Consider the following 121,896-nt stretch of genomic DNA (forward strand, 5'->3'; position numbering starts at 1 on the left):
CTTAATCAATATAAAATTAATTATTTGTAGGAGTAAAGAAAAATTACTAGTACTGCTACTAAAATAGATTAAATGAGAACAAAAAGAGGAGATATCACGGTGAAGCCACGGTTGAAGTTGCGCGTGGAGACGGCGTCGTTGGAGAGGCAGGAGGGGATGAAGCCGCCACGGCGGCGCGTGAGGGGGAGGAGGACGGAGGGTGGCGGAGGAGGAGGAAAAGGGGGAGGCTTGGGTGGGAGGAACTGGAAGAGTGACCTTCAAATCGGAAATTCCAGTGCTTCCTTCGAAGTAGCAGCGCGAAAAACCGCTCCGCAACCCGCGCCGCTCCGCTGCGATAGCGGCTGCTCCAGCCGCAACCCGAAACCGCACCGCTACACACGTGGGCATGGGACACATTATGACCACAGCTGAGCCAACTACCAGTTCGGCATAGTAGTGGGAAGGAGGGCTGAAATTCAGCTAAGATCTATGTGGATATAAGAGGAGAGAGAGTGGGGGCAAGGAAAGAATCAGTGGTGTGATTGGAGAGAGAACCAAGATGCTAGAATTCATGGATTATCATTGAGTTTTCTTTTCATTCTATGTTAGTTTTCATACTAGTACACACATACTAGACCCCAGTCCCACTGATCTGATATCAGTACAGAAGAAGAGATACATATATCTGTTTCAGTGTTCTGTGTAAATCTAATCCAGGTCCTATCAAAACAATTAATAACTATACTATCACACAATGTGATAATGAAAGAAACCTTGAGCCACTGGAGTTGACAAGAAAGGTAACCAACATTTTTCAATCAGTCCTAGATAGCTTATGATCCAGACACAGAAAACATATGAAAGACTCTTTTGGCGGTAAAACACAAAGAAGTTAGTATTTTTCATCAAGAAACCAGTACATAGAATAAGTCACTGAATCATTAAAATAATGTGCTGACCTCATTGATTATCCCATCACCACCAACACAGATAATTCCTGAAAGAAACACCAGAAAAGTGGTATATGTGAGGAAACATTAAATGGTAACAAAATATAATCAACACATGTTCAGACTACAGAGCAATGATTTTACCATCAGGGCAAGTGCTGATGTCTACACTTGATGCAAGATTTCTAGCATGACCAGCAGATGTTGTTTTGACTACCTCCAATCTAAACCCAGCAAGCTGTCATAGTACATGCCATACATATAAGTAAGAAACTCACATGCTGCTTTACTCCATCTGGCCTATTGCATGTTATATATAAAATAGTGCAAGTACTTCAACGATAATGGTTGAAATATTAATCAAAGACTGAAATGAAATAAATTAATAATGATGACAATAGTAAGAATATGAAAGAATAATGTGTGGAAAGACATTGAGAAACTAAACATAATATACATATTAGTATTACTATAATTATCAGTCTTGCACAATGTCCTGCTGTTTTACACAGTAAACCTTTCTAATTTTATTGCCAAATTTGAAACCATAAAATATGCACACTACCACAGTGATGAAAATAACAACACAATCATATGCAGGTTACAGAATCCAGGAAAGAGTGTACCGTACCTTAAATATGGGTTCCACAATGCCATGGAAAACTTTACTTGAACGACCCCGACCTGATCGTGGGTTTAAAATCACAAGCATCTTAGGTGGAGTTTTACATCTAAAGAGCAATTCAGGAGGGGTATCTGTATGAAGTAATTCTGAGGACGCTTGCTTCTTCGAAGACAGTAAAGGGTGAGGAAGACAATTCACGAAACAGTGTTGATCTGCAAATCCACCAACCCATTGAAGTGCTTCTTCTATGCTAGAAGCAACAAAGCGGAAGTCCTTGCGACTTCGTCGAGATTTTATAAAGCAAGAAAGCCCACATGAAGCTTCTTTCAATGGGTAGGAGTGCACTGTGAAATGTCTGAGACCAGCATTATAAGAAACCTGTTTAGAACATGGGCTAAAACTAAATTAGTCTTCCCTAGCTAGCACAGTAGCACCTATGACAGAAGTATTCAAATTCAACCTTGCTATCTGACATAGAAGCAAATGCATACCGAGATAACATCATAAAGATGCAGCACATGGGATCCCCAAGCCAAGGCCTTGCTTGTTAGTTTGGCATCTACAGCATTTTGGTTGGTTATATCAGAAGAAGATTGTTGAGCATCAGCAGCAGCATTATTTATTGTAGCAAGTTTTCTCTTATCCAAAATGAGTTTTCCAGAGAATACGACATATCCTAACAAATCAGACTTCTCATCTCCTCCTCCTCCTCCAGCCCCTGCAATGTCAATCCTATGCTCAAAATTCTTGGTTATGTCCTGATCATCTGGACGAATGGTAGTGGGGGGGACACTGGTCTTCCTGGAAGTCGCCTTGACTTTGCCACGTTTTTCAGGGAAGACGATAGGAGAAGAGTGCTCCCCCGTAGCTATCTGGGAACACAATCCCAAGCGTCTTAGAGATTGTTGAGGTGAGGGCAGCCTTATTGCCGATGATGATATCTTATTAGTGTTAGTACTACCAGTAGAATTCCGGTGCATATCTCTCATACTACTACCATCAATCTGACAAACACGCGCAAGAGCATGACGCAAGGGCTGAGCCACCTTCAAAATTCCCCGATTACCGATGTTAGGGTTTTTATTTGCCAATCTGCAGCTCAGATCACGAATCGACGACTGGATCTATAAGCAATCTGATCTGAAGAAGCATCGAGCAAAATTGTGATTCGGCGGCTCTGTTTTTTCTTAGTTGGATAGTCCGTTAGCGTGATATGAACTACTAAATCTTCTAGCTACAAGAATGAATAAAACAAGGGTGGGTGGGTGGGTGAAACAAAACAGACGGATAGATAGATAGGGATAGAGTAGCAAACCAAACCTGTGATCGATCGAGTCGAACACAGAGAGACAGACAGACAGGGCTGATTCTCAAATGAAAAGTTGCGTTCCTTCCTTCCACCTTGAATTGAATTTAACTCAGGATCCCTCAACCTCAACGGACTACCCACTTTCCTTTGCCGTCATCCGGGTGTTTTGCCAGTTGTGACAACATTTTTTTCTTCTTTTTTAATACTAAATAAATTATTCAAATCCCAAACAAACACAACACCTGCCACTGTACCAGCTCAAACTCAGTAGTCAGTAGCACTGATGTGATGAGATGATGTATTAATCCAACTCCATTTACATGAATGAAATGGAATCAAAATGATTCGATCCAATCACTTGAATCAATCTTCCATAGTGGATTTACTTTGTATGACTCACGTTATATTTATTAGTTTTTTTTCAAAATTATTGATTTATGTTTTACCAATTTCAATTTTAAATTGTACTTACTCGATCCCTAGATAAGTTTTTTTAAATTTTGGTTCATTCTTTCTTTACAAGACTCTTTTGAAATTTTCTTTTACTTTTTTATTCAAATATTCATAATTACTTCATAATAAATTATCTGTAATGAAAAGATAATTGTATTTTCTCTTTTATAAAGTTATAAGGATTGGACAAGAAGAGGAATACACATTAATCAATTAGATAAAAAAATAATTAAGTAAGAAGTCATTGCTAATAATTTTAAGGATAATTTTGATAAAATAATATAAGATATTAACAAATTTAATATTATTAGCTATATTAGTCAACTTTCTTAAATGATATAAATTATTTTAAAGAGTCTAATATTTACAATAACTAATGCATTTTATTTTTTACTTAAATAACCTTTTGGTTCCTATAAAATAAGAATTTTAGTTCTAAATTGGATAAAGGGAGTTTTCTTGGCTTTTCCAATACATCTAAAGTATATAGGGTTTTTAACATTAGAACTTTAATTGTAGAATAATTCATTCATGTTAAATTTAATGATGAACTAACGTATGATAAGAGACTATCAAATCTCGAGGATGATTATGCAAATATGCAAAGAAGATCATTTGTGCCTCCTAAAGAAAGATTAAACAATCGAAAGAAATTTTTTCTTACACTAAAGAATCTTCAAATCATAAGCCTCAGACGAAGGACTGGAAGTTTGTCCCCCATCATCCACAAGATCAGATCATTGGAAATCAGACTGAAGGAGTCAAGACCAGATCATCATTCAAAGATCTTGCTTCATGTACTCTTGGGTCTGAAATAGAGCTCAAGACCATAGAAGTAGCTCTAACAGATGTTGATTGGATCATTGCCATGGAAGAAGAGCTTCACCAATTTACCAAAAACAACGCATGGACTATTTTTCCCAAACCTAAAAACCAAAGCATCATTGGAGCAAGATGGGTATTCAGAAATAAACTGGATGAACAAGAAAAAAATGGTAAGAAACAAAACTAGGTTAGTAGCTCAAGGCTATAACCAGCAAGAAGGTATTGATTTCATTGAAACATTTGCTTTTATTGCTAGACTTGAAGCTATAAGAATCATGCTTGTCTTTGTTGCTCATAAAAACATAAAGCTTTTTCAAATGGATGTTAAAAATGCTTTTTTAAATGGCTTTATTGAAGAGGAAGTATATGTCATACAACCTTCTGACTTCAAAGATCATACACTTCCAGGCCATGTTTTCAAACTTCAAAAGGCTATATATGGTTTGAAATAGGCACTTCGTGCTTGGTATGATAGACTGAGCTTTTTTCTTTTAGAAAATGGATGTATGAGATACAAAGTAGATACAACTCTTCATAAGAGAAGTCGATAAGGATTTCATTATAGTTCAAATATATGTTGATGATATTATCTTCGGAGCTACTAATGAATCTATGCAAGGACTTTTCTGGTCTTAGGGGGCTTTAGATTAAGCAAGATAGCAAAGGAACTTCTGAAGAAGTTTAAAATGGAAGATGTTATGCCTCTGAAAACTCCTATGCATGCTTCTAATTCTTTGAGCAAAGACAAATAAGGTAAACTAGTATATTAGATGATTTACAAAGGTATGGTCGGATTTCTTTTGTATTTGACCTCAAGTAGACCTGATATTATGCATAGTGTATGTTTGTATGCTAGATTTCAGTCTGATCCTCGAGAATCACATCTAAAAGTTGTAAAAAAGGATCTTACGATATCTAGAAGGTACCACAAACCAATGTTTGTTTTATAAAAAGAATCAAGATTTCAAGTTAGTAGGACACTGCGATGCAGACTATGCAGAAGATAGAGTGGAAAGAATGAGCACAAGTGGATGATGTCGTTATATTGGACCTTATTTGATATCTTGGGAAAACAAGAAATAAAACTTTGTTGCTCTATCTACAGCTAAACTTGAATATGTGTTTGCTACAAGTTGTTGTTCACAGTTGTTCTGGGTAAAGTATCAGCTGGAAGATTACTCTAGTTTTGAAAACAAAATACTAGTATATTGTGACAACACTAGTGCAATCAACCTATCTAAAAACCTCATACAACATTCAAAGTCTAAGCATATTGAGATAAGATATTATTTCCTCTGTGATTATGTGCAAAAAGGTGGTTTTGATATAAAGTTTGTAGACACAAATCATCAATGGGTTGACATCTTCACTAAGCCTTTGTCTGAAGAACGTTTCATTTGTATAAGGGAGCATTTAAATATGACCAGTTTATCAGATTAATGAAATATTTATTTTCATATGATCGCATCATCTTACTTTCTTATCATTAATTCTCTGGACTAATGTTTGTTGAAGTGTACAAGCGAAAAAGGAAATGTGTTCACAAAGACAAAAACATTTAAGTTTTTATCGAGAAAGATGTGTCGCAATTTTTTCCATGATTAAAAAATAGTTTTCAAAATATTTAATGAGATTTGAGCCATTACATACATCTCTCTCTCCTTCTTTTTGAAAAACCATAAAAGGCAAACATGATCACTTAGAGAAGTTCTTTGAATTTTTGAACTCTTATAAGTATTTGTGCTTGTGCAAATCATTGTCTCATAACTCATAAAACTTTCTCTCCTTTTCTTCTCTTCAAAACTCTTTGTGAACAATGGCACCTACAAGGAAGAACGAGTATTTTGGCATTCCTATCATCAACAATGTTGAAGACGCAATTTAAGCTTTAGCTGAAGACTGGTTTATGCTTGGGAAATGGATGAACTTTCAAAATCTGAAGGAGGGAGGCTTTGACGTGAAGGGACTCGGTTTGGATGGGCACTCTTTCTGGAGAAGTTCAATACATGGCATTATGGCCCATATGCCCTCTTCTAAGAAATAGCAAGGCAAGATGAAGTCAACATCAAGGGACTATTGTTGAGACTCAAGTGGTGATCTCTCCTAGCATCATTATTGTTGTGTCTGGATGTGCTTTGGATGATCTGATTATAAACAAAGGCTGGAAGAAGGAGATAACCCATGAAACGATGGACAAACTGCTCTACGAAAAGCCTCGCCTAGACGGAGATGACAAGAAGGCTCTCAACACCTTCTTGAGGACAACCAACCTGACCTACATGTGTAGGATGATCCACAGTGTGTTGTTTAGCATAGTCATGCATATGGTTGGCTCAAGAGACTATATCAGCAACATTAACCATTTATGCATCTACAAGATCATGGTACGTGAGAAGGTGAACTACCTAAGATCATCTTCTTCTACTAGAGGTGTTTAAGGATTGAAAGATTAAAAGATAATGGATTGAATACACTTGAAATGTGTAAATCTTTAATCTTCAATATTTCTTGACAAGATGATCAAATCATGATGTTAAAATGAACGAATCAAGAGTTTTTTTCTAAGAAAACACATCTAGTAGAAGAAGATGATCTTAGGTAGTTCACCTTCTCACGTACCATGATCTTGTAGATGCAGAAATGGTTAATGTTGCTGATATAGTCTCTTGAGCCAACCATATGCATGACTATGCTAAACAACACACTGTGGATCATCCTACACATGTAGGTCAGGTTGGTTGTCCTCAAGAAGGTGTTGAGAGCCTTCTTGTCACCTTCGTCTAGGCGAGGCTTTTCGCAGAGCAGTTTGTCCATCGTTTCATGGGTTATCTCCTTCTTCCAGCCTTTTCTTATAATCAAATCATCCAGAGCACATCCAGACACAACAATAATGATGCTAGGAGAGATCACCACTTGAGTCTCAACAATAGTCCCCTGATGTTGACTTCATCTTGCCTTGTTATTTCTTTTGAGACCTTGGAAGAAGAAGAGGTTCATGCTTTGTCCAATTACATTGGAAGAACAAGTCTTATAAGGGAATTTCCCTCAAGGAATCCATCTCCACCAAACCTCAACAACATCTTCTTCAAGCACACACACCATCTGAGAGAAGGTCCCCCCTCCAGGAGCTATAGTTTGGAGAAGCATAGAAGCTACCTCTGATGAAATGTCTTTCTTTACTCCTCTAGACCTATAACAACTTCTCGGTCTAATGGATACCTTCAACGTAGTTCTTCCCTAGAATTATGCAAAATTTGGGGAATCCTTCTACATAGAAGACATCTACCTTGAAGATCCTAAGCTGAGTCCAACCTTTTCAGAGTAAGAGTTCTCAGACTATGGCTCGTAGTTGCGTTTGTGCCTCAATAGTACAAGGAATAAATTAAGGCAAGGCAAACTTCCTTCAAGCGACTGTAACGACTACATGTGCATCTGCCTTTCATGTTAGGCTCTCAGTTTTTGTGTCTTGTACACTCTAGAATTAAGTTCCAATTAGCAATGTGTTCGCGATGCGTCAGCAAGTGTACCGATTCGCTCAAGTAGTAAATAAAACGGTAAGAACCGAGTATCGTATCCACAGGAAATTTGTTTCACTCAGAAAATTGTATATTCAGTGAGCAAACATTTGTTTGTATAAACTGAAAGCAAGTGAATAACAAGTTGGGTTTTTGTATGAAAATCTAGTTAACTATAAACTAAATATTTACAGTTTGAGAAGTAAAAATAGTCAAGTAAAAAGCATTGGGTTGTTCTACTGAATCTATCTTGATGTTCTTAAAGATTTTTCTCTATTTAATGTTATCCTAGTGTTCTTATGTTGAGAAATTACTCAAACCAAGATCCCTCGAGCGAATGAGCCTAAATCTCTTTAAACCTCGTCCTTGATTCCTCAATAAACTTAGCCTAAAAGAGTTGCATTAAGTTTACAGTATAACATGGACTAGATCGATGCACTCCATTCCTAGACATATAGTTTTCTAGCTTGCTCTATCAAGTTCTAAGACTTTAAAGCACTTCCTAGTACTAAAAATCCTAACTATACATACAAATGGGTGATCAAGCCACAAGCATGCAAAAATAAGCATAGATAAAAGCAATGAACACATAAAAACAACATTAAATAGATAGTAAGAGAATTTTACATCAAAGGTTCAGCAACACTTCCCAACCAAGAGGTTTAGCCTTCCATTACAAGTAATGAACTTTCAATTCAAAGTTCAAATTTTGAGGGAAGAAAATGGCTAAGGAGGGTTGAGGATGTCTCCTTCAACCTCTAGAACCCTAATCTCACTCCTCTAACCTAGACTCTCTTGGTGGCTTCGTTTCTGTCGCTCTAGCTTCTCCCTTGTCTCCGTTTTTCAACTTTCCCCCTAGTTTCCACCAACTTTAGTGTTTTAAAGACTCATTGATGTTTCAAATTCTGAAGGCTCGCTTAGCGAGAGTAAGTGACTTTTGGCTTAGCGAGTTGGGCGCGCTAAGCGCGAGAAGAGACAAGCAAATGGTTGCGCGAGCTGGCAGCGCGCTAGGCGCGTGCATCTGAGACTGATCCTCTTTTAGGGTTTCCCAGCATGCTAAGCGCATATGCCTCGCTTAGCGAGACACCAGCTGCTTGAATCTTCTCTTCTTTTAGCCTGAAATTGAAGTGATTTCAACATTAATTCACAAAATGGGAGTATCTACTATATAAAATCAAACTAAACATGAAAGTATGTACAATTCCTACAAAAAGAACCATAGATTGGAGGAAAGATGCTAATTTCATGTAACTATTCAATACAAAAATTAGTCATAAATGACGACTAACACAGTGGACAAGCCAACTTTGATTCTTAAGGCAGACTACTACAAAGGCAAAGAAAAGATGATCGAAGATGCACCCTCAACGCGCTATGTTATAGCAAGACTAGGTAGACTCTTCAAACATGAAGTAGTTGCTTTACTTCAAAAATAGGAACTTATAAGCAGGGATTGGCAAGCTTTACAGAGGTATTACAAATTTGGAGCCCTTTGTTCTGGTTTGGAACCTGAGGAGAAGCCACCATCAGATGGAGTTCATTACAAGACAGGTAACTGCTATCAGACTATTAATCACAATCCCTTTGTGGTTGATTCACCATCCAACAGTGTCTGTTAGTGGAAGAGAGATTTTGTTGTTGTGTCTAAGCGCAACTTCTCATTTACTATTGAGCTTCCATACTCCACTTTCACCTTCGTTCACCACATACAAACCATAATTGAAGAAGTGTATTTTGATGACGAGGTCCCTATTGTTGTTGTTGATATGACCATGGAAGTTTACAACAATCCTCCTCCATCCCAAGAGTATGTTAGATTTCTTGAGACAACTCTACTTAGAACACGGGAGGCACTTGCTGAAGCTTTTCATGATCGGGTTGATGCTAAAAGAGAAGCCAAAAGATGGAAGGTCCTTAGAAAGCACCTTTTCAAGAAATGTGTTGATGCTCTCTTTGATAGTTCATTTGATGACGAATTTGGGGATAAGTCCTTTTGTAAGCATGAAGGGGAAGAAGAGGCTGCCAAACAAAAGGGGGATAAGAAGTAACAAGATGAAGAATGCAACCAAAGCAGAAGATGCACAAGCTGAGGGGAAACACCTCATCTAGTGGGGAGATTTATCTTAAATCTTTTAAACTCTTATGATTTTCTTATTCATCTATTATCTATGTAATATGCTTCTAATGAATGAAATAAGAGTTTTCTGATGAAAGGACTTTATCTCAAAGTCTTATGATGATTGATGTTTTATATTCTCTTATACATCTAATAAGACTGACTTTGCACTTAAACTATCATTATATATATCATATATATGTCTTCAACTTTTATATTTGTGTTTGTTTGACATCATCAAAAAATGAGAGATTGTTAACTAAAAAGACATTTATGTCTTAAAGATGAATCTTGACTCCCAATTATTTTGATTATATGCAAATAAATACAAATGATAAAAGATGTGTTTGATATGCTATCAGATCATGATTTGTCTTTGTGCGTCTGAAGTTTTCAAATGATGCACTCATAAGATGATCTGATATAACAATTAAGTAGTGTATTTAAGACCTTCATTTAATGTTCTATGTCTGAGATTCTTTCATGCATAAAACATTCTCCTAGGATTTGTCAAAATCTTATGAAGAATAAATGAAGCCCACAGTCTAGAAAATGTTAATCCTCATTAAAAGGCGTGATCTATTGTTGCAAACCTACTATGATGAAAGAAGTGACTTCCTTGTTCAAGTACAAGACACCTTATCCTATCAGCATGGACTTTGTATGAAGAAGAGACGTGCATTTAACAAAAGCATTAAATGCTCCAACAGACTTAGGACATCAGACGAAGAACAAAGTGAAGAATCCAACCGTTGAGAGACAACAAATACTTGGAGATGAAGGCTATATATAGAAGAACCTTCGAAGAAACAGGATACAAAATATATACATGAATCATTCTTTTTTGTAAAGCTTTCTGTAAATTATTGTAAAGATATAAAACTCTCAAAACACCTAGTATACCTTGATAGAGAAAACTAAAAATGCTAAGTGATATATCTATCTATTAGACGATCATACTTTAGTCAGTGAACAACCTTTCAAAAAATCTTGTTGATTTGTTTAGAGCTAGCAATGGCTTGGTAGGACAAAAAATATTGGGTTCAATTCAAGCTTGGGATAGAGCTTGCAAGTGTAAGAGTCAGAAGTAGCAATGAACAATACTTGTAACTTTGATAAGTTAGGAAATACTTGGTGGTTGCTAAGAGCTGAACGTAGTCTTGAGATTGAGACGAATCAATATAAATTCTGTGTGTGCTTTCTCATTGTTTAACTAGCAAAAGGTATTAAATTTGTTTTTAGATCTTATATCTTCTTTTATTTTTCTCATTGTTTGATACTTTCATTAGATGATAAACGTGTTTTCCAGTCTTAAGAAAAGTCTTAAATTTCTAATAACACAATTCAACCCCCTTTCTATAAGATCTTTCTAAATTTGTCCACTGCGATTCGTGGACCGGTAATTTATTAAATCCACTCAAAACTCTAGTGTGGATATTCATTTTCGTTGGTCCAAAAGGGAGGCACGAAGAAATATATATGCATATCTCTCGAAGATAACCTATTTATATAAACACAATAAAAGAACTTAATATGTTGTTCAAATTCTTGGGTGTTTATTATATGGGGATGTTTAACCAACCCTACTAAAGATAAATTGTGTAATTAAGGAGATTGTACCAACCATGGTGATGTACATAACTAATGCATCAATAATCTTTTATCATATTTAATCCTATCTTTAGTTAGGATAAGTTAGATAATCCTTTATTATATTCATATCTTCATTTTTTTCCTCTCATTTCATTTTCTTCTCTCTATCTTCCTTTTTATCACTTATTAAGTTACTCCCTCTATTCTTATTTATAAGATCCAATTTTGAAATGATGCTTATTTTTTGTTTATGAAATGCAATCTATAATATTTTATGTATTAATTATTTTTAGCCTAAAAATACTCATCTTTAAAATAAAAAAAAGAGAATATATTGACAAACCATTAGAAGAGAAAGAAATATTAATGACAAACATAATTTTAATTTTTTTTTAAATTTAAGATAAATTTATTATTATTAATTAAATTAATCATTTTTCTTAATTTTGATGAATTAGATAATTGAGTCACCAAATTATTATATTTGTCACTCTTTTTACTTTGCTTTTTTTAATCTCTATCTTCCGTCCACCAGATCTAATCCACCCAAATAGGTTGCACGTTTAGATTTTTTCATTTTTGTGTGTTCTATCTTTTTTTTCTTAAAGTTGTAATGATATTCATTTCTCTTTTAAGTTTAACGTTAATTGGAATTGTATTCTCTTTAGTTGTAAAATTGCACTTTATTTTTTACTTTTTTATATTATTTTTATAGGTCAACATTCGTTTTTCTTAAATATCATATTTTTTTTCTCTCTCTCTCTCTCTATTAAAATGTCTGCATATGATTTGAACATTTGTTAAAAGCTAACATCTATTTGCTTCTGTATAAATACTACTTTCATTATAGCAGAGTCTTAGAATATTAAACTAAAGCTAAACATAAGAAAATGTCACACATAAGAGAGGAGAAATATTACTCAAAAAACTATAGAAGCTATACAAAAAAAAATCGAAACAATTTATGAAAATGAAAAAAGAAAGCAAATTGTGGTTGTGAGTGGGAGATGAATGATTAAAGAAGGTAAGTAAAGATCAGAAAGGTGAAGGGAAGGAGTTGAGTTTTGTTGCGGGGTCTTTTCAATTTTTGATTTTGATTTGCGAAAGGAGGGAGGAAAAAGGATAAAACGTGGAACGTTGCTTTCTCATATTTACCGATTTTCCTTATTTTTTTTTTTTATATTTGATATTTTGATTTTGAACCTTCCCACTCTCAATCAGTCAGGTTAATTTGAACATAAGCACTATCATTACCGACTACCGAGGGGCAGAGTCACACACACAGATCGTGAAAGCGCCTCTCTACTCTCTTCTCTTCTTTGTTAGAGCTCTCTCACAGTCACACAGATCTTGGCTGTGCCTGCGCCTACGGTGATAGAGGAAACTGAAGCCTTTGGTACATGCCACGGTGGCAATAGCAGCATTATTACTCCTAAATTTTTCATGCTTATCTTGTGCTACACACTCTCTCTCTCTCTGCTAGAGCGCGCGCTAAAACTGTAATAAGTTTAAGAAGAGCAGGCAAAAGTGAATGTATCTATCTATCTGAAACAGCATTATTATTTGTTCGCTCTGTGCAACTGCAACTGCAACTGCAACCAACCGCGCTTTACCGAATGCCAACAAATAAAGGTTAGGTTCGTCTTTGTTTCATTTCAGTTTCACTTTGATTTTGATCCGAAGTCACTAACTAACACATTTATTTTATTTTGTCGGCTCCGGGGGCAGCTGTGGGTAGTGAAGATCTGGGAATAATCTTAGAGTAAGAGTACCTAATTAGATCTCTCGAATGTCTCAAATCGAGAGCTGCTGTTCCTTTCACAACTACAATTGCTAGGGTTTTGATTCATTCTTACCAATGACTACCAAACGGGCTTACAAGCTTCGTATCCTTCATCTCTTGTCTGTCTGTGCTTTACATTTTGTTTGATCTATCTATGCACTCGCCCTTCATTTTCTATCTGCAGATCTCTCTCTACTTTGTTATTATGTTAGAGTCTTTCTTTGTGTGTGTGTGTGACTTGGCTGGCCTTGACGAGTTATGTCCAGAGGAATTTGTAGCACATGCTTCTACTGTCAATTGCCTCAAGATTGGACGGAAATCATCCAGGGTTCTTGTCACTGGAGGTGAAGATCACAAGGTCAATCTTTGGGCTATTGGCAAACCTAATGCCATACTGGTTCGTTCGTTCTCCTCTCCTCATCTCTGGACAAGGATTTCATTGTTCTTATGCATTGTTTTCTTTGTGCCCTTTCACATTTCAATTCTGTTCAAAGCTAACTTGCACATTAAATGGTCACTGTGAGGAAAATGTTGTTTGGATGCTTTTGGATCAGAACTTCTTGTCAAGGTAGCATCAGATTAATTTCAGTTATACTTGATGTGTCATCATGACATCATCATTTCTATTTCTTTTATTTAGGCTTGTTCTTACATATTGTGAATATGCCCCTCGTATGCTGGGCTTTAGTGTAGTTGGTTGGAATCAAATGTAAACACACCAAAAAATTTTAAGGCTAGAATAATCCCCTTGTTTTTTTTTGTCTTTTGGCATTCTTATGGTATTTATTTCATGAAGTATGAAAGGGATTCCTTTCTCAGATGTTCGAAGAGAGTGGATTCCATTTTTTTTTCTTGGTTCAGTTAAAGACAACACAACAGGTGTAGCTTATTGGGATGTCCCCTTGGCCCTTTTAGACAACTGATTGGTCTAGATGCATTGTTTCTTGGTTTTATATACATAATACTGCTATCATCTTTTTATTTGTTTTTGTCTGTCTCATTCATACTTCATAAAAATATATTCCTTTAACAGAAAAGAGAGAAAATTTGTTTATCTATTTTCAGTAAGAGCTGTTTCTCCTTTTGCAGAGCCTGTCAGGACATTCAAGTGGAATAGATTCTGTAAGCTTTGATTCCTCTGAAGTGTTGGTAGCTGCTGGAGCTGCAAGTGGTACTATCAAACTTTGGGACTTAGAAGAGGCAAAGAGTACGCGGTTGCTTGCCATTTCTTTTAATGGTTTTAAAACACCAATGAAAAAAGATTTGAATAGTCTCACAAATTTTTTTCAGTATTTTCACCATAAATTTTTTAAATTGAGTCTTTGACTTGCTATGTTTCTTTGGTAGTTGTTCGTACTCTTACTGGTCATAGGTCCAATTGTACATCAGTGGACTTCCATCCTTTTGGAGAGTTCTTTGCATCTGGTTCTTTAGACACTAATCTTAAGATATGGGACATCAGAAAGAAGGGTTGTATCCATACTTACAAAGGCCACACTCGAGGGGTAAATGCAATTAGGTTTACCCCGGATGGGCGCTGGGTTGTTTCAGGTGGAGAGGACAATACTGTAAAGGTTAGAATTGACTTCCTTTTTCTTGATGTTAACAGAGTCAGATTTCATAACATGGTTATTTATCATCTATGCACATAAATAATTTGAACTTCTCTATTATCTCTGTTTGTTTTAACCAACATGCTTACAGTGCCTTCCTTCAAACTTATATATGACAGATTTCAAAGAAATACTGAAATAGTTTGTATTATTGTTAAATATTGTATGTCAACTATAAAAGAAGAAAGTAGTCAATCATATTGAACCATATATAGTTGTGTCTTGCATGTTTTGTCTCAAATAACCATAATTAAGAATCATGGTTCAAGCTTGCTCCATGTCGGGGAGGATGTAATGAAAATTGGTGGGTGAAATACATGACGATGGATACCCTCAAAGATAAAGAGCAAGTTCAGCTGTCTACTGCCGTGACCATAATATAATGTTTCATGAAATGCTGGTTCAGTAAGAGAGAACAAATAAAAAGGTGAACATAATAAACATGATAATTTGAGGCCTTGAGGGTATACACATGGTAATGGTAGTAAGGATAAAGTAAGTAAGAATTTAAGCTATCCATGGTGGGATTTGCAACTTTCTAGGTGTACTATGAAGTCACCTGGTGTTGTTTATTGTGGATTGCTACTTTCTCATTGATTGTGAATGGGAATCTAATCTTGGTTTGTGAGGCAAGGTGGCCCTTTTTCTCCTTTTCTTTTCACCTTAATTGTAGATTTCTTGAGGTGGCTGCTCTTTAGGGGTGTATAGAATGGTCATATTGAAGCTTATCATGTACTTTACCTTTCACAATCCAAACAATGCCAAAGAAAAAGATGACTTTCTTTGTAAACATGGAATGTGTCCCTTAACTTTGCACTTCTCTTTATAAAAGGTTCGGCAAAAATAAGGAGGCTAATTTTGTGGTTGTGTGCTGTTTCTGCGGTCATTTGGTGCATTTGATTGGAGGGAAATACTTGCATTTGCTTTAAGGATGTCCTTTGCCATAAACTTGCTTTAGGATAGGGTAATGTTTATTGGCCTTTCTTTGCTGTTGAGCTTATGGCTGTTTCAAAGAGTTGCCTGCTCCTAGTGACACACAGAGAGATTGGGCAGCCTTACTGCATTCTTGAGTATACTTACTGTTATTTCTTTTTTATATCTTTTTGCCCTTGTGTTGGAGGATATATTGGCCTATTATTTCAAGAAGTTGCTCCTAGTGACAGACAGATTGGCCAGCCTTGATGCTTTCTTCAGTTTACTTATAAATTATAATGATTACTTTTTGCATCTTTTTCCCCCTTGTTTGTCTCTTTGTGTGTATATATATAAAAGAAATATCCCCTTTGCCACTGTATTTTGGATTGAGCTATCTAATGTTGATTTACTTTAGACTTTAGTATGACTTCTTCAAAGTCTGTAAAGTTCTTTACTCATTATCATGGACTTAGTGCATAATTTGCAATATGTATATCTTAATATTTTTATGGATTGTGATTAATGTAAATTTGGCTCGTATGGTTGTGCTAAACTTGTAAATGAGAACCTATTTTTTTGTTTGGAAAAAAATTGATGTAAATTATCATGTATATGTTTGCAGTTATGGGATCTGACTGCGGGGAAACTCTTGCATGATTTTAAATGTCACGAGGGCCAGATCCAATGTATAGATTTTCATCCCAATGAGTTTCTACTAGCAACAGGTTAGTCTTACTTTTCTGATGAAATCATGAAAATTAGCACCTTACTGGTGTGACAGGTCAACTATTTCTCCCACCAAAACCAATCTCCTTAGCATTAATTCCTCCAAAAGGATATGCTACCCCCTCCCCCTTTGGAAATTTCGAGATAACCCTTCTGATATATCTTCCAGCCTCTTCATCCAACCTACTACAGCTCCTCGTCTCTCCTTGTCTGCTGAGACCGTCTTCTTCAACCTGTTTCATTGAAGATTTGTGCCCTCTCCCTAGAATTCCAGTTTGGTTTTCATTCTTGTGTGCACCTTGAAAGACTCCTCAGAGTAGGAGCTCTATATCAGTTGATAAGTTGATAACTATTGGTTCAGAGATTAGAGAAAGAATGAAAGAAAAGATAAAAGTTTATTGATGAGATCTCCTTAGGCTGGATCAATGGTGAACCCAGGTTAAGAAGAGAAAGGATGAATACAAGTTGTTCCTCTCAGGATTTCAAGAGCCTTAGATCTCTCCCTCCACACAACCAATCTCCAAACTGAATACCTCTGGTCTTCTCTCCCTATCTCTTTATAGCCTATCTTTGTCATATTCTGTTAAAGTTCTAAGTAATAATCACTAACTCAAACTCCTTAACTAACGGAAACCAGCAGTCCAGCACATTGGGCTCACCTAACATACACACCCAATCAATCACAATTAACACAATATAACTTACTGAACACAATAATATTTAACATGGGATAACCTAAGTTTAAACACAGAGAAATTTTCTTATAAAAAAAATAAACAAATAATAATAATTGTTGACAACTTTGTTATTTTATTTATACCACATCACATACAGTGCTGGATTCTTGGGTTTTCTTTTGGATGCATCCATTTTTTTTTAATTTGAATGAAGTCAAGTGTAATTTTTATTTCATTTATCTCTTTCCCACGTTTAGGCTCGGCAGATAGAACAGTTAAATTCTGGGATCTTGAAACCTTTGAGCTTATTGGTTCAGCTGGTCCTGAGGTACTTTTTGTTTAGTAAATTTACCATTTTCTCCTGGATGATCAGTTTAGGATCAATTAATCAAGATAATTTTGTTTTATTTGTTTTTTATTTTATTTTTTAGACAACTGGAGTGCGTTCTCTTACTTTTAGTCCTGATGGGAGGACCCTGCTTTGTGGTTTACATGAGAGTTTGAAGGTAAGGCCCATTTTTAGTTGATTTATTTAAGGTAATCATTTATCAAGGTGACGATGCTCTGCTTGGTTCTGTTTAGGTTTTCTCTTGGGAACCTATAAGATGCCATGATATGGTGGATGTGGGTTGGTCTAGATTGTCAGATCTTAATTTTCATGAAGGAAAACTTCTTGGCTGCTCATACAATCAAAGCTGTGTTGGAGTCTGGGTTGTGGACATCTCGGTAAATGCACTTATCTTAAAGAGAAATTTCTGCGGCTTATAGGAATGTTGTATTTGATACCATTTAATACTAATGTGCCTTTTTACATTTCTGACCTCTTGTCCAGCGTATAGAACCTTATGCACTTAATAATGTGAACCATCTAAATGGCCATTCAGAAACTAAATCTTCAAGTGGAAATATGACTGTACTGAATGAGATCACTGCTAAGGCTAGGCTATCTGTTTCACAAAATCCAGATCAATTACTAAAAGAAACAAGATCTCTTGGAAGGTTGTCCGTTTCTCAAGATTCAGACCCCTTAAAGGAGGGAAAATGTCTAGCATGTATATATTCTTCCTCTGTCTTCAATCTTTTATTTTATTTTTTTGCATTTGTTTTGATTGAATTGTTTGAGTAATCTTTATTGTATCTGGATCCATTTGGATCCTATTTTCAATTAATATCATTACTTGCTCACTATGTGACTTATGGATTGCATGAAGCCACAGGAAGTGCACCAAGTACTCCTCAAAGGATCAATTTGAATTCTGGACCCAAAACAGTACCCGGTGGTTCAACAACAGTGCTTAATACAACAGCTCAGAAAAAGAGTTCTTTGAAATCTCATACAACGTCCAGTGCTCCACTTATCAATAAATCAGATATTATACCCGTAATTGTCCCCAGAACTAGCATGAGGTCAGAGCCTGTGGCTGATTCTAGAAAAGAAGTTGGTGTTTCTGGAAGAACGATGCCATTCCCCTCACAGTCAAAGGCAGCAGATGTACGTAAATTTCCGAACAACAGAGATGATGTGGATAAGCCCCTCTCTCCTGTAATCGAATCTGCAGCTTCTAAGGGTAGTGAATTAAGTGGTTTTGCAGATAAAAATAATTTCCCTGCTTCTGTAAGCTCAACGCAAGGTATTTCTACATCTTTGAAAAGCTTAAATTATACTAGGCTTCTTGAGACTGGCAAATATGAATAAATTGATAGAGCCCAGTGCTAGTAATCAGCATGAAGTTTTACACAAATCCTATATCGACAACAACACAACTATTTTCTTTTTTGATCGGCAAAAGTAGATATATTATATATTAATGTAAGCAGTACAAGTGGTACGGATTTACAAACAGCCTAGCATCAACGAGAGCAGACCTATGGTTAGCTAATACAATTACGGGTTAGCATCAACGACAACAACACAACTATGCTTGTTTTCCATTGATATTTATGCTATATGTTATTTTGTCATAATCTATTTAATTTTAACTTGTACTGTTAGTGTTATTGCAATTGTCTAAGTCCTTAACAACTTTTTTGTCAAATGGTTGTTTGACCATAGTCTTGAGACTGCTTAAGCAAATGATGTTGTAAGAATATCTACAAAAGTACAAATATCTTAGAATATCTTAACAGATCATTAGATTATATCTTTTAGAGAGATTAGCATGCTGTGTTACACGCATCATGTTCCTATTTTATTTTGTGTTCATTACTGCATTTCCTTTCATTCTTGGTTTAGTTTTTCAGGATTTATTAACCTCTAGCTTTTTTGCCTCTCCTTTGTTTCTTATTAAATTTAGTTCTTTGTTTATAAAAAATTATTGTGGAATCAATTAATATATAAATGACAAGCAATGTTGGGCATTGTTTCCCAATTTAGTACCCTCTCTGATTAGGTTTGGTGTTCTTATTGTATTTGTGTGCTTAGGCTTGTACTTGTAATTGTAATACACTTTTTAGAATTTGGGCTTGCAGTGAGGGTTTCCCTCACTTATATACACCATGTTGGCCATATTACTAGTCAATGTGAGATTCCAATACACCCTTTGATACCGAGGACTTCACCTTTCGAGCTTGAAAAAAAAATGATAACATTTTTGTGTTTTTAAATTAACAAATTATTATTACACCATATTAATCTAATACAAACTACTAGGAGTCTGTTCTTTGCTTTCTCTCTTACTCCTTTCATGTTGGGAAAAATCCAAGTCCCACATCGACTAGAAATAAAATTAAGATAGAGTATATAAGTGAGAGGCAATCCTCACCCTATGAGCTAGTTTTTGGGGTTCAGTTAGGCCCAAATCCACATTCTTAAATGATATCCGAGACTATCGTAGATCCATTAAACAAGCCACCCACCATATTATTATCCACACAACAAGCCCAAAAGTGTCTGGGCTTGAGGGGGTGTATTGGAAAAAACCAAGTCCCAAATTTTCTTAGAGATAAGGCAAAGATAGAATATATAAGTGGGGGGCAATCCTCACCCCATGTGCTAGCTTTTGGGGTTGAGTTAGGCCCAAACCCACATTCTAAGATGATACATATCTAGATCTTATAATTTCAACCGATTTATTGTATGAATTTTAAAAAAAATCTTTGGCCAAATTATTGATTAATGTGCTTTATCTAATATCTACATGTAATAAACTTTCATGTGAAGGTAACATGTCTAATCTAATCAAGGTCATTTTTAAGTACTTAATGACTTAAGCTGTTGAGTGATTTTTTTGACAGATAGTATTTCTTGTTTCTCTAGATATTATCTCAATACATGTCATGTGCCTGAGCGAGAAGGCCCTTGTGTTACTCACAATAAGAAAGTAATACAAGTGTGGGATGGAAATTAGTTTTGCGGAAGATAAACTTAGATTGATTGACTACCATGCCTGTAAAAAAAAAACTTTGTATAAAAGTGAGTTCTGTGCTATGTCGAGAAGCCCCAATCTGCAATAACAGAAATTGACCTTTAATTAGTATTACTATAGCAAGCCATTCTTGTTTTATGCTTTGGGCTTCCATGAATATGGGATGTTATAAGAAAAGATGACATGTTTTCCCAGTCATCCTAACATCTAAAAGTAATATGCTGTTAATAATTTTGTCAGGCATAGGTCTCAAGTCACAGTGTTAACTTGCAGGAAGCTTTAACTTTCCAACATGATTTGCTTATTAGGAATGATTAGAGGTTTATCAATGCATCTCAACTTGTCATGGGAAGGGCCTGTGCTTATGTGTTCTCTTTAGTGTTCTGCATGTAGCTGTTTTGATCTCTGTGTGAATTTACATGGACACTGAATTCAAGGATATAATGAGACTAAACATAATCTTACGTAGCCAATGTAACCTAATGCCCAAAAATGGTGTGAAGGTCCACTGCACCATGTTATGGTTGTTACAATGATTGTTGAGTATTTGTTAGTGAAAATCTGGATGTCTTTGTTCTGTTGGATGGTGTATTAATAGTGTTTAGAGTTCTGTCTTGTGCCAGATGAAGCTCGAGGACTGAAAGTAAACAGAGATGTATGCTCTGTCGAAGTACAAAAAGGAGGTATCTTTCTTTGTGTAAATTGTTGATTGTCATTAATATAAATGGTTTCTTAATTTTATGCTTTTTATCATATATAGGGAGAATGCGCTCACTTCTCAATTTAGAAAAGAGGGAACGATCTCTTAATTATGAGGGACCTAGACAAGGGATTTCTCATGGAAGGATATCATCAGTTCATGTGCTCCCTTTCAGTGGGGTATTATACCTCTTCATATTGTCTGCTATGATAATTTTCTTGCCTTTCTATTTCTACCTTCTGTTATATGTGATGATTAATGCATCATAATTTTGTTTACAGACATAAAACTTAAAGAGCACAAAGAAATACTTGTATAATCAAACCTTTCTTCTGTAAGAATGTGCATAAATTTTTATTTATTTTGGAGAGGGCATTAAAGTTAGTGTCAGAATAAGTGGACTCTTATATAGTTATACTTCTTTTGTATGTGTACCCTTTCTACTATAAGGGCCAAGGGGTAAACCGTAATTGTTTTCTTTTGGCTTGTGCTTGTGAAAAGTGCTGCATGTAATATGATGGGAACTAATGACAGATGAAATATACAAATAAGAAACACTTATAAGCTCAGCTCCTTGCAAAAATGAGATTCTGCAAATCTCAGACTGCAACCAAAGATTACCGAAAGGAAGAAAATGACAGTGCTTTAATGGATCCTTGAACCTCACTTTTGGCTTAAGAATAGGCTTACCTTAGCTTTCCTCTATCACTACTTTTTTTCCACCCTTCTCTCATCCCCCTTACCTTAATCATATATCTCCCTCCACTCATACTATTATATCTCCTTCCTTCTCCTAAATTTATCATTTCTCCCTGTCCCATAACTAACTCCTCAATTGACCACACCTCTCTTGTCCCTTGATCTCTTAAGGATACTCCTCTCTTAGCTTCCCTTTTCTTCCTTCTTTCATACACCTACCACTCCTTTGTATCTCTGTTTCTGTTCTTATTCTTATTCTTCCTAGTATAAAACATCATAAAAATTCTAAACATGTTTAAGGCGTGCATTTTTTTCCTTATCTCCTTGATATATTTTACTATTGCTGGTATTACATGTTTGCAATTTTGGTAACATGTTGTAGTTTTTTATCTCAATATTATTGTATTTTTCTTTTGTAGAAACATTAGGCTGTAGTTCAAAGTGAAAACAGTAAAATTGTATACAAGTGGAGATTGTTCTCCTTTATAGTAAAGAGTGTGTTCAAAAGAGTTTGTTGCTAGCATTTCTCTAAAATTTTAAATCCATAGAGTTTAATAACCATAGTCTTAAAGATGCTTTGGTCTCAACTGCATGCTGCTTTGCCTGGCTTGAAGAAAGTAGCATATCACCTGGACGTCATGTTACCTGATACATAAGCTGTGAGATATTCTTCATGTCAAACCTGATGTGGCCCCATCACTCATCAGGCACTTATGACCACCAGATTATGTGTTCCATTGGCCTTGTTTTTCTTTCCTGGCTGTTATGATATTAGTTATTGTCCTATTGAAATTCATTTTTAAGAGAATCACAGGAGAGAATGTGTCTTTTACCTTGCTTATACATCAAATACATTACCATTAACACTATATGGGTGCTGTTTATCTATGATTAAGAACACTAGTTGAGTGCAGTTTATATATGATTAAGAGATAGCTGGATTTTCCCTTTGTTTTATATTCTTTATTTTAACTTTTTTCTGTTTTGGTTGACCAGAGAGGATATATCCTCCTTTGTACTTTTGTTTCTCTTAATGAATTTTCTTATTATATAAAGGAAATCTATTGAAAATAGTTTAATCGTGCACATTTCTATCAGAAAAATATATGCAACATCTTAATGAGTTAGGACAGTCATGTTGAACTTGGAGAGTTCATATATTTAGAAGCAACTTAGGGGGGGTTTGGTGAATGTAATCTTTTTTCATTCTTGGAAATCATGTTTCCTAGGAATCATATTTCCTGGGAATATCTAAAATATTACTGGAATTGAAGGACATAATTGTGTTTTTGCATTATAAAAAACTTCCCCCCTTCATGGGAATCTTGGACTCCACCCCTCCCATAGGAAAATTTTACTGGGAAACACAGTTAAAAAATAATTTCTGGGAATGTTAAACTCTTAGGAATGATTATTAAAATTGTCATACCAAACATGGGAATTCAACATTCACAACCTAAGATTCTTGAGAAACTTAAGAAATCTTCCTTCCGAACACTGCCTTAATGTTTGATTTAATTGTACTGAGACATAGTTGTTTGCTTTTATCTTGTGTCCTTTTCCCTGTTTTCTTTTTATTGGAGTATGTAATTTCCTTATTCCTCAAAGTTAAACAGAGAGCACATTCTATATCCACTGAGAAGGCTACAGTTTCTGCTACCGATGAAGATTCCATTGCTGATGTGATGGAACAGCATGACGAATTTCTTAGTTCAATGCTGGCTCGTTCAGCTAAGTTACAGGTATTGATGATTTAATTATGACTTTATTAATAGTTTAAATTGAGTCCTTTGAATTGTGTATCGGCTATCTGTTATATGATAGCAAGCAAGGGTCTTTGAATGTTATTAAAATGTCAACAGGACACGGTTGTAGGAAGGTAACTTGGATGAACATGATGTGCTTCGGCATCTTTTTCTTCTCATAGATAAGAGAACAAAAAATACTCAAGAAGAGAAGTTCATGATCAGATGATAATATATCTGTTGAAATTATAAGGATTTAGGTAGGGAAAGAGAGAGAGATAGAACAAACTCCCAATAATAGAATATAATATTCATACACGGTGTTTATACTAATACTACACTCAATCCTAATTAAATGAGGAAACCAATCATGAAATACTGAAGTGTGGAAAGCACCCCTAAGATATTCCAGGTACTCTAAAATATTCCGTGATACAATGATGATATTATTGGACATTTTCTACATATTTGATTTCTTACAATACCATCCTATAGAGTTTCAAGTCTACTACTTACATAACGTCATAACCTCGAGTGCACAAGAAAAAAACATATCTACTTGACAATGCTTGCTAATAACTTTGTATATCATATGAAGAACTCTTAAAAGGTATTCACCAAGGACCACAGAGAAGCTAAGACCATTTTATCCCATAAAAAGAGGAAATGACAAATATTTATACCAGAATTATCCCATAAAAAGAGAAAATAGCAAATATTTATACCAGAAAATTCCATCAATCCTCTATAATCGTAGATACGCTAAACCACTGCAACCAACTTAACCATTCTGAAGTTTGAAGTAAGCTTTTTTTCTTTGGGCAAGTTGAATTTGTCCCTAAAACCAATCTGACGGATCCACAGCCTGACCCAGAGCAATTTTCCTGAACAAGCAAAATGAGAACATGGTTTTTTATATAAAAAGAAAAAACATCCTTCAATAAGCATTTACGAATTCTATAGACTAAAATAGAATTTTGGTAACTGAAGCAGACCTACTTGCATTTGTACATTTACTGAACTTCGAAAGCATTATACTGCAGATGGTCTTCAGATGTTGGGAAAGAAATGATGTTAAGGAGGTCATTGGCATAATGGCAAGGATGGATGATCATGCTGTGAGCATCTTGAGTTTGCTTCTTTTTTTTTCCTGTCATTACAGCATGTCATTATTATTTTGTGTCCTTGTTTGTGGTATCGATGATATGTATACACAAGGTTTTTATTTTTTTGCAAATGTTAAATTCTCATAATACTCCTGTCTTATTGGTATTTATTCCAGGTGATTGCTGATGTTGTTAGCATTATAATGGAAAAAATTGATATCATTACACTTGAGATATGTGCTGGTCTTCTGCCACTTCTAACTGATCTTCTACAAAGTGAAATGGAAAGGTGAGTGATATCTCTTCTGATACAAGGCAGCAGTGTAAACGCATTGTGCTGGACAAATATTGTCAAAATTGAGAAAAGGAAGAAGAAAATGATAACCAGATTTCTGTGGGAATGAGGGGGAAGATCATTTTTAGAGAAAACTGGTGTTAGAATAATCCAATGTGTGGGTAACTAAGGCCATGATTAACCTTGTCTGAATTTCATTGGATATCATTCTCTCTCAATATGAGTACTAACTAACTGGTGTAGAAGGTATTCCCAACAGCAAGAATGAGGAGGTCATTTTGGGGATTTAAGGGAAAGGGGTGGATCATAAAAGTGATGATTCACTCTGTTTGATGTTTTATTAAATATAATTTCCCTCAATTTGTGTGTATTGGACCAGCTTAAAGGATACTTTTAACAGTATTATGCAGTAACTATTAATTGTGAGTTTTTCTTATTTTGTGGAGAGAGAAAGAGGAAGGAATTTATCCAAGGAGAGTGACACTGATCAGTAATCATTAGTTTAAATTGCAATTGATCCTTACATGATAATAAGTTAGTAAATTAGGGGCCATTTAATTTAAGAAAACACTTTCTATTTTCATTTTAATTATGAGAATGCCACCTTGTTTATACTTTGTTTCCTATTTTCAAAAGTTGTACAGAAAATAGTAATCAATAATCATTAACTTTTTTTATTGTTTTCTATTTTCACTGTTTCCTATACAATTTTTGAAAATAGGAAACAAAATGAAAACAATGTGGTATTTTGTGAAATAGATCTGTTCTCAAACCAAACAGTCCCTTAATTCTGTGATATGTTAAAACTATATTCTCAAGCAAGTACAAGTATGTTGTTAATGTTTGTTTCAGAATATAATTGATGAGTGACATACATGACAGGCTGAGCCATTATTTATTCACTTCTTGTAAGCATCCTAGTCCTGTTTAGAAACCTGGTTGGGAAACTGAATTCTTCTATTTGAAGGAATCAAACACTAGGGGAAGGAACTTCTGGATTTTAATAGTTATTAACTTATTATTTCTTTCAAGGATCTTGGCTATTGTCTTTTTCCTGGGATAAAATAATCAGTAGATCCTTTATCCTTGCAGTTTTGCTAAATTTTTAAATAAGTCCCTATAATTTGAATGTTTTAAACAGAATCCCTGTACTTCTATTTTTTTTCATAAGTCCTTATTTGCTAATTTCCATTAAGATCTATTTAACAATTCAAGTTTTGCTAAATTATAAAGTCACTTGGAAATAGGTGTTTATGATTTAGTAAAAGTTAATGACTGCCGGCAAGTACGACCTATTTAAAGATTGATAGAAATACAAGGACTCTGTTAAAACTTTAAAAATATTTGAATCTACTTTAAAATTCAACAAATTATAAAGACTTACCAAATAATTTAACCTTTATGAGGGGTGGGGGAGGTACAAGCTTTTATCTTGTAGTTGTGAGCTGGTGTCAATTGAGCGCAAGCACTTTGGCTCTTTATTGCATGTTTTATGTCTCAGCTTCAATAATATATGATCATTTTTCTAATAAATTCTGCGAGTATTCACTTGTAATGTGTCTTGGGCTTTCCTGTTTAGCTCAGCTGCCAAGACTCTACTTCCTTAATTTTGTCCAGTTACGAAGTTTTCATCAGTGTTGTGACTTGAGATTATATCCACGTAGAACATGAGGAATTTTGATGTGCTTTTATATATTTACATTTATAAATTACAATTTTATAGATTTAGTTTTGTTGACTATTTTGATATTTATATATCTGTAGACATCTAGGAATATCCTTGGAAATGCTATTGAAACTGGTCAGAATATTTGGTTCAGTAATCTATTCAACCGTATCAGCTACACAACCTGTTGGTGTCGATATCGAGGCAGAGAACAGGTGTTAACTCCTCAGGGCTTTCCATATATATATATATATATGTGTGTGTGTGTGTGTGAGATGCGCATATTCATTCATCTTTTGTTTGTTAACGAGGTTCAGGCTAGAGCGTTGCAACCTCTGCTTCACAGAGCTTGAAAAAGTCAAACGTTTTTTGCCTTCTCTTTCAAGGTATGAGTTCAAGTTTATTTATTTGGCTTTTCTGAAAGAAAAAATCCTTTTATTTAAGCCGCTTTTGGTAATGCTAGTAGTGGACTAGTTGTAAATAGTTTCTCAAATATTTAGCAAGAAATTCTGAGGAAATGTAGAAACATTAATATTTTGAAAGCTCAAAAAGCATGAATACTTTCAAGTAACTGAGGGTCAGTGAGTTGATATATTATTAGGGTGATTTAAAATTTCTGGTGCTAATTTCTCATTATTTGTTGTCTCTTCCCTGTAGAAGAGGAGGATCAATTGCAAAATCTGCACAAGAGTTGAATCTGGCTTTGCAGGATGTTTCGTGATCTTTTCCTGATTCAATTATTTCCGCCGCTCAAGTTTTACCGGTGCTTTTTAGGGGTTTTGTGCATTTTAAAGATTTAAACCTCCATACAAGCCACCGAATAGTTTGATGCATTGTCATTTGGCATTGAATGAAGCCTTTTCCTGTATGTACATTTATTGCTGTTAAAAATTCATGGTAATTGATTAGTGGAGGCACTGATAGCTGCTAATTCTGCGACATATACTCGAAGCCAAAGCTTGAGGCATGTCACCCTCTGCTGATGGTTGCACAGCTGACTATAACCTGTCGATATCTGCTTAATGTGTAGATCTCAGTCGGTTCCATAACTAACCTAATATGTGGCGCAAGATACTACTGCCTATCTAATCTTATTTCAAAATTTCATGATTTTTGTTATGGTTCTTTAAGTGCGGTTATACACAGTGAGTGGTGCCGTTCATATTTCTATTTGTTGCATATTTTTGTATGATTTTTTTAAAATGCTTTGGTGAATTATGCCGACGGATAAGTGTCATGTATGTGCTAAGAAATGAGATCACAGCTTTGCCAAATGATCTGATATTTATGGACTATATGAATTGTTTAGAATTCCCATATTTTGGGTTATTTTGACTAATCTTTAGGCACTTGAGTTTGATTCTTCATAAGAGAAAATAGCCTAAATGTTTTTTTCACTTGGGAAATTTTCTAATTGTTTAGACTTAAGAGTAAAAAGTTATTTGATTCCCATGTGTGAAAGAGGATTTGTCAAAAATGGCTTTCGGGAGTGCATGTATCCAGACTAAGGTGGAAACTGGGTAATGAAGGTATTGTTCGACTCATGATGAAGAGAACAAAAGAAAGTATTACTCGAAAAATCTTTCAAAGGCTCAAGTTTAGATGGTCAAACCAAGAGAAAAATAGTACGGAAATATTTGAGGACCCTTTGAATATGGAAAAAGTAAAAAGCGCTAAAAAAAACATGAAATTTTACGGGGACATTCATAAATTGATTGATTCAATGAGAACTGAAAAAACCGATTAAAAAACTAAAGAATAAATAAAAATTGAATGGATAAAAAATTTGAAAAACATAATTTTTTAATTGGATTGGATCAGATTTTAAATTAGATTTATAAAATTGATCTTATCCAATTCAAACTAAAATTATATGTATTTATATATTTATTCATAATTTGATAATATCACTCGTATTTGTATTTTTTTTATATTTATAAAATTATCACATAGTCTATATTTATTTATAAAAAATATATTTAATCAAAGATTATTTTTATTAACTATTTGAGTTAAGATTCATAAATATAAATATAATTTCAAATAGTATAAATTTATTTGTGATAGAGAATATATATTTTTTATTTTAATATATTTAAAAATTATAATATTATTAATTATATAATAACATAAAATATTTGATATTTTAAATTATTTTTTTGTTATATTTATTATAAATGTTATCATTTCTTTAATATTATCTGAAAAAAATAAAAGATTAAACTAAAAAAAACGATCCAATCCAAATCGGGATCGGACTAGATTAATGTTTCGAAGAAACTGATTAAATAATGAATTTAAAAAAGCAAAGTGAATCGATCGGATGATTCTTTTTTTTTTTTTTTCTTTTCAAAATCAATCCAATCCTCAAACACCTGGGGAGAATCAGGCATGATTCTGACAAACAGTCTCAAGTGGTTGTCAAGAGGACACGTACCCAGACAATTGACAACATCGTAGGTAATTTAGGCAATTGTACACATTTGTAATTTGAATCGTTAGGCTGAAAAATTATAAATAGGGAACTGCAAAGCCATTTATTTATTTTTGAAATACTTGTACAAATCTTTGTAACACCACGCACGTCGCAATACAAGTTAATGAAGAATATGCATGTTTTCAACCACAGTCAAGTCCTTTATATTCTTGCCATTTACTTTTGATTTCGATTTATAGGTTTCTGTTCTATTTATGCAATTTTTATTCCTTCCTACATTTTTTTTCTCCAAGTGACAACAATACGAAATAAAAGGAATGGCCATCGCCCAAAAAGTTTACCTTTTCGTATGCACAAATGCACTATACAACCCTTTTTGAACAAAATGGAAAGTACAATGCATAGCTGCAACAAGTCCCAGTTTAAATCTTGAAGTATTTGTAACCATACTCAGGGCTTGTCATCCCCTCTTCCCAATCACCCATGCGGCGACCACCAAAAACAATTTGTTGGATTCCATGATATCTGCCGCCATTTCAGATAGAGGTCAATCACAATTGCTTTTCCAAAATAACTAACAAGACAAGCATCTCTACTTTGTAACATGAAGTTTGGTATTCGAACTTACTCCGAGCTCAGGACAGTTAGGCAGTTGAGGAGCACATCAATTGCAAAATAATCAGATGTACCCAAGTCCACCCTGTAAGATATGTATATAAAGCTAAAATGTATTAGTCTGTCTTTATCACAATGTTCTAACTTCTTCGCCAACCTAAACTTTAGTTATTATTTTACCAACCCAAATTAATCTTTATTTTCTCCAAATATTTTTCAAGACTTCTCTTCCTTCCCCTTTCTTCATTATCTTTTTGTCTCAATTTTTTTTCAGGAGCTTATATTTATTTGTTAACCGAGCCTTTCTGTCTATTTGCCATGATAGAGAATTAACCACAGATCCACAATGACCTAGTTAGTCCCGGAATCTAATATTGTCACCTTTGCAACAATTTTGCACCGTATATTTTTTACATCTCCAGGCCAGTATTCTTACATCTTTAAGCCAATATTCTTTTTATACAGGTTTTGAATCCAATATTCTCAACCACGTGACTGACATGAAAAAGGTAAGAATACTAGTGTAGACATGCAGAGGTGATAATAATAGATTAATGGACTACTTAGGTTCCTGTGGGAAAAACCCAATTAAAAAATATAAATTCAAGGACTCAATTGAAAAGGAAAAAAAATAGTGCAAAGACCTAATAACAAATTATCAAATAGTTCAGAAACTTGCGAAGTAATTTAACCTTTTTTTCTTGTTCTATTTATCCTTAGCAAAGGTATTAAACACCTCCAACAAGAAAATGCTAGAATCCTGGTAAGAATGGTTGAAAGGAATAACAAGGGACCTAGTCTTTACTTATTCTGAAAAACATTTGGAATGTTTCTTCTTTATCTCTCTTCTTCTGGTTTGTGTCTCGGTCTCAATCATGCAATCCAAATAAATCATAAGTGTCTTGGAGAATCAAGTTAACAGTTATTTATCTATTGTTTGTTTTACTAAAATTTAATTTCTTATCTTGGTTCATTTCACGATAGATATAATTCATGTTACTGAGTTTCAAAAAAATAATAATTCATGTTACTGTTTTTTTAATTAGTTTTGTTTGAGTATACATTACCTTTTTTTTTGTCAATAAAAGATTATGTAACTAATTTTGAACTTTGTCTTTTGATAGAAATTTTGCTGGAAAACATTTGGATTGTTTAGAGTTTATGCAAATTCGTATTATTTTTTGTGAATTTATCATAATTCTCAACATGAGAAATTAACCATTTTTTAATGACAGCTTATAAATTATACGGTGAATATTCTACAATATATCAAATTAGTAGAGAACTTTTATTTAAAAAAATATATACCCTATTATGATTTCATATTCTTCTACATTCATGTATTTAAGTAAATGGCATTGTTTATTAGTTAGTGATTGTCCGTATAGAAACTTATTAAGTCTATACTCTTCTTTAAAAGATGCCACGGCCTTTTAGATACTAAAAGCTTCGTGAGATTAAAGAAAACTTCTCAACTTTTCGATATCTAATTAGACGAGTTTTACAGCGAATTTAATACTTTTAATATTGAATTTTTATTGCATAAACTTATTTTAAAAAATCTTATTATAGTTTAAATTTATCTTTATCAGTCAATATTTTTAACCTCCGTGCATTTTAAGGTCATAAAACAAGTTTTTTATTTTAGTTTTAAAGAGTCGAGTTCTAGAGCTAATACCAAACACGTCCCCAGTTTTCCTGGAACTCAATATCACTGATATCATGGAAAGATGACGGCATCACTTTGAAACCTTTATCTGCATCATATAGAGGATCATACTCCACTGATGAATTTGCCAGCTGTCATCAATTCAAGATACTTCAGTGCTTGTTAAAAGGTAACGGCTACAAGTAAGAAACTAGAAATAGACTACAATGCCACGACTCAAAGCTAATCCAGGCATATCATGGCTATAGCATCTAGCACTAAGCTAAAATGGACAATATTTCCAAACACAAAAATCAATAAAAGAAAAATTTGTTATCAGGGTTAAGAAAGTCAATATAATTTAGAGCGATGTTAGTAATATACTTTGATACTCTTTTAAATGCACTCTTTACTATTATCTTTTATTGAGAATCACAAAATATGGGTCTTACTCCTAGTTTAATGAGTCTAATGGGTGATTTCTTAGTTTCCAACAGATTTAACCAATAATTGTGTTTTAGGGTCTTAGGGAATATGTTACTAAGGTAAGCTAACCAATGTCTTTTGGACATCTTTGGGCATTGGTTAAGAAACTAAAAAAAGAAATTTTTTTATTGGAATGCAAAAATTTGTGTTGTCTATAACTTTTTTATGTTCTCCTATAATTTTCATAATTAATATTTTTTTTCTTTTAATTCCTTAATCAATATCTTAAGGATACTGATTAACAAGACCATATTACTAATATTCCTAAATATTTATTCCTAGTTGTTTGAAACATAGAAAGAAAATAATCCTACAACATAGTATTGTTGGCAATAGATATCCAAGCACTAATATTCAAGCCAGATACTGCTAACGTGCGACTATGCATATTCAGAAGCCTAAATCTAACAAAAGAACTACCATAATGTGCATATGCTTACGTTTCATGTTCCAAAACAAATCCTCATCCTTTTAGCTTCTTTATCCACACTCATTCACTACTGAAGTGGGAACCTTTGTTTACTTTTCACTACATCCAGCAAGCGATGCAATACCTCTTGCTCATTTGACATTGTACTAGAGCCATACAATGCGTTGATTCCAAGCAACAGCCTAACATTAACAGTCTCACCCATTCACACATGTGATAGAGATTCAACATTCGACAAAGATTTACATTGGTTATTGACTGCCTAACACAACCCTCACCTTTTATTTTGGGACCTGCTATGTGAAGATTTACAAGAAAGCCCATCATGGCAGTAGATACAACTAAAAAAATTCATTGGAATGGTGGGAGAAATGGTACACAGCTAGAAGAGCAAGTTGGAATGTTGCATAGCCGAAGAGTAGACACAGTAACACAATTAAAAAGATTCATTGTAGGAAGAAAGAAAGGCATTGGTACTAACAGTCACAGCCTCGAATCACCTATGGAAATTCTTCTCCAAATTCATCGACAATAACATTTGGAAGATTCAATCAAGATTACCATAAAGTTTATACATGAGGCCCAAGAAGATTGGGAAACATGTCTAGCATATGAAAATAATCCATCACATAATGGCTTGCGGACAGACTAGAACACAGCAAAACACAAGATAAAACCAATTCAAATAGGGAAGCAAAATATAAATGTGTTTTTCCCAATAGTATAAATAAATAAACTTAAACCATTGGTTTTCAGAATCTCAATACACTTTCTCCCGTGCACTATTCTCTTCCTCCTTTCTATTCTCTTGATAAATATAAAAATGGAGCCAGAACTTAGATGATTTCAAGTCAACACTCAACAGACTCGAAAATATTTATTGTATGATTTCATTATAAGAAACATATCTGTAAATGTAACATGTGTCATGGAGTTATTGGATACCAACAGAAAACTGAAGATGTAGCGAATAGTGATGGAAAGAGAGAAAATAACCATGGAATAAATAAATAAAGGGAAGGAGAAGTGAGCATGGCCTAACCTGCAAATTTGAAGAATTAAAGGCACCAAGACGACCCATGACATACCATGATTGAATAACCTGCATATTGTATTGTATATGAATAAAACAGGAAGATTTTATAAATAAATATTAAAAGCTAAAAATGTAAGTGAAACACACTTACATTACCAATTAGATTAACATCCCGATCTGATGGTGATCCAAACAATTCAAACCAGATATATGAATCAAGTGGATTGAAGCTGTAAGAGTAATAAAAGATGACATGAAATGATGGATCCATAGCATTATTTATATAGTGAGAGAAGAGAAAAGGAATAATACTCTCTGAAGGTGACTTTGAAAGCAAGGACGGATCCTGTTTTAGACTTTTGAAAGTCTCTACCCTTCTTTCTCACCCTATCTTCGACTCGTTTCCTCATGAGTTCGGGGTTGCCAATGCTATCTCCGAGAACGGCACGGAGTTCAGCATCGTCTTTGCAAGCGTTTTCCAGGACTCTGCAACCATTTATTTAGTTAGAATCATAGAAGCATTCATTCAATTAATTCATCAACTTACTTACTTTGCCCAAGCAGGGTAGTTGTTAAGGAGGTCGTATTCCCGCTGTCGTTTCTCTTGGCGAATTCTAAGCAACCTGCGATCTCTGGCGGTAGTTCCTGACCCTTTGATGCCTTCTTCTTCTAGCTTTCTTCCGCTGCTAGTGTAAGAGTGAGAGTTATTATCGGAGATAGCAGAAACAGAAACAATCACAGGCCGGAAACTCCTTTTGGTAGTTGAGGAAGGGAACCAACAGCCCACTCCCATGGATTTCGCCTCCGCCCACTGCCAACGGCAACTACATCCAGACATGCCCGCCATCCCTATCTTCACCCCTTCTGCTGCTTTACTCTCTTGCTCTTCTTGTTTATTTTTCAAATACTAACATATCCAATGGACAATTTATTTTTATTAGATTCAACACTGCTATATTAGCAGTAAAAAATTATCACATTCGGCTACCAATCAGAAATTTTATTTAGTGTTAAATATATATATATATATATATATATATATATATATATATTTATAAAAATATCATTTTTATTACAAAATATGTCAAATCATAAATCATAGCAGAAGAATCAAAATACCTATATTTTTATAAATTATAATTGTTATTTATATATTTTTATATTTTAAAAATGTATTTATTATTTATATTCATGTAAAAAAATCTTGTGGAGATAATTTTTCTCATATTCTGGTACCTTTGGATGTAGATCCAATGATGGTTGTATTACATTTAAGAATTCTAATAATCTTCTTGGCTGAAATTCACTTACTGTTCCTATAAAAATTTAATTATATATTTAGTCATTAATTTCTTTAAAATTGAACAATTTTAATCTATCGATAGTCTGTCATCCAAAATTAAGTGATAAATTTTGATGTGATTGGATTCTCAAGCTACCCAAGCTAAGGAGTGCCCCGGTATAAATTACGTGGCACTCAAAAACACATGTTTACACTTCACGTTAGCAGCCCTACTACACGAGCACAAACACCTGACCCTTGGCAGTCGAGCCCCCAATAAATAAGTTATCTCTAACCTAACTATAATTTAAATATATTTGAATATCTTGTCTATTGGCAAATGTTAAATTATCTATAACGCCATATTATCTACAAGGTACGAATATCTTCTACCTACCTTTACCGGTAATTCAAATAATTATCTCTAACATTATCTCTAAACTATTGGTTATTATCTATAAGTCAGAAATTATCTACAAGGTTAACAACAACCATTACAAACAAGGACCAAGACCCTTGCTCATCTACTATAAATATAGGTTCTATCGAACCCATTTACACAACTTGCTCTCACACACTCATCACACGGCAACAAGTTTGTGCCCCTCTTTTTCTCTTTCGCTCATACGAGCTATTTACATCATTACTTGCTTTACTCTCGTTACACACATTATTACTTGAGCGTCGAAGTCCTTTATTTTGCAGGTTCCCCTTCCTGTCAAAGACACCCTCAACGTCAACGTGTGAAGTTCGGGGCTCCACTCAACCACGTCAATCCTAGCGTGTCAAGGTTCCAGATTTTGATAAGAACATAACATAATCTACTTAACTAATAGTGTGAACCACTTATTAGTAAAATTATACTTAATTATATACCTATCAGAGTTAATCACTAAACATACATGGATTAACACTTTGAAATACTCTTCAACACATGCATGCTATGACCAACAAAAATTTTGATATATTAAATTAGTCAATCCATTACTTTTTAACACAAATTTAGTCAACTTGATAATATGTAACAAAATATAAAAAATGTAACACCAACAAAAATTGACACCATTAATACTAAAAACTTATAGAAGGTTCATTTTGGTTTAATAGATACATTATAAGGGAACAAGATAACTTGGAACATAAAATATAGCTTAGAGACACAATTTTTATTTTGCTAACAAAAATTAATGCATAAATTTAATATAGGTGAATAATACTAAATTTGAAAGTATTTGTGAAGATCACCTTATAAATAATTATAAAATTTATGATCATATGTCATTAGGAACGTAGAAAAATTACTTCTTATTTCCTTCGATCCTTGTGAACTCAAGATAATTTTTGGGTTCAAATTCATGTCGAAGATAATTTTGTTCATTTTTCTCACTAGTTTTTCTCTTAAAAAATTATTTCTTTAATATAAAATTATCAATTATATGGAAAAAGAAAAAAAAAGTATCTACATAATCATCATAATTTAAAATAAATGTCTAATTCAACATGTATGTGAAATTTTTTAATAAAAAATAAAAATCAATGCAAAAACATAAATAATATATATGTATATTTATAATTTTTTTACTAAGAGGGCAAGATATTTTTTATCTCCTAACAGTCAAGAAATGATTCTCTAGGTATTCTTTCTTCCTTCTTATCTCGTCCATATATAACTAATGATTCATTTATTATTTATTATATTATAATTATAATATACATATATTTATATTTTAAAAACAAAAATTGGGAGGTCATGACTCTCCTGTCCTAATAAAGGTTCACCCCTAGTCACATGTTTTTGTTTTAGTCTAATTTTGGATGAGAAACTAACAGTGAACTCAGGAAACTAAAATTGCACAATTTTAAAAACGTTGGAAACCAAAATATGTAATTAAATTTGTATAGGAACCAAACTTACACATTCGCAATACTATAGAACCAACAGTTGATTTAAGCCGATATTATGCTCAATGAATCTCATTTTTTTTATTCTCAAAAAATCAGTTTTTAATCATAAAAAACTTAATTTTCATATAAAAACTGGTTCTACAATTATCAATTATACCAGTAAGTTCTGATGGTATTATGGTTGAGTGTCATAGAACAAATTTTTATTTATAGAACAAATTTTAATCTAATCTAGAAAAAGACCTTATGAATAACGTGCTGTAAACCCTAATGGCCAATGGGTATTTATATTAGAATAAAAATAGAAAAAATAAATAAATGAGATAATCTAAAATAAAATATAGAAACGTGAACGATTTTAAATGTATTACTACTTTATAATACAAGGAAGAAATAGGAAACTGGTGGCAGAGGCAAAAATTTGGAGGACAACGAAACAAAAGCAATCACATTTTAAAAGGAAAAAAATAGTAATTATTTCCATGATAAACTCATTTAGAAGTACTCCGTAATTTAAACAGAGTATACAAAAACCCAGTCGTTCTACAGGTAGTAAGTAAATCCTCCATTTTATGATAATATGGATAAACAGCAGAAAGAAAGAAAGAAAAAGGTCAAAACATAATAACCCTGCATGAGTTGAGCATGAAATATTATTTGACTATGCAGATCTTTATGACAGAGGCAGTGCCAATACGATGCAGGGCAACAACTGCATCACCAGGCTTACAAAGGCCCCTTTGTGTTGCGGACTTAAGAGCAGCTTCGAGAATGACCTCTGTAGATTCTGCATCAGTAGCCTTGGCGGATCCCTCCCCCAATATTGGAATCAAGCCCCTATATATCAAGCTGTGCCTTGCTGGCGTCTCATCACTGCATGTCCAATCAAATGAGTCTGTGCTCAACACTGGAACCACCACCGATAATATTGGAACCGCTGGCCTATACTTAGCAACCAACTTAGCTGTAGACCCGCCACGTGTCAGTACAACAATGAGTTTTGCTTTGGCCTTGTTTGCTGTGCGGACAGCAGATGATGCAAGGCTCTCCAATGGACTCATTGGCAATGGTGTAGACCTTATCATCTCTTTGAAGATGGCACCATAGTCAAGGGATGATTCTGCTTCAATGCAGATACGAGCCATGATTTTCACAGCAAGTTCTGGGTATGCCCCAGCAGCACTTTCACCACTAAGCATCACACAATCTGTTCCATCAAGAACTGCATTGGCTACGTCAGTTGCTTCAGCTCGGGTTGGCCTGGGAGACTTTATCATTGATTCAAGCATTTGGGTAGCAGTCACCACTGGCTTCCCAACCAGATTACACTTGTATATCATCATCTTCTGCGCCAGGAATATCTTTTCAACTGGGATCTCCATTCCAAGATCACCTCGTGCCACCATGAATGCATCAGTCTCGCGCAGGATTTCGTCAAAATTCAGGACTCCTTCCTGATTCTCAACCTTCAGCATACAATCATTCAAATATAAATCAGGATTTCTGAATTGAAAGACAAGAACGAGAAGAAAGATGATCTATAAAACAGATCAAGCTAGTCTGCTACATACTATTGGATGCTATGGAGGCTAAAAGCATGGGTTCCCCACTTATTAGTCCGAGCACTTAACCATTATAAATTACATTTTCACAATACACTAGCATAATCTGTTCCTGTCGTCAGTCAATGTACAACTCATGTATGATGGAAAAAATTATAAAAAAAAAAAACACAGCCATTGCCAGAGCAACTGAGAAACCGCATGAATAATAAAAACTCTAGTTATTAAGGAAGTTCAACAAAAAAATACCTTAGACATCAACTGAATAGTCTTTGCATGTGGCCCCAGAACCTTGCGGACATTAACAAGATCTGAGCCTTTGCGAACAAATGAAAGAGCAATCATGTCAATCTTGTTGGGTACACCCCATTGAAGAATATCTTCCTTATCCTTCTCAGTAAGTGTGGGGAGATCAACAACAACACCAGGAAGGTTAACATTTTTTCTCTCACCCAACGTAGCAGTGTTTTCACAACGACATCTAACAGTACCAGCATCAGGATCACAAGATAAGACAGTGAGAGTAATCGTCCCATCAGAGCACAATATGGTGTTTCCAGGCTTCAAGTGGACAGGCAGCTTCTTGTAACTCATGGATATCATCTCCTGATCCCCCTTAATGTCATAATCAGTAGTTATGGTGATTTCTTGTCCTTCCTTAAGTTGAATAGGTTTTCCATCTTTCAGAAAACCAGTCCGAATCTCAGGTCCCTGCACAAAACAGAAGCGTTAATGAATAAGAAATCGATCACCATTCACCATTCACCATACATAAGGCATTCAGTGAGAAAACCTACCTTAGTGTCAAGCATGACGGCACAGAGTATACCAGTGTTGTGCATAGCAGTCTTGAGATTGTTGAGGGTTTCCTGATGATAGTCGTGGGTGCCATGAGAGAAATTGAAACGAGCAACGTTCATCCCAGCCCTAAGAAGCTTCTCAGTCATTTCCACGGATCGAGAAGCGGGGCCCAAAGTACACACTATTTTCGTCTTCGGAACGCGCCCATCATCAGGCTGCTGCTTCAAGATCCCTTCGATGTCTATGTTCGCCATTCCTTTGCTTTACTTTACTTCTCTCTACACAACACAGATATGACTATGAGATATCTAAGTAAACAAAAAACACCGACGAAACTGAGACAAGACAGGGCACAAACACAAACACAAACAAACCTTGGATTGGGACAACACCAGCCTTTGCCTTCCAAACCCAACCTCAGCCTCACTCGCAAACGCAAGGGTTAGGTTACTACTATTTACTTACCACAACCTTCCTTTGCTGCTGTAATGTATTTTCCTCTTCCAAACAGCACCAAGCACGCGTGCGATTTTTATTTACCACAAAGTCGCCACGAGTCCCACACCGGTCTTTCATTCCCACAGACTTACAAAAACAAAAGTACCTTACCCTCCTCCAGAACCGAATACTACATTACATTTCTGTGGGATAATCCTTTTCCTTCCTATTCCTTTTTTTTAAAAAAAAAAATAATCATTCTTCCTGTTTACAGTCAAAATACCTAATGGATACTAATAAAATAATTATTAATAATTTTTTCTTATTATTGAAACACTACATTTTAGTAATATTTTTTCTTTCTTTCTATTTCCAATACCTAAAGAGTAGTATTACTAGGTAAGTATGTATTTACCGTAAATAATATATGTAATATTTAAGGCCACTTACCTTATTAGTAAGAAGTAGTATTACCGTTTCGAGCATCCTTTCGCTTTCAAATCCGCAGCCCAACAACACCTTGGGTTCGGGCCCACCGATTTGGACTCTGCGGACCACGTCTACTTCGGTGTGCGCCCCACGGTTTTGCGGGTGATTCTCAAGAATGGTATTCTAGAATTCATTTCTACTGTTTTGGTCCAAAACAAGAATCACTTTCTACTTGCTAGTTGCTTTTTATATTCTTTTCCAACGCTTTCCTGACTTTTTTATATATATAAAATTAGCTGAAATCTTCATATAAGTTAGATACTGAAAAATTAAGTTAGTTTATTTAACTAAAAGCATTTGGTAAGAATAATGAATAAGTTAATTCCTTAAAAAATGGATAAGTTAATTAATAAATATTAAATAAAGTGAAAAGATATATTTAATTGTACATAAATCTATAATTTTTTTCCCTATTAATAAGTCATATTTTTGAGTCAAAAATTAATAAAAAAGATATCTATCTTAGGCTCATGTGGATTTACTCCTTTTAATATAACACATTTGTTATCAAAATTCCAAGATGAATTATAGGATTTTATCTTTTTTTTTCCTTCTTGGATTAGAGGTATCAACCTCACACATGTATTTTAATTTATTATGTTTTGAGACTGATGTGACGGATTGATCTATAAAATTTTATACTTAAAATATATAATTTTTTTTGTTAAATAAATCATTTTTTTTATATGTGAAATGCAATGATGTACCACACCAACTCAATGAATTAGTAGGATTTAATCTTTATCATTCTTGGTGGAAAAGAGAAATGCCAATAGATTTTTCTAGTATCTGGTAGTATATACCTCCTTTAACATGCCAAAAATTGATGGTTGTAGTCTTGAAAGTCTTTGAGCAGGTAGATCCATATTCGAGGATCCTACTAAATAACCACAATTCTTCTTTTTTTTTAAAAAAACCCATAATTCCTCCTTATCTTGCATACATGTTTTTTGAACGAAAATAAATAATATATATACTACCTTAGAAATTGTTAAGGCACATCAACATCGGATAATATAAAAAGTAATTATACTCTTATTTAACCCTTATCTTATTATATTATGATCATAAAACGAGTCACACGAATAAGGATTTTTTTATTATAAAAAAAACGAATACGGAGCCCTTGTTTCAATTGCATGAATATTGCAATTATTAAAATAATTTTTATACCTTAAATTATAAGATAAAATGCAATTTAAAAAGTTTTATACTTTTAAATTTGAAATTGCATCATTTCATTTTTAAAATCAATAATATAATGTTTAAAATTTATTATTACTATTATCAATACAATACTACGGAAAGAGAGAAAAAAAAAAGAATTGTTCGTATATGCTTTTTTTTTTTTTTTATAAATACGTTTTATTTTATCTTTAAAGTAAAAAAGAAAATATGATCTAAAGTCTAAACAGCGATATTAAGAGGAATTGAGTTGAAAGGGAAGCGGTGGGTTTAGGTTAGGGTTTGGTGAGCGATAGGGATGGCGAAGTTCAATGTGGTGCAGAAGAAAAGAAGAGCTCTAATAGCAGAGAAGAAGAGACAGCTTCACGGAGACCCTTTAACCGGCAAGCTCAAGATCAAGGACCAACCCCTTTCCCTATCCGGAAAACGCAAACGCAAGCTCTTCAAAAAATGGCGCCGGGTTCTCTCTCTCTCTCTCTCTCTTTTCAAATCATGACCCATCCTCACCCTAACCTAATCCCTTTGCCTGCGTTTTCACTTTTCAGGACCAAAAGGACGCCTTGCAGAATGGTTTGGTAACCATGGAAGATGTTCAAATGGCAGTTGCTGAAGGTATGTCACTATCTTACTTGCATATTTTGTATGTAATGTTTCATGGCCTCGCTTAAGCTGACATTGTTTTATTTTGTGAGCAGGGGATACCAAAGATGCCCCTAGACCTTCAGCAAAAATTCACTTGAAGAAGAAGACATTGAAACTTAAACAACTCAAGCGCAAAGGTAATTTCTTCTTCTATCTCGCACTAGCTTCCGTTCTTTCTATGAGTTGGAATACATTTGCATCAATAAATATATCTGTATATGTGAGTGCTCTCATAACATGTAACGACAACACCTTTCCAATGTAGTAGTAAGCAGATTTAAGCTTCGGATTGGATAAGGGGACTTCAATACTCTATCTGTGAGCCTCATTGTAAACTAAGCTTTAAAATTCATTTTTTACAAAATGATAAATTTTAACTTTAATCCTTGGTACATTTGATCTCACCTTACTGCAAAAATTGAACGTCCATTTTTTAGTTGTCAAGGCACATATAATATACCCTGTGAAAATTTGATGTTGACTATAGGACTAACCAACAAGATTTAATTTTCATTCTCATATACAAAGGGATAAATTTAAATTTTGGGCTGCATGGATGAAGATTGGATAAAATATGAACCCATTTACCATTGCATTACCATAGAATTTAGAATGACATTTGTATCCAGCTTTACAAAATTATATGAAGGGTTTAAAAGATTTCCTCTGGTGTTTGAGTTGATCTAGATTAAGTCAAGAGTCAAGACATGTTTTCTCTGCTTCTGGCTTTACTCAAGTGGGGATTATAAGCATGAAACCAGTGATGATGGGTTAGCTATGAGGATATAGAGGGGAGGGTCCATCTACTGCAGCCATTTGCTGTGTTTGGGATGGGATTCAAAAATATGAGCCATCTAACTTGCTGAGATCCATATCCTCGTTGCATCTGATCATGTCCGAAGTTGAAATTAAGAAATATATCCTACAAGTAATGAATAGGGTTGTACCGGATCTGTGATTTTACTTTATACACATCACACATGGCTTGCCCGTTGCCGTGGCAGACTGGCAGTCCATCATTGTTGGGTTCACATCTACAATACTAGTGATAAGATTGCATAAGCAAAATAACAGGATGAAATCAATTTAACTACATAGGAACTAGTTGTAGCTATTTGATTGCCCATGTGGGACTATGTTAAATGAAGTATGCTGAGAAGGTTTGTCAAATTGGAAACTTAAGAGTAAAAAATATGATGTTGTCATTTGGTGCTTTCTTAAAATGCTTAATCTTAGACAAAAGTTGACTGTTATGTAATTTCGTAGTTGTGGGGTAGGAAATTTTAAAAAATAACCTTCAAATTGTTTTTGCAAAATATTCTCTGTTTTAACTTTTAATATTTGCCGTGACATCAAACAGGGAAGAACAAAAGAAAATCTGATGTGCCTGCTGCTGATGTTTCAGCCGATGCAATGGTGGAATAAACAGGAAAAGCTTTAATATTCTACGTACTTGGTAGGGTGGAGGTAGAAGAGGCAATGTCTGATGGTATAAAATGTTGTAACCCTCGACTCGAGTGATTGTTATGGTATTCCTATATTTTATTTTATTTACTGACCTGCATTGATTAATAGAAATTAGATTAAAACATGGAAAATGCTTCTACCGTGACAGCATAACGTAATTTTAAAATTAGTTGCTATTTTTAAATTCTTAGATAGACATAGTATGAAGCAGTTTATGCACTTATCAACTGAAGTGACAATTAGTTGCTATTTTAAAATTCTTTTTTCGACGAAATGAATTTTGTTTTTACAAATCAATCGAGTTTTCTTTTTGTTGTGCGCAAACTGATTTTACATCGTGTCTGTGAATCTTCCCCCCTTTCAAATCAAACTGCAGGGACGAGAAGTTTGTGAGAGGGGGAATGGGAATCATATGTTTTTTAAAAAAAAAAATAATTTTAATAAAATTATGCTAAAATGAGTTACCTTCCAAAAGTCATTTTGTGGCTTATGGCCGTTTTAGATTTACATTGGATTATTTAAAATTACGTTTATATATATTAGTTAACCTCAAGTGTATAACACAAAATGACTTTTCTTTTATGTAACGGCAAAATGACATTACTGTTGATCACAGCCAGAAAGTATTACAGTTTGTTTGTCTGTATAATGTTTTTTCATGTTAAAAAAATGGTCGTTATTTTGCGCATAAAAATAAAGACATAGCATCAACTTGTATAATGGACAGCTATTTGCCCTAACGCGGCAATATCTTAAGATACACCAAGACCAAACATCCATTAACAACAGAAATCTTGATCCGCTTGTGAATTACTAATTAACTTTCCGTCGCAAATGAGGAAGCTGCATCCACTTTTAGCAGTTAGAAATTGAGCACTTGGCGTTTGTAGTACCTGCAGAGTCGCATGATTTTAAGCCTGAACAACTCACCATGCATAACTAGGTTCGAACAAGTCATACTTTGTCGATATCTTTTTCAATGTTTTGCTGGCATTCTTAAATCTTAATATTGTGGTTATAAAAGTGGGTCCTCAAGTAATATTAAATTGAAAGTTGATTCATCTGAAAGGCTGTGTGTAGAATCATTGATGTATTTTCTTAAATCTTTGCCTTGACACTCCACTCCATAATTAGAGGAAAAGAAAAGAAGGGGTGGGGTGGGGTGTTCATCTTTTCCTTTTTCCTGTCCGTTCTTTTTTATACATTGAAATTAACCTTCCGTAAATTCCTCTCTATTTGGTATGTATAGAGAAAGAGAGAATGAATGGGTAAAATATAAATGTAGTAGCTCCGTTCCGTCAATTTCTCTTTCTCTCTCCAAAATTAAAACGGGGAGCGAGGATCCAACGGTCCCAATTGGGTGTGATGGTTGTTATATTCATTTGAATTAATTTGGTTCATTTTGTGTGTTTCTCAGAGAATCGCTCTTCTTCCATCCTTTCCTCTCCTCTCTCCGCATTTCCCAAGGTAGGCATTGTATTCTCCGCCCCAGCAATCGCATTGTCAAATTTTCAATTCATCTACTTTGCCTTGTTTAATTCTCTGCAATGTCATTGTCATTGTGTTCTAGTTATTTAGATTTGTTGCGGATAGGGCTGGATCTGTCAATGTTAAGGCCATTCTATTCACACCATTAATCTGTATCTCTGTTTGTTAGTTTTGTAAATTACTGGCTCTGCTTTCTCCCTTCCCACAGGATAGGAGATTTCATAAATCATTCCTCCTGTCTATTCTTTTTCCTTGGACCTAGTTTTATTTATTTTTTAATTTGTTCAATATATAGTAGATAATTAATTTGTGGCTAAATAGTGAGTGCATTGTTCGGTCTCTGTTTTTTGTTGTAATTTAAGCAAAAAAAAAAGAAGAGAAATGCTAGTAACACACTACTCCTTTCATGTTGGTTGAAACTTGAAATTTATTGAAAATCAGAATTTTGTGGGTCACATATCCTATGTCATTTTGTAATTTTCAATTAATTTTAATCAATAAAATAGTGTATTGTTAATACTCCTAAAAAATATATATTGGTCTCATCACTCATGTCATGCCATCCCTTGCCACTACAACTATTTGTTGTTTATCCAGCAGAGCAGATATTAGAAGATGGCAGACGCTGAGGATATTCAACCCCTTGTTTGCGACAATGGAACAGGAATGGTTAAGGTACAGAATGCACACTTTTTCGTTTGATGCTTCTCGAGGGAATTGTTTTGCGTTAACTTTTCCCCTTCGTTCTAATTGCAATGTGTCTTTTCAGGCAGGATTTGCAGGAGATGATGCCCCACGTGCTGTGTTTCCTAGCATTGTTGGTCGTCCTCGTCACACTGGTGTGATGGTTGGTATGGGCCAGAAAGATGCATATGTTGGTGATGAAGCACAGTCTAAACGTGGTATTCTGACTCTCAAGTATCCGATTGAGCATGGTATTGTTAGCAACTGGGATGATATGGAAAAGATTTGGCATCATACCTTCTATAATGAGCTTCGTGTGGCCCCAGAAGAACATCCAGTTCTGTTGACGGAGGCTCCTCTTAACCCTAAGGCTAACCGTGAGAAGATGACCCAAATTATGTTTGAGACCTTTAATGCCCCTGCTATGTATGTTGCTATTCAGGCTGTTCTTTCACTGTATGCCAGTGGCCGTACGACTGGTAAGATATTCTTGAACATTATTTGGTTTTGTTAGGTTCAGATTGTAGTATGAGCTTATCCGTACAGTGAGAGTGTCATCAGACAGCATGCACCTGGTTTACAATGGAATGATTCTTTATTGTAGAAAATTGTTTTAAAACTATCAGTGTCGTCATCAACCAGGAGGTGCTCCTATATTGTCTGTTTTTTTTTCTTTCTCCATTTCAGTTTTCCAATATGATGATGATCTATTTTCCTTTTTGCAGGTATTGTGTTGGATTCTGGGGATGGTGTCAGCCACACAGTGCCTATCTATGAGGGTTATGCCCTCCCACATGCAATCCTTCGTCTTGATTTGGGTGGTCGTGACCTCACAGATTTCTTGATGAAGATTTTGACTGAACGTGGATATTCTTTTACCACCTCAGCAGAGCGTGAAATTGTGAGGGATATGAAGGAAAAGCTGGCTTACATAGCCCTCGACTATGAGCAAGAGCTAGAGACATCCAAGACCAGCTCTTCAGTGGAGAAGAGCTATGAGTTGCCTGATGGGCAGGTTATCACTATTGGCGCTGAGCGTTTCAGGTGTCCGGAGGTCTTGTACCAACCATCCATGGTAGGAATGGAAGCATCAGGCATTCATGAAACAACATACAACTCCATAATGAAATGTGATGTTGACATCAGGAAAGACCTGTACGGTAACATTGTCCTTTCAGGAGGTACAACCATGTTTCCTGGCATCGCTGATAGAATGAGCAAGGAAATTTCTGCTTTAGCCCCAAGTAGCATGAAGATCAAGGTGGTAGCACCTCCTGAGAGAAAGTACAGTGTCTGGATTGGAGGTTCTATCTTGGCATCCCTGAGCACCTTCCAGCAGGTCTGTTTCTGTTCTTTAATATGACTAATTAACTATTAACTATTGCTTTGAATGCTTGCTAATGATACAAACTGTCGCTTGAGTGCAGATGTGGATTGCGAAGGCAGAGTACGACGAGTCTGGACCATCAATTGTTCATAGAAAGTGCTTCTAAATTGTTTGGTTGATAGGGTTATTGAAGAAAAAGATAGCTGTTTTATTCCTCGGGAAGAAGTGCTGCTTGCTTGTAACCCTTTCATTCTATTCTAACTTTTGTTATCTGTTTACGTTATTCTCTGGAGTAATGATTTGGAGAAGGCGAGGAGTTTGTTTTGTCAAAACGGTGCAATTCTTCAGTATTATTATATATTTTGATTTTGATTTTTTGAGATTCATTATGCGTCTGAATTAGCATAAACTATCAAATGAACTATGGTATGCAAAATTATGATCCCAATATTTTGCATTAGATATTTTTATAGCCGAGGAGGGTACGGCTAATATGATCATTGCTATTGAGATATGGGATTATATTCTAGGTTCGCGGACACGGGATATGAAAATTCGGTTATTCTTCCCACTTGATTGACATTTAGCAATGGGAATTCAGGAAGAATTTCTCTGCATACCAGTTCTGTACCCCCATGGACATGAGCACAAGCTCTCTAATCAAAGATTCACCTTGGAACCCGAAATTTGGAACCAGTTCATAGGATTACTAATGATGGAGCAACGATAAGAGCAACCAAAACTGAGGGTTGCTGTATAATATTACCTCTTTTTTCATATTTTGATGTTTTAGCTTCTCATTTTTTCTCAAAAATAATTGACGATTTAGAATTTTAAAGTCTAATAAATGTTTTTTTCTCAAATATTTTCTTATTTAATACCCACTATTAGTGTCTCCTGTCTAGTGGTGTGGTGTATGCATCAAAGATTAATGTATTAAGTAAAGATATTTTAGTCAAAATATAATAATTTTTAGTTTTATTAAATATTTTTTAATCTATGTACAATAATCTTAAATATTAATTTTGTTAAAAAATGAAATTTAAACATTAAAATATATGAGAATGAGATATAATATACATCTTATATATATATATATATATATATATATATATATATATTAAAGTAAAACTGTTATGATTGAAAATATTTTAATTTATCCCTTTTTTAATTAGTCTTAAATTTCTGGAAGGAATTGACTCATCTCATAGCCGCAAAAATGTGAGTTCGATTTATGTTACTAAACAAGAATGTATGTACTAAACTTTTTGACATTAAAAATATAATTTAAGATTTTTTTAAAAATTAAAAAAAATTATAATGCTAAATTTACTTAGATATTTAAAAAAATATTTTTAGTTATTATTTTCAGAAATTATTTTAAAATAATCACATAAAAAATATATATATAAGTAAAAAAACAAAAGTATTAAGGTAGTAATTATTTGATGCTATTAATATAAGTATTTTTTTTTATAAATATTTTAATGAATTCATAGTTTTCTTATATAGTATTAATTATTATATTTATTAAATTTAATAAATATAATATAAATATTTAAATGAATTCATAGTTTTCTTATATAATATTAATTATTCATATTTATTTAAATGCAATACATGTATATTAGATGTACAGCCTTCTAAATGGATCTATTTATTTTAAAAATCTATTATTAAAGTAAACATAATCATTTGAAAATTTAATATAATATATATAAATTGACACATACATATAATTAATCTCATAATTTATATTTTTAATTATTTTTAAAAATAACGTAATTTATTTATTTTTCTTTATATACCACATCCACAAATTTGAAATCACTAATTTTTAGATATCAAGGAGAAATTTGAAACCACTAATTAATTTGCGCGCTGGTTTAAAAAATAACTCTTATTATAATAACTTGATAGAATAACATTCTGATATTGCAATTTTTTTATAAACCAATGTCAATTGAATTTTTGGGATATTAATAAATAAGTCGTTTATAAGTGATTTTATATAAATAAATTATAATACTATTTATTAAAATACATACCAAATTAAATGAAAACAACTTATTTAATATTATCACAAATAAAGTTGGAATGATTAATAATATAAACAAATTACCTATTATATAAATTTTATATTTGTTAAAAAATATACTTAATTATTTTTATGAAAGTATAATATTAATTGATTTTTTAAATTTACATATAATTTAACTTAATAATTAATAGTTAAGTATTTTTTAAAATTGCTTTTTATATACATATTCTATATTATTAAAATATTAATTTACTTTTAACCGAAAACTCAAATGTCCTTGCATTGAGTCGCCGTATGTTTTTATTTAGATAAATGTTAATAACCATTTTTCTATCCAATTTGTTTTATAGATTTTATTTTAATTGAAATTTTTATAATGCTAATTACCTTAATTTAAAATTTTTCCAACAACGTTACTGTTAATAAATATCCAATATTTCCTTTTAAGTATTAATACTACTAATAAAAATAAAATAATATTTTTCTTACCTAACTAGCATCTCCAATGAAGTGCTTTTATAACTTTAAGTAAGTTACTAACCTTTTTCTTTTCACTGAAATATATAAGATGACATTGCTAATATAAACAATAACGTTGCTTAACAAGTTTGTACGATAAATAACATATTTTTTAAGTACGGTAAGACTCACAAAATTAAGTTAAACATTCATTTTAATAGCATTAATATTAAAATAAATTTTAATATAAAGTAGTTAAAGTTACATGAAATTATAAGACCTAATAAATTAAAATAAGTAACTCATCTAATTAATTATGTATTGTATAGATGTTCTAAGATGTTTCATATTTCTTTTTTAAAAAAAGAAGCTTCATATTTATAGTATTTATAGTACTCCTTCCGTTCATATTTATAATTAATCTCGGTAATTAATAACTCATTTACTTTTTATATACAATATTTGTATTTGATTAAGGATAGTCTTAAAAAAAATATTTAATACAAATAATATTGATTTTTTAAAATGACATATTTTAGATTATTTTTTTCTTTCTCAAACATCATATACGATGAATTTGTTTAAATTTTAAAAAATAATTAAAAAAAACACTTTTTATGAAAGTGGTTTTTAAGATAAGAAACAAATATGATTTATTTCTTAAAATAAGTAAAAAATTATTTTTTTAAAGCACAAGCAGACTAATACACTAAATAAAAAAGCTGCTTCAACAAACAAATTCAAACATAATCTGGAACGGAGGGATGGTGTAAGAAAGAAAACAAAAAAAGGTTTATCATTAAAAAGATATAAATTTAATTAGGATCCATTTGTTTATATTTTTTTAGAAAAAAATGAAGATTTTTTTAATCATTCTTTTTCTTTTAAAAGGGAATTTCATAAACGTTTACATCAGATTCATGCATATCCCAGCTGGTTCTTGATCTGATAAGCGTCCATTCAATTTGTGGAATGTAAGTATATATATAGAGGGGCGAGGCATAAATTATTGAGAGGGAGAAAGTGTGAAATTAAGATTGAGATGATGGAGAGTCATGAGGGTGGGGACAATAGCAATGGTGAGGGAGGGAAGAGGAAGAAGAACGAAACATTATTCTCGGAGATAACAAAGGACACCGTATCAAAAATAAAACGGCATTGTTATCGGTCACGCGGCGGAAATGAACCGAAGTTGTGTACAATCCATGACAACACATCACCAGGCTATCAATGGCTGCTCCCCGGTTGGGTAGCAGAAGAACGCCACATGATGTCGGGCAGGGTCTACAGGGTACGTATTGTATACTCATTTTTTATTTATTTATTCTAAAATGCTTCAATTTCAAACATTGTTGTTCATGTGCACTTCATGCATGCAGTACTACTATGACCGACAAGGGCGTCAATATAGAAGCCAGAGCGAGGTTGTAGCTGCATGGGAGAAAATCGGGGTGGTTCTCATTGATGACTAAGCAACATATCTATCTCTAATCTGTTGGATGTTTCATTACCTGTTTGCTAGCTATAATTATTCACTTCACTGCTGTAACCCATATGATTTTACTTTCATAAACAGAATCTCTGTGTTTAAACACAAGTTTATTTTCACCGGAAAATTGGTACCTGATTGTTACAGTGTTTATTTACTTAAAGCTAGATTTCTTCTTCTTCTTTTTGTTGAAATAATTAGGCTATCTATCTATGTTTGATTGTTGTTTTGTTATGTGTATCACTAATTAATGGACTCTCTTACTAATGACAAAAACTAAAATCCAACATAAAGAGATGTTAGGTAGTTAAAAAAATAGTTTTGGTCGTAAAATTAAAATGAATTATTTGATAGGTATAGAAATATATATTTAAAAGCTTTAAATAAATAAAGCATAATTTAATAAAACTGTAGTTTTGAAACTCACCTCGATCAGTATGAATGGGAAGCACAAAATGTGGTACTGAGAGTGTCTTAAAAGCTCACTAGCTAGCGCCCTAGGCTTTAGCAGAAGCTTCTTTTACAAAAAAATTAATTGTCTTCGGTCATTTTAAACTTAAGGGGCGCTGCTCTTTAATTCTTTATCATCCTTCTGATTCTGAATTTCATATCCATACCTTTTGGCATTGGTTATTATCCATAAAGTAAGCTATAAGCATGCGCTCCCTCTGTTAACTACTATTGTGTGTGATTATGGAAGACATCAGATATCAAATAAAGTCAAAAGCTAAACCAACTATATTTTAAAAGGGTTTGTCTAACGGAGGCTTATTAAAAATAAAACTGGGGCGTACTGTCGAAAGAAAATTAATAAATCAACTAATAATGGTTAATTTAGCTTCTTTTTTTTAATGGTGGGATGATATATGATTACAATTATATATCATATTAGATTCAAATAATACACTAGTAAAAGCTAAATTTTAGGGATGTGTGTTGTTGGCTTCGTCATTCCAATTGCAATGGTATTATAAAGCCAAAATTTGCATCTAAAAAAAAAACAAAGCCAAAATTTAGGGATGTGTGTTCTAAATTGTTGGCAACTTATATTGTGTGGAAATTGTTTAGGTGCACGCGGGGCCAGGGCCTTGTGATTAATAATTAATTTTGTTAGTAACGGAAATGATTCATGAATACTATTACTTCAATATTGAGGCAATAATTTTCTTTGTATACTCGAATCAACCATTATATTTTTTAATTTCAATTCAGAATTTTCTCAGCCTTAGGGGGAACAAATTATAATACTTTTTTGTAGTCTGATTATAACACATGCTCCGTTCCATCTTAATATATTTAAAAATCTAACTAGTGTCCTAATTTAACTGCTTAAGAAAGTAATTGGAGAAAGGTTCTTTACTGGAAGAGGTCTTGGGAATTGGGCGAGGGGTTTCTCTGCTACACTATAAATTGAAAAACATGGTTAAGTGATACGTGAAAATTGGTCAGGATGACATATACAGCCATAGGTAATATAATAATAATGTCATGTATAAATAGATGGATCTTGTTAATCACTTAGGTGATTGATTAAAGAACTAAAATGAAAAAAATATTTATTTTAAAAACTATAATAAAACATAAAAAAATAGAAATAATATAATTTTACATATTTCAATAATAATTTTTTAATTAGTGTGTTAAAGAGACAGATTAATATTTGTGTATATAGATAGCATGGCACTGCACTTGAGGGTTTGTGAATTAAACTGAAAAAAGCATGTTAATTGATACAAGAGAAATGATTACATGATGGAACATGCATTTACGTTGTCGTCGCTGAAAAAGGAGAGAAAGTTGTCTTGGGCATGAGATGAAGGCTGGAAGACGTTTCTAACATAACCGGAGGGTGCTCTACGGTCATATACTCCGGGGGCATAAGGATGGTAGACCAGATGCTGTTCAACATATGGCCAAAACTGAGCTCTTACTTTCCCTGTGCTCCTTACCCTCTTCAGCACCTTCTTTGGATCCACATATCCTCTCACTACCACCCTGCTCTCCTTTCTGTTCACCTCCACAGATTTCACTCCTTTTATTGAACTCACTGCATTTCTCACTCTTCTTTCGCAACCATCGCAGTCCATTCTCACTTTTATCTCTGCTGTCTGCAACATAATATATATCTCAAGGAATCATACAATTAATTATAGAATTCACTATTGCCTCTCTCTCTCTCTATATACTTCATTCTTACCTGCATTGCTTTCTGCTTGGTCCTAGTGCTGGTTACAGTGCAAAAGTTGGAGAGGTAATCTAGTGCACCCATTTTCTAGAAATCAAACCAAAGCCAGATAGTGAGAGTGTGATTCATGAATGGTGTTTATATAGGGGAGTCTCTAAAAGATTCAGAGGACTAATTAAGGCGCAAAAGCAGGTTTCTTGATAATTATATTATAAACTGTAATTATTACAGGGGACATTTGCTCGTAAAAGATCACCAACTGTGCTATGTTTTATTGACTTTTTTTTAGAATCTTTATATTTATTTTGTACAATCATTATTATGCTTTACTTTTCCACAGTTCACTAACAAATTGCTCCAATAATGCCTTTTATTATATGATTATAATCACTGTGTTATATATTGAATGGTTCAATATCTTATTTCGTGTTCATAAGAATTTTCTTTTTTTCTTTTAATATTTTTCAAAAACACACTAAAAAGTAAAAAGAAAAATAAAGAACAATTCATAATATTTATCGTAAAGTAATTAAGGGTATTCTAATTAAAAGTTAAGTAATATAAAAGATAACTTTAAAAAAATCTTATAAAAATGAGACAAATAAATATAAAAAGAGTCTTATATAAATGAATATATTATAATTCTCTCATTTGCAATTTTGACCCAAAACCCATCATTTGAGCTACATTTTCTCTTGTATAAAAACAGTCTAATTCCAACAAAAAAATACAGCCTAATTAAAATTATATCCATTGTGATTAAAGAATTTGAAAAATAAACTATATGCAGTGACAGTTTTATATCCTACCATCTAAATATAAATTATCATGATAATTTTGTTTACTTTCATTATAATTATCTTAAATCATATTAACGATAATTTTTAATTGATTGAAATTAAAATACAAAAGTATATTATATTATTATTGTATGATCATTAACCTCAAAGTATATACAAAAAGATTATCTAAGACAGTTTCAAAATATTTAGCTTAATATTGATAGGATATGAAGTATGAACAAATACTTAAGAATTTTAAAATTTTATTAAACATAAATATGTGTACACAAATATACTCTCAGATATTTATAGACTTCCAACCTCAAATGCTAGTAACACGCATGGCGTTAGCATCCTAGTTTCCAGAGCTAGAGGGGTTGCGTACTTGCGTAGTATGTAACTATGCATGAGATCTTAGGTCTGATATTTATTGTCACCATTGTACACCAAAAATGAGAAAATACTTGAGGGAAGTCACAAAAACTCGTATAACTACTGCTTGTAAAGCTATTTACTCGAGTGAACAAACTGCGAACACGATGAGATACCATTGAAAACTAGCTAACTACATGGGGTCTTATGAATATAGTTAGATCTGAACGGAAGTGCCTAATTAATAAACCATTAATTCACATAATATGGGTTATGATTTCAATTATTGTCTACTAGTAACTAGTAATTAATTGATGTCTTCAGTTTGGTTCATATTTTATTTTTTATTGGTTCCCACTCTGTTAAAAAGGTTTGCAAAACTTGGTTAGAAAATGAAACATAAATGCTAATATACTATACCAGAAAGATCTAACTCAGTAAACTTTTCTGTATTGTGTTTAATTCTTATAAATAAAAAAATAAATACTAGTACTATATATTAGTTACTATTGTACATGGCCCAATATGGGCATTATTCTACTCCGAAAGAGATAAGATATGGTTATAAGATGTATTAATTAAGTCGAAATAAAAAACAAGAGCGGCGCTACGGCGGGACCGATTAAGTTGAAGGAGAAGCAACCATGGAATATGATTTAATACTTTCCGCAAGCATAATGTTGATTAATGATTATCGATTCAATCCCAATCCCAATGCAAGGGCTCAATAATTTGTTATTGTTTGTTGCCTACCGAAAGTGTAAAGTTGCTCTTCTTTAGACCCATCAGAAATACAAAAATAATGAGCACGATCAAAACTTTTGGTTGAGTTGTTTGTGGAGATGGATATATATAAGGTATATAATTAACGAATGATATGAAGTACGGAACAACACAAAACGTAGACCATTAGATAAAATAAACGGATGGGATGTGTGACCTTAACTGGTAGAGTAGGCAATTTTCAAACTTTCTGAAATTGCAACTCAGTCCCGATATGATTATGAATTATGTAAGTTTGCTGCAATTGCAAAAAGATAAATATGATTGAAGAATGAAGAGAAAAAAAAAAAAAGCCTATCTATCAGAGGGAGGCAGCCACATTGTTCAAGGGGATTTTGTTGGGTAACCACACCATACTTTTCAATAATAGTGGATGACTTTTCTCATGTCATTTGGATATATCTACTCGTTGATAAGAAAAAAAGTGTCACGCATATTACAAATTAAATTTCTTTTCCATGGTTGAGGGGCAGTGTTACAAACAAGTGACAATGAAATGGAGTTCACATGCACAAAGAACTATTTTCTTGAACATGACACGGTTTTCCAAACCTACTATGCAGGATGTTGTTTCAAGAACCTATACTATACATAGGCACATTTTGGATGTGTGTTCCAACAATTGGCTATTTGATCATCGTACTCGATCTACTAATTTGAATGGGAAGACACCTATAAAATTCTTCATTGGCAATTGCCTTCATACCAACTTCAGGGTCTTTAGGTCGTTGTGTTATGCACACAATCAATCTGAAATGGAACAATAGCAGAGGTCACATGCCAAGGATGGAAATTGTATTACATGGAAACCAATGACTTCTTTGTATCACAAGATGTGAATTTATTTGAATTTGAATTCCTGTTTGCACAAGAAATCATTACACCTAGCCATGATCCTTCTATTGATGTCACTCCAAAAAACTTTGTTAATGAGATACCCACAGGCACTAACAACTATGTTTTTCTTCACATTGCCACTATAGTGAATAGGATCATGACTTAAGGAAGGTACCTTGACCATAAATCTTTGTTAGGTCTAAGACAATTAAACACTATATTTTAATGATAAAAAATAAGGCATGAGACCGATTATTCCATGATAAAAGTTTGATGATTTATTAGTACTACAGATCGAGCTAAAATTTGTCTTATGTAGAAAAAAGCTATGTACATTATAACTTGTTTCGTTAGCCCATTCCTGAGCTTTACATGAAGGCTTCTTCTGATGAGGAGACTACTATGAATTAAGGCATCTTGAAGACATACAAGTCATATATGCATTCTTTATGCATTTTGTGCTTGGCTTTCATTTATCGCATTACTGTCCTCATGTACAGCTACCAGCAGAAGTTGATTTTTAAAGAGTTAATGATCTTGCTTTGGAACACATGCTCGTTGATGTGCAGACATTAGAGGGTCAATCTTAAAATGATTTTTTATAGACAGGCAGCATATGGGAAGTGAAGCAATGGTGAGCCTATATTCTTATTGTCAGTCTATTCTGAGATATTCATTGGAGAATTTGCTTGGAAGAATGTAAATATAAAATCAGTTTGTGTGTGGATTCAACACACAATTCCTGAAACATTATAGTAGTATTTTTTACGGTATTATATTACATTTACATTTAGAGTTTCATAGTAAAGGCCTTTTATGAAGTATTTCATCTTTTATTTGTTTAATGACTTCTATAGGACCTTTGAGGAGGTAAAAGTACAACTCTGTATTGAATATTTATTGAAGGTTTCACTATTACAATTATATATTGTTCTTTATTTTTATTTACGGCCGATGTGTAGATTGTATTAGGATTGATAATGTTTAATTATTCAATGTTTTGAACAAATGTTTGTTGCCACTCGCTAGCATCAATACCGAATTTGAATTCAAAACTTGTGTATACTAGTGCTCCTTAAAACAAGGAGCTCCCTAAACTCCCGCATCCGTCATGGGCTTCCCATCAGTCTAGACAAAGGAAAAAAATAATGCTGAAACCTATTTGTTCTGAGTAAAGCAATGACTGAACAGGGACGTATAAGGTAACAAATGAAGTAGACATCTCTTTGCTGGTGGTAGCTGAGTTAAGCTCAGCAGGTGCTGATGGCATGTTATGAAGCATGGACACTCCAGTCTTTTGCCGTGTCCGGTGTCCGACACGTGTCCGTGTCAGTGTTTGACACCATCACGACACCCGTATTACGTTCTATATTTTGGACATTACAAGTGTCCACGTGTCCGTGTTCGGTGTTGGTTTTGTGGAGGAAATTATAAAAAACAGAGGAGAGAAGAGAGACAATACGTATGCAGAGGAAATAGAATTATTCTATTCTAATTCAAATTGTTCTCAGCAGTAATACAATAAATAGCAAAAGATAAACTAATTAGATAACAAGATATTAGCAAAACAGAATATTAAAACTAACTTGTTCCTTAAAGATAAGAACCACTTATTTGACTAGGCTAATCCATTAAAACTGTCTTACTCCTAAAATATAGGAAATCAACTTATTTACTAAATCCTATTTTAAAAACTGAAAAATAAAATATTATGCAGTTACAAAAGTATATCTTCAACACTCCTCCTTGCTTTTGAAACTGCAAACTCCAATTCTTTGAGTTCAAGTTTGTTGATAGGTAGTGACTTTGTAAGCATGTCAGCCAATTGATCTTTAGATTTGCAGTAAATTAAGTTCACTTCTCCACTTTGTTGCATCTTTATCAAATAATAAACCTGGATGTTGAAATGTTTAATTTTACCATGACACACGGGATTGTTTGCAATAGCAATGGCTACTTGATTGTCAACAAAAATTCCAATTTTGTTCTTTTTAGAAAATAGAATGTTTGACATTGTTGAAGTGAGATACATTAGACATCCAATCAAGCTCCCACAATATCCTTCATCAATGTTATCAACACCTTCTTCTTTTCTGAACTTCTCCTTTTGATTCATTAGTGTGCTAGCAGATTTGCATTCCTCCATTTGAAACTTCTTCAAATTTTCTTTTGCATATTTCCTTTTTTTCATGTTTAGCATTCTTTCAAGATGGCAATGATCAAGTCTCTTGTGCTTGAATTCCGTGGGTGTGACTTGAGTGAAATAGGTTGTATGCTCCTCCTCTGCTGGATCAAATGAGAAGCTTTTACCTTTCATTTTAACCCTTAGAACTTCCCGGCCAAAATTGTCATAGATAAAGCAATGTTGATGTTCAAAGGACACTTTAAATCCCTTTTTAATCAACTGACCTACACTTAGCAAGTTTTGGTCAATGTTAGGTACATAAAGAACATCTGATATTAATTTGGTACCTGAACACGTTGAAATTGCAACAGTTCCTTTTCCTTTTACAGGAATATAGCCACCATTCCCAATTCTGACCTTTGAGACATTAGTTGGCTTCAAATCTTTGAATAAAGTCTTATCATATGTCATGTGGTTCGTACAACCACTATCAATCAACCAACTTTCACTTGATTCACTACTCAAGAAGCATGTGGCCACAAACAGTTGGTCCTCTTCTTCTTGATTAGCAATCTGAGCTCCCTCATCATGGTGATTTTTGTTGGGGCAGATCACCGCTTCATGCCCTATCTGGTTGCACTTGTTACATTTTGCATCTGGTCTCCTCCAACATTTGAAAGGTGCATGACCTTTTTTGCCACAATGATGACAAGGTGGATAATTTTTCTTTTTATCCTTACCTTTGTTTTGGTTGTTTGCATTATTTTCGCTGCTTGTTGGCTGATTCTTCTTGAAAAAATCTTTTTTGCTTTCATCAACTTCATGATGTTTGGCGGGCAAAGCACCTTCGACAACACGATCTTGTCTCATCAACCTTCGCTGCTCTTGAGCTTGCAGGGCGTGTAGCACTTCTGCCAATGTGATTTTCGACAGATCCTTTGTGTTCTCCAATGAAGCTATAGATGCTTCATACCCCTCCGGCACCGTTACCAAAATTTTCTCTACAATTCTCGAATCAGTAAAATCACTTCCCAACAACTTTATCTTGTTAGCAATACCCAACAATTTGTTTGAGTATTCTTTGATTGTCTCTGACTCTTGCATCCTTTGAAGCTCAAATTCCCTCCTTAAATTTAGCACTTGCATGCTTCGTATTCTATCATCTCCCGCTATTCCTCTTTCAAATAATCCCAAATTGCTTTGGGTGATTTAAGAGTCATGATTCTGATGAATATCATTTGTGAAACACCAGTGAACAAACATGATCTCGCCTTTGCATTCTTCATCTTTCTTTCCTTGTGATTTTTAATTTGGGCCATGGTGGGATTTTCAGGCAGCGGATATATTTCATAATCCTCTTCCACAACATCCCACAAATCCAAAGACTCCATGTAGGATTGCATTTTCACTTCCCAAATATCATAATTCTCTCCATCAAAGATTGGAAGAGTTATGTGGGAAAAACTTGCTTCACCTTCCATGGTAGAGGTCCCGTAAGAATAAGGCTCTGATACCAATTGTTGGTTTTGTGGAGGAAATTATAAAAAACAGAGGAGAGAAGAGAAACAATACGTATGCAGAGGAAATAGAATTATTTTATTCTAATTCAAATTGTTCTCAGCAGTGATACAATAAATAGCAAAAGATAAACTAATTAGATAACAAGATATTAGCAAAACAGAATATTAAAACTAACTTGTTCCTTAAAGATAAGAACCACTTATTTGACTAGGCTAATCCATTAAAACTGCCTTATTCCTAAAATATAGGAAATCAACTTATTTACTAAATCCTATTTTAAAAACTGAAAAATAAAATATTATGCAGTTACAAAAGTATATCTTCAACATCCGTATCCGTGCCGGTGCTTCATATTGGCATGTGCAAATATATTATACAAAACCCATACTATATGGTTCACTGTGAAGTACGAGCATAAATTATTGCAATGACATTTTGTATCGTGTGATGGTTTTAAATCCTCTCTCGCTCCCCCATTCAAGCACTTCATGTTAGATTGGATTAAATGAGCGAAGATTTGCCCTTATGCGACCTTTTTATATGCAATTAGGCATTGAGCAATGAACATTATAATTTCAGTGAGATCACTTCAGTAACTTCGTTCACTGGAGCAAGTAACTTATCAATCTATCTGGGAATCACATACATGGTGTTAATAAACGATGCAAAATATATATAAAAAAAAAGTGTCCATGTTTGAGAAGCCCTTTTATAGAGAATTGCAAAGGTTGATAGTTATACATAAATCATATAAAATTTGTCCAGAAAAAAGAAGCATAAATCATATAAAGTGAAAGAAGAAAATAAAAATTTGAATCAAATCAAAACAAAAAAATGGATTTTCTGAACAGCCAAAAAATAATTTAAAATATGGCTTTCTATTTGATAAACCACCTCTCACAATTTCTTCAGCTTCTGCCCCCGCAGTCCATTCCAGAAAGCAGCTGAGTTTACTACCTTTTTCCCAGGAAGCTGAACTTCTAATACCTGAGTGTTACAACATCACTTAATTCAGAAAGGCATACTTGATTTGCAAGAATACTGGTCTCGCATACCTATGCTAAATTTGTGTAAAAGAAGTGTTCTTGTTTAGATTGAAGACTGAAAAGCAAGTGCTTCCTCAATGCTTATTCCTTTTGTTATAAAGAAAAACACTTGTTAACAGTAACTCAGAAAGCAAGCAATTTCCACTTGCTTGATTGTATTATAAATTTTTTTATATAATTACAAACTCAGAAATTTTGTATTTTCAAAGTACAAAATGCTCTTTGAATAAAGTGCGCATAAACAATTTGGATCCCCAAAGACATTGCCTCTTCATCCAACACCATTTGTTTTCATAAATATTATATTTGATATTAGTTTTAAGATGCAAGACAGTTAGAGAATTTCAAAGAGTGCTTGGACAAAAGGAGAACAAGAGGCACGGGAATCTCCCAATTTTTATGGAGGCTCATGCATGAACTATATTAAATAGTGATTTTCAGTAAAAGATATGAATTAAGTAGCAGCTTCAGATTAAGGGAACATACTACAGTAATAAATTTCAAAAGCAAATGATTGTTTTTGGCTTTAAATTATTGTTTACCTATTACTTTTTAAAAGCAAATGAACAACTTCCGTAGTAAAAAAAGCTCCTTCTAACCAAATATAATTTTGAAATTAACATGAAACAATCTATTCATTTGTCTCCAATTTCCATCTCTAACAGGGAGGCAATTTTTTCTTTTAATTCTCCCAAATTGTTGTCTAAATAAATAGTTTTGAAACGAATCTAGAAACAGAAAACCAAAAATCTGATTGATAAATTAGTTCCAAAAAAGAATTGTTTGAGGGGAAATGAGAAAACAACTGTTTAACAAGATCTCTGCACTGGAAGTCACTAGCCATAACTTTGAAATTAGCTGAAACTAAAGAATGAAACCTATATAAGAATAAGCAAGAGCTACCAAAAAATAAAAACAAATTCAGCAGTTTAGAATATCAACTTTGGGAGTAGTTCTCTGTTGGTTTTCTTAATATACGTTGGTCTTCTCTGTGTCTGAAACCTGCTCTTTGTTTTCTTTCTTTCTTTCTTTATTTTGGGGGGGGGGGGGGGGGGGGGGGGGAAAGGGAAAATTTTTAAAAAAAAAAAAACCCCCAGGGGGGGTGCCCCTTCCACATGGAAACACCAACGCACCCTCAACAAATGCAATGTCATCTGCTTCATCGAACTGCACACTTTCATGACTGCAAACTCACGAGGCTATAATTTTAATCTCCCAAGTTTTCTGCTGACCATTTTTCTCAACCACTAACACTCTTGCTCTAGTTCCTGGCCACCCAGAAAAGGCACGAACCTAAAATTGTTTCATGTCACAACAGTGCAGTTCAGATAAGATCATGAAGTTTACCTTATTGTGTAGAACAGATGCTTCTTGATCAAAGGATAGCCATGATTCATCTGGATTTATCTGCATAAAGTAGCAAAACAAAAATATGAGTTGAGCAACTCCTTGTAAGAAAGATCTTTTACCAACTGTATTTACTTGAGTATTTTCTTTTTCTTTCTATGAATAACAGGATATTTACTGCACTGAACAGAAAGACACATAACACAATTTCTCCCCCAATTCAATATTTGACATTCACAAGTTTTTAACTGAACTGCAGCTAACTGTTTAATGAAATCACGTAAAAATAAATAGCATGAAACCCTATTTCTGATCAACAGGAGCTCCTAGCCTAGAAAGCTATAAGACATGAGAAAAAGAAAACAATTAAATATCTGCAATTGATGCAGACACCCTAGAAGATTATTTCACAGGGAAATACTTCTTATAGGCTACAGGCTTCTTGAGTTGGTTGAAGGTTCACATATTCCATTTTGGAAGGAAAGTGAGTAGTATTCATTTAAGTGTTTCATGGTCACCTCTGTCATCTACATCCTAAGCATAATTTACCCATAAAAAAAGTTTATACTCTCTTCGCACAAACTGAGTGATAGAAAAACAAGTCCATGACTCAGTTTTACTCATCTCTCCTTCCAATAAGATGCAATTTGGTGGTTTGTATTCTTCTGGTCTGTCTTGTGCCTTGTTTTTGATCTCTAACTCATTTTCTTAATCACCAAAGCTCTCCAAAACAACCTGGAAGGTCAAGTCTTTCATTTGGACGGTGGTACACACTACACAATAGGATCAATGCAAATGACAATTTGTAGATGTAGACCTAGTGACAGCTCTTTTACCTAACGTGTGTTATGACCAAATGTGACCAGAAACAGTAGGCCACTTATTTTTTTGCTTTGTGAAGCTTTTTTTTTTTTTTTTAAGGCCAGGAGTCCCTGCACCCTAGCATGAATTTACTTACTAATCATTCGTTAGGGTTCACTAGATGTGTCCTGCCACTTTTGAGAATTCTCATGTATGAGTTTTGTGAGGAATATGGAGGCTAAAATTAAGGCAATGTGTATTGTATGGTGTAAAGAGGAATACAGAATACCATATCTTCAAGGGTGTCTTTTTGCTAGAGCCCTTGAATTTATTATAGTATAAAGTTGAGCTGGTGGCCTCTCATCTGTGCTCTTTTGATTATTATTAGAAGGGAACTTATGTTACTGACTTGCATCAATATGTTGCCAGAAATACAATAATAGATTTGTATAAGTATATGCAATATAAACTTTAACCAGTCTAGCAAATAGCATCAGACAAAAAATTTGGAGGATCTGATATATGTTAAACTAATATCAATAGGAAATGTTTTTCCATTTCTGCTTCCTAGTAACATAATCAAGGCTCACAATCACATACCTTGGGAGCCAATGTAGCCTTAGAGTCATCTTGAGGTTGAGCCTTTACTATTGCTGATCCATCAAGTATAGAAGGAAGTTCCCCAATCAGAAGTTTAGATCCTGCTTTGTCAAATAAAGATAGTAACTCATTCAGTAAAGAACACTTTCGTTTAAAATGTCCGAATCATACCTTTATGAAACAGGAGCTCAAGCAAATCAGGTGCCTACATAGAAATCTAAAGTTTTGTCAGAAGCAGGGGGAAAAAGAAGTAACTGCCTTATAAGTTTCACCAAACAAGTTGACAGTTATGGTTAGAGGAGAACAGATCCAAACCCCTAAACAAGAAAGTGAGTCACTGACCCAATGATGGAATATGTACAAAGTTGGTAGGTAATGTATTGACATAGGTTGGAGAGATTTTAAATTAGACAAGAAAGTAACTAAATAATAAATTATTATTTATTTTGAAAAAATAATTTAATTGTTACAAAAAATGATTCAAATTTGATTAAGGGGAGGAGGGTGTGGGTGAAAAAATAAAAGAAAGTTGATACTCCTCTCTTCCTTCCCTTTATCTTATCCGCAGAGAGAGTGGTGTGTTGCGAATTGCAATGGCAGTTAACCGTCCTGTCCTTCGTGTTCACGAGAATCTACCATTAGCATTAACTGTTGCTCCTCACCAATTCCTCCCCTTCAAATTCACCTCCGTTGGAATTCGCTGCTCCCCTTTCAACGACAAAACCCTCATTTCCATCAAACCTAACACTTCCCACCTCAACCACGACACTCTCGCTTGTCGCTTTCACGCTGCCCAGTTTGCTGGTACGCACTTCCCATCTCTTTTCTCAACCCTAACTTTTTTTTTTCATACTTTTAACTTCATTTCTGTCCCTTTTTCTTGTTTCAACAAACAGCCATTCTATTCTTCCTATCAACCCACAATTAACTAACTTGCATACACTTTTATATTCCCTGCATTTACTGATAAAACAATTGCTTCTTCTTAAGATATTTAATCTAAACAAATTTACAAAGGAACACCACTCATCTCATGTACTTTTGGTATAGTTTTTCCAAATTCTTTGCTTTGTGTGAAAATCAATCCTTCTCAAATGCTTTATTGCAACCCAGTATTTCTAGAGCCTGGATGAGATAACCTTTCACTTAGGCTGTCTTTCAATTTTGTTTTCAAAATGCAACTAAATAACAGAGTGTGGCCTGCTGTTTCTGTTTTTTTTTTTTGTTCTGGAAATAATTTTCAATACTTAAATAGGTTTTGGATGAAAAATTGATTGTTGAGTAGTGTGGAATTGTTCTAGAAAACAGTTTTTAAAATAAAAAAGTGAGAAGGGAATCAAAATGGCCTTTTCCTTCACATTCTGTGTCTTCATTCATGTTGTTACTCGGGTATTTAGGCTGACAAAAGTGTCGGTCAAGTTGTGAATATGGTTATGTTCAGTATTATATTGTGAATTCCCAATTCCTTTGGCTGGTTAATGTTTTGAGTTAGTGGTGGATGCAGTTCTAAGAGGGCTTCTAACATGCGCATTAGTTATCCATGGAGCACATTAACCATGTCTATCGTCTAGTGCTTTTATGTCTTTTCTTTTTATTCACTTTCTTCTTGATACTGTTTCCAGTACAAACTTAGCGGCAATGTCTTTAGTCCTTGTGTAGGATAAAGAAAATTACTGTATATTCAATTAATTGGTTGAGGCATATATATAGCATACCACTATTAATGCATGTACATGTCTTTCAATTAAAGGGTGAAAGTTCTGCCTATTTGTTTGTGTGTGAAATGGAAAGTAGATGTGAGAGTGACTATGAGTCTATGAGTATGAGGTCTTTCTGAGTCTCACTCTATCACAAAACAAAAGGCTCAAATTAGATATTTTAGGCACTCAACTTTTTAGCTTTACATTATACGGGTTCAGGTGTTACTTTAATTACTATTCCATCATGTATAGATCTTAATCTAGTCAGAGATCTGCCACTTAGAATATATTGGGAAAACATGTAACAGATATTTAAATTCAATGGTGCAGAACAGGAGAGCAACAAGTACGTGGAAGCCTATGCTGTGGGGAGAAATATTCGTATGTCTGCTAATAAAGCTCGAAGAGTGATTGATCAGATTCGTGGAAGTAAATATGATGAAACACTAATGGTATTAGAACTCATGCCTTATCGAGCCTGTGAAGCCATTCTCAAAATAGTGTTTTCGGCTGGAGCAAATGCTAGCAATAATCTGGGTTTAAGCAAAGGAAGTTTAGTTATCAGTAAAGCAGAGGTTAATGAAGGGAAAACAATGAAAAGGGTAAAACCTGTAGCTCGAGGGCGTGCCCATCCAATTAAAAAGCGCACTTGTCATATAACCATCACGGTAAAAGGCTTACCTAGTGAGTCCGTCGAGGAAGCAAAGCCTGCTTAATCCAATTTTTGAGGCAAAATGTATGCCTTATTATGAATTCCCTTCACCCATAACATGAAAATTTCTGCATTTCGACATTATAGAGGAGTAATGAACATGCTAATTGTTTACGTCCATGTAAGAACTGTTTAAATGTTCAATTTAATTAGTCCTGAATATGAAATGATTTTGGATTGAAATTTGAAAGAAAATTTGTAACATCAGTAATACTTACCATATATATAGCAATTAGCACGTAAGCAAACAATTCTTTGAGTTGCTAATATTAGTTCTATCTTTTGGTATTGTATTACTTATTATACCAAACAAGGTTTATTATACATTTTGAATAAATTAAATATGCAAGTGCTATATTTTTTACAACTATAACTGTAATCATTGTATTTCAATAGCAAAATTTTCATGTTTTTATTTCTTGTGCTTTCGTCTCATTATCATCCCTATAGTGAAGGGTAATATATTGTGGTAGTAGGGTGGTGAACATTCTCCCTTCGTCGTGACATTTGTTTTGCACCGTGCTTGTAATAACAAAGTATGCTCAATCTCCTGCTTCGCAATGAGGATTAGCTGAAGGAGCAAGATAAAGATTTAGATTGCTGCTTTCTTTTCTGTTAGAAAAATTACTCGCGTCACTCAATAAGTTTCTTTTTAGACTCGCTCAACTAGATATTACACATGCATCATAATATGAAGAAGAAAAAAAATCACCTTTTTGGAAAAAAATTCTACCTAAATCTCAATCATAAGGTACTTTGAACACAATAAATTAATCAAAATATAAATTTTCTTAAGTATATGTTTGGTTTTGCATACTTTTGCGGGTTTTTTTCTTTAATATGAAATGCTCTTCTCAAAAAACATTAATTATTAATTATTTTAAATATAAAATAAAATAATCCAAATCTCTAGATTGCTTAGCTTTCCCTACTGTCCATGGTTTTCTCAAAGTATTCTGAAATTGGCCTAAAAGACTTCTTCTGCAAGGATAGATAGAACAGAAATTGAATACATACTCCATGGGCAACGAAAATAAAATACGATGACAGCACAAAAGGCTCGTAATGTTACTCAAATCCAGACAAAAACAAGCACACGGAACAAAGCTCAGCAACAGAACGTAATGGGCCAACTACAGCTACTCTTTAATGGAAATAAAAGACAATTAAAGAAAACTGAAATGAAAGACTATTCGTGCACATTATTCTTCCTCTGTTTCTGATTCTGCACTTTGAAGCCATTCAATCAAAGGTTTGGTATTCTTCCATATCTGAGAGTGCTTGTTGTCACCCTTAAGCCCTTCTTGATACCACTGCACTATGTGCTCTTCCTCCAACAGATCAGCATCATACAGTGCCTTCAAAACAATGGCAATTTCCTTCAAAGCATTGGAAGTGGACTTTAGACAGAAAGCCTCAATTGCACGAAGCAATAGCAAATGTGATCCCTCCCCCATGGAAACTGCAGCATCAAAGTAGCGCTTCTTCTTGACCACCTCTTTTGCAAACCCTTTCTCAATGCCCTCAAATAAGGCCTCAATCAGAGCACTGATCTTTTCTTGAGCTGGTGATGGAATTGCTTCCATTTGGGACTGCAATTCACTCGCCACAACACCTTTGTTCAAGATTGCTTTCACTTCTCCAACCAGTTTCTTGTAGTGCATCGTGTTACCATTTTCAGAACCATCACTTTTCTTACTTGATGCTGTTTCCTTCTTCTCTGGCTCATCTGTGGAGAGCATGACCATATCAGCTGTTACGGCACTTAGCTGCTCTTGGATACGTTGCCGAGCAGCCTCTAATGACGTATCTGTTAGCCATTGTACTTCACCATCATCATCTTCATCAGGTGCCTCTTCTTTCTCATCATCAACTTGACTGTGATCTGGAGATCGACAATCTTCATCAGAGCCACTGGCTTTCTTCTTTGTAGAGTTTGACTTTGTGGTCTCATCCTTGGAAGTGGAAGATAAGCTTTTCTTCTTAGTCTCTTTCTTCATTTTCTTTTGTTCCTCATCAGCTGCTGCACCTTCCTTCAGTCTCTCCTTCTCGGCTCTCCTCATGGCCTTCTTGTCTTTGGATCCTTTCTTTGTTTCAGGAGGGTTTTTTATAATAAAGCTAGTCAGCTTGTCTCTCATATCCACATCTGACACAAAACCACAAGCAGCGCATTTCAGCTGGATCATTTGGTTCTTAGTAATCAATATCTCAGTTTCAGGGTTTCCACAACCATAACACTGGACATATTTCTTGATAAAGATCTCAAGAAGACCAGCAAGTTTTGGGGTGTCATGTGACCCATTAACATGAGAAGTCCCAACTTTCTCATCAAACTTAGACTGGGCCCCAAGTTCACAACCAAAGTACTTGGTTGTGTAAGAGGGTGGCCTTGCCAATGCCTTGGCAATGTCAACCATGTTGACAATATTTGTTTTGATGCCATTTCCTCTACCCTCGATCTTGGTAATCATTTTAGGCATCTTATACCGATAGAAGGCATCATCACTATTTCCAGCACCAATGTTCTGCAAGGCCATGATGACGACTTGAACAAGAAAAGTTCCAAAGACAGAAAAATCACAACAGACGCCTTTGGCTTGGGAAGCAAATGTAGCGAAGGTTGTCAAGAACAACAACAAAGGTTGGTGTATTCCAGGCAGTGCATACAGGTGGGTCTTGTAGGCAAGGGCCTGTTCTTTTTTCTAGAAGAAGAAAAACACTCTCTAAGCAACTCAATTGCTCCCAAATGGATAATAGCCCGTTCAAACATGAAAGAAAGTTCAACGTGAACCTTTCACCTTGGAATCTGCTACAGCAGCACTTGCAGGCATCCTAAATCAAAAACAGAGAACACGCATGGTATTAAGATCTTCAGAAGGGAACAATTTCAAAGCAATACACAAATATATATATACGATGCATGTTTCGTGAAGACGTAGAAATGGTATAGATCGTCGAAACAGATTAATAATAGTAAAAGCAAACAAAGGTTGATTTATAGGAAATAGCAATCCAGATTATTGATTTTAGACACAAGAAATGTAGTTATTATTATAACGAATGAGAATAGGAAAGGAAAGCAAGAAGCAATTGATTGAAGCTAGGGAGAGGAAGAAGAAAACCTTACGATGCGATGGTGCGCCGCGCCTCAAATCTAATGTTCAAATCATTATATATGCCTTTCCGGGGCATAACCGGCAATGCCATGCTACATTTAAATCTTTTCAGCAAAATTACCCCTGCATTTGGGATTCTTGGTTTAGTATATTTTCATAATATTTTAATCAAAAAGTTTTTTTTTTTTTACACAACTAAATAGTTTTTAATTAATCATTGAATATAATAATTTTTTGTTTGTTTTTATTGTTCAGTCTATTCTTTTCTTCTTTGAAATACTATGATTGTAGCTCAACTTTGAACCGAATTTAAACAACATTCTAGTTTCGATTGAGACAATTCAGGAGATACTAACTAGGATGTGGTCAAAGAAATTTATAAGTTATAACAACTTCTCAACCTCTCACTTAAGAATAAGGCAAAAGTCGGGTAATATTTTGATTTTAAAATTACATTTTTAAGCCTAATTTCCGGGTATTTTTTAATGGCCCAATCCCCATTTTAAACCTTAATTCTATGCCTAAATCTTTTTTGTTTTTATTGACAAGGCACTTTGATAGTCTATTTCCTTCCTGTTTAAATACTTTAACCTAAAATGAAAAATCAATTTTTTGCAACTTAGACTAGCATACACTAATATTACAATTATTTCTATAAGGATATATTTGGACATTTTGGGAGGTAAAATTTTCATTTCAAATAAATATTATTTAATTGAGTTATCATGTGAAATAAAATAAATAAAATGATATATTGGCATAAATTTACTGTTATAAACTTTTGTTTATTTTTATATATATCATATCATATAACTCTCTTAATTTCAAAATAAAAAAAAAAATATGTCGTTTTGTTGTTTCTTTAGAATCCCATCCATGTACTGATAAACGTACTCCAAATATAAATGGTGACTTATATTTATTTTTATTTTTTACTTTTTTCATTTATATATGAAAAATGTCTATTTTGTATTTTCTTTTTCTTGTGTATGCTTAAGTTGCAAACATGAATTAAAAGTACTTATATTTGGACATTTTGTATTTCTTTAAAGTGTTCTGCATTGGTAAAATTTGAGAAGAAGAAGAAGAAAAAAAGGCTTGAATGTAATATGTTAGAGATATTTAGTTTCTATTTCAAAATTATAGAATATAAAAAATTAGGAATAAAACTTTAAATTTGACAATTAAGAAATCTGTTTTGTAAAAGCAAGAGACAAAGAGAGAGAGGAAGAGGAAGGTGGAAAAGCCCTAGTGTGTGTTCTGCTGAGAGTCCGATACACATCTAGGAAACGCTATCTATGGCTTTTTACGGAGGCGCGAAACGCGTTTGTGTATCCATAAGGCACTATTGTTCGAATTCAGCGTCAGAGAAGGTGAATCTGATAAAGCAGCTGAGAGAGAGAACAAGCGCAGCTATGAAGGACGTGAAAGCGGCTCTGGTGGATTCGAATTGGGACATAGAGGAAGCTCAGAAGGAACTGAGGAAAAGAGGCAAAGTTTTGGCGTCCAAGAAATCCTCTCGAACTGCCTCCCAAGGCCTCCTCGCTCTCGCCCAATCCCCCACCAAACTCGCTCTCATCGAGCTCAACTGCGAGACCGACTTCGTTGCCCGAAACGACATCTTTCAGCACCTCGCTTTGCGTTTAGCCAACCAAGCTTTGTCTCTGTCGCTCGATTCTTCTTCTTCTTCTTCTTCTTCTTCCTTTCATCTTGGACCTCAATCCCTTCAGGACATGCCATTCAATCTCGACCATCCTAAGTTCAACGGCCAAACAACTGTTCACAACGCAATCACTGAGCTCGCCGCCATGATGGGGGAGAATGTCAGGCTTCGAAGAGGTTGTTTCCTCATTCCTTTTCTTTTTCTCTTTCTTTCTTAACCACTGAACCATCCTTCTATTTATATCTCCAGGTTACGTCATTCCTGCATCACCCAATGGCTTCATTTCTACATATCTTCATACCAGCCCCCAACCAGGTTCTTTTCCTCTTCTTTACTTGATTCAATCCTCTTCTTACTTACTTTGAATCCTCACTCCCTCCTCCTATTTTTTTTTTTTTTTATTAGGTTTGGGTCGCATTGCTGGAATTTTGTCTCTTCAAGTGGACGATGGTCAAACTCAACTCCAAGCTCTTCAACGTGTTGGATCCGAATTGGCTATGCATGTAGTCGCAGCAAAGCCATTGTTTTTAACTAAGGAACTTGTACCTTCAGATGCCTTAGAAAATGAGCGCGAAATTCTTAAATCTCAGGTATTTTCTCTTTTCTTTACACATGTCTTGATGAATAGAATAAGAGTTTAGGATTGACCTACTTAAGACCGATTCGACTTTTTGATAAACCACTTAAAAACATTCAGAATTGAAGAAAACTTTGTTCGGCAAATGCAATTTGCTATCTCATATAGTTGGCATGCTGAAGTCCTGCTTTCTTTACCATATTATAGAAACCAAACAAAAACATTCAACACTGTTGTGGTTTTATTATTTCAGGCAGAAGCCTCTGGTAAGCCTAAGATGGCCATAGAGAAAATGGTTGAAGGACGTCTCCGCAAGTATTTTGAGGATGTTGTATTTATGGACCAAAAGTTTATTATGAATGATACTATGAATGTGAAGGTATGTTATGTTTCTGTGAATTGAAATGAATTCATTTATGATTTATTTGAGAATTTAAATTATGATGGTTATATTTATTGATCAATGTCATTGTTTTGATTGATGAAAGAAATGAAAATTCTACCCCTGCATTGGTTTATTCATAATCCATCACCCTCTTTATTTACTTGTTTTGAGTGATAAAAATTAACCCTTATGGATATCCTATTTGTTTTATTGTCTATCAAAGCTTTATAGACCCGAGTCTCATTCAGGATCAAAGGTGGCTTGCTGCATCAAAGTTTGCAATATACATAAGTAGTGGCTCCTTTGTTTGATTCTCACAATTATCTGAAAGAATTATGAGATTCTCAACTTTGGCTTTGTGGCAGTCAGTATAAAACAATTTAATAAATATGCTAAGGAGTATCTGGACTTCTGGACTAATATAAACTTATTAGTGTGACGATTTGTTTTCTGTATTGTATGTTACACTGCCATCCAATGTATTCACTATTCAGTACCATGGTAGATCTGTGAGAGATTCAGAAATCTGCAAACAGCTCCCACATCAAATGGTAGGTGGCTGTAACTTGAGAATTTGGTGTAAGGTGTCAATTATGATGTCTTCACAGCTGAAACAGGTGAAAGAGAGGATGCACATCAAAGAGTTTGGTTGTCTTTCCTGGAAATGCCATAGGCCACCTGTTCCTATCACATCTCATAATTGGAATGCTATTTCCTTTCATGGATTATGGTTAAAACCTAATTTTGTTTTTTTTTTTAAATTTGAACTTACTATATAGGCTTATAGCCCACATGCCCCTAATCCAAATCATTTAAAAATTAAATGATGACGTCTTCTTCACTTCTGATTCAAGGATAAGAAATAGGAAATGAGAAACCTATATTTGCTGCTGGGAATCTGGGAATTTTCTTCCAGTCAAATTTGCTATATAGTACCGTGGGATGTGGGTAGCCATTAGCCTTCAAATCCATTCAGGGTTCAAAACTCTAGGATGGCCTTAAATATGTCTTCCAGACACTAACCAGCAAAGAAGGTGTTTTGTTGTGTGGAGTGCTAGCAATTCTTTATCCCAGGACCACAACACAGATGTAGGATTTCATGATAGGTTTCCAGATTTTGTGCCTTTGATTAGCATTAAAGATATATATAGTGGAATTATGAAGTGTATACTCCTTAGATGTGTATTTTCTATTTGTGTGTGTATAATTCTGTGTACCTTTTGTGAAGCATCCAGCCATGGAGCCACTATGTTAGTTTGATAATTGATTGTTTACTGTCTTTCATTCATCTTTGCAGGCAGTGCTGGATAATCTATCCAAGGAGGTGGGTTCATCTGTGAGGGTTGTTGATTTTCTCAGAATGGAAGTTGGGGAAGGAATTGCAAGGTAAAACCAGTACCTTTTTGGATGTCTTCAAACTTAGAAACTTCGTGATCAGTTTAGTTTCTTTTCAGCTTTGCAGCCTCCTATTCCATGACTGATCCCCTCCTATGTCCTCTATAACAAATGAGAAAAAATTGTGGATCAAATTTTTTTTTATGTCTGATAACTTAGCTGATTTTACTTTTGATTAATTTTAACAATTTTACTGACCATCTACAATTTTCAGGCAAGAAACAGATACATCTGAGACTGTTGCTCAGGTTGCCTGAGTTTAAGGTGATTCTGTGTATTCAGGGAGGAAACCCTGAGAGCTCAGCTTTTGTTTTTAAGGCTTTTGCTCTCTAGCTGATATTTAAACATGTATGTTCAGTTATTCATCCGTGGAAGATGAGGTACAGGTTCAGTTGAAAATTTGGCTATGGAGTTCTAGCTGATCCCTGTTCGACTGTATTAGTTTGTTTTGGCGCACTCGCCTGATAGTTGAACCACATAGGCTTCACATTCAAATTACTAAAGTTTTGTTTTATATCTTTTGTGAGTTCACAAAGTTTCTCAATTTAATTTTACAAAGCTGACAAATAAGTTGATACTTTGGAATTATCGAAACAATTGTCGAATAGAAGACATAACCTTGTTTGTGTTTGCTTGATGGTATATGTTTTCAATTTTAATCACATTATTCTTTTAAAGCATTTTAATTCACGAGTCAAACTGATTTTCAAAGTAAGGTTTGCATATTAATATGCTCCACCTTGAAGGTGGAAATTCTATAGTTCTGACTGAGATATCCTTTTCTTGTAACTGTTATTTTTCAAAGAAACAATTTCAAAGTTTCTGATTTAATTCAATTTATTTTGGATTTGATCAATTTTTAAATTTGGGTTTGAAATATTATTTAATTCAATAAAAAACTTTAATGTTTTTGTTGTTTTTTTGTTTATTTTGGCTTTTAATTTAACTTTTACAGTTTATATTAGATTAAATTGGTTGATGAGTACCCTGGTATGACTCGAGCATAGTATTGAAGCAAAGAGTTGGTTCATAGGTAGAATTCGTTAAAATAGGTAAGTTTACAGAAATAGTTTATACCTGATTAAGAGGAATATGAATTTTGTCACTACAAGAAACATAATTGTGTTGGGGAAAAGGAAGTAGAAAGTTTGGGTTTAAAAATGTGGTTCACTGGCAAAGCAAAAGTAAGAACAAAATTAATAATGGATTGAAAATAGGCATGGATCGGATTTATAAAGTCTTACATGCGCAAAGTTTGACTATCCATCAACGAGTTCTTGATGCACTTGTTAACGATGATAAAGAAAAAGAAATGAACCAAATGGAGCTAAACCAATGACTTTTGGGGGGAATGGTTTAAAGGAACATAAGATGTGTGAATAACAAAAGAAAGAAAAAAAAAGTGTAGAAAAGTCAGAGACTCTATTCAAGTTTCTTTGTAATAAGAGGATGTGCATGTCATGCTTTTATTGTGTTTGAAGTTCACAGCTAATATGTTATGTTTTTTTTAAGGCTTTTGTAAAACTTCTTTATGCTATGTTTGGTTGGCACGGCAAAAACAAATGGATGCAGATGGAATTAAATGACAGTTCTTTCGTCCGTAAAAAAGTCATTCTAAGTTATACAGAAAAAGTCATTTCTACTCCTATTTTTGTCTTTTTTCACGTGATTTGTAGAAAGAGCATAGACACGTGGTTTGTGGAAAGAGAAGCTAAAGTGCATCCCACAAGAAAGTGCTAATAGTATTTGGCAACAGATGGGTAGAGGAATTTATAAGGTAAAGATTAGTGAAAGACAAATTTGCTGTTGTGTTTTTTTCCATAATAATAATAATAATAATAATAATAATAAATAATAATAATAATAATAAGTGGTGATGTTTTAATATGCAGTATTATGTTATTAATCTGATTGATTGCCAAGTGATACATGATTTTTTTTTAATTTAGATTTTTCTCATGAAGCAGCTTCACAAAATAAGGATAAAAGTAATGAATTTGTACTATGCATTCCGTGGAAAGACTAATCTTATAGTTATTGCATAAATAATGCGTTTACTACATAAATTTGTACTGTGCACTCCGTGAGAAAGACTAATATATTGGCACAGAAGTAATGTGTTTTTTTCTAATGATATGGCTAACGTTACATGAGATTCAGAGCCAAGGAAAATTATTGCTTAACCTAAAAAATTGGTGGTGGCATGGGCTGATACTCTATCACATTCCCTCGCTGCTGAAAGCAAAATAATTGAATACTTAAGAAGGCAACATGAGATTTCCCATCATCACGTACACAAAACTTACGCGAAACATATTGCAAAAGGAATCTTTCTAATCTGAAGAACAAAGAAATAATATCACAGCAATGGTGTACGGAACATGTGTAACTGATCATGAATACATCAGTTGATAGATCCTCCCTGCCATTGACAGGGAATGCGATGTCATCCAATAAACCACCTTTAGTATATTAGATGGAAAAACATGTCCTATTATATATATTATAGCGTAGAAGCAAGCAAGCATATTCCTTCTATTATTCATTCATTGCAATCATGATATAATTGTTTCTTTTTATATGTATAATCTATAATAATGGGAGAAAAGAATGTATTGGAAAGTTGGAAATGTGTGAAACCAATCATCTCGTGAATTAATATTAGGACTTATGAGCTGCTACCAATCATCGCCACCGTCACCGCAAATAATAATGTCACGCAAAGCTTCCTATAGTGTTTTAGAAAATGTCAATTCCGTGGCTTCACATGCATTCTAATTAAACTTTTGCGTCCAAAAATACAATAAACAAAGTCCCTTCCTTCCTTATTTTGTGCTGAAGGCACCACAGGTATAATGGCATTAATTTGTGGTCAAGAGCATAATAATAATTAAGGAATATTGCATTTGGGTTCCACGCGTACGTACATACATTGTCTTAGCAACAGATCATAATTCATAAGCTTGCTTGTCTAAATGTAAAAGTATAAGTAAGCAATAAATTTATCACAAACAAACTACACAAAGATGGCAAAGAAGCTTACCATTGGTACTTTTTCATTAATCCTAACGCGGGCTCTAGCTATTACAATGTCAACCTTGTGTGTATTTAATTAACTGGCACCGTTGAATCTGAAATTTCTTATTGGACTTGTTCACATGACTTTGACATATGCACCCCTCTTGTGTGTGTGGGTGTATATATTCAAGTAGATCACTTCATCCCATCTCATGCATTGAAAGTCTCAAAAACACATATATATTACTCACCCTCGATCGATCTGAAATGGGGAACTACATTTCTTGCACTCTATCAACAGCAGGAAGCAGGAAGCTGCATTGGAGAGGCATAAAGGTGATATTTCCGAGTGGGGAGATTGAGAAGTTGGAAGAAGGAGTTAAAGCAGCAGAACTGATGCTTGAGATGCCAAGCTTCTTTGTGGTGAACACTCGGTCTCTAAAAATCGGAGGAAGGTTTAGTGCACTGAACGCAGATGAAGAGCTGGAGTGTGGCTACGTGTATGTGATGGTTCCCATGAAGAGGCTTAACTCTTTGGTCAAAGCATCTGACATGGGTGCCTTGTTACTCACAGCAAAAAAAGTGACCAGAGTTGTTCCAGAGAAAGAAGAATCAGAGGAGCCTAAGTTCAAGTTGGATGATGGCATTCTAGAGTTTTCTAGCCCTGAGTTCATGCATAGGTTGTCTATGAGCAGGTCAAAGAAGCCTTTGCTTGAGACCATAGCAGAAGAACCTCATGTGTGTTCAAGATCATGATTCATGATTCATGAATGGCTTTCTTGTGATTCTTCATTCCCTGCTTCCATGTTTAATTACCAGTTACGTACGTACACGACATCATTTTTAGGATTGGAATTGTATGTATTACTAGAACTAATTCAAGACATGTATGTAGTAGGCTATTCCTATATTCAATTGTTACATTTGATTTCATAAGTCATCAATCCAATTGTAGATTTTCGCTTAGGATATATTAATTAAGAGCGAAATTTTATATTATAATTAATTAATGTCCCTTTGGTTCTGGTCTGGTGTCTAATAGTATTGAAACCTGAATTCACCCATCATGTTGTTAATAAAAGTAAAACTAATGGACCTACGTAAACAATAATAAATTAATAATGATTTATTTGTGCCTTTTCTTTTCTTAATGTGCATGATTAAGGGTCTTTCTATATACAAACGCCAACTCCGTTTTTCTACATCCAAATTTTTTTGCTTTACGGCAACTGTCTGAGTCAGATTGTGTATTTATGCATATATGTTTAAAGTCCTTTTTCAGAGTTAATCAAACAGGCGCAGACATTTTCCTTAGGCATCTCATATATTATACGCGGCTTTCAATGAATTATATCAATCAAAGCAAATTATCTTCCTTATCGTTGTCTGTAGCAGTGTCCATCCGGTCATTAACCCGGTCGAAATAGTGCGTCAATGATCTAATTGGTAGGTTGATAATTGGCCTTATTTGATTCGATATATATTAAAATAATGAGACATCAAAACGATATAGTAAAGGTGATCAATTTTTTCTTTTGCGTACATAGCCCAATCTAGGTTTGTAAAATTGAGCCGGGTCGTCGGATTCTCTCAAAATCAGTCGGTCAGGTCATCCCGGATCACATGGATAAACAGTCCAATAACAAAACTGATCCAGTTAAATCATTGGGTCCCGGTTGCACTGATCCGACCGACTTGATCGATCCGGATTTCATAACAATGGTGTATAGGAGTTGGGTGTTTGGAAACTTTTATTAACTCATTGATATCGTATTGAATTATTTCTTTCCCTACCAATTGCCATTTTTTTTTAGCTAGTTAATCTTGAAACCAGTCTTTTCTTAAGCTTATATAGAATTTTAATACCATCTTTTTCTCTGATAGAAATACCATCTTAAACTATAGTTAATTCACACTATTTTCTTTCTAACAACATATTTCATACCATCGTTTAATAATGGTGCTTTCTTGTGTATAAAATCTAAATTTAAAAATACCCGAAAACTTGCTAGTACTATTGGGAAATGTATAACCAAGTGCTCACAGATTAGGAGTTCAAAATATTTTTGAAGGAAAAAAATATTAAAACAAAATCCTCATATGACCCACGATGAAATCTGTTAACGCTACAAGTACACATGGAGACAATATCTGCTAATGCTATAATACTTATTATGATCAAAGGTTTATACTATTACCTAAACGTAACTGATCTGAATTCAACGGGTAATACAAAATTATGAAATTTACATTGCTATGTACAGAAATGGTAGCAGGTAGCAAAATAAGTCATGTCATTTTTCATAAGGTCTTTGGTATCATCACATATGCACCATGCTCCCAAGTTCTGCTCGGTTATAATCTAGTTTGGCAGATCATTTCAGCTGCCTCACCCATGACGCTTGTCCCTCTAATTTCTAATAGGCGCAGAGCCAAGTCTTCTTCGTTCAACTGTCTTAATCCGCTGCTCATTCTCTTCAATATACCCACATCAAGTTCCTGAATCCACAGTGGCGTGCAACTCACCATCAAGCTCATAACCCCAGACACATATGCACGCCAAGTAGCACAATCACAGCGAAGAGATATTTTTCTATCTAGTGCATTTGCAAGAAATTCTAAATGAATCTCAAGGACCTTTGGTCGTCGTTTTGATGCTGGTGACAAAGAGTCGATACCCCAGGCAAAAGTCCCACCAAGTACCGCAAAACATGCAAGTGCATAACCTCTCAGCATAGCAACCACAACTCCAGATTCTCCCCCTTCCTGCTCTAACCCTTGGGCTGATAAAAACCATGAAGGCAGAGTTTCTGTAATCAAAGATTGAACCAAACCTGAACCACCAGATATCCAAAGAATCGAAGCCCCAAGAAGAGCGGCGTGCTTAACGCGAGTCATCGATGCAGCAAGAGAAACCTGTCCGTATCTTATTCCATACTTAGTCTTCTTTAGCTTCTCCACTTCACCCTTGGGCAACCCACCATTTGCTATATCTCTAACTGAAAGCATTAAAAGAGATACAATTTCATCTGTCAAGAACATGACATCTCTAATAGACCTGTAAACTCTTAAGTAGAGAAACCCAGGAGCAACCGGAGTGAACCCTCCAGAGTAGTGAGAACCAAAGCCATGACCAAGGAGGGTGCCAACACCACCATTGTTATAAATGCAGGCAGAACCAAGCCCAAGGGTGGAGGCGAAGCAACTTCTTAAAAGCTGAACTACGGCATCCCTGCTGTGGTGGAATACAGTTGCAGAAGCAGAGAATACAAAAAAGTCACTCCAGCGCTTCACCTTCTGAGCCCACAAAGCACCTACAATGGGCATGCATGGCCAGGGGCAACCAGAAGAAAGGGCAATCAAAGATGGGCCAGCCAAAATAACAAAGCGCTCACAAGATTTATCCAGTTTATATGTTATTGTGAGACTCAAAAGAGCCGCCAATGGCAAAGGAAGTGTAGCTGGAGCATTCCCATCTGTTTACAGCAGTTAAAATGCAGTGTCAACTGATTGATTTAATAAACCTGATGTGTGATGTCCATATAAATAGAAAATGAAAACATGGTTTGCCAAAAATTCGAGACAGTGAGTTGATATTTCTATGTCAACATATAGCAGGTAGCTAATTGAAAATTTATTCATCACCCACAAATTACTTCCAGAAATAAATATGCATATGCAAAACATGACAAGTTAGTTGGTCTATCGGGAGAAAATGACAATGCTGCAAGAATCACCCAGGAAAGGATAATATGAACTTGCAAAGAGGGATTTAGCTAAGAGGATTTCTGTTTAATTATTCTGTTTAATTAACATTTCCACAGATAAAGAAAGTATACTTAACAAACCTATAGCGAGGCTAGGAACATCAACACCTGTGGCCGCTAGAATTTTCTTGATTTGTTGCTCAACAATAGATAAATTTGCAGCAGGGCTAGGCCAATCAGTTCCATTCATAAAAGCAGGCTTCCATATGCAACGTGTTACTTCAGATGATAAGTAGCTTACAATGGTACCCAAAGTTGCCGGAAGAAAATCAGCAAGATCTTTGAGACCTAAGATAAAAATCAAGCAGATAACTTCCTAAGCAAACAGCCTTAGAAAAGCTTAAAAGTTAAGACATTGGCAACCCAGTTTAATGAATTCCCAAACTTGCAATTTTTATACTAACATACATTTAATCAAATAAGCTTAATATATGCCAACTTAAAGAAGCATGGACTTACCTAGCATTTGGCCTAGCTTCTATCTTTGAAGCTACTTCTAAGTTGAAGTTTAAAATAAATAAAAAACTTCTAATGTTGCTTGGTAATTTTCTGGTTTTTTAGCTTAATTGCAAACTTCTACATTACTAGTGATTTTGTCAAACAATTGGCATGCACTACAAACATGTCAATACTTGGAGTACACATCCTCAAGACTAGTGAGCACAAAGCTATTGGGATTCGAGAGGCATGGTTTTGAGAATGCATATGGAGCTTGATACCCAGGAAAACATCACTTAACTAAGAGCAAGCTTTGAGGATGATAGGATTGTGGCCGAGACTGATAGAATGAAACAAGGGCATGCATATTGTTGAGGAAATAGTAGTAGATCACAACTTTGAAGGAATAGAAATTGGGGGAGGGTTGAACAAGAGATCACCAATGAGGAGCTGTGACAAACATGGACAAGGAGGGAGGTATGTTTTCAAAATAGAGAAGCAGAAACTCATGTGAAAGCTCCATCTTTTATTTATTTTTCTTCATTAAAAAAAAGGCTCCTTTTATTTTTGAACTCAAAAATTATGTTTACCTCAACCTCTCCTTTTAAGGAAAAGAGAATCTCTAAAAAAAGCTAGGTCAAAACACTACTTATTTGAGAATGCAAGTTCTAAAAAAAAAGATCTTGAACCAATTGTCCTTGTCCATGGCCAAAAAACTATTACGACAAAGCAGTGTCCAGTCTAAACAAAGAAGAGAGGAAGCTTAAGGATCTTGAAAACTAAAACTGAGGAGGATGAAGGTGATGATAATGATGATTCATAATTTGATTTGAAGCTAAAAATGACTGGGAGTGACAAGATGCCACCTAAGTGTCTAGTATTGGAATTGGAATTTACTAATTTACTATTTTTCCTCTAGGGACCATACAATCATTAGTTAGACATGCAATATTATCTTTTGGAGTATCTCTTCTATATACCTACCTAAAAAGATAGCTACCTCTATTCTTACATCCTCCTCAATTTTAGTTAGACATGCAAGATAGAATGCCTCTTCTCTTGGATCCTCCTCTCCTCATTTACCTTGCAAATTGCCTCTAACTAACTAATTACAATAACTGTCCTAACTATCTTTATCTTCCTAACTCCTAGCAAATACTGTATTTATTTCACTGACAAATGAACAAGGATAATCAAGTGAATGAGAAGACAATTACATGAGATTTTGGTAGTATAATATCATTTTTTATTATATATATATACACACACACACACACCCACAGTCACTTCACTTGCTAAGTTATTCCAAGAATCACAGGTCATGTTCAATTTTGTTTCATCTTTTCACAGGACATCTTTATTTCACAGCTGACAGTCTCACATCTTAAAACATGAAAGCCTCAGTATAATCCTGAAATAGTTCTCAATGATACATAATGATTAAATCTATTTTAATAAGGCTTGAATATATCCATGAGTAAACTGGGTAAACCTGTAGCCAATTCACGGGGAGAGAGACTTCCATGAGCACAAGCAGTGAGAGCAGCATCAAGAACAAATGGAGTTGCTTCAAGGATGTCCCATGCAGGTACTTTGAGTTTCATCAAAGCATCATCCAATGAAGGAAGAGATGAATTGCTGCTTCCTGAAGTTGTAGGTGTCAATGACTGAGCACTTCGATTTATTTTCTTGCACATCATGGTAAGTAGTGCTTCAACGATCTGAGAAACTGGCCCTCCAGGTGCAAGAGTATTGCAGATGGATGCAATACATTCTTGATGTTGCCGATACCAAATGTTCAATTTAGGAAAGGAATCCATAAATAAAGGCTCGAGAGAAAATCTTATCATTTTTGAAAATCTTCTACTCCTTACTCGATCTCTTGGTGATTTCCCAAAGGCTGCTAACATACAATTCCGAACCAATAAAAGGTACTCAGGACCTAATTGTGATCCTAATGCTGGAGTTGCTGCACCCCCCATCACATGTTCAACAGGTGGACGATCAAACCGCCATAATCTCAGCAGGAGAATAAATGCATTAGAGAACACTGCATGACAAGTGAGTTTTTCACCAGTTACAGCAGTCCATGAGACATTAGGAACAGATGATCCAAAAGCTTCGCATATTGGCATTAAGACAGCTGCAAGTAGTGGAACCTGAAAGACAGTAAATGCATAGAATCAGCCAACAAACTAAAAGCTGTGTAGGAATCACCCAACAAACTAAAAGCAGGAATAGTTATTATTGAGGTCCAACATTGACCATCTCACAACACAACACGGTTTTATGGGGTTGAGTTAGGCCCTAATCCTAAATTCTAAAATGGTATCGGAGCATATCCTAAATTTGTTATTGGGTCACCCATATTTGTCTACACTCTAGATGTCTATTCCTAGGCATTTGGGGTGTTATAGGGCCACCATCATTTGCCCAAGCTTTAGATGTCCAGTCTAGGTGTGAAGGGGCACGCATCAACTACAGATATGGTCAATGTAGTTTTTATAAGACTTGGACAATTCTCACCTTACAAGTCAGTTTCGTGGGGTTTGACTTAAGTGGCCATAGGCCCATATTATATGATGATATCAGAACCTATCCTAAACCCGTCATTGGGCCACCCATATTTGTCTCCATTCAAAATGTCTATTCTGAGGCGTGAGAGGATGTTGTCATTGGGCCACCCACACTTATCCATGTTCTCTATATGTCTAGTCTTGCATTTGAGGGGGGGTGTTGAAATCTCATTGATTAGAGATATGGTCAATATAGTTCTTATAATGCTTCACCAGTCCTCATCTTACAACCCAGTTTTGTGAGGTTAAGTTAGGCACTAAGTCCAAATTCTAGTAGTTATCAACCATTCCCTTCTCTGAAAAGAAAATATTATAATAGGTTTTGATTGATAGTACCTTAAAATTGAATAATACACAATTTTCCTTGTCTATGTGTATTGGGGAGGGATGTTCTCAAAAACATTTTCTTTTGAGTAAAAAAGATTGTAAACCACTTGCTATGCACATGTAAGAATCAGAATACACATTAAATCTGAACATACCACGCCATGTAGGGAGAATATCTGAACACTGTCTACAGATGAAATTCCCACCAGAAAGACATTCAAAAAAGGAGCATGGCTAATCAAATAACTTTCTGTCCCGGAATATTTAGGAGGAACTGGAGGTGAAAGCATATTTATGATGAAAAAAACTATGTGTTCCTGCAAACAATGATAATCATTATAATCATGAAAGTAAAAAACAAAAAATGGAAAAAGAAGGGGAGGCAAACAAAATGAATAAAAAAAAAATAGTCTAGTATGATTTTCTAATTATGAAGAAAATCAAATTAAAATGGTGTTGGGATCACCTGCACATTCCAACCACGTACTAAAGATGCCCCACAAAGAATGGTAGCAGCAGATATCTTTTCTTCATCCGAGCCATTGATTGCAAATTCAAATATTTTCTCAATCTCTGCTAAGCTTCCATTACATCCACGAGCTTAAATTCAGTTGCATTACCACTAGTAAATATACAAAATAGAGCATCTGATATACCTGACTTCCGGAAACAGAAAAGTGTAACTGAAGCCCAGGTATTAAGCAATACTACAGCCAATTAGACAGCAACCACTTTCAAACACAGACATTCATGCATACTTTGATTGTGTGTCTCTATTTAATATCTACATATTCATTTCTACTTTGACTCAGGAACAAGTAATTTTCTATTTTCTTTAAATGGAAATAAGCCCCTTTTTTACGTAATTGATCCATATTATAGAGATTCGACAAAGTTTAACGTTGGCTGTCGAAAGCCTAACACAACCCTCTCCTTTTATCCGGGCTTGGGACCGGCTAAGAATAGCAAAGCTAACCTAGGCAGGATTTTCGCCTAAGCAGAAGCAAATCGGAGTATATGGAATGTAAGTTCAACAAAAGAAGGAGGGTTTCTAACTCAGAGGTGAAAATAGGAGACCATATTATCCCTCAAGTCACACGGTTTAAATATCTTGGGTCTGTAATACAGGATGATGGGGAAATTGAAGGGGATGTGAATCATCGCATTCAAGCAGGATGGATGAAATGGAGAAAAGCATCGGGGGTGTTATGTGATGCAAAGGTACCGATCAAGCTAAAGGGAAAGTTTTATCGGACTGCGGTAAGACCGGCGATTTTGTACGGAACAGAATATTGGGCGGTCAAGAGCCAACATGAGAATAAAGTAGGTGTAGCGGAGATGAGGATGTTGCGGTGGATGTGTGGTAAGACTCGACAGGATAAAATTAGAAACGAAGCTATTAGAGAGAGGGTTGGAGTAGCGCCTATTGTAGAGAAGATGGTGGAAAATAGACTTAGGTGGTTTGGGCATGTAGAGAGAAGACCGGTAGACTCTGTAGTGAGGAGAGTAGACCAGATGGAGAGAAGACAAACAATTCGAGGCAGAGAAAGACCCAAAAAGACTATAAGAGAGGTTATCAAAAAGGATCTCGCACTTAATGATTTGGATAGAAGTATGGTACTTGATAGAACATTATGGCGGAAGTTGATCCATGTAGCCGACCCCACCTAGTGGGATAAGGCGTTGTTGTTGTTGTGGAAATAAGCCCCTTTATCCAAGATACATGGGATGGGAGTAATAAACCCATAACTATGTATTTTGCATATCACGTTCACTTATTATCATTTTTCTAATAACATAATATATTTTAAAGATTCAACTTTTTTTATATAAAATATTTCAACCCCACTTCAGTTCAGGATGAATAAATTATTAAATTTCATGATAATGCAACCACAACCAAAACAGCAAAGATTTCCCCATAAGTACAGCACTTGATGTTGAGTAGTATAAATTGAAGCGGGATAAATACTGTAGTAGGAAGTAGATTGTTATAGTGAAACTGATGAGGAAGAAACAGAAAAGTGAAATAGAAAAACTAGACAAGATAATAACTTTTTAGTTTTGTCATTGCTGCTTTGCCATGTGGAAATAGCAACTCTCACAACGCACATGTAATGTATGAAAGCAGAAAATGATACATGACATAGCAGCATACCTAGAAGCAGGAGTTGCAACTAAGACATTAACCAATGGAGGAGTTAGTGGTGATCCCTTCATCAATGATGACCAGCTAGGTAAATGGTTAGGAATACTATGAGGCAGCTGATTGAAAGGTGTGCTCACATAACCATGCCAGAAATACGCTGAGGTATCAAGCAGATGTCTTGCAATACAAGCCTCAACAATGAGATGCCTTAAGTTACCAGCTGCAAGAAAACACAAGATGATGAACTGTCACTCACAAACCAAAGAGGTATAATCAGGGGCCCAAGACAAACATGAAAATACCCGTATGAGACCAACACATCTGAGAGAAAAATAAACAGAAGAAAACAGAAAAATAGATCATTTACCATTGACAACAAAAATATGATTAAATCCCATAGGACCAAGCTTAAATGGAAACAAAAAACTGTTGATGTTTTAAATTATGATGAGCATGATAGATAGATAGATGTAGGGAGAGAGAGAGAGAGGTCAAGTTGTATGCCCCTGAAATTCATTAAGGAACAATTAACAGGATAAATGAAAGCAGGCTCTTATTATGGACCATATTGTCAATTTTTTCTTATCATGAAATTTCTGTATATTTTAGTTATAACTGTATGAAGATACAATTGGACACAAGTGTTTTTAATTGTTCTTAAAACTGCCCATTTATTTTTATTTTAGGACCTCCAACTTAGAGTTCTTTCTAAAACCAAACACCATTAGAGATTCATATTATAAAAGCAATTACTTACAACAGTTTGTGGGCAAGTCATTCACATTCGTATGTTCCAAGTATCCACTATGTCCAGATACAAACAAGGTAGCCTTGGCAGCAGCCTGATTGGCTCCCCAAATAACAGATTGAGGAGGAGTGAGTAAATTCTCATAGTCCCCCAATAGCTGTAAGCTGGTAACCAATGCCCCATGACGCTCTCCCAAAGCCTGCTTGTCCATCCTTTGATTTGCAGGGCTACGTTCAGCTTCTTCAATAAGTTTCCCTTCCTCTTCTTCAATAAGGTTAGCAACTACAAGGGTTGTAATGCACAATAACATAGACAAGCAGGTATCAAGGCGAGGTACAGGCCCCTCTCCTGGATCCCTCTCCTATAAAAAGGGGGAGAAAATGTACTTAAAACAAGTGAATAGAGTCCAATAGCATCCAAAATTAGAGTCACCGATTGGATTTAGTAATGAACCAGTAAATCAGTTAAATGCAAACCTACAAACATAATAAAAATAGAATAGCTATGCTGCAATATGTTATGTTTTTGGGTGACTACATCTTACACATGCCTAAGTTCATCAAGCAATTTCTCTCTCACACACACACACAAAAAAAAGAGTTCGTCACAATCTGAAATCACTAATCTGCATTTTCTTTCAGGAATTCCCCTTTTCCCACATGAAAAGAAATCACCACTTACAACAAATTAATTTCCCCTTGCATCAGTTCTTACCCTTTGAACTAGCCGTAGAGCTGCAATCCATAAGCCTAAAAAAGCACTGTGCCATGCAGTACCATTAACTGCTTGCAAAGCCTTAACCAACCCTGCAATAAGCCAACAACAACCACTTCAACGAAGCAATTCAATCATGCATCAAAAACAAAAAAAATCTTATGAAAACAGTCAAGTCTGGTAACCATGTTACGACAGTGAAATTTCTGCATACCAGTGAGTGCTTCAACAGCACTAGCTTCTGCGACGTGATTGCCATCCATTGCATCCTCAAGGATAAGATCAATAGGAAGCCAAAGCAAAGACCAACTATCGTGACGAGACTGAACTGCGCAAGAGTCAGCCATGACAGCATTGAGTTCCAGCGTAGGTGTTGTTTTCCAGTCAGAAGACAGAAGCTTAATCCCATTTCCAGTAGTGGAATTGAAATCCAAAGGCAAAAGGGACTCAGGAGTGACGTGCTTCAAGCTCCTCAACACTGTGGAGTTTGCCGCAAGCTGCTGCAGCTGGTGTAGAAAAGGTCCCCAATGCGCTGGCCTACAAATAAGCATCCACCAACTAAAAATGTGAACATCCTAATCAGAGAAAACCTAAAAGCAGTTTTTTAGTTGCTTCTGATTTTGTTCTTGAATTATAATTGGAGTTTGAGTTGAATAATCAGCATAATAAATATTGAAATTGCTGAGATAAAAACTTAAAAATTCTGATAGAAGAAGGAACTGTATCTAAGTTTAGTCCTATCCTAATTGCAAATAGAGAGTGATAATATTTTAATGACAAAAAATTTCAAACAACCAATCAACAACTATCTTTTCTCTCTCTTCCTATCATTGCATTACATCATCAATAAAATCAATCACTTATCTATCCTCTCTCAAGGTTGTCCAAAAAATCTTTTTCTTGCAGATAATGAGCATTAAAAATATTTACATTCCTGAGTATAAAAAAAAATAAAAATGCAAGGAAGTGAATGTAAGTTTTATCCTAAGGAATAAGGAGGTAGCAAAAATGAAAGTGAAGGGAAGTGAAGGTGTTTATTAACATACATGTTTCGTTGAACCAATGCAAGGATTCTGGAAGTGAGTTTGTGGTGAAGAAAGCGCGCAATAATCTCAATGGCCATGGCAGTGTTTTTCCGGTGCAAGGCATCGTTGTTGTTGTAGGGATCGGGGCTGTGTTGGAGAAATCCTTGGTCGTCCAAGGAAGATTGGAGAAGCTGCGAGACGATAGAGAAGAGAAAGTGAACGAGAACGACGCCGGGATGAGGGTGGTGGTTGGAGGGGGGAAGAGATAGGGAGTGATGGATGGAGGCCATGACTTTGAGGTAATTGGGGAAGTGGATGTGAGGGGAGAAGGCGTGGCGGCTGAGGAGGTCCATGTAGAGAGCGTAGGCGGAAGGGTGGAGGCGGCGCTGAGGGACGACGCGGGCGGAGAGGAGGGAGAGGACGAGCAGAGGAGGGAGGAGTCTGACGGACATGGCTTTCTCGAGGAACTTCCACGTGATGGGCACGTGATTCTCGAAGCAGATGTGGGAGACCAGCCGCTGTGCCAGCTCGACGGAAGGGAGGGAGACGCCGCCTGAGTTCAGGGCGGAGCTGACCTGGATCGACCATATCAGAGGGTCTGTCTTCTTCTCCTGCGCCCACTTGGTTACTTCCATAACTCCATCCATCACACTTCCTTCTTCTTCTTCTTCTTCTTCGCTCATATTTTGAAACACTTCTCCCATCGCTTTCCTTATGCTGATGCAACAACAACACCTTCTTTCAATTAGTGCTGCACAAATCGATGTTGCATTAATAATATACTACAATTTAATCGTAAATTATTTTGTGTGATAAGTTTATGATAATTATATTAATTACTTTAATATACTTGTTTGAATGTTTACGTTTTTTTTTTACAAAACTATTTTTAGTTAAAATTGATTCAGATTTAAATATTTATATTCTTTTTTAGATAACGCATGATAAAGAAAATAAAAATAAAGAAAGGTTGCATCCTTGGAAATTGCTGCATCTTAGCTTCAGTTAAGAGCAATCCAATCATGTCCATGAAAAGGACTATCTAAAATCAAAATCTCAACATCAAAGTGTGTCCCTTAGTTAGCTAGGCTAGTTATAAAACTACATATAACCAAAAGATTTAGCTCAATTAAGTAAGAAGAGTGCATAAATTGTTATGAATTAATCTCTTAATACTTATTTTTTATTCTTACAAATAAAAAAAATGTTCTAAAAATTTTAAGCTAATGTAAAAATTATCTAATTTTTTTTTATCAACGAGGCATATTCCAACTCTTTTACAAGTATCAAAGTTCCCACAAAATTATCTAATTTTTTTCACTGAAAAACAAATTTTCAACACAAAATCAAATCTGAATATTTATCTAAAACCATATTGGTTACATTTCAACATGATTTTAAATTATCTAATGAAAATTCATTTTTTTTAAGATTAAGACCATATGTATTTGTCCTCTAAAAACACATGTAAAATCTTATTTGAGTCTTGTATGAAATACAAAATTTTCTATATAGGTATTTAACATAATTGTACACTTAGCACTTAGATTTATGACCATTCGTTAAGTTAAAACAATTTGATGATATTTAATGAAACTCATTGTGAAAATTTTTCTACTTCTCATCCTTTTTTACTTTTAAAATTTACTTTCTAAAATAGTTGAATCATATTACATATGTGAAATTATTTTTTAGAATATAATTAATCTTATAAAATTTTGAAATTTATTTGTTAGAATATTATTAAACTAAATTTGGGAAAATAATTTTGAATTTTATATATTTTAAATATATGTCCCAAAATTAGTTTATAAAAAGATATTTTTGACAATAAAAAAATACAAAAACTTAGAGGGAGGGGGAAAAATAATGCAAATAGAATCCCCTTGAATATACATAGAAAAAAAGAAAAAAAAAACTTGAATACAAAATGGAAACAAAAGAGGACTAAGCTAAAAAAAAAAACCAATTTAGGGCCTACGCCTGTTTGGTTTTAGACATGCATAAGATGACTCCTTTTTGGGTATTGCTATTGGCACTACCACGTGGGTGTCTTTTAGTTGTATTTCCAAATTACCCTTGGTTGGAAACACAATAGTACATATTTCCTGTTATGTAAGTGGGTTTTACTTTTGTCATTACTGTGTATGCCTTTTGTCATGCGGTTGCCTTTTGCTATTGACACTACCCACTGTACAGAAAAATTATGTTTTTGTTGTATTTTACTTTTGTCACCCTCATTTTTGTAATAAAAACACATTTTTCAAAACAAAATTGTGTTTCTATTATTTACTATACAACGGAATCGTATTTCCATTGCACAAACATGAGTGGAAAAATAAAAAAAAGAATGAAAATATGATTTCGTTGTACTGTGATTAACAGAATCATTTTTTTTTCACTCCTAGGATGTGCAATGAAAATATGATTCTATTATACATTATTCAATAATGGAATTGTATTTTGGTTATTGATTGAAAATCCCCAACCCTTCCTCTCCTCACTCCAACCACTAATCCCCCTCCCTTCGCATCGTCAAGAACCCATTTCACAACCCTTTGTGGTCGGCAAGAGCACGAACCCATTTTCCTCCCTCATCTGCCATGTTTGTCCCTCTATGTGGGTGGGATGTATTGTAGATCTAGACATGGGATGTGTTGTAGATCTAGACATGGGTGGGGTTCTCGTACCCTCAATTTTGCTTAGACTAGGAATAGTGCAGTGCGGTAGTGCTCAGATCTGCAGTGGCATGGTGATGAAGTTGTTTAGGGTGAGAAAATGGTTTTGAACAAAGAGAGGAAAAGGGGAGGGAGTGTGGGAGCGGGTAATTGAGTAATTTCACACGTTTTGGCAATGTTAATAGCAATTTAGGTAGTGCCCATATCAACTCCCATTTTTTTCACCTGAACACAATCTATCTATACAAAAAAAAAAAAACTAAACCAAAAGCCCAAAAGTTGTTGTACGCTTATGCTAAACTAATTATGCTCCTTTTGAGGTTTGGGACTTTCGTTGTAAAGGGAATTATTTTGTTATATTTTTAATATAAATTTATTATTAAATTAAACAAATAAATGAATATTAATTTTTAGCTTAATTTAAGATATAATAATTTTAATATATTTGAATTTAAAAATAAATATATTCTATTTTTTTTTGCTTTTAAAAACGTTTTCAATTTTAAAAAGATATCGTCCTTTATATTTACGTACATATATATTTACATAATGTTAAAAATATTGAAACCAGGTAAAAATGAAGAAGACAACGACAACACTAAGATATTATCTTTTTTTTAGAGACAATAAAATACTAACTAAAAAGTAAAAAAAAGAAAGAAGATAAATATTTATCTTATTTTCTCTTCTCTCATTTTTATTCCTATTTTCTATTTTTTCTACCACATTAATTATTATAGTTAAAAAATAATCTATGAACACCTAATCTTAATATACTCCTAATTATAGAGAATGTATAAATGTTAAAAGTAATATAATATAACAAGAAGAAAGAAATAATAAAAAAATGAGAAGTTTCAAATAGAATATATACACAATAGCATGTGTTTATGATCATGAAGCTTCGATTTATAATTTTCTCTTAACTCTTTTTTTTTTTACTTACTGTTTTCATTTCTCTACTATTGATTCCAACCCATTCCATGTTTGAGTTTACGATGATAAGATCTCTACTTTTCCGTGTTTAATTTGGATTATTAAGGTCTTTTATTGAGATATAAGATTAAGATTTAACAGTATTTATTTATTAATTAATTTGTGACAAATTTATTTATTAATTACTAATCTAATGATAAAATTTAATTTAAGTTCTATTTTGTTTTCTGTTAAAAAAGTTGTATTTTATTTCTTCACTCATGCAAGAATTTTTATTTTCTCTTGAAAAATGATTTTTATATTGTTTGGAAACTTTAGCTATAATTAGTTTTATAAAAAAAACTATTTGTCTTAATATTTTTTTTTTAAACTTTTAAGTGCTCATGATTAAAAAGAAAAAAATATACACATGTGACTCAAGAAGTAAAAGAAAACTTTTTGATGCACGCGGTGGAACGATTACGGTATCTGTCTGTCATGATTCGTGAATTCTCCTATCTTTTGTTTTTATTATTATTATTATTATTCAAATTCTTGATCTTTACCTAAAAGGCGTAGACTGAAGTCACTGAACTCTTAATTATGTTTTTTTCAGCTTTGGTTTCTACATTACATTATTGTATTACCATCTCGCGCAATCTTATGATACACCGCATGGATCTTCAAGCAATACAAAATATTAAAATTTTAACCAAGTTTCATGATAAGATAAACAATTGAAATAATCATCAAACAATGGTTCAATCAGGATCAAACATAAATATACATGTGATCAATAAAAAAAATAATAAAAGAAGGAAGCTAGTTACATAATGCACGTAGCATGATTAGTTTATTTGCAGTTCTCAGTAGCGCAGCTGGTTTGACCACAAAATAATGGTTTGGTAAAAAGAGGTAGAAGTAGAAGAAAGAAGCTCCACTTTCTCTTTCTCTTCCTATATATTCCTCTCTTCACAGCACATCACAGCACATTGACCAGTGTTGAGAATATATGGAAAGCTCTAGAGAGATGAATAAGGAGTTGGCAGCACCACTGCTAGTGCCAAGAAAGAGTGGTGATGGGCAAGAGAATAATAATAATAATGGAGTGGAGGTGGTGGCATCATCATCAGAGAGTACATTTTGCCAAGAGTTGAAGAGAGTAAGCTCCATGGCGGCTCCAATGGTGGCAGTCACGGTGTCTCAGTACCTTCTACAAGTTGTTTCTTTGATGATGGTGGGACATTTTGGGATACTGGTCTCCTTCTCTGGGGTTGCTATTGCTACCTCTTTTGCTGAAGTCACCGGATTCAGCGTCCTTGTAAATATATACAACTAACTCCTCTTTATGATTCTATATGTGCACTACCCTCTGTTGTTTTTCTCATTTTTAGTTCAACTTTTCGATTCAACTATAGCATCTTTTAAACATATATATTATAAGCTTGTATTCTATTTTATTGGAAAGCTAGCTATTTTCTGATTCTTGGGTGAGGGCTCTTGATACAGTTAATTAGTACCTAGTATTAGCATACTACTAACCGGATCACATGTAACAGTACAACGGGTTAACATTTAGGTTGATTCTTAATTGATTTATCATCTACATCCAAAAAGCCTTATTCTTTGTAAGAAGCTTCTACAGTTTGGAAAGAAGTTTTGATTCTTTAAAAAAGAAGAATCTACTTCAACCGATATGCCCTAGGCACGGCATTAACAAGTTAGCCAGATTTTGGGTTGGTGGGGTGGCATGGATTGGATTTTAATATAGAAAATAGCATTCTATTGGTTATTTATTTGTGTTTGATACAGTTCAGTTTGGTTGATAAGCCTTCTTTTGAAACTGGATCTGTACAAACAGTTGAAAGTTGAGAAGTTAAAAAATTGCCCTCATTCAACCCATATCGAATGTTAGTTTTTAGTTTTTGTTAACAGGAAGATTCGATTTCCTTCATCCTTTATCAACAAGCCTACCTTATATCTTCCGCGTGTCTGTGTGTTTGTATATATCCTTTTGAAATGCCTAGTGAATCTGAGTACTGTGGTTGCAGTTGGGAATGTCCGGTGCATTGGAAACTTTATGTGGGCAAACCTATGGTGCGGAAGAGTATAGGAAGTTTGGAAACTACACTTGGTGTGCGATTGTGACTCTGACATTGGTTTGTCTCCCGATATCTCTGGTGTGGATATTCACTGATAAAATACTGTTGCTGTTTAGTCAAGACCCTGAGATTTCTCATGCAGCTCGTGAGTACTGCATATACCTCATTCCAGCTCTATTTGGTCATGCTGTTCTTCAAGCTCTCACTCGCTACTTCCAGACTCAGAGTATGATCTTTCCCATGGTTTTCAGCTCAATCACCGCACTGTGTTTGCATGTTCCTATTTGTTGGGGTCTGGTTTTTAAGTTGGGACTGGGACACGTTGGAGCTGCATTAGCCATTGGAGTCTCGTATTGGTTGAATGTGGTTTGGCTTGCAATTTATATGATCTACTCTCCGGCTTGTCAAAAAACCAAGATTGTCTTTTCTAGTAATGCTTTACTTAGCATTCCAGAGTTCTTGAAATTAGCTATCCCTTCTGGACTAATGTTTTGGTAAATATGTTTGTCTGATTGTTATATAACTTTGCATCCATCTCCTGCAACATTTTTTTAATTTTCTTCTGCTAATTACATTTTCACATTAATTTCTATCTATGTATGTATATAGTTTTGAATGGTGGTCCTTTGAGGTGCTTACATTACTTGCGGGAATTTTGCCTAATCCTCAACTTGAAACCGCAGTTCTGTCAATCTGGTGTGTGGAATTCATTTCATTTCCATCATTATTGTTGAGAGGCTAAAATATATTTTACCTCATATTAAAATGATCATTTTTGTTTTAAGTCCCTAAATTTTTCAGTTGTAATCGGAAAAAAAAAATTATTTATTGGTGACTCAAAATAAAAATTGGTCATTTATTACCTGACTTAAAACATATTTAAACCTTAAGTGAAACAACTCATATAGTTAAGTTTGATCGATCATACGCTTTTTTGCAGCCTTAACACAACCACATTGCACTACTTTATTCCTTATGCCGTGGGAGCCTCTGCAAGGTAAAGGTTTGGTCCAAATTTGCCTTTTTTTCATGCTTCCAACACAGTAATTAGTTATTTTGATGATGGATGTTTGTTTTGTTTTGTTTTGCAGCACTCGGGTTTCAAATGAACTAGGGGCAGGGAATCCAAAGACAGCAAAAGGTGCCGTTCGTGTGGTAGTGATTCTCGGGGTGGCAGAGGCAGCTATTGTGAGCACTGTGTTCATTAGTTGCCGACATGTATTAGGATACGCGTACAGCAATGATAAGGAGGTAATCGATTACGTTGCAGAGATGGCTCCACTCTTGTGTGTGTCTGTTACTGCCGATAGTCTAATTGGAGCACTATCAGGGATTGCGAGAGGGGGAGGATTTCAGGAAATAGGGGCTTATGTGAACCTGGGAGCCTATTATCTTGTGGGAATTCCAATGGGTTTGTTATTGGGTTTTCATCTGCAACTAAGAGCCAAGGGCCTTTGGATGGGAACTCTATCAGGCTCTCTTACACAAGTCATTATTCTTGCTATTGTAACAGCACTAATAGATTGGCAAAAAGAGGTTCGTTCGTTTTAAGTTTTCATTTTTACATCCTTTGCATGTGTTGTGGAATGCTTCTGAATAACTGTATTTTGTGGTGGTTTGTTTCAGGCAACTAAAGCCAGGGAGAGAGTAGTTGAGAACTCAATTAAAGCTCACATTTGATGTATTCCTATCAAGTTTAAGAAAACTGAAAAATAAATGACTGCAAGTGCTCACAATCGAAGTCTTTTTGGTTTCTGCATTGACTGTGATCAGCAGTGGAGTGGAAAGATAGTGAGTGTGTGTCAGGTTTCATTAATTATGTTTTTGGTTCATTTTTTGTGTGTTTGTGAAGAGATTTAATCATGTTAACATAGACAACTTGGTGTGAATATGTGATGGGATTTTTGTACTGGATTTAATCATGTTAACATAGACAGCCTTCAGTTACATGTTTCACTAGTTTTTTTTATTGACTAGTTAATAGTAGCAATAGGATTTTATTTTTTACGTTGTTAGCTTCTCCTCGCATGACGAAAGGTATCTTCTACTTCAAGTCCACACATGAGCTGATCTCCTTCGATTCTTTTATATAATCAATTTACAAAAAAACTTATCAAGTAATATACTAGTATTTTTTTTTAATATAAATTAAAATTAATTATACATTACCACTATTAGACTTTTAAAAAATAAGATAAATAGAGTAATTCTTCTTTTTTTCACAGATTAAATAAATAATTCTCAAAAAAAGAATCCTACAACATGAGGCGTGTTGCTATTAATTTATTCCTTGGCTACCTGCCTCCTTTGTGCCATTAGATCACGAAAACATGTGTGTGATATACACATAATCCAACTACTCATTTATTGTAACTTATTACATAGCTTTTAGTATGATTTTAAAAAATAACATTTTTAAGAAAGAGTGTTGCCCAAAATGTTTTTTAGATAAGTTTTTCGCAAAACTAATTTCATGCGAGGTGAATTTAACTTTTCAAAATTTAAAAGATATTTTTATTACCATAAAAATATCACATTATTTTTATTAAATTATTTAATGTAACAAATAATTAATTTGACACCTCTTTGGTCAATTGATTTGAAAGGTATGGTGAATGGTGCCGTGGAGACCTGCAAGGAGAGTTTCCATAGGTTTGATAAATACCTAAACTTTAGTAATCCACTGATTTCCAACAACTTCAGTCCTGATGCGTGTGGCTGGGCATTTGGCATGAATATGTTTGACTTGAAGGAGTGGAAGAAACGAAACATCACTGGTATCTATCATCATGGTAAATTTCACTAATCGTATTCCTTCTTTTTATAGTTTGTACATAGATATCTCTGAATATCATTTTATGAAATTACTTGCCTGAAGATTCCTATGTGTGCATCATGCCAATGTTTATTTTGTTGTCAGGTCTCAATTTGGAAAGCCAAGCTTACTGTTTTGTACATGTAGATAGTATTGTCATCTTATATCTTCTTATCTGATGTAGAATTAATCCTTTGCAGAATGAGGATATAACCCTCTGGAAGATTGGAACCTTACCCCCATGACTAATCACCTTTTACAAGAGATAGAATGGAAACTACAAGCCATGGTTGAATCTTGCTTTTTCCAAATATAAATCGTACTGGTCCAGATATGCTGTGTTCGATAATCCATATCTTCGAGTTTGCAACCTTAGCGAATAGTGATTTTTGAGAATGCTACCACACTACTCTACGTAATATAGTTGTGTCTTTCAAGAGAGACTGAAATGATTAAAACGTCAATTTTGTCCTGAAATTGGCTTTCCTTTTGTTTCTTTTTAATCCATGACATTATAAAAAAAGCAAATTTACTTGTTGATTTTGATAATTCATCACTCTTTGATTACCAAATCAGTCAATATAGTCTCGAAATTTAACAATTTTTAGTTAATTTGATCTTTTAAGTGGAGGGACTAAATTGATTGATTCATATCAAATTAGGAATAAAATTAATTAATTGATAAAATTTAAAAATGTTTTTCTATGTCAAAAGTCAAATTAACTAATAGTTTATAAAATTAAAGATATTTTTTAAGGTTAAAATATGTTTTTGGTTCTTAATCTTTTTTTGATTTTGTATTTGATCTCTAATATTTTTTTCTTGACTTTTGGTCCTCTAAAATTTAATTTGTGTTTTGTTTGCATCGGTCATGTTAACTTGACCAAATACAACAAGTGGGTTTGGATCGGCTTGATTAGCTCGATTCATTTTGCATATAATTTTGGCTCAAAATTTAGAGCTTAAATATAAGGTTTATGTTCTTTTTTTGGGAAAAATATAAATTATATTAAACCCAAAATGATACAATAATAAACGGGACATACCTCGTCGTTAAAGAAAATCAAAAGTCTCCCTAATACAAGAAGACCTATATCAAGATGCTAAAACAAATGCAACAGGTGCGCTTGTCTATACATAAGAAACTTAATCTTGCTAATAACCTCTATTACAAAAAATTGATAATCTTCAAAAATCAGCTTGTTCCTAGACAGCCAGATGCAGTAGACTGTAATTGCTATAACCAGACAACGTAATTTTCCTTGAACACCTGATGTGAATCTATCCCTAATTAAAGAGTCAGTAATGCGTTATAAAGAAGTGAAACGCCTGCGGAAAGGAGCCAAATCACGAATGTGAGTCCAAACTTAGAGAGATTTCCTGCAAGAACAAATGAGCATTTGACTCAGCCTCATTTGAACATAAAGGGCAGAGGGAACCCTTGTTCAAAAAAGCAACTTTGTCAAGAGTAAGCAGCCGGTTCCTTTTAGCAAGTCACAGAATGAAAGACATCTTAGGGGGGATTGCTGGGTTCCATATAACAGAACTCCAACTAACAGTAGGCTTGACACCTCTAATGTATTCATAGACTTTGCCAACAAGCAATTGTTCATTGGTGCTTCAAGATTGAATCCTCTTTTTGGCCTAACGTATTCATAAGGTTTAGGTTCTTAATTGGGTTAAAAAGGTTCACATCTAATTTGAGTTCAAAATTTAGAGCCTAAGTCTTATACTTTAACATGTGGGTTTTGACTGGCTTGACTAGCTTGATCCGTTTTGCATAATTAAAAGAGTGACATATTTGTGTATACATTTGCATGTGTGCTTTTAATAGGAAGTTGAAGAGCAAGTTTAGTATTTTAACAAGACCATTAATATAGCATTTTATGAAATTTTGGAAGCAATTAGTCACATGGACAAGGGTCTATGAATGATACAACCACCGTGCACTGCCAGCAGCCCCAAACCATCCCCCCCTCAACCCAGATTTTTCAACCACCAACCAATCCACTAAAGATAAGTAATTGAAAAGTACAAAGGGGCACGGAGTAAACACTAAAGAGACAAACCAAGCAGAAAAGGAAAAGCAATTAGTAGCAAAAGGAAAAGGAGCGTATGGTGTTGTGCAGCCCCGTTGTCGGATTTACCGCAATTCTTCTTCGCCCTCAACCGCGGGGATGAGGCCGTGCAAAAAGAAGGGAAAGTTTTTTTTAGTGATTTATAATTTTTAAAATAAAATAAAGGTATGAGTTTGGTTGTCTTAAATCACAGTTTTGGAATGGGTTCCTATGATAACTATCAAATTCTTGAGTTAACTCGCTAACTCATGATGTTATGAATCTACTTTTTCTCTGCGAGTTGACTCTTGAGTAAATTCTCTCTTTAGTAGATTATGAGTAAACTTGATATAGACTATCGAGTTTATCACTGAGTCAACGAGTTAGTAAGTTAAAAAAATTAGACCAAAATGTAAGTCATTTTTTATTATTTAACATTCAACATACTTTCATTTAGCGTGTTATTCTCAAATACAAAATTATCACCTTTAATAATATAAAACCCTTATTCTCTAATAACATCAAACCCTCGATGAGAATGATTTACTACTACTATAACCTCTACAAGTTATTGTCTAGTAATGATATATTATTACTAGACTTGATTATTTAAATATTTTGAACTTTATGATTTACTGTTTTGTTTTATTATATTGTTGAAATGTTTAAATAGTATGTTATTTATAAATATTTTATTATTATTTTTGTATGAAATTAATTCTTACGAGTCTATAAAATTCTTATGAGTTTACTTAAACTATCGAGTTTCCTTGGTTGATAATATTGGGATGGTTATTGTGTCATTTTAACAAATAGATGGCAGATCTGAAGTTCGCTAAGAATGCAGCGCATGTTATCCCTTTAGTGCTAAATGTTAATTGTTTGTGCCACCATTCTTTGGCTTTGTACTGTGCAGGCACACCTTTGCTTATTTTGTTTTTAATGAAATCTTGATTGTTGAAAAGAAATAAATATAATAACAATTTTTAACCATCACTATTTTGAATTTATTATTTCAAAATTAAAAATTAACCGAACAATAATATTAACAGAAAACTGAAAAAAAAAGACTAAAACAAACCTCTAAAAAAACATAAAAGACTAAAATAAAAATTAATTAACCAAAACAAAAAAATACTAAGGCATACAAGACTAACGGTAACATTTAATCTATGATAAACACGATAGTAAACCGAAAATGATTTTAGTTTCAATTCAACTGCACTTGTAGTCTCTTAATTTGTCTGATTTTGATTAATTTTGTATATTTAGTACTCATTTTTCCTAACTCGCACAATTAGTTCTCATTGTTTAACTAGTTGAAAACTTTGCCCTCAACACTCAAATTTGTCAGCAAGATCCACAAATCTCCCAATCCAACAAATGAGTTGAAAGCAAGACTATGATACGTGAAATTGATGTGTCATCACACATAATATTTAAGCACCAAGGCATCCCACTTGATATTATATTTTTACGTGTCCAAGTTGGTTAAAGGAATGATGTTCTGTATATTTGATTTCAATTAGTAAAATGGTAATGTTTTGGATGGACCTTCTAATACGATGTTTATCTATTGGGGAAATATCCAATTATTAAACTAGTAATGGCGTCCTCCATAGGCACATATATAAAACCGAAGTGTTGATGGTATAATGAAAACAGTTCACAAAGATAATGGTACAGTGAGTATTAAATATATATATATATATATATATATATATATATATATATATATATATATATAAAACAAAGCAAAAAAACTTCAAATCCACATTAGTAATCGTCACCCTTTGATATAACTTCTTTGCATGTTGGTCGGAGTAAGATTGTATGCTCGAATTGTGATACATAGCTTCCTTTCACATCACATAGAGGAGGATAAGGCTGCATAAATAAACAGTCACAATTAAGAAAACAACAACATACAAAACTAAAGGATATATTGCACCAACTTGAGAATATGATGAATAACCTACAAAGCATGAACACCATTTTGGTGCACAACTATATCATCAGACATGTCCAACACAAATACTTGCAATTTACTACACGTGTTAGACACACGTCAATCTGTGTCCCATTTAAAAATTCAGCACACAACTCAGATCCAGCCATTTAAAATCCTCAATTTTTTCCGACTGTACTTGACAAGTATAAATAGTTTCCTTTACGTTCAAAAGAACATGTAATTATGTTAACCAGAATTTCATGTCTGCATTGAAATGTAACCTGCTAACGGATTTGGTGTTTAAATATTGGATCAGAACTAAGTCAAATCAATCAAAGCTATCAAATTATTAATAATGTACACTTTCAGGCCAAACACTTCTTTCAGACACAAATTACTTCTCATTGAAACCATTATAACATGCATTCAATTTTTTAAAATTTTAAAAATCTTTATATCCTCAATTTCTTGGTGTTTACAGCTTCCTGAAGCGTACCTGAACAATGCCAGAGTCACACAAGTTCTTTAATGCCATTAAGTATTTAGTCTCCCCTAGGCGATCTAAATACCGCCTACAAAAGGCCAAAGTAGAGAAGTTCTTGTTAATAGTTGCTAACAGTTGCTTCGCTCTAGGCAATCTCAGTGGGATATGACCAACATCAAAATTTTTCATGTAGTGGCTGCATTCCAGGTCTTCTCGTACATATCCTTTCCCTGAACATAACGTACATAACATTTAAAGACCAATTACATACTGCATTATTCAAAGACAATGTAACACCCAAAGAAACTATTACCCGTTGATGCAAAGGTTTCAATAGCAAAAAATTCACCCTCTTCCATCTTTGTCTGCTCCCCACCCTTCACAATGGGAACAGATTTTCCAGCATGGATTTGGTAGCGACCAATGCTATGTCCATTCAAATTCCGTATACTCTTAACTGCAATGACATTCTCATTGAAATATATATCACATTCTATATGATACATAATACTAGTAAACGCTATACTATAGGAATATGCAGACAAATATCATCAATTATATGATAGTGGGAAAAATTTCAGCCAATAATAAGAGCGGGTAGATAGAATTTCTCTTGATATATGCACGAGCGTCATGAATTATATAATTTAAAATTACTAAGAGTAGTATAATCCTCTTCTTCCTATTGAGATCTACACTCATTAGCATAAATATATACAGCAGGAGAAGATTTGGCTCAGTTGCCACTCCTTCCATTGTGACAATCCCTGTTTTTCAACAATATCAAAATTAAAGAAATTGCACGCAAAGTTCCTAGTCTTGCCAACACATACACAAGTCAGGTGCATTTATGTCAATAGCAAACACTTCAATCATCAAACTATCCCATTGAAACAAAATTTAGTAGATGATTTATTATGTCTGTGCCTGTGACATTATGAAATATCAAGCACAAACCCTCAACAAAAGTGCCTTGGTGTCAAGGATCCTTCATTAGATAATAATGAAATGTAAATTTTAGATTTGTTTCCATTCTTACAATTCAATGCATGCAATACAGATTGACAAATATATAATCCAAATAAAATGATCACAAAAATTAAGCACAGCCATCCCTACAAGCTTCATACCTTGATACACCTTCCCATTAATCTCAACTTCATAAGATTCCATGACCTCTTGAATTGCGGCACCAATGTCACAAAGGCGCACATCGATTCCAGCTTCCTAGATGGCAAGCCAAAAATTCCATAGCATGTTAGAGGAACCAGCAAATTGCATGATTTAATTGGTGCATATCGAAAACATCACACCACACAGATCAAACAAAAGAAATATGGTGGAGGGGTAGGGATCAGAAACCATTTATTAGGCTTCTGAAGCTTTGCCATAAAAGAGTTCTATAGACAGAGAAACTGAGAAAATCTGCGAAAATAAAGTTGAGTATTCCTATTCTGATTTTCAGAATTCTCTGGTTCTTATTATACAGGATTTAAGCTTTTCCAACAAGCTTCTAATTAACTGAATGTTACAGAAAACTAGCTTTCTAACAGAAATATTAATTGATTGACTAAGGAACATTCTACATTACAATGGACATCTAGTAACAGACACTGTTATCAATGGCATATTGTAGCAGCCAGATAAAAACTGCTATATAAATATAGCAGTAGGCATTGCAGCAAATGGCAGAAAGAATATGTGTAAAAAAAGAGTTTAAAAAATAGAAAATAAAAATAAAAATATAACAGGATTTAAAATAAAAACAGCATTAAAAATAAGATGTACAACATAATTAAGAAATGAATAAAATAATAGCTTTTTAAAAAAAGAAAATTAAAAAGAATTAAAAAATAAAAACAAAATAGTACTTTAATAAATAAAAATAATAAATAATCAGAATTAAAAAATAAAATAAAAAACAGTATCAAAAGAATAATAGAAAGAGAGAAGCAAAGAAACTTGAGTTGGAGGGTGAATTGCCTCGGCAGATTGGAGAACTTGAGTGGGCAAGGATGAAAGCTAACGGAGTGGAGGAATTGAAAAAAAAATTCAGAGGATGGCAACTCAAAGCTGAAGTTGGCTGTTAAAAATGTCAAAAAAATTTCACCTATGAAAGAACGATTAGGAGAAAGGGAGATGTTGTTAGAGAGACATTATGAAAGAATGGTTCTTCAGGGGAAAAATGGAATACAGAACTTTATTATCAAGAGATGAAGAAGGCATTAAGTTTATTAGATAACAGACAGTTAAAACTGCATCACCGCAATGATGAATGAAGAGGACTGTTTGCATGTAGTAATAATGTTCGAGCAGTTTCTATCAATTGTCTATTTTCTCATTTGTGATATTCCATTCTTGGACGTAACTCCTCATCACTCTTCAAGTCACATATGCAGGCCTTGAAAGTTGAAACATCTCTTGTTGGACTTCTAGCATTATGTTGATCATTCTTGGACCCTTTTTGGATGCCAACTCAATCATGTAAACAAGCTGTAGTTCACAAAGCACTCTAAACGAGCTTGAAGTTTGGTATTAAAGCTTTTCACCGTGTCTTTTAGCTGCAAATGAGCAGTGCATGTGGTGATGTTAACATGGCAGTGTTCGCAAGGGACTAGCCACATGGCTGTGCATAGCAAGCCCGCACCGGTACTGAGGCTACAAAGTGTGCATGTTAGAATCCAATTGCAAGGTATGGGACATGAATCCAACATTGGAAATATGGGATTCTAGTGTGGGATTTATAGAGCCTTAGGCTCTCCAACTACAATGCCTAGCTTTTGTGGTATGGTTCTCTCAACATTCTTATAATAATGATACTGATATTTAGCTTTATGCTACACAATTCATAGAAGTTTTCAAGGTAGTGAACAGGTTTATTTCATGTCAAATTTGTAAACTAGTTAAAAGGGCCACAGACAAGTTTGAGTCGCATGTGACCCAAACATGTTATTAATTTAATTATTTCTTTAGACAAATGAAACTACACCTGTCAATATGAAAGGATAGATGAGTAGTGTTCTTTAAACAGGTAGGCTTTGGGCTGAGAAATCTGACATTATTAAATTCCAGCTACAATGCTACATGATGTAATACCCCTCATTTCACATAGGGTGAATGTACCTTAATACCCGTATTGGTTGCTTCACGAGAGGCTTCAAGCAGTGGATCAAACATGGGGTTGAATGCCACGGTAAAAGCACAGTCAACTATATATCCTATAAACAGAATCCATGACAAGAGGTTCAACATAGTAAATACTAAAGCATGCATACACTAATTACTCATATTATCGCAGAAATACAAGATTGACTAAAAAAATTTCTATGTATTACCATCAACATGGGTACCAAAATCCAATTTCATCACATCATCATACTGAAGTATAGTCTTATCCCCTGAATTTGGGGTCCAGTGAGCAGCAACCCTGGAGGAGTAAGAGTCTAATTTAAGAAAACAATTCAAGGAAGAAACCGTAAACAACTAAAGCATTTTCCATCTAGATGAGGTCAGTTACAAACATCAGACAAAACCATTACATTACAATGATTACATAAAAAAACAACACGGGACATTTAAATTTAAATCCTTTTTAATGGTTTAGGCCAAGGATTTTCCAGTAATTGGAGCTATCGCTTATTTGATCAACTTTTCTAATTAGGGCTTCCACCAATCTTTCTCACATTCGAAATCACGTAAGGTATGATTTTGCCATCTTTTTTACTTAATAGGTGTCATTACTACATTTTCTCAAATACATTCATTTCCATTCAATTTTTCTTTTACAATCACTCATCCGGAATTACATTCTCACACATTTATGCTCTTGGTGGCTCTTCATCGCTCATTCTTAATATTTAGTAGCATAAAGCAAGAAACCACATAACAAAATGGAAAAGCAGAAAACCATAGTATAAAATGTTACCAATTTAAAGAGCATCCTGTGGGGAATGCAATGCCTGCTTGAAGGCCATCCTCTGATATTAGCTTACGAACAGTGTTCTCCAATGTTTCACATATGTCAGTCATCAACATTCCGGGCTTTAAAATGCCTTTAATATATTTGCGAACCTACTTAGAAATAAAGAATATACTGAGCTACTGTTATAACACCAAGCTTTATCAAAGAATAAATATACTTCTCAAATTTTCACTTGAATGTAAAAGAAAATCAGATGAAACAAGGGAAATAAAGAAAAGGAAAATAAGACTTTATTTCCTTACGTTAAAATCTAATGAAAGTATAAGGAATGAAAGAGCAGAGATAACAACATTTTTCTTGTATGGTTGTATTGTAAAAAAGGAAAGCAAAATTTAACATTTGAATATTGACATATTTTCTAATCACTTGGTAAAATAGGTGATTTGATTTACATTAAACCCAACTTTCTCTCCATACGTTTCAGAATTAACTTTCTCAGAATGTTTTCCACAAATTCTTGGAGAATAAAAATAGGGGGTCAGACCCACATTAATTTTGCCTCCACTTCCCACTCTTCATTTCCTCCTCCATATCCAAACAATAAACAGTGACAATCTTGTCCAATTTTCTTTTTTCAAAATTAGCCATCAAAATAAAGGGTTAAAGCTGGAAAGTAAGACTAAAATTACAACCTGACGATGAACTTCTGCCGCTCGACGAACTGAATTATATAATGGTTTCTGCAGGCGCTCCAGTTCTCTCTTCTCCTCTGAAGTAGTTCTCCATAGGTTACTGGCAAAAAGATTCTAAAATGATTACAACGATATTTGAAAATTTACACAAAATAATTAAAAAAGCACGAGACGCAAACAGTTGTTGATGTTGTTCACACAAGTGTTTCATCTTCTGCTCAAACCGCTATTGACTCTTGTTACCAGTTAATCTTATTCTACAAAAAAGGGACAAGCTTCTATTTCCTAATGTTGTTTTGGGGTCCAAGGTCTCCTACAAGGATGAATTCTTTCATTCCACTTTTGTTATTTCCAAGACTTTGGGAGGACTATATAGGTGGGTAAGAAGTTATGCACCTATCTCCTTTATTATTAAAAAGTAGTTTTGTTATGTTTTTTATAGTGCAAAGCTTAGCTACTTGCTAATTCAGAGGGGTTTATTTAACATAAAAGCTTTGGTTAGACAATAGTATGCTTCCTCTGTTTTGTTTTTTGTTCAATGAATTAAAAAAAGGGAACAGATATTGCTGAAATTGATTCATCACAACTTACTCGTCTTTGTACTGCTGAATTTCACCTTCAGGAAAATCTCCAGATGGGAAAAGGTTAATAACAGAAATTGATGGTGGATCAGTCTGTTGTAAGAGTTCTTTCTTTTTCCTGATCATGCAAAAATAAAATCAGAACTTGAGAGAAAAAAAAATGACAATCAAGAGAATAACCATATAATGGCAGAAAAAGTCGTCAAGTCCTCACTTGCTTTTAGATTTCTTCTTTTTCTTCTTTGAAACTTCTGTGAGAAGAGAAAAAAGAACATGAACATGATATCATATATATATATATATATATATATCAAGTGAAAATAGGAAATGAACTATTAGTACCTTTAGCGTCATCTCCTTTTTGTGATGGTGGAGAAAGCTCAGCATCAGCATCAGCATCAGCAGCCCCTTCTACAACATGACTTGATGTTCCATTTTCTTCATCCAGCAAATTTTTTTTTAATTGAGAAGTAATTTCCTCCGCCATGAAAGAAAAAAAGAAGACCTGCATGCATGCTCAATCAATCAAATTACAGAATAACAAACAACAGAAAGAATAATCCATCCAATCCATTTGAATCTGAAACAATTAAAATGAAGAAACCTGGTGCGGTGCGGTGCGGTGCTGCTATGAAGCTGCGACTTGGTGCGATGGTGGACGGAGGAAGGAGACCTGTAGCTTTAGGGTTCCACTCTGAAGGATGAGACCAGAGCAAAACGTGATTATTATTCACAACAACATTTTATTTTTATTTTTTATTTTTTTATCAGTACAATTCTTCCATTGCACCGAAAGATTTTATTATTATTTTTGTTTTCTCATTCCTCTTATACATTTTTTTTATGTTACATTATTACATTATTTATTATTTATATTAAAGTGATCTAACTTATTTGAGTGTTGAACATGACGTATGTCTGAATGTTATAAATTTTGATAGTGTTAGATTCTTCTGAAAAAAAATATTACATTATTTATTTTACTTTTTCACTTGATTTGAAATGTTTTAAAATATAATATAACAGTTTACATAATATAAAAAAACAGTAAAATATGACTTTCTTAAAAAACAATAAAATACATAATATGAAAAAAAATATAACAATTAAAACTAAAAATATAATGAAAATAATTTATCATTATATTTTTATAAATGTTTAAAATTAATTAAAAAGCTAATTTATAACATCACAAAATACATTTTTATAAATAAAATAAAATAAAATAAAAATTCACATAAAAACATTTTATAAATATATTTATTTTTATCATTTTACATTTTTCAACTATTTCAATATATAATTTTAATCAATAACTATAATTTAATATATCAACTTAAAAATATTAATATTAGTTACCGGCTAGTCATTTTTTCCTTTTTTAGTTAATTTTTCAATTAATTTTGTCATATGTTTAGTTAGCATTTCAACTTCAAATTTTTTTTACTGACTAAAACATTTATTTTGAATAATTTTTTTTTAATAACTTTTAACATTTTTTAAAATACTATTTTTAAAAACTAGCTTTTTATCCTCATTATTATTAAATTTCTTTATTATCATTTTAAATAAAATATTTTTTATTATTTATTTTTCACTTATTGCCCTCACAAATTTTTTTATATTACCCTATTTATTTTAAACATTATACTATTTATAATATTTAATTTATGTTTTCAACATTACACTTCACAAAATTACAATCATAAATGTTGCATTTATTTTATTTTCTATTATTTTTTGAATAAATTTATATTACATGATTTATTTTAACTAATATGCTAATTAACATAATAAAAATATAATGTCTCCTTAAATATATATATATATATATATATATATATATATATATATATATATATATATATATTACTTTATTTTTAACTTGATTAAACATATTTTGAGTGTAGTATAAGATTAATAAGAGTATAATCTCTCAAAATTTAAACTATTAATCGACACTCTTTTTACCCGGAGATCAATGATTAAGAGCGTGTGAGTAATGTAAATTCTGGATAGATCATTTTATATTATCTACACACCTATATAACATTTAGAACTTTTTCTGTTGTGGGTGTGTGCTTGTGAAACATTTTTACTTAATTAATATTTAATATATAACATGCACGTACGCGAGAACAATATTCATTCTGAATTCTTCATCCTCGTCTAGAGACTAGAGCCACTTTTATTTACAAAGTCAAAATCCGCAATGAATATTTCGGGTAAGTGGCGCAATATATAAGACTGGTTTGCTATATGTGTGTTTGGGGACTTTAGATACAGTTATGGACATAACTAAGGTGAAAAGAAACATGGGAATGAGCCATGAGGGAATATAATGAAGAAGAAGTTGTGCAGTGCAGTACATGTTTTTTTGCAGTTTCAATTCCCAGCTTAAAGAAAGAAAGAGTGTTGCTAGCTAGTGGTGTTTCTTCCCTCTAAAAATCTTGGTCCAATTTGTTATTACCTTGTTTTTCTTCTTAACAATGAAAGGACTGACAGGACGATGAGGTGAAGAAGCCTTCTGATGAAACTTAGAATTAGCTCCTCTAGAAGGCGTCTTGATGCTCTTTCTCGAAATGCCAGTGCCATACTTGGACCAATTCTCCAACTCCAATTCATTATTAACTCTCTTTGCAACCAACTTTTCTTTTGCTTTTCCCTCAGTAGCAGCTATCTTAGTCTTCATCACTATCTCCTTCTCACTCTCCCTCACAGCTTCAACCCACGCCTTTGCCGCTTCAACTTTCTTCTCAGCAATTTCATTTGCCTTCCCTGCATGGTTTCTCAAATACTCATATTCAAACTTTGATATTATAATTAACGAACTAGGCTTTGTTAAATTACTAATTCTCTCTTTCATGGCATTCTCCGTAAGAATCTTGAGCTTCTCCAAGGCTAAAGCTTCTGATGATTTCACTGCTTCTAGCTCCTGCATGGCACCTTGAAATCTTTCCTCACTCCCCTTTATCTCCAACAAGGCCTTTTTAATCTCTTCTTTGGTGCCTGCAACCTCTCCATTTATTATAAGCTCTTTTTCTTTTTTTGCTGCTTCTGTTTCGGACTTGAGCTTATCAAGAGTTTTTGACAAGTTACTGACTATTGATTTGGCCTTTTCCTCTGCAGCAGACACGGCTTCTAATTTAGATTTTGCTCTCAAGAGCTTGTAACTGAGGTTTCGAACTTTTGCACCAATTTTCGATTCCGTGTTCTTTAAATGATTCGTGGCTGCACTCACATGCTTCAGCTCATTTCTTGTGACATCCATAGAGGCCATAAACTTAAAACCTTGTTCTCTAATGGAAGCCAAGTCTTTCTTTGCTGCTTCTATTTCTTCTTTTGTAGCCTCTAACACACCAACATCTCTTGATTGATCTTCTTCTATATGCTCCATGCTCTCACCACCTCTTTCATGTACCCTTTTCCCCGTTTTCTTAACAAACTTCAACTCATTCTTCAACATATCAATATCAGACAATGTCGTGGCCAATTTCATTTCGAGCTCTTTTGTCTCATCTATCTCTTCAATGGCCTCTTTCAACTTGTTCCTTGTGTTTTCAACAGTTTCAATGTCTCTCAGTTCATTCAAAGCGTCCATTCTGGCCAATTCAACCACCACTTGTTCTTCACTGGCTTCCTCAATCTCCTTCCTCAGTTTTTGTGCTACTCTTGAGAAGGACAGCATGGTGGATCTCGATGCTTCGATTTCCTTCTCCGCTCGCAGTTTCTCCTCCAAAACAGAACCCACATCAAGCTTAAGTTGGAACAATTCCCGCTTAGCATGTTCCAATTCTCTCATAACTTGTGAATACTCATTATCATCCTTGCTCGGTTTCACATACTTCTTTAGTGGTGCCATGTCTCGCATTTCGGCTTTTGCCTTGTAGATAGATTCCCCAATCATAGAGAAAAGATCTTTCACTGTCTGTTTAGCATTGGAAAGCTCAGCTTCTGCTTGAGCTTTTGCAGATTCTGCTGCCCATTTGGTCTCTTCGTACCGAACAATATCATTGCTTGCTCTGTGGAGTTCTTTTGCTTTTGAAGAGTGCTTCTGAGGAATATTTAACAAAACAATGTTGTTATCAAGTGCTCTAATTAAAAGGACACCTAAAGAATCTATAAATAGAATTTTTTTAACTCAAAATCTTAATAATGGTGTGTTCATGTTGTGTGGGCAAGAATTGTACACGAAGAGATATTTGGTGCAATACTAATTGAAAGATATGGAAAAAAAAGGGGGGTTAAAATGATTTCGACATACAGAAAGAAGACCACTCAAGACATGAGTGACGAGAGTAGAATACATGGTGTGTTTATTTCATGAAAAGGGAGATGAATCTTATAGTAAATAATATATCTCCTAAAATTTAATTAACAAGGTGTAATTCATGTAACTGACTTTTATTGTTATTGTTGTGTGTTGGTAAGGGTTTTTCAGAAAATCTTTTCAATTTAGATTTATTACTTAACAGTGTCAAACTTGTAAAAATTCTTGTTGAGAAAAATTGCACAAACCAATTTAGTAGAATAAATGGCATCAACTGCAGCTAGATGAAGATTAATGAGGAACATACATACCGTTGAGAAATCTTTTTTCAGCGAAGGACTATTAACATCTGCAATATTCCTGTTACCACATAAGTTAACACCGGCTTTAACCAAACCAATTCCTCTTGTTGTGTTACCAGGCTTTGAGGCTGAGCCATCCATATCCTATGTATTCCTGTTTGGAACCACACTACTGAACTGATGAAGGTTTAATTCAGATACATAATCAGAATTGTTCACTTATAATTTGTTCTATAATAATAGTGTCACTTTTGAACTAGTAGTTGCAAAAGGGTATAACACTAAGTACACGTAGTATAACTTATAGCTAGCTAGCTAGCCTAGCCACACTAAGCAGTGATATAATTAAGAAACGAGCATAAAGGCTTGAAATGGCTTACCAGCTGAGTGAGATTGTTGTTGGAGACTGGTTAGCTCAAAAATCAAACATGTTAGGAGGGAGAACTTTTGTGGCTGAGAATTGTAATAAGCTCAAAGGGTTGAGAATAGGAAGAGGGTGATGAGGTCCACATGACTGGCTGCTATTGGACACATTCTACTGTTATTCCTTTCAGATTTTTCGTACACTATTCTCTTCTTCTTCAAAATATTGTTAAGTTGTTCTCAAATTTATTTTATTCCATTGGACATATCAATTAAAATATCATTTTCATACTTTGTCTGCTTCGTTTCCCTTATTGCAAAGGTGGAAATATATCCACCGGTGTTTTTTTTTTATTATATGTTAAAACACAATTTTATGATATTATTTAAAAACAATTTAGAGAAAGATATTCCACTTCTATTTCTAGCGTGCAATGAGCGCCAACTCAAATATCAAATATTTCGTTTTTTTATAGCATCTTGATTTTGAAAGTTCTCATAAAATTCCATCGTTACCCGTTGCATCAATCCTTTCTATTCCTAAAATTTCTCAAATTTGATAACTATGATCGCAATTTAAAACTTTGTCTTCAGGAAAATAATAACAGCATTGCTATTCAGTTAAGGAAAAAAAAAAAAAAAGAACAGTACTGATTCACCATGAATAAAAATGAATGTTTGTCGTTAGTCAGTTGTTAAGTATCAATACAAACAATAAATTGTAACAAAAAGACAAGCCACGATTTTAGTTTAAGGTTTTTGCCTTTTCTTTTTTGTGCCAATATGTGATTTCCGAATACTAAAAATACATTTAAAACAATAACAGACAGAATCTATAATATAAATCCTTGATATAAAAGTTTTTTTTTATATATAGGAGTGGAAAAAACTCCGATCCGCAAATACTTGCTGTTAAAATTTGGTATGATATAAAATGTATAGATAAATAAATATTCATTTAACATTTTATTATTTCAATTTTTAAGATGATTAGTTATTAAAAATAAATTAAAATATTGAAAGTGGCATCTCTTTTATCCTACACTGGGAAAAAAATAGAAAATATTACTATTTTACCCTTTGTTTAAATGAAATGTTAGGACACGATAGTACTATATTTTTCAGATTCTATTTAAACTAATTGGGTATTTTAATAGTTTATATTGTCCTAATAATTTCGTTGAGACAAAGGGTAAAATTATTATATTTTTTATTTGTAGGATAAAAGAGAAGAAGTTGAAACTAAAAAGGAGCAATTACTTAATTACTTAATGCAACTTCAAATTTTGTATTAATATCTTTTTTTTATTCTTCTTCTCCTAAGCAAAACTCTAGTTATCTCTCTCCCAAACATTCACCTCCACCTAACACCACCCCCCACACCCAAACACCACCATTGCCACATTGAATGCCCCCACATCACACCAAATCCACCACCATGCCCCCACCCAACAATTCATTACCGCCACATGCATCATTATAATCCATGAATCATCATGTCATTTTAAACACATCATGTGTCACACCATCATGTGTCACACCACCATAGTATAGTTACAAATTGAGTAATTTGTAATGTATTTATGTGTATCACCTATATACTTTAATTTGATCCTAATTCTTATTAGATTATTCAATCGGCAATACACATCACTTCTTGCTTCAACACTATCCCTGACCCAAGTTGACGATCAACCGCCTCCATGCTCTCATAGGACATGCTTTGTTCAGCGATGGAGAGAAGAGATTGAGTGAGGTGAGAAGGATAAGATGAAGACTTTACAAATATAGGAGGTGTACCAAGCAAAAAATGGGGTGCCTTAGTAACTGTCCTAATAAACGTTATGATTATGACCCTAATCTGAGGTATCAACGAAAATGAAAAAAAGAGAAAACAAAAGTGTAAGAAAGAGAGTGAATAGAGAAGATGGAGGTGGAGCGTTCTTCGCCGTGCAACTGCGTGGAGCTTCTCGACGATGGTCGCCACGACCAGGCCATTCGCCTCCAAGAGTACTTGTCTGATCCACAAACTCTTCTCCAACTCAAAAACGATTCCGAACACAAGCTGTCCATCACCGATTACCAACTTCGTCTCGCCAAACTCAAATCTCAACTCTACGTTGCTTCTGCTGGTTCCTTCCTTCTTAATCATGCAAATAATTTAATGATAAATTGATTGATAAACTTTACAACTTAATCATGTAATCAATTTGTACTTTTTATTTTAGATATCAATTTGTCAGATCATCACACTTTTGTGGATAAATTTGAGTATTTACTCTGTCTTTCCTATCTCATTTCTTATTTTGAGTATATATATGTGTGTGTTATAAATCTTCCTGCAAATAGTGTTCGGGATTACCTCCTGCCAGCTACACAGAACCTGTTAAAAGATTTGGATGCACTGGATCCAGCACACAAAAAGAAGCCATTGAAATTATTATAAAGGAAAGATCTGGGGCAAGTGTTGGTGGTGGTGGTGCAAGCAAGTCGATGGGTTCTCATCTTGGGCTTGTATCATCAGTGAGCAACTTCTTTGGTGATGGTGGCTTGCTTGGAAAGAGAGACAGCACAGAAGCACAGCAGCCAGAGAGAGTTGTATCCCCCAAGGCTACATCACAACCACAACCAGAGGACACTAGATTAAGGCGCATCATGCTGGGACATTTCACCTACATACTTAGGACCAAGGGAAAATCCCAAGACGAAATTCACAACCAATAAGATGCATTTTTCAAATTTTTTTAACAAGTAGAATTATTTCCCAAATAGGCAAGATTTCTTTTTTGTTCTGTTTTGGGAAACAATTCAATCTTTTTATAGTGATTGTTTTGCTATAAGAGCTGGAAATGTCAATAAAGTTTGCTTTTGAAGGAATCAGTACATGTTTGGTTTGTCATTTAAAATATTGTGAATGTAAATTCATGGAATAAAAGGAGAATAAATATATATACGTAAAGATATTGATTTATTAACAAAATTACTTTTGTCTTAAATATAATTTTGTAATGGTTATCCTAATATGTTGTTAGTCGACTATCAATGGAATGGAAAGATATTCTTGGTGTTATAAAAATATATCAATAGATTTAACTCTCCTAAAAAGATGAAGATAAACTTAGGATTATATTTGTCAAAATATAGTTAAGGACATGTTTAGATAAACTTATATGTAAACACTTGTAAGAGAAGGAAATAAAATAAAATAAGTTTTTTTATAAGTTAAAATTATTTTTTTTTCTTATTTTTCTCTCTTAAAAGTACTTAAAGTTTATTTAAATATATCCTGCAAAATTAGTTGAGACTGAAAACTATTAAAATTGATTTGTTGGATTCTACATGTTTGATAAAATTATTTGTTAAATAACTGAGATATAATTGATATAATTATTAATTTATTGGGAGTCACTTGAATAAATATCTGTAAATCTGTAATTCGAGGGACTAAGTTATGATTTGAGAGATACCTTGAAAAAAATGTAGCCATAATGTGAAAATACAAACTAGTACTTTTACGGTAAATTTCTGACATAATCCATGATTGCAAATCTTTTAAAAAAAATCCACGACTGCAAACGCCCAGTAGAAAGATTAATTTTCTAATTAATTTGGGTTCGCGTGTTTATATAACTGATTTGTCTACTAAATCGCATATTAGAAATACAATTTGTAACTAACCGAGTCTATTAAGTAAGATAAGTGTTATTATAAATAATTGTCTTCCATTCTTACTTTTTATATATATAAAGAAATAGGATTCGTAAAGCAAAAGCACTGTGCCGCTGATACATACAACATTATGTTTTATCAGTACATGGCAATTAACTTTGATAAATACAACCACATGCATGCAATATTATCTATCGTACAGTACCCATTTCCACATTACTATTATTTCAAGGTAATAAAAATACATAGACATACACTGTGATAAATTCACATTCTTTTTCTTTTTGCCTTGATTAAATAACTTACGGCATAAAGTTTTAAGAATATTATATAAAGGGTATATATATATAGTATTGTTGTAGGTAGTGATTGATGATTTTGGATATGAGTGGAGGAAAGAGAGAGAGAGAGAGAGATATCTATCATGCCCCATCTTGGAGGTTCCTGTAAATTGGAAAGGGAACTTGGCCAGACTCAATACGCCTAATGTCCTCCACAAGACGATCATAGTGCCTCCTCACTTCCTCTGGAGTTTTTCCACCAACAGCCCTTGCAATGTTGCACCAACGGTTTGGAGTGTCCTTGTCATAAACTGCTAGAGCTCTTTCAAACGCTTTGTTTTCCTGAACCGTCCATCTACTAGTACTAGAGGAAGAAGACATCATATATATATTGAACTAATTAATGAGACTGAGAAGGCAAGAAATTGAATTGAAGATACATGGTGGCAGTTTCCTTCTCCTTTTATAAGCACAGTAGAGTGCCAAATAGAGAATCAGTCAATTCATCAGAATAAAAAAAATTCTCCATTCTTTACTTGCAAGGGTGTATCAAATTCAAAATTTAATTACTTTTTCTAACGCCCAATCTTGTACTAATTACATGAGTTTTGATAGATTGGTGAATGAATGTAAAAATTAATTCTCATGAACACACTCTATTATGAATTAAAATTTATTAGTTCTACTTCTTATTCAATGTGTCACTCATAATTTTGTAATTTTTAAGTAATAAATATATTATCGATCACCAGCGCTCATAATTTAACATATATAATGTGTTGTTTACCGTTAACATTTTCATTTGCTTGTAGTGGAGCTTCCAATATGCAAGTAGCACTTCTCATGGGTGCATCATATTCATATACTCGAATCTGGATGGTTTCTATAAAAAAAATCTTGCATTAACTTAACCCTAAAAAATGTTTTCTCCTTATGGTAAACGTACTCTAAAAAAGAAATTGTGGCCACAACTCTAAAGTCTGGACCATTAGATCGATGGCATTCAGAAGTGTACCTCATCATGCAGTTTTATCCCTCTATTGCACATTAGTCATACCTTGCCACACTGTGATATATATCTTCTTGTCTTGTTCTATATATATATCCCGATTCCTCATCAAACTTACCTGTCGAATCCCACACATGGCTATAAATTATAGTTTCTACGCTATATTTTAATAAAAATAAATAAAAATTATATGGCCAAGGTCAACACTAACTGCTTTCTTTAATTTGAGTTGAGCAACACCATTCTTAATTATTTTCCAAGATTTATCCTTTGTAGAGTTCCTTTTCTTTTAGTCATTAGGCACCCCTAGCAGTTGCAGGTTATACTTACAAAGGGTGTGACTTGTTGGAATCATGACGTAGCATCCTTATCTTTTCCTCCATATGATTAGCATAGTCTCCTTATGAATAGGCAACAACTAGTTTATATATTCTGGATCTATGCTTTTTCACAAAATGCATTCCTGATATTCCTTTAGATTTTAGTTAGAAAAGGACAGTTTAAAACTAATATATGTATATTTGGAATGAAGCCAACTCAAATATTACAAGATCAAGCATCAAAGGGGGTGGTGTGAAATCATGGCTTTAGAATAGCAACTTGGAGAAATTGGCTAGCCCTATTGGGACTGTCTTTAGCTAATATCTTGCAAGTAGACCTCAATATATATACTCCTTCATTAATTCAAAAAAAAAAAGTGGAAACTAATGAATATATAGCCAGGGAGTTATAGTATAGAGAAAAAAATAGTATTAGACAAAAGATTTTTCTGTTACATTATTTTATAATACTATATTTTCTCTATATTTAATTTTCGTTAGCATCATTTTATTCCCTATTTCTCTCTTTATTATACAAAAAATGTACAAAATTGCTGTATAAAGACAATTTCTCTAGGTTCTTCACCTCTTACGATGACTGATATATTGGGAAATTTAATTTGAATATACATAATGTCTAGATTGTATTAAATTTTTTATAATATTGTTGTGATGATAAGGGAATAATAATGAGTATTAATGTTCATTATTCCAAGACCTTTGTAAGTTGTAGCTATATACCTGGTCCTTGGTAGTACAATTAATATTGTATACGGATTCTTCCACCTTTATTGGAAGATCCTTTTTTTAGTGTCTTTGACTTGACTATACCAATAAGTACCAAATAAGGCTGGATTATGGTTGACCCTAGTTTATTAAAGAGTAGTTATACTTAAATAATAACTTAATTGATTGTTGATAACTTGATCCTTAATTTAAACCCGTAAGTGTATCAATATAGGAGTTTTAAATAAGATTAAGATTATGTCAGATAAAATTAACTAAAAAAGTTGCATAAAAATTAAAAAGTTAATTGTTAGTTGAAAATTATAACTTGAAGTTGAAAAATAATTTTATTAAATTATAAGTATTTAATAAAATTATTTGTTAAAATAGTTGAAAAATATAAAATTATATAAATAAACATATTTATGTAATGTTTTTATACAAATTTTAGTTTGATTTTCTTGATAAAAAAAATATTTTTTATAGTATTTACAACTTTAGTATCAAATTAATTTTAAACTTATTAATATAGAAAGAAGAGAATATCATTATCAATATCATTTATAATAAAAAATATAAATATGTCAAAGTTAAAATTGAATTATTCAAATAATATTTGAGTTTGAATCAAAAAATTTAGATTAAAAAATATAATAAAAAGATAAAAATAAAAAAAACCCTATCATATGTAAAAATAGGTAAAAATAATAAAAACTTACCTTAAAATAAAAAAGATCAAAAAAGAAATATGATAACTATTCAAGAACAAAAAAATAATGAGTAAATATAAAAAGTAAAAGATAAAAACTAATATTTTATAAAAACACTAAAAATTACTAAAAACATTTATTTATCAAATAATTATATAAATTTTTCAATTAATAAAAAAACTAAAAACTAACTAAAATATATTTACACTCTAAAACATTTCTTTTCTGCGTGAATCGTCGTTACAGAGCACGGAACCAGGAATCGGCTTCAAATGGGACAAGTAGACGACGAATCGAGTATGTGTAGGTTGGTCCAAAACAAAAGCAGCTGCAAAAAGCAGAGAGATATTTCATGAAGGAATATTTGTTTTTGATCAAACTAGTTGACATTAAAATGTTTACCAAGTTTATCTTCTAGATAATTAAACTCATCTATCATGCACAAGTTCTTAGAAAACGAGCTAGATGTTAAAGCAACAATTATATGAAAAAAATGTTTCCATCCCTTTTTATCTATCATGCAGGAGTTTTTCAAAATGTAAATGCCTTGAGCTCTTCCTTCATCCAAAGCCTTGCAAGTTCTAAGCCACATAATTTGTTTAGTTCTCAAAACTTTGTGATGAGACATCATCCTACCAAGGGAAAATATGTAGTTCCATTTTGTTAGATGAATATATAGTTTCATTTAGTATCTTAACACTTAACTTTTACTACACCTTTGATGATAACTAAATTTTAATGTCAAGTAACAACTTGTATTTAGGATGAAGTTGACTGGTTCAAGTGTTCAAGTGTCAAGAACGGCAATAGCAAAGCTTGAAATAAAATAAAAGTTTGTGAATTTTACCTTATATCATTTATTTATTAATAAACTTAAAAATTAGGATAAAATTTATAAAAAAAATTGAAGTAAAATTTGCTAAAAAAATAAAAAAGTTGGATGAAAAAATTACCAAAAAAAATATTGGAATAAAAAATATAATTATGTTAAGTTAAAGTAACGGAAAATAATTCGTAAATTTTTTAAAAATTAAGAGTAAAATAAGTTAAATTAATTTATTGAAGTAAAATTCATCAAAAATTAAAAAACTTGAAGGTAAAAAAATACAATTAAGAGTTTTTTTTTATGCTGGATCCATGTTATTTTGTTGTAAATCTTTATATGTGACTATGTGTTTGATTTAGAGTGTAGCAATTAGTATGGATCAAAATAAAATACAATTTTTTTTTTCAATTTCTATGCTTGGAGGTTGTGCCGTTGAGTTGAGTTGAGGTGATGGGCTCTAAACTCCACTGAGAAGTTTGATGGTAAGAACAGAACCAAAGAAAGGAGAAAGGCTGTCTCTTTACCTCTTTCAATGCTTCCCCCTTTGCCCCCAATTTGATTTGACTATATTTTTGGCAATTTTTTATTTGGAGCTTCTCATATTCCACATGGGTCTCCTCCTTCATCACGCTTTCTGATTCATTTCCTTCTCAAGTTTCAATTTTCCTTAACGAGGAAGAAGAAAAAGGGGGTTATGGCGTTTGAGAGATAATAAAAGACTCGATTTTTGGTGGTACTGGTTATCTTTGTCGGAAGAGCTGAATTTGATGGACAGAGTTATTCAACCTCCATTGGTAATTAGCTTATTATGTCCCGTTTTTCCTTTTACTAGTTTATAATATATGCCATTTCATGTTTAGATTATGAGGTCAAGTGGTAAACCCAATGCTAGGTTAGTACTGAAATGTTGCTACTGGCTTTGGGGGCATTATAGATGACAAATGCTTACAAATTAAATGTTGTGATCCTGGTGTTTAGATTAGGACAATATTTTGAATAATCTAACTGCCAAATTCTCAGTATTTCCTAAAATGTTAAGCATGTTATTCATCCTGAATTTTGGGGATTGTTGGACACAGAACTAGTCTTCTAACATGGACCAATCGTTTGAGGCTTGAGGTCTGTGTACTATGATTTATTTCCTAGGACGAACTTGATGTAGGTCACATTACATAAGACCTTCAAATGCTTTATCATATTGTGCGTGCCAACTCATGCAGTTCAATATTCATCAAAATGTCATAAAGCTTATTGTAAATTATTTTTTCATGATTTATAAATTGGTGATTAGCTTATGTATATACGACTTTATCTGAAACTGAAAGACTGCTCTCACTAATTAATGTTTATTTTATTAGTAAACAAGGTGCTCCATCTGTTGCATCTCAAGTATTATATGTATTATATTGCTGTGGGACATCAATGTCTCATGTTTGAGTCCATGGATCATAACTTCACATACTACCGGAAAAAAAAAAGGATGTGCTTTCATTTTAATTAAAAGTGTAGATAAACAAATTTTCTGTTTCAAATGTGTTTGTGCAGGTTGATACAACTGCGTGTTTATGCAGAGTAGATACAGGTCTAAAAACCGTTGCTGGAGCAAAGAACAATGTCCCTGGAACAAAGTTCTGTCTTCAACCTGACATTAACCATCCATTCACCCAACTAGAAACAAAGTCGGCACATGGTGACAGAAGCCGTAATCAATCCCCTCTACTTCCAGGACTCCCTGATGATCTGGCTATTGCTTGGCTAATCCAAGTCACACGAGTTGAACACCGTAAACTTCGGCTAGTCTGCAAAAGATGATAACGTCTTTTGGTTGGTAACTTCTTATACTCTCTCTGCAAGAGTCTTGGAGTCGCAGAAGAGTGGATATATGTCATTAAGAGGGACCAAGATGGAAAAATATCATGGCATGCCTTTGATCCTGTGTACCATCTATGGCAGCCCCTGCCACCTGTTCCTAAGGAATATTCTGGAGCTCTTGGTTTTGGCTGTGCTGTTCTCAATGGCTGTCACCTGTACCTGTTTGGAGGGAAGGACCCACTAAAGGGATCCATGAGACGTGTCATATTTTATAGTGCTAGGACAAATAAATGGCACTGTGCCCCAGATATGCTTCGTAGGCGGCACTTCTTTAGCTCCTGTGTCATAAACAATTGTCTGTATGTGGCTGGTGGGGAGAATGAGGGTGTGCACCGGTCCTTGAGATCAGCTGAAGTGTATGATCCCAACAAGAATAGATGGTCATTTATTTCAGATATGAGCACTGCAATGGTGCCTTTCATAGGAGTTGTCTATGATGGGAAGTGGTTCCTGAAGGGACTCGGTTCTCATCGGCAGGTTCTGAGTGAGGTCTACCAGCCAGAGAACGATAACCGGTACCCTATTTATGATGGAATGGTTTCTGGCTGGAGGAACCCTAGCTGTACCCTAAATGAAAAGCTCTATGCCTTAGACTGCAAGGACGGCTGCAAGATTCGGGTTTATGATGAGGTTGCTGATTCATGGAGCAAGCATATTGACAGTAAAATGCATTCGGGGAGCTCACGGGCTTTGGAGGATGCTGCTCTTGTCCCCCTGAATGGGAAACTCTGTATCATCCGTAATAATATGAGCATTTCTCTGGTTGATGTTTCAAAACTTGAAGATTTGAAAGGATCATCTCCTGAACAGTTATGGGAAACTATTGCTGGGAAAGGACAGTTCAAGACCTTGGTCACAAATCGGTGGTCTAGTCTTGCTGGGAGAAACCGACTCAAAAGTCACATAGTTCACTGTCAGGTTCTTCAAATTTAGAGGCTGTATAGTTCTAAAAATTCAACAATTAGCTTGTCACAGGTTACAGTATCTCTCATCTTGATGGTATGTTTGTGAGAAGCTGGGACAAATCTTGCCAGAACACCATGATGCAGTCTATAATTGCTTTTCATCTCAAATCCTTGGCATCATGGTCATCACAAGAGGTGAAACATAGATGAGATGTTTTACTAATCAAGTAATCATATAATGTTACAGATATTGATGCGTAGTTGTTACATCTGAAAAATTGAGTAGGCTGCTTACAGATCACATGGTTTTATCATTAGCTTGTCTTTTGTTTTGCTGCAACCAATGTATGACTTGGAGTGTTGGACGGGGGAGAATTTAAGAGTCAGTTTGGTATTCTTATAAATTTGAGGGTGAAAATTTCAAGAATTAGTTTTGAATATAATTTTTCATATACTCATCTATGAATTTTTCACCCTCATTTTCTGTAGTAACACCCAACTGACTATCGACTCTTAATATTATATAAAACTCTTTGCATTTACATATTTATACATGAGCACAAGTGGAATTGGGTTTACTGGTGAAATACTACTATCCTGTTTTGTATTATGATGGAAGTTACAACTTTTGACAGTTTGGATATAGCTTCAGCGTAGTTACAAATTATCAATTTATCATGCACGTACATATTGCTTTTGACGTTCAAACCATGAAACTGAATTATTATGTTCAATTCATTTTTTATAATGTTCAACTGTTCATACAAATTGACAAATTACCAAATTAGTTATTAAAGGAAAAGAGAAAAAGGAGCGACTTAATTCATAAGGAAAAAGGTTTGGGTCAAGTTAGCCTGCAAAACAACTCATTTAATAGACTCTGTAAGTGTTTTAGTTCATACACACACAAGCTAAAGTCTAAAACTGTAAAATCCCCCACAACAATAAGCTGGGATAGCTAGAAAGCTTTCCCAACTCTACAAGTTCATATAGTTAAATTAAATTATAAAAAAAAAAAAACCTGTTATTCTTCTAACATTAAAAAAAGAATGAGTTTGTAAGAGTATTTTCAAACGGAGTTTGATGACAATCAGCACAAAAAAATTTAGCTGGCATTCAACATGATCTGTTATTTGTACGTGCCACACACAATCTGCTGTTAATTTTATCG

General features: G+C 33.9%; 16 protein-coding genes, 2 long non-coding RNA genes and 1 pseudogene across 29 annotated transcripts in view; 8 read left to right on the forward strand and 11 right to left on the reverse strand.

Annotated features, from left to right (window-relative positions):
* The window catches only part of LOC100788629 (sphingoid long-chain bases kinase 1), a 7,788-nt gene extending 4,558 nt beyond the window's left edge, over positions 1 to 3,230 (reverse strand). The window contains exons 1-5 of the mRNA XM_003554790.5: positions 2,875 to 3,230; positions 2,046 to 2,788; positions 1,561 to 1,932; positions 1,074 to 1,167; positions 939 to 976 (exon numbers count right to left, since the gene is read on the reverse strand). Of these exons, the coding sequence (XP_003554838.1) occupies positions 939 to 976; positions 1,074 to 1,167; positions 1,561 to 1,932; positions 2,046 to 2,543 (1,002 nt within the window). The 5' untranslated portion in view covers positions 2,544 to 2,788; positions 2,875 to 3,230. The remainder of the gene's footprint in view (positions 1 to 938; positions 977 to 1,073; positions 1,168 to 1,560; positions 1,933 to 2,045; positions 2,789 to 2,874) is intronic.
* An 8,999-nt stretch (positions 3,231 to 12,229) lies between these two features.
* Positions 12,230 to 27,823, forward strand: LOC100788097 (katanin p80 WD40 repeat-containing subunit B1 homolog KTN80.3). Its single transcript, XM_006603734.4, has 19 exons — positions 12,230 to 12,997; positions 13,094 to 13,251; positions 13,415 to 13,545; positions 14,238 to 14,355; positions 14,496 to 14,722; positions 16,299 to 16,401; positions 17,337 to 17,407; positions 17,511 to 17,585; positions 17,662 to 17,805; positions 17,912 to 18,131; positions 18,291 to 18,710; positions 21,068 to 21,127; positions 21,205 to 21,323; positions 23,460 to 23,585; positions 24,632 to 24,706; positions 24,871 to 24,983; positions 26,754 to 26,870; positions 26,973 to 27,041; positions 27,313 to 27,823. Exons 2-19 carry the CDS (start codon positions 13,224 to 13,226, stop codon positions 27,374 to 27,376), a joined length of 2,280 nt encoding a protein of 759 aa, XP_006603797.1. The 5' UTR covers positions 12,230 to 12,997; positions 13,094 to 13,223; the 3' UTR covers positions 27,377 to 27,823.
* On the reverse strand, positions 24,220 to 24,725 carry LOC121174155 (uncharacterized). The gene is made up of 2 exons (XR_005889998.1): positions 24,588 to 24,725; positions 24,220 to 24,472 (listed from the first exon to the last, which is right to left on the reverse strand). It is a non-coding gene; the product is annotated as an uncharacterized lncRNA (long non-coding RNA).
* A 1,442-nt stretch (positions 27,824 to 29,265) lies between the features above and the next one.
* On the reverse strand, positions 29,266 to 34,213 carry LOC100799019 (uncharacterized). Its single transcript, NM_001255108.3, has 7 exons — positions 33,859 to 34,213; positions 33,620 to 33,793; positions 33,459 to 33,537; positions 33,314 to 33,373; positions 31,386 to 31,507; positions 29,721 to 29,792; positions 29,266 to 29,617 (listed from the first exon to the last, which is right to left on the reverse strand). Exons 1-7 carry the CDS (start codon positions 34,152 to 34,154, stop codon positions 29,515 to 29,517), a joined length of 906 nt encoding a protein of 301 aa, NP_001242037.2. The 5' UTR covers positions 34,155 to 34,213; the 3' UTR covers positions 29,266 to 29,514.
* Positions 34,214 to 36,945: 2,732 nt separating this feature from the next.
* Positions 36,946 to 39,475, reverse strand: LOC100037452 (pyruvate kinase). Of its 2 annotated transcripts, XM_006603551.3 has the most exons (4): positions 39,232 to 39,475; positions 38,854 to 39,135; positions 38,306 to 38,767; positions 36,946 to 37,960 (listed from the first exon to the last, which is right to left on the reverse strand). In XM_006603551.3, exons 2-4 carry the CDS (start codon positions 39,109 to 39,111, stop codon positions 37,148 to 37,150), a joined length of 1,533 nt encoding a protein of 510 aa, XP_006603614.1. In that variant the 5' UTR covers positions 39,112 to 39,135; positions 39,232 to 39,475; the 3' UTR covers positions 36,946 to 37,147.
* A 1,760-nt stretch (positions 39,476 to 41,235) lies between these two features.
* On the forward strand, positions 41,236 to 43,205 carry LOC100500297 (uncharacterized). The gene is given in 4 exon segments (NM_001249081.2): positions 41,236 to 41,429; positions 41,515 to 41,581; positions 41,665 to 41,748; positions 42,972 to 43,205. Coding segments are annotated over 4 exon segments (378 nt in total). The 5' UTR covers positions 41,236 to 41,267; the 3' UTR covers positions 43,037 to 43,205.
* Positions 43,206 to 43,808: 603 nt separating this feature from the next.
* Positions 43,809 to 46,909, forward strand: LOC100799890 (actin-97). 5 transcript variants are annotated; one of them, XM_003553265.5, is made up of 6 exons: positions 43,809 to 44,021; positions 44,496 to 44,545; positions 45,167 to 45,241; positions 45,336 to 45,729; positions 45,976 to 46,589; positions 46,678 to 46,909. In XM_003553265.5, exons 3-6 carry the CDS (start codon positions 45,182 to 45,184, stop codon positions 46,741 to 46,743), a joined length of 1,134 nt encoding a protein of 377 aa, XP_003553313.1. In that variant the 5' UTR covers positions 43,809 to 44,021; positions 44,496 to 44,545; positions 45,167 to 45,181; the 3' UTR covers positions 46,744 to 46,909. The 5 variants fall into 5 exon arrangements, with proteins under 5 accessions (XP_003553313.1, XP_040868737.1, XP_040868735.1 ...); XM_041012802.1 differs by having other exon boundaries at positions 43,865 to 44,021; positions 45,164 to 45,241; XM_041012803.1 differs by lacking the exon at positions 44,496 to 44,545 and having other exon boundaries at positions 43,824 to 44,021; positions 45,164 to 45,241.
* A 5,358-nt stretch (positions 46,910 to 52,267) lies between these two features.
* LOC100815905 (uncharacterized) lies at positions 52,268 to 52,862 on the reverse strand. The gene is made up of 2 exons (NM_001252877.2): positions 52,764 to 52,862; positions 52,268 to 52,674 (listed from the first exon to the last, which is right to left on the reverse strand). The coding sequence occupies exons 1-2, from the start codon at positions 52,833 to 52,835 to the stop codon at positions 52,312 to 52,314; spliced, it is 435 nt and encodes a 144-aa protein (NP_001239806.1). The 5' UTR covers positions 52,836 to 52,862; the 3' UTR covers positions 52,268 to 52,311.
* An 8,455-nt stretch (positions 52,863 to 61,317) lies between these two features.
* LOC106797204 (uncharacterized) lies at positions 61,318 to 63,540 on the reverse strand. The gene is made up of 4 exons (XR_001386373.2): positions 63,137 to 63,540; positions 62,966 to 63,066; positions 61,565 to 61,624; positions 61,318 to 61,485 (listed from the first exon to the last, which is right to left on the reverse strand). It is a non-coding gene; the product is annotated as an uncharacterized lncRNA (long non-coding RNA).
* Positions 63,490 to 65,490, forward strand: LOC100499659 (uncharacterized). Its single transcript, NM_001250976.2, is given in 2 exon segments — positions 63,490 to 63,769; positions 64,996 to 65,490. Coding segments are annotated over 2 exon segments (597 nt in total). The 5' UTR covers positions 63,490 to 63,558; the 3' UTR covers positions 65,382 to 65,490.
* Positions 65,491 to 66,421: 931 nt separating this feature from the next.
* Positions 66,422 to 68,550, reverse strand: LOC100792481 (eukaryotic translation initiation factor 5). Its single transcript, XM_003553212.5, has 2 exons — positions 68,500 to 68,550; positions 66,422 to 68,209 (listed from the first exon to the last, which is right to left on the reverse strand). The coding sequence occupies exon 2, from the start codon at positions 67,912 to 67,914 to the stop codon at positions 66,580 to 66,582; it is 1,335 nt and encodes a 444-aa protein (XP_003553260.1). The 5' UTR covers positions 67,915 to 68,209; positions 68,500 to 68,550; the 3' UTR covers positions 66,422 to 66,579.
* Positions 68,551 to 69,546: 996 nt separating this feature from the next.
* On the forward strand, positions 69,547 to 73,144 carry LOC100819808 (elongation factor Ts, mitochondrial). Of its 2 annotated transcripts, XM_006603733.4 has the most exons (7): positions 69,676 to 70,332; positions 70,406 to 70,471; positions 70,562 to 70,746; positions 70,987 to 71,112; positions 72,416 to 72,504; positions 72,728 to 72,777; positions 72,872 to 73,144. In XM_006603733.4, the coding sequence occupies exons 1-6, from the start codon at positions 69,792 to 69,794 to the stop codon at positions 72,768 to 72,770; spliced, it is 1,050 nt and encodes a 349-aa protein (XP_006603796.1). In that variant the 5' UTR covers positions 69,676 to 69,791; the 3' UTR covers positions 72,771 to 72,777; positions 72,872 to 73,144. The 2 variants fall into 2 exon arrangements, with proteins under 2 accessions (XP_003553244.1, XP_006603796.1); XM_003553196.5 differs by having other exon boundaries at positions 69,547 to 70,332; positions 72,728 to 73,144.
* A 2,393-nt stretch (positions 73,145 to 75,537) lies between these two features.
* Positions 75,538 to 76,439, forward strand: LOC100786487 (uncharacterized). The gene has a single exon (XM_003554787.5). It carries the CDS (start codon positions 75,685 to 75,687, stop codon positions 76,285 to 76,287), a length of 603 nt encoding a protein of 200 aa, XP_003554835.2. The 5' UTR covers positions 75,538 to 75,684; the 3' UTR covers positions 76,288 to 76,439.
* Positions 76,440 to 77,611: 1,172 nt separating this feature from the next.
* On the reverse strand, positions 77,612 to 88,038 carry LOC100785972 (mediator of RNA polymerase II transcription subunit 33B). The gene is made up of 10 exons (XM_003554786.4): positions 87,297 to 88,038; positions 86,465 to 86,787; positions 86,251 to 86,342; positions 85,546 to 85,897; positions 84,798 to 85,008; positions 83,106 to 83,220; positions 82,795 to 82,956; positions 81,229 to 81,895; positions 79,380 to 79,586; positions 77,612 to 79,007 (listed from the first exon to the last, which is right to left on the reverse strand). The coding sequence occupies exons 1-10, from the start codon at positions 87,977 to 87,979 to the stop codon at positions 77,887 to 77,889; spliced, it is 3,933 nt and encodes a 1,310-aa protein (XP_003554834.1). The 5' UTR covers positions 87,980 to 88,038; the 3' UTR covers positions 77,612 to 77,886.
* Positions 88,039 to 91,718: 3,680 nt separating this feature from the next.
* On the forward strand, positions 91,719 to 94,917 carry LOC100816460 (protein DETOXIFICATION 9). The gene is made up of 6 exons (XM_003555069.5): positions 91,719 to 92,189; positions 92,920 to 93,464; positions 93,580 to 93,666; positions 93,911 to 93,967; positions 94,062 to 94,506; positions 94,597 to 94,917. Exons 1-6 carry the CDS (start codon positions 91,881 to 91,883, stop codon positions 94,648 to 94,650), a joined length of 1,497 nt encoding a protein of 498 aa, XP_003555117.1. The 5' UTR covers positions 91,719 to 91,880; the 3' UTR covers positions 94,651 to 94,917.
* A 4,520-nt stretch (positions 94,918 to 99,437) lies between these two features.
* On the reverse strand, positions 99,438 to 106,239 carry LOC100798151 (methionine aminopeptidase 2B). Of its 3 annotated transcripts, XM_041012805.1 has the most exons (13): positions 106,077 to 106,239; positions 105,815 to 105,977; positions 105,687 to 105,723; positions 105,483 to 105,590; positions 104,892 to 104,991; positions 104,203 to 104,348; positions 103,613 to 103,704; positions 103,401 to 103,495; positions 101,408 to 101,504; positions 100,591 to 100,734; positions 100,290 to 100,507; positions 99,571 to 99,729; positions 99,438 to 99,538 (listed from the first exon to the last, which is right to left on the reverse strand). In XM_041012805.1, the coding sequence occupies exons 2-12, from the start codon at positions 105,957 to 105,959 to the stop codon at positions 99,619 to 99,621; spliced, it is 1,293 nt and encodes a 430-aa protein (XP_040868739.1). In that variant the 5' UTR covers positions 105,960 to 105,977; positions 106,077 to 106,239; the 3' UTR covers positions 99,438 to 99,538; positions 99,571 to 99,618. The 3 variants fall into 3 exon arrangements, with proteins under 3 accessions (XP_040868739.1, XP_006603795.1, XP_003555103.1); XM_006603732.4 differs by having other exon boundaries at positions 99,438 to 99,729; positions 100,411 to 100,507; XM_003555055.5 differs by having other exon boundaries at positions 99,438 to 99,729.
* Positions 106,240 to 107,606: 1,367 nt separating this feature from the next.
* LOC100785443 (protein PLASTID MOVEMENT IMPAIRED 2) lies at positions 107,607 to 110,689 on the reverse strand. 4 transcript variants are annotated; one of them, XM_006603730.4, is made up of 3 exons: positions 110,425 to 110,622; positions 110,054 to 110,198; positions 107,607 to 109,526 (listed from the first exon to the last, which is right to left on the reverse strand). In XM_006603730.4, the coding sequence occupies exons 2-3, from the start codon at positions 110,183 to 110,185 to the stop codon at positions 107,895 to 107,897; spliced, it is 1,764 nt and encodes a 587-aa protein (XP_006603793.1). In that variant the 5' UTR covers positions 110,186 to 110,198; positions 110,425 to 110,622; the 3' UTR covers positions 107,607 to 107,894. The 4 variants fall into 4 exon arrangements, with proteins under 4 accessions (XP_006603793.1, XP_006603792.1, XP_040868738.1 ...); XM_006603729.4 differs by having other exon boundaries at positions 107,608 to 109,526; positions 110,054 to 110,221; positions 110,425 to 110,621; XM_006603731.3 differs by having other exon boundaries at positions 107,612 to 109,526; positions 110,054 to 110,216.
* A 3,573-nt stretch (positions 110,690 to 114,262) lies between these two features.
* LOC100784910 (transcription factor RADIALIS) lies at positions 114,263 to 114,741 on the reverse strand. Its single transcript, XM_003554784.4, has one exon. It carries the CDS (start codon positions 114,739 to 114,741, stop codon positions 114,499 to 114,501), a length of 243 nt encoding a protein of 80 aa, XP_003554832.1. The 3' UTR covers positions 114,263 to 114,498.
* Positions 114,742 to 118,315: 3,574 nt separating this feature from the next.
* Positions 118,316 to 121,272, forward strand: LOC100784379 (F-box/kelch-repeat protein At1g55270-like; annotated as a pseudogene).
* The last annotated feature ends 624 nt before the right edge of the window (positions 121,273 to 121,896 follow it).

The sequence above is a fragment of the Glycine max genome, chromosome 19 (genome assembly GCF_000004515.6).
Source record: "Glycine max cultivar Williams 82 chromosome 19, Glycine_max_v4.0, whole genome shotgun sequence".
Classification (NCBI taxonomy): Eukaryota; Viridiplantae; Streptophyta; class Magnoliopsida; order Fabales; family Fabaceae; genus Glycine; species Glycine max.

Coding starts and splice junctions, on each gene's coding strand:
- LOC100788097 (XM_006603734.4), top strand. CDS start 13,224: ATGACTACCAAACGGGCTTACAAGCTTC. Junction 21,128..21,204: donor TGTCGAAGTACAAAAAGGAG/GTATCTTTCTTT, acceptor TATCATATATAG/GGAGAATGCGCTCACTTCTC. Junction 27,042..27,312: donor TTTTTGCCTTCTCTTTCAAG/GTATGAGTTCAA, acceptor TCTTCCCTGTAG/AAGAGGAGGATCAATTGCAA.
- LOC100799019 (NM_001255108.3), bottom strand. CDS start 34,154: ATGGCGGGCATGTCTGGATGTAGTTGCCGTTGGCAGTGGGCGGAGGCG. Junction 33,538..33,619: donor TTCAAAGTCACCTTCAGAGA/GTATTATTCCTT, acceptor TTACTCTTACAG/CTTCAATCCACTTGATTCAT. Junction 29,793..31,385: donor GAAAACTGGGGACGTGTTTG/GTATTAGCTCTA, acceptor CATATCTTACAG/GGTGGACTTGGGTACATCTG.
- LOC100037452 (XM_006603551.3), bottom strand. CDS start 39,111: ATGGCGAACATAGACATCGAAGGGATCTTGAAGCAGCAGCCTGATGAT. Junction 38,768..38,853: donor CCGTCATGCTTGACACTAAG/GTAGGTTTTCTC, acceptor TGTTTTGTGCAG/GGACCTGAGATTCGGACTGG. Junction 37,961..38,305: donor CTATTCAGTTGATGTCTAAG/GTATTTTTTTGT, acceptor TGTATGCTGAAG/GTTGAGAATCAGGAAGGAGT.
- LOC100799890 (XM_003553265.5), top strand. CDS start 45,182: ATGGCAGACGCTGAGGATATTCAACCCCTTGTTTGCGACAATGGAACA. Junction 45,730..45,975: donor TGCCAGTGGCCGTACGACTG/GTAAGATATTCT, acceptor TCCTTTTTGCAG/GTATTGTGTTGGATTCTGGG. Junction 46,590..46,677: donor CCCTGAGCACCTTCCAGCAG/GTCTGTTTCTGT, acceptor GCTTGAGTGCAG/ATGTGGATTGCGAAGGCAGA.
- LOC100815905 (NM_001252877.2), bottom strand. CDS start 52,835: ATGGGTGCACTAGATTACCTCTCCAACTTTTGCACTGTAACCAGCACT. Junction 52,675..52,763: donor CCAAGCAGAAAGCAATGCAG/GTAAGAATGAAG, acceptor ATTATGTTGCAG/ACAGCAGAGATAAAAGTGAG.
- LOC100792481 (XM_003553212.5), bottom strand. CDS start 67,914: ATGGCCTTGCAGAACATTGGTGCTGGAAATAGTGATGATGCCTTCTAT.
- LOC100819808 (XM_003553196.5), top strand. CDS start 69,792: ATGGCTTTTTACGGAGGCGCGAAACGCGTTTGTGTATCCATAAGGCAC. Junction 70,472..70,561: donor TCATACCAGCCCCCAACCAG/GTTCTTTTCCTC, acceptor TTTTTTTATTAG/GTTTGGGTCGCATTGCTGGA. Junction 72,505..72,727: donor GTTGGGGAAGGAATTGCAAG/GTAAAACCAGTA, acceptor TACAATTTTCAG/GCAAGAAACAGATACATCTG.
- LOC100786487 (XM_003554787.5), top strand. CDS start 75,685: ATGCACCCCTCTTGTGTGTGTGGGTGTATATATTCAAGTAGATCACTT.
- LOC100785972 (XM_003554786.4), bottom strand. CDS start 87,979: ATGGGAGAAGTGTTTCAAAATATGAGCGAAGAAGAAGAAGAAGAAGAA. Junction 85,009..85,545: donor TGACTTGCCCACAAACTGTT/GTAAGTAATTGC, acceptor GTTTTCTTGCAG/CTGGTAACTTAAGGCATCTC. Junction 79,587..81,228: donor TCCCCGTGAATTGGCTACAG/GTTTACCCAGTT, acceptor TTTTTATCTTAG/GTCTCAAAGATCTTGCTGAT.
- LOC100816460 (XM_003555069.5), top strand. CDS start 91,881: ATGGAAAGCTCTAGAGAGATGAATAAGGAGTTGGCAGCACCACTGCTA. Junction 93,465..93,579: donor CCTTCTGGACTAATGTTTTG/GTAAATATGTTT, acceptor GTATGTATATAG/TTTTGAATGGTGGTCCTTTG. Junction 93,667..93,910: donor ACCGCAGTTCTGTCAATCTG/GTGTGTGGAATT, acceptor GCTTTTTTGCAG/CCTTAACACAACCACATTGC.
- LOC100798151 (XM_041012805.1), bottom strand. CDS start 105,959: ATGGCGGAGGAAATTACTTCTCAATTAAAAAAAAATTTGCTGGATGAA. Junction 105,724..105,814: donor AAAAGGAGATGACGCTAAAG/GTACTAATAGTT, acceptor CTCTTCTCACAG/AAGTTTCAAAGAAGAAAAAG. Junction 101,505..103,400: donor CAACCAATACGGGTATTAAG/GTACATTCACCC, acceptor CTTGCCATCTAG/GAAGCTGGAATCGATGTGCG.
- LOC100785443 (XM_006603730.4), bottom strand. CDS start 110,185: ATGGATGGCTCAGCCTCAAAGCCTGGTAACACAACAAGAGGAATTGGT. Junction 109,527..110,053: donor TGAAAAAAGATTTCTCAACG/GTATGTATGTTC, acceptor AATATTCCTCAG/AAGCACTCTTCAAAAGCAAA.
- LOC100784910 (XM_003554784.4), bottom strand. CDS start 114,741: ATGATGTCTTCTTCCTCTAGTACTAGTAGATGGACGGTTCAGGAAAAC.